This window comes from Pogoniulus pusillus, chromosome 33, assembly GCF_015220805.1.
Source record: "Pogoniulus pusillus isolate bPogPus1 chromosome 33, bPogPus1.pri, whole genome shotgun sequence".
Lineage (NCBI taxonomy): Eukaryota > Metazoa > Chordata > Aves > Piciformes > Lybiidae > Pogoniulus > Pogoniulus pusillus.
The window spans coordinates 15,479,091-15,620,479 of record NC_087296.1 but is presented as its reverse complement, the minus strand read 5'-3'; the positions used below and the strand labels follow the sequence as shown (position 1 = coordinate 15,620,479).

The window sequence follows — 141,389 nt, the reverse complement described above, 5'->3', positions numbered from 1 at the left end:
AGCTTTTGGGGGCATGGAGAAGAAAGAAACCATGAGCTGTAGCACCCTGGCAGGCCTCAGACAGACTCATCCAGCACAATCAGATCTTGTATGAAGGTGACTTCTCCTTTGGGGTGGTTGATGTGACCATGTAGTTCCAGGTGAGCAAGCTACCCTGAGGGAGATGTGGGTGGGAACCTGTTGTGTGCCAGAATGTCATTGGTTCCAGTCCATCTCTGTTTTCCCGTGAGGCGTTCTTTGTCTATCAGCAGCACAAGAAATTTGGTACAAGTCATCTTGGCTCCATTTTCAATACTCCTGTTTCCAATGGTTTCAGTAACCAGAGTTCTTTTTCATAGAATCACAGAATGGTCTGGGCTGGAAGAGCTCCAAAGATCATCCAGTCCAACCTCCCTGCAGTCAGCAGGGACATCCTCAGCTAGATCAGGTTGATCAGAGCCCTGTCCAGCCTCACCTTGACTGTCTCCAAGGATGGGCCCCAGCCACCTCTGTGGGCAACATGTTGCAGTGTTCCACCAGCCTTCTGGTGCAGAACTTGTTCCTCGCATCCAATCTAAGTCTGCTCTGCTCTCATTTCAAACCATTGCCCTCATCCTGTCCTGCGGGTCTTTGGAAATAGGCCTCTGAATTCAGGCCTCTGAATACTCTGTGCACTCCTAGGAAAGGAGGCTTTTCCCAAGAATGAAGATGTTCTGTTAGGTTTCTGAAAGCTGTGTTCCTCCACCTACAAAGATCCATGAGGATGAATCAGACCATGATAGGCATATTTCTGAGCCACACATACTGAATGCTGGAGATGCATTAAGGCCTAACAGTATTTCAGGCTTCTGGAATTTGATTTTCCACACTGGTCAGCTCGAAATGCCACTGCTTCAAATTACATCTTTGTCTGAAAGACAAGAGAGAATAGATAGAACACTGATCTCTGGCACCATCTAATAGTGATTTTTTTTTTCCTTTTACAAGAATTAATTCTAGCTGTTAGATAGTGCAAGTTTATTTTGGTGTGGTTTGGTGTGACTCATGTGGCAAGGCTAGGGAGACTGGACAGTCTGGAGTAGTGTTGGTGTTGCTGTGTTAGAGCAAAGCAAAGATAGTGCTGGCAGCCCAGAGGCAGATGTGTGCTGGCTGCATCCAGAGCAGGGAGAACAGTAGCACAAGGAGGGGATTCTGCCCCTCTGCTCTGCTCAGACCTCACCTGCAGCACTGCCACCAGCTCTGGGGCCCCTGCAGAAGAAGGACCTGGAGCTACTGGAGAGGGTCCAGAGTAAGTCATTAAGGTTATCAGAGGTCTGGAGAACCTCCCCTGTGGGGACAGCCTGAAAGAGTTAGGGCTGTTGAGCCTGGAGAAGAGAAGGTTTCAGGGAGATCTTAGTGCAGCCTTCCAGTACCTGAAGGGGCTACATGAGAGCTGGGAAGAGACTTTCAGCAGTTTGTCATTATTGTCTGTTTTTTCACTCTGCCTGAAGGACTTTGTGCCTGCCCTTTTGGCAGTAGCTTGCAAAGGAAGTCACAGCTAGGAGTTGTTTTGGAGAAGCTTTGTTTCAGTAACAGGAAAGCCCCAGGACTGGATATTTAAAGACATAAAATCCTCATTCAGAGAGGATTTACATTTTCAAGCATTTCTATGAAATGCAGCAGGTACATTTTGCTTTTGGAAAGTTAAGGATCTGTGTCTAGGTCCTGATGCTAAAAGGTGCTTGAACAGTGCCATTATTGCTGAAGGGTTCTGGTCCTAATCTATGTTACAAAATGAAAAGTCTTAGAGTGCCTATATGAGGAACTGCAGAATGGAGCAGGCGCTTATTAACTGCAGCTGCCTGCAGCCTGCAAGGTATTTAGGTGGCTACAGCTGGGATCTCAGATGTGCTGTGCTGTCACATGACATCATTCTGTCCTGATAGACCCTTCAGAGTGGCACTGGGCAGCTGCTCTTTTCACAGGATCACAGGATGCTGGGGGTTGGAAGAGACCCAAAGAGCAGCTCATCGAGTCCAGCCCCCCTGCCAGAGCAGGGCCATACAATTTAGCTCAGGTCACAGAGGAACACATCCAGACGGGCCTGGAAAGTCTCCAGAGAAGGACACTGTGCAGCCTCTCTGAGGACCCTGCTCCAGTGCTCTGGGATCCTTATCAGAAGTGGAACCTCCTGTGCTGCAGCTTACATCCATTGCTCCTTGTCCTATCACAAGGCAAAGAGAAAGCAACTTTTTCTCTGACAAACTCCTTTCTAGAAGTCAAGCTGGTGCCAAGGCTCCTTTTCTGCTTGGGTATGGAGTGCCAGTGTGGTGTAGGAACTAAGTAATGCAGAGATTAGGAAAAATCCATATCAGTCCTTTGAGCTCTTCAAACTCTTGGCTTGCCCAGAGTGGCTCTAGTGAAATGTGTTGATCCTTGATTTCATTTCTGCCAGTAGACTAATTTCTTCAGGATTCCCTCAGTGTTTTGACAAGCCAGATTGCCTTTAGGTTTCTCCCATTCAAAGACAGAGGTATTGAGGGGAAAATAAAAGGTACAATCAAAAACCCACAACGGACTGGAACTTCAGGAGGAACTGTGTACTGCCAGAGATGCAGCTTTGTCCCAGCTGAAGGCAATGGGCTTCCCTCAGTCACAGCATCCTCTTCCCTCCTGCATGTCAGAAGTGAAGCAGACAGCAGAGCCAAAGCACACCATGACAATGCTGAGATGCTGTAGCAGTGAGAAGAAATTCATGGTCTTGGTGGGTGCTTTTATCACTTCTGTGTGAAGGGAAGTACTTGGGGCAGGCATCTGTTTAAGTTGTGGAGATTCCAACCCTCCTCTTGTCAGAGCCTCTAGCAGAACTCCCGTTGGCTTCTCAAAGGCTCTGCTGTGTTTTCAGGGGCATGTGAAGCTAACAAGCAAAGAGTGTTTGGGGAGAAGTAAGGGTTTGTTGTGTTCAGGTGCCCTTGTTGTTAGAGAGCTAGAATGAAGAAGTTCACACCTTCTGTAAAAACAAAACAAACAAAAAAACCCGAACGAATGCAGAAGTTTTCTCCTCTTGGTGCTGTTCAGCTTGCTTTTTCCTGACTTCGAGAGTTTGTGGTGAGGACTGGGAAGTGAACAAGGCTGACGAGTGACCACTTACCCTGGCCTCTGTTCTGCAGTCTGGTAACTTACCCTGTCCATAATTTCTCTGATTAAGACACTCTGGAACAGCATTGCTGGTGGAAGACTTTCTGTGGGGCGAGCCAGTTGTGAATTAGCACTGCTGTCCTTCAGAGCTACTGTGGTTCTCCATTGCAATCTGTGTGGATGCAGAGAACTCTGCTGACAGGTCTGCACGTGCAGAGGCAAAGCTGAAGGTAGCCTGTGGGCTTCTCAGTCCCCTGAACACCCTCCCTTGATGTGTTGTGTTGGGCTGCCCAACTCTGTAGCCAGCAGGTTGGGAAGCTCCGTATCTGGTGTATTGCAGTCTGTACTGTCAGGCTAGTGCAGGGTAGCTCCTCTAAAGACACTGAAAGTTAACTTCGAAATGTTGAAGACAAAAGAAGTCACTGGTTTTGTGGGGAGCAATTAGCCTGTGTGTGTCCTGACTGCAATGCCGTGCTGAGAATGATCACAGGCAGCTGTTTGAATGCAAATATGAAGGGAGAGGCAGCAGCAGCTCTGAAGGAGTTTCAGTTCTGCAGCTTTTGTGCACAGATGCTTTGTTCTTTTGTTGTCTCTTCTCCCCAGCAGCTGCATACCAACGTTTAACTTTTAACATTCCACCTAATATTTAACTGAAGATTATTTTTAGCCAGTGTTGGTGCTGTGGTTACCAGTGTGGCTGGTACAAGTCACAGCTTTGGAAGGAAACAATGGACACAGTTCTGAGGAATCTTTTCAAACTGCCTCCTTTTAGGAGCTCTCTGTAATTCCTGCCTACACTTGTGTTTGCTGCCGAGCCGATAGAGTTTCCATAGCCAATACACCAAGGCATGGAGCCACTTATTTGCTGTTAAGTTTGCATGGGATTGGTCTTACTACAGAAATTCCACGCAGTAGTGCCTGCAGTTTCCAGAAAGAGCAAGGGTCGTTCTCCCAGCCTTGAAGCAGGTAATTTGGTTTAGAGTGACTGGCTGACTCCAGACCTCAGTGAGCAACTCAGAGTGCTCCAAATCTGCCTGTGATACCAACGAGGACAGGAAGCAGCGCTGCAGGGGGCCGGCATGGTGCAGCAGGTACTTAGATGAGTGCGCAGATGCACTTCCTGTAGCTTCATCTGCAGACAGCTCGCCCATTCCTAGGGGATCCTTGGCAGCCTAATGCCTCCAAGCAGGGTCTAGAAGTCTGATGAGTGGCACCTTCAGAGCTGTGCAGGGCTTGTCTTCAAGCTAGCAGTTGTTTGTCTGGCACACGCAGCAGGGATGAGCCTGACCTCTGCAGCTGTAGCCCTGATGAAGTCCTCGTGGGATGTGGCATGGATCTGAGCAGAGTTTGCAGCTCAACTGAAGGTCATTTCCTATCACAGAGAGGTGAAAGCAGGTGGGTGCAAAGGAAGAAGGATGCTCCTGCGGTGTGTGGGTCCTGGCACTGACAAATGGTAAAGAATTTGGCAACAAGGAATTTTTTTAAAAGAGTTCCTGTGGACTTGAGTTTGTAAACTGCAGCACAGCTGCCAGCACATTTCACTAGCAGTTAGCCTTTTCACTTCCTTCCTTTCTATTTGAATATTTGAATCTGCATTCTCTCCCTCAACCTGCTTTTAGCAGTGTCTCTTAAGCAAAAGCTGAGAGGCAGGAAGGAGAGGACTGGGCCCCTCACTGCAGGAAGGACATTTGAGGGGCTGCAGCCTGTCCAGAGCAGGGCAGTGAGGCTGGAGAAGGGCCTGGAGCAGCTGGGGGTGAGGAGGGGCTGAGGGAGCTGGGGGTGTGCAGGTGCAGAAAAGGAGGCTGAGGGCAGAGCTCATTGCTCTCTGCAGTTCCCTGCAGGCAGGTTGAAGCAAGGAGGGAGCAGCCTCTGCTCCTTGGTGGCAAGGGACAGGAGCAGAGGCAATGGTTCCAAGCTGCCCCAGGGAAGGCTCAGGCTGGAGCTCAATAAATATTTCTGCACTGGAAGGGTTGTCAGACATAGGCACAGGCTGTCCAGGGCAGTGCTGCAGTGCCCATCCCTGGGGGTGTTCAAGCAGTGTGGAGCTGGTGCTCAGGGACATGGTTTGGTGTTGGCCCTGCAGTGCTGGGTGAGGGTTGGACTGGATGAGCTTGGAGGGCTCTGCTAACCAAATCTGTTCAGTGTTTTCTGTCTTTCTGTGACATTGCTTGGAGGCATGTGGTTTGGGTTGGGCCCTGGAACTGTGGGAAACTGGTGAGGGGAAGATGTTGAAGCTGTGAAGGTGATGTGCAGGAGATTGGAAAGGAGATGCTAAGTCTAAGCAGAGTCTGGAAGAAGTTGGGGGGCTGTGCTGGATGCAGATCTGCTTGACAGGTCTGTGCTCTGACTGCAGAGCCACTGAGTGGCCAGGGGCGCTTGGTACATGTGTCCTGGTAACTTAGATTTACAGGATCTTTGAGCTTGTGCTGAAACTTGATCTGTAGGGTTAGCAAACAGGCCCAGAGGTAGATAGCACACGATGTTATTTGTGTGTTTTCAGGGCAAGTGTGCTTGTGAGTGTTTGTGTGGTTGGATTTGGACCTTTTTTGGATAAGGTCTGATAGTTCTGGGTGAAAAACACACCCCCAAAACTGTATATGTGTGAGTTCATGTTGAGGGACACAGCAGTTGAAACAGGATGAAGGGGCAGTTCAGAGATGTTTAGCCTTCAGAAGAAGAGGCTGAGGAAAGACCTTATTGCTCTCTACAGCTCCCTGAAAGGAGGCTGCAGCGAGGCGTGGGTTGGACTCTTCTCAGATGCAACAAGTGACAGGACAAGAGGAATAGCCTCAAGCTGTGTCAGGGAAGGTTCAGGTTGGATATTGGGAACAATTTCTTCCCAGCAAGAGTTCTCAGGCACTGGCACAGGCTGCCCAGGGAGGTGCTTGGAGTCCCCATCCCTGGAGGGGTCTCAAAGCTGCCTGGATGTGGTGCTGAGGGAAGTGGTTTAGTGGCAGTAGTTAGCAGCAGTGGTGGGGCTGTGAGCTCTGGGTTGGTGGCTGGACTGAATGAGCCCAGAGGTCTCTTCCAACCTCAACAGTTTTGTAATTCTACAGCTGGCACTGAAGCTGACAAAAGTGAGAGGTGTTTGGGCAGAGCTGGATGCCTCCTCCCTTACTGATCTCCTGTGACCTGCTGGGTTTTTTGCTGTGGTGTGTTTATGGTGGGACGGGTGGCAATAACCCTTGGAATTTTAGGGGGCTGCAATTCATCAGGCGTTTGGGCACTGAGAGGTGGAAGATGCAGCTGTGCTTTGATCTGGCCCAAAGGAAGGTGCAAGCTTTTTCTGTTCTGCAGTGAGAGAAACAGGCTGGGCACAGGGCATCGCTCCTGTGGAGAGACTGCAGATCTTAAGCTGTGTTTATTACCGTGACTCTCACTAGTGAGAGTTGTTGTAGGAGGTTTCAGAAGCATGTCCTGTTCTTATTTCATACCTTTTTAAAGGAAGCATTCCCTGAAATTCCCTCTCTGAGGTGCTGTGTTGGTGAGGAGGTACGTGTCAATGTGTGGAGCTTTCTTTACTCTTTGCCTGTCTGTTCATTAAGGTGATGAAGGCTGTTGTAAAGCAGTGAGCAAGCCCTAACTGTGCTTTCTGGGGAGGGGGGTTTAGGTTTCCTAAGGCTGTGGAGCCCATCTGCCCTGCTGCCACCGTGGATGCCCTTGCCAGTGAAGCTGCTCAGTCATGTCATACAGTGCGAGCCGTGGGGATCCCAGTCAGCTGGCCCAGCGTATCACTGCCAACATCCAGAAGATCACCCAGTGCTGTGAGTCTCATCTCTGCCTGCTTCATACAACACTTGGGGATGGTGCTGCCCCCCCAGCTGAGCTTGGCTTCTCAGTCTCATTCATGGGAAATTACTCCTTGAGTTCATTTGCCAGGTTTCTGGCATCTCACACAGCAGCTCCACTCCTTCATGTGGGTTAAGTAAGAGCTGCCCTGGGAAGGTGATGATCACTGCATTCACCAAACATATAATCATTAGGAAGGTGGCTGTTGCTAATAAACCAGCTTTGTTCTGACCTCTTATGTGACACCTTAAGAGGACAGGTTAAGATGTTTGCTGATCAGGGATTGCATCAAATATTTGCTGGAGCTTGAGTTGTTTTAGCAGGGCCAAAAGTTGTGACCTTGCATCTTGCCCGTGGAAGTACATTAGTTAGGTAGAGAAGGTGATGCAAGTTGGAGGTGCTTGTGCTTGGATTCATGCCACCTCCTAGCTGGGGTGGGCATGCTAGAGCTAAAGTAGTCTGCTGAGGTTTTCAGACTTTTCCCCTTTCCCACTGTTTTTCATTCTGTTTTTCCTAAGTGTGTGTGTCTGTATGTGTGAACAGGAGGGAAAACTTCTTCGCTGTGAGCGTGCTGGAGCCCTGAGCAGGCTGCCCAGAGAGGTTGTGGAGTTTCCTTCTCTGGAGGTGTTCAAAATCCACCTGCATGTGTTCCCGTGTGGCCTGCCTTGGGTGATCCTGCTGTGGCAGGGAGGTTGGGCTGGACAATCTCCAGGGGCCCTTTCAACCCCTAACATTCTGTGATTGTGTGTGATGCAGAAAGGAAATTCAACCTGAGCTCACAAATCACACCAAACATTCTACTTGTCAGAAGGAAGCTAGCCAGGAGCAGTCTGTGGCCAGGCTTCACAAGGTGTTTTTCTGTTCTGCAGGACAGTCTGCCTGAAGAAATGGCTGCTTGGACATAAAAACTTCATCTCGATTGTGATCACTGACCCGTGGCAGATTTCACACAGCTTTGGTGTCTGTCTTTTAAGACAAATTTTAGGAGGTGATATTTGTGCTGCAGATTGGACTTTTGTGGCTCCAGTTGGACTTTTTTACTATTTTTCAGCTTCACTTTGTATTTTCTGTGAGGAAAAAAAATCTCTATATCTGAATAGACAGGAAGAAAAATGTCCTTTTTTTTTATTTGCAAGCTAAGCTTAACAGAGTGGCTCTGTAAAAGCTGCTTTGCTTTTATTTCCTAAAATTTGTCTGAATTCCCTCAGTCTTCTGGCATCTGACTTTGACTTAGTCCTGCAGAGGTACCTGCCAAGATGTGACAGACACTGAGAAACCAAGGAGTGAAAAATAAAAGTCAGTTGTCAGGTGAAAAGACAAAGTGAAAGCAGTGGCTGAAGCCGCTGTGAAGCAGACATGGAACATAGTTAACCTATCTGCTGCTAGCCTCGGCCAGTCCTTAGTCTGATCCTGCCTCTTCCAACTTCTCTTTTGCTTCTGCTGTGCCCTCCTTGTGATAATCAAGGCATGCTAAGGACAAGCTGCTCTGGCTTAGACAGAAGGAGACATGCTGCAGGGGCTACTTGCAACCCTGCTCCCATTCTCTTGTTGAGATTTGGATGGCTGATGTCTGAGCAGTAGCCAGGGCCTTCTGCCCTGCCAAGACTCTCCAGATCTCTTTTAACCTGGATGTTGCATGGCTTCAGAAAGAGCTTTGCCTTCAGAACCTTCTGTGGACCACTCTTCTAGGACTGTGGGTTCCACTCCTTCTGTCAGCCTGCCTGAGCTGTAACACTCAGTGACTCTGCTTCTGGTCTGGATCCTGTGAACATGTTGATTATGTTCCCTGACCAGAGCCCTCTGTTTTCTAACTGCTTTCTTCTATTGGGTATTACCTGCTCAGCTTTCTGTTGGAAGATGTGAGCTGCAAGAACTTCCAAGTTAAATGGGGGAAAACCTGCAAGCTTGGGGAGCTCTAGAGCTGGTGTCTCTTAGACTGTACTTTATGGCCTTGGAAAGGGTGGGAGGGGGAGGTTAACCCTAAATCTGTGTGTTCCTTCTAAGCACTTGACTTGATTTTGTTCTTTTGTCCAGAAATACTTGGAATTGGTGAGGTGTGCCACCAGACCTGAAATTTTCTTGGTTAATCCAGAGCTGTGTAAACATTCTAGATTTTAGAGTGAGAGCCTGGGGCTGTTTAATCTGGAGAAGAGAAGGCTGAGAGGGCTGGGGGTCAAGTAGCTGAGGCCAAGCTATTTTTGGCAGTCAGCAGCAGTAAGACAAGGAACAGTGGATACAAACTGGAACAGAGAAGGCTTCACCTAAATGTGAGGAGAAACTTATGTACAGTGAGGATGACAGAGCCCTTGAGCAGGTTGCCCAGAGAGGTTGTGGAGTCTCCTTCTCTGGAAACTTTCAAAATCTGCCTGGATGTGTTCATGTGCAAACTACTCTAGGTGATCCTACATGGCAGGGAAGTTGGACTGGATGATCTCTGGAGTTCTCTTCCAACCTATAAGGTTCTGTGTGTGATTCTCTGATAGAGGAAGAGAGTTTTGTTTCAGATTAGCAAATATTTCAGGAGGTGGCTCAAAACTAATGTACACTTCTGCTAGCATGCAAGCAGACTGTCAGTGCTGCTGCAGGGATCTAGAGGAGATAAAGTGGTTGAAGGCAGCTGGCTCTTTTGGTAGGAATTAGTTGAAAGGCAGCTGGCTCTGCCAGCTGAGAGTAGGCCAGAAGAACCTCCTGAATTCAGCAGCACTGTGCTGCTGAGATTGCATCAGATTACATCAGAGTGAGATAGAAGCAGCAGTTTGTGGGGCAAGGTTCCTTCAAGGGTCAGCTATGGCACATTCCAAATAATAAACTGAATCAGTTTGTAATATGCCGAACGTGTACAGGATAAAATAGATCCAAGGAATACCTCATGTTTCATCATTCATTGAGGTGCTGGAGTGGATCCAGAGAAGGGCAATGAGGCTGGTGAAGAGCCTTGAGGGTAAGTTCTGTGAAGAATGTCTGAGGAAGCTGGGGCTGTTCACTCTGGAGAAGAGGAGGCTGAGGGGAGACCCCATTGCTCTCTACAACTCCCAGAAGGGAGGTTGCAATGAGGTGAGGGTTGGTCTCTTCTCACAAGTGACAGGGCAAGAGGAAATGGCCTCAAATCATGTCAGGGGAGGTTCAGGTTAGATATCAGGAGTAAGTTCCTCCTGGCAAGAGTTCTCAGGCACTGGCACAGGCTACCTCGAGGGTTTCTTCTGGTCTCAGCAAGTCTGTGGTTGTGTGATGCTGGTGTATTGACACTTGTGATCCTTTCCTAGCCCACTGGTACTGACAGACAAGCAAAGCTCAGCCCTGTGCTGGTGTAGCACACCAGTAACTAAACTGGGTGCAGGGTGGTGTTCTGTTTGGTTTGGGTGTTCTGTGGTCATGAAGTGGACCTCTGTTTGTGGCAGGTAACAAGTGGCACCCCTTGAACTCCAAGGAACAGACTGTCTTGCCTTGTTGATCCAGACATGAAATTGATTGTGATGTTGGAGATGTGTTAAGAGTTGCAAGGTGCTTCTGTGTGCTTGAACCCCTGTCTGCAGTGGGATGCTTGAATTTCTTTGGTGGAGGGAGACTTTGGGGAGTGACTTTTGACAAAGGCTTGTGATGACAGGACAGGGGACAAGGGCTTTGAGCTGAAAGAGGGGAGATTGAGACTGGAGATGAGGAAGAAATTCTTTGGAGTGAGAGTGGGGAGACACTTGCACAGGTTGCCCAGGGAGGTTGTAGATGCCCCTGCCTGGCCAGGCTGGATGAGGCCTTGATCAGCCTGATGTAGTGGGAAGTGTCCCCTGCCCATGGCAGGGGATTGGAACTGGGTAATCTTAGGATCTTGGGATTCTGTGATATGAGAGGGCATTTGTGGGTCCTTTAGGCCTTGAAGATACAACTGACCTAGCAGCATCCCCTGCTGCCTGCAGCTAAGCTCCCTTGGCAGGAGAGTCCTTGGTTATGTTTGGGATGCCAAACCCCAGAGTTCTCTGGGCATAGGCTCGTCTTGCAGCTGTTGTTCCCACACAGATCCCTGCTCTGATTTGCATTTCCAGCATCTCTGCAGAAATCTGTGATTATATCATCACTTAGCAATGTCTGGGGAATGGAGTCTGCTTCCCTCAGCCTGAAGCTCAGGTGTTTTCTGCTGAGATTCAGGGAACTAGCCTATGGAGGATTTCTCTGTGTCCCTTGTTAAAACTGTTCCACTGAGCAGATGGGATTACAAAACGTAGGGCTACTCTAAACATCCCATGTTCAGTGGCAGGCCTCAGGCAGCAGTGGAAGAGTTTGGCTCTCAGCCCCACTCCTGGTGTTGTCAGAGAATCAAAGAATCAGAAAAAGCATCCAAGTCTCAGTGCCTCCCTCCAGCATTTCCTTGAAATGTTTCCTTTTGGTTGCTCATTTACAGTCCCTGGGTAGACAAGGACGTGTGTGCTGCACGGAGGCAAGGGGAGCTGGCAAAAAAAAGTAGTTCTTTGTGACAAAACAAGTCCTGCCTGCTTACAGAGCTGTGTTTCTACCAGACATCTTCATCTTAGGGCTATGCCTGTTAGAATGAGAGCACTGAGCCCATGTTGGGATCTTATTCTTTTCCCTTCCTCTCTTGAAGAGGAAATTGTACAGGAGAAGATCTGATCTTTCACACATGGAAGGGTGAAAGCAGAATAAATATACCAAGCAAAACGCCTAATTTAAAAGCTTTGAAATGTGTTTATAGAATCATCCAGGTTGGAAAAGCCTGGGATCAAGTCCAACCATTAACCCTGTTCTCAAAGTTCACTCCTAAACCATATACCCAATACCACATCTGAATGACCTTAAACTCCCTCTAGAGTCTGTGACTCAGCCACCTCCCTGAGCATTTCAGACTTCCTGCAACTGAGCAGATGAAGGGGAGCAGTTTTCATGAAATCTGAGAGTTTTCTCCATTTTTAAGAGCTGATTCTCTGTGGGTAGCAAAGAGAGGGAAGGGTCTTTGGTTTAAAAAGGTGTTCCCGAGAGGATGCCGAGTGGGAACTGTACTCACCTGAAGGGACAACTCCGCACTTGTAAGAGGAGGAAGGATATAATTAGAGGATCAGGGGCCTGCTCTTCTGGGCTGTAAAGATTTGCCTTGTGTCTCTGTGCAAGAAGGAAGCAGCTAAGTGTTGTCCTCCCCTTCCTCCTTGCCAAGTCTCTCACGTTTCTGTGCCTGTGTTTGCTTAGCTCCTTGGATTGTCAATGTGGCTGCTGAGTGTTGCTCACTGCAGTCCCCACACTCCAGGCTGGATGCAGAACTCTCCTGTCTACACTGGCATCTTAAGCTGGGGGTGCTAGTTTGAAGCTAGCTAGAATGTTTTGGTGAGAAGAACTAGATTACAGGTTGTGAAAAGGAAACAATGGTGATGTCTACTTCACTCATAGGCTTGCTGAGATGTGTAAGAACTAGAGTGTAAATAGGTAAGAGAGACGCTCTCTGTCCAGGCCGTGGGCTGCATTCCTCCCTCTAACCTAACCTGCTGTCTCTCTGACTAATCCACCTGCTTCCTAACCCCCCTGGCCGACCCTCCAATCTTCCTTGGGTACAAGGCAACATCTGGGGTAAGGTATAGAGGGGTGGGAGAAGGTGGAAGGGCAGTTGGGAGCCCCTCCTGAGGGCTCAGGTTTCTGGGAGGGCTGCTATGTTTCTGTGTTACCTTCTACCTTGTATATTTCTGTCTAGAGCTGTATCTGTTGTAAACACCTGTGTGTACCTGTGCTAAGCTGTCAGTATAAAGCTTCAGTCAATTTCCAGAGCTGCTGAGTCGAGTCTGGGTGATTTCCAAAGCGTGTGGGTGCGAGTAACACCCAAACCAACACATTGGGCTTTCAGAAGCCTTGGGTTGAGAGTGCTGCCTTTGCTTGTGTGGTGTTTTAGGTGTTACCCGCCCCCCACACTTTAGAAGGTACCCCAGCTAACTCAGTCAGACTCTAGGAATATAAATGAAGCTATTTATTTACAGCAGCACAATATACAAGCAGCTATGTACAGTATATACAGAAATATACAAAAATATACAAAGTAAAAATAATACAGAAGCACAACTCCCCTCCCAGAAACCTGAGTCCTCAGGAGGGGCTCTCAACCACCCCTGCACCTTCCCCCTGCCCCTCTCAACCTTACCCCAGTCTTAAGGAAAGAAGAGAGGCTCAGCCAAGAGGTTAAGGAGCAAGGTTAGTGGCAGTAAGGTTAAGGAGATGCAGCTCAGTCAAAGCCCAGCCCGAAAGTGAAGTAAAAAATGGCAAAAAGTGTTATCTAATGTTTACATTCTTCTTCAGCAAGACTCTGAGGGAAGGAGACATCACCATTGTTTTCCTTTCACAGCCAATTATCTACTTTTTCTTACCAAAACATTCTAGCCTGCTTCAAACTAGCACAGCTTGGAGCACGGAACCAGCCAGAGTGAGTTGTAGAGAACTTCTGGCTTGCAGTTACAGAACCTACCCTAGCATTCTGATTCCTTCCCCCCCTTTCTCTTCCCAGCTCCTCCAGTTTAGAAAGGTCACATAGAGGTTGTATTTTGTGCAGTGGTAGTTACATAGTAGGTGAAAATGGTATTGCTCAGTACTGCCCAGCTGAGCAGTCTATGCTCTGCATAGCACAAGGTGGTGGCAGTCAGATGGGATAGTCTCAGTCACCTGTGTTCCATTTTTGTAGGATTTTCCAAGGCTGAGGAATTGAACTTTTCTATGGGGAAGAATTTGTATATTTAGGATCTTTCGAAATGCCTGACTTCCTGCAACCAAGGAGCCCACATTTCTTTTAGAAATGATCTATTTCTGAAGACTCCAAGTGTGACTTATTTGAGAGACTTAGTATTTGAGGACATTTTTGGAGTATGAATATTTTGAGGGACCTGAACAGGCTGGAGAAGTGGGCTCCAGAGAAAATCAGAAGCTTCAGCAAGGCACCTGGGTCAGGGCAATCCTCACTATCAATCCAGGCTGGGGATGATGAGCCTGAGGGGAGTCCTGCAAAGAAGGACTTGGTTTACTGGTGGGTGAGAAGCTGGGCAGGAGCCAACAATGGGCACTGGCAGCACAGAAAGCCAATGGCAGCCTGGGCTGCATCCGAAACAGTGTCGGCAGAGATGGAGAGAGGGGATCCTGCCCCTCTGCTCTGCTCTGGGGAGACCTCACCTGCAGGGCTGGGGCCAGATATGAGACTCCCAACACAGGGGTGACATGGACCTGATGGAGAGGGTACAGAGGAGGCCACAAAAGGTGATCACAGGCAGGACAACCTCTTCTGTGGGGACAGGCTGAGAGGCTGTTCACTCCAGGGAGATCTTACAGCTGCATTTCAGTATCTGAACGGAACCTCCAGGCAGGCTGGGGAGGGAATGTTCAGAAGGGCCTGTGGGGACAGACCAAGGGCAATGGTTTGAAACTGAGCAGGGCAGAGTTAGCCAACCTAACATCAGGAGGAAGTTTTGCACAGTGAGGGTGGGGAGAGAGTGGAGCAGGTTGCCCAGGGAAGTGGTTGAGGCCCCATCCTTGGAGACATTCAAGGTCAAGCTGGATGTAGCCCTGAACAACCTGCTCTAGTTGGAGGTGTCCCTGCTGACTGCAGGAGGGGGGGACAAGGTGACCTTTGGAGGTCTCTTACAACTGGGTGCATTTTCTGACTGATTTGTATGCTCTGCTCTCTGGCCAGCAGCAGTTGTTTCAGAGATTGTCTCTCAGACTTGTTTTTGAATTCTTAGAGTTTGGGATAATTTTCTATGTTTTGTTTTGTTGACTGCATTTTGGTTCTGGGGGAAATTACATGAAACTGTGTTCTTATGTGGATGGCATTGCACGAGAGCTGCCGAGATTTCTCTCTGCTGGAGGCAGAACAGAGTGAAAAATAAGTCTTCCCTGCACAGCCCAGAGCAGGATTTGTGGCAGTGTGAGCAGAAAAAGCAGAATTTTCCTTGCCTATTCTGCTCTGGGGGCAGTGGGAACAGAGGAGCTCTGTAAGTGGAGCCATCTGAGCTTGGAAGCTGATTACCTGTAAACCCCTGTGCAGTTTAACAAAAGGGACCCATGGAAACATCCACAACTTGTCTGCAACATCTGCTCTTACCCGGGCAAGCAGGAGTGGCCTCGCTTAGAGACGATAACTTTTACAGGAAGGGATGTGGGCAGACTCCTCATGCTCCTTCCCTTCTCCAGAGAGTGAGGTTTCACAGCCTGTCTGAAATACCTGTTTCAGGTCAGTGCTGTTGAATTTTCCTCCTTGTGGACAGGAGAAGAGGAGGTTGCATGGCAGTTTCATTAGCCAGAGATTCACAGAATCCTGGAATGGGTTGAGTTTGAAGGGACCTTGAAGATCATCCAGTTCCAAACCCCTGCCATGGGCAGGGAGCAGCCCAGGTTGCTCAAGGCCTCATCCAGCCTGGCTTTGAACACCTCCAGACAGGAGCATCCATAGCCTCCCTGGGCAGCCTGTGCCAGTGTCTCCCCACCCTCGCTCTCAAGAATTTCTTCAATGTCCCCTCTCCCAGCTCAAAGCCATTGTCCCTCGTCCTGTTTACTCCCAGCCCTTGTCAAAAGTCCCTCCCCAGCTCTCCTGTAGCCCTTTCAGATATTGGAAGGCTGCTCTGAGTCTGCCTGAAGCCCTCTCTTCTTAAGGCTGAACAGCCCCAACTCTCTCAGCCTATCCTCGTGGGGCAGGTTCTCCAGCTCCCTGATCATCCTTGTGGCCTCCTCTGGACCCTCTCCAACAGCTCCATATCCTTGTGCTGGGTTCCCAGAGCTGGAGGCAGTGTTGCAGGTGAGGTCTCAGCAGAGCAGAGGGACGGAATCCTCTCCCTGTGCTGCTGCTCTCCCTGCTCTGGCTGCAGCCAGCACAGCTGGCTCTGAGCTGCCAGCAACCAGTGCTGGCTCCTGGGCAGTATGGCACCAACTAACGTCCCCTAAGGCCTTCTCTTCAAGATGCCTCCTTCAAATCCCCTGTTTAACTGCTGTGCACTCTAGCTGGGGCTCAGCATAAGCCCAGGTCAGTGTTTGGTTACTGGTGAACCCAGAGTGGCAGTGTGTGTCTACCAAACCCTGATGTGTTTCACATCTTTGCCACGATAGCTCCTGGGCTGGCTTCCTGCATTCATGAGCTGAGCTCTTCAAACCCCAGGCTTTCCTCATGTGAGTGGGGACTTTGGGCTGGTGTCCAGCATTTGATTCCTCTGGTGAAATGTCACTCCTGATGAGAGCAGGGTTAGCAATGTGGACAGCACTGTGGCACTGGGGGTTGCTTAGTTTCAGAGGGTGTGAACTACAGCAGTTGCTTTAACATCACACAGCGCACTGCAGTCCCCTGAGCTGATTCCAGCTTCTTTGGGTTGCTGTGAGGAAGCTTTTCTGGAAGAGTGATGCAGGAATGATGTTCTCTGCAGTGGCTGTCCATGGAGTCAAGTGCCCTCAACTGAAGGACAAAGGAGAACATGTGTGGATGATCTGAGGCAGTCTGTTGTCCCAGGCAGACTGGGGTGATTTTCACAGGTGATTCCCTTGCAGTGACCTGCTCTGCAGTGACTGAAGCTGCTTAGGTTCCACACAACTCCTTGGCAGTGCAGTGCTGCTCACGTACTCCCTTGCTTAGCTGGAGCCCAGCAGCAGATTCTTCACACAACTGGTGGCAGCACAGCTGGGCTCTTGGGTGCAGCATTCCTGGCTGCTGGCTGTGATGGTGCTGCACTCACTGCTTGTTTGCTGTCTGGAGCCCTGGCTGAGCCTCCCGTGGGGCAGACTTTGCATCTGTGACCAGAGGAATGCTTTGCTGATTTTGTTTGTTCTGCTTAGGCTGAGGAGCTGGGAAGGTGACTAAGAACCAGTAGCTTTAAATGGCCATTTTTGATTGAGTCCTGTGAACCTTAGGCTATGACTAACCCCTCTGTGTCCTTTTGAAGTAAAACAGAGAGGTACAGGGGGCACTCAGCACTACAGTTCATACTCAGGAGCAGCTGGAGCTGCTGATTGGAGCAGGGCTCTGCTCCTTCTTCCTGTCAGAGATAAAAAGCCTTGCTGTTCTGCAGGGCAGGCCACATCATACTCACCTTGCCTGCTTGTCTGGTTCCTGCCCTCTGCAGGGCAGCCCTTGATGTTTGCTGCTGCTGTTGTTTCTCTCCATGGTGCATCTTCTCTGGAGGCAGCAGGCTGCAGCTTTATCAAACTGGGCAGTGTAATGGCTCTGCCTGGAAATGGAGCACTGAAGGGAACTGCAGCTGTGTGGCTGTAATGCAAGCTTCTGTGGTCCAAGTGAGGCTCCTGGAAGCAAAGGAGTAATAAACAGCAGTCACTGCATGCTTTGGGTGTGTTTCCCCCAAATTCATGCTTTTATGTTGTGGCCGCCTTAGGGCTTTGTGGGTTATGTGTTGATGCACTGTAAAGCTGCAGCAAGCTTGGTCATGGTTACTGGAGGGTTTACAGTTTGGTTTTCCAATGTTAATTAGAATGGAGATTGAGATGGAAGGGCAGAGGGCCGTAGGTGCAAGTGAAAGCTGGTGTCACGGCTAAGTGCTCAGAGGATCGTCCTCCTCTTCCCTTGTCTCATGCTTGGGATGGATGTGGTGCTTGGGCACTTCTCAGTGCTGCCAGGAAAGGTGGCTGCTCTGCAGTCTGCTCTTCATTTCCCTTCTCTTGGTTCAGACACCAGGTTCTACTCAATGCTTTGGATTTTTTATCTTTCCTTCTGCAACAATGCTGTGCTGTTGCAACATGTCAAGTGATGGCTAAGTCTCAGCTGGAAAGAACACTGGAGCATGTTCTTAGAGGCAAGAACAAGAGGGACATGGACCTGATGGAGTGGGTCCAGAGGAGGCCACAAAAATGATCAGAGGTCTGTAACAGCAAGGACAGGCTGAGGGAGCTGGGGAGAGTTCAGCCTGAAGAAGAGGAGGCTCTGGGGGGACCTAATAGCAGCCTGCCAGTGCCTGAAGGAGGCTACAAGCAGGCTGCAGAGGGACTGTTCCCAAAGGACTGCAGGGATAGGATGAGGGCAGTGGTTTAAAATGAGAGCAGAGCAGATTGAGATTGGATGTGAGGAACAAGTTCTGCACCAGGAGGCTGCTGGAACACTGCAACAGGTTGTCCTGGGAGGGAGTTGAGGCCCCATCCCTGGAGGTATTCAAGGTGAGGCTGGAAAGGGCTCTGGGCAGCCTTATCCAGTGAAGGATGTCCCTGCTGACTGAAGAGGAGGTTGGACTGGATGACCTCTGGAGGTTCTTCCAACCCAAACCATTCTATGATTTTATGTTTTGGTCTTATTGTATCACTTCACCTTTTTTTATTTAAAGATTGAAGCGTGCTGTATGTTCTGGGAGCAGAAGCAGCAGCTGTGCCAGCATGCACTTACCTGTGCTGACAAAACGTCTTTGCAGAGCTGGGTGAAAACCAAGGAAAGATGAGGAAAAGGAGGTGAAGCTCTCTTCTGTCACAGGCAGCCACGAGGCAGCTGTTAAGCAAGGGTAGTGTGCAATCCAGTGTGGGAAATAGGAGTTTATTTATGGAACTAACAGTATGGATTACAGATCTGGCAGGCACATCTCTCAGCTATTCCTACCTGTGAAAAATGGAATTCTTTACAGGGTCAATTTCACTACTGCTGGGCCTTATGGGGAGAAAGGGAGGCCTTTTACACAGATACTGTGACTGGTTTGTGTTATGCTTTATGGGTTCCTTCACTTGAGAGCTTGCACTGCCTAGATGTGGACCACTGTTTGCCTTAGCAGAAGTAAACAGGAGCTGACCCTTCAATGATTTTCTCTGTAGGAATTCAGGTTAGGTCTTGATTGTGTCTCTGGATCATCATTAACCATGGCTCAGCTGTCCCTGGATGTGTGACTGGTGTGAAACTGGCCCAGCAGCTTTCCTCAGCTCCTGGCTTAAGATAGCTGGATCAGGAATGCCACACAGAGGAGTGAAACCTCCTTGCTGATATGGTGCTGAGAGGATTGCCCCTTCCTAGGACAAGACTCTTTTCAGGTGGGAAGAGTCAGCTTCCTTTCTTTGCATGTGGGAGAGCAGTGCTGGAGAACATGTGTTTGGCACTGCCTAGTGCCCTCTGTGGTGGCTCATGGCCAGCCCCCAGCTGCCAAGGTGCTGAGCCTGCAGGGTGCGGTGTGGGCCCTGAAGGAGCTGAGCTTCATGATATGCAAACATCTACCCTGATCTTCAGTGCAGAGGCAGCTGCAGAAGCTCATGCGCCCCTGGTGGAGGCTGTCACCATGACCTGGTGACTGAAGAATGCCCACCTGCACATGGTGCCTGCCCTTTGCAGCTCCTGAGCAAAGTCCTCTGTGTACCCAAGGTACTTGAGCTCAAGTGTCAGACTTGGCACTGAAATGGAAGAAAACATGCCCAGGATCAAGTCAGATTCTCTTATGGGGTTAGTAGAGCCTAGAAGGACAGGAGAGACCTCTGGCAACCACATTGCTGCTGTCTTTTAGAGTTCCTTTGGAAGCTGGAGGAAGCAGGAAGTGAGGAGAAAATTGTGAAGGATGAGGTAACCTAGAAAGCCATCAAACCATGCCCTGATCTTTGGTCCTTGACTGTTCCCAGACTGTTTACAATGCAGAGCTAGGAGCTGGGCCTAAGCCCTCAGCTCTGCAGGACACTTGAGCATTTCTGATGGTTCACAAGGAACCAGAATAGCTGCTGGAGGCTTTTGTGCCACCTGGAGCCCCTGCAGAGGGGTGAGGGAGGTAGTGCCTTATGAATAGCAGCAGCAGCAGTGAAGCTGAGAGCATGGAGAGCTCTTATGAAAAGTAATCCCAGGTTTCCAGCAGTTTTGCTTTTCCCTTTCAGTGCCAAACCCAACTTCCTGGCTTCTTTCCCAAGTCACAGAACCATAGAACCGTTGAGGTTGGAAGACAGCTTTGGAGCTTACCCAGTTCAGCCACTCCTCCAGAGTTCACAGCCCCACCACTGCTGCTGACCACTGCCACTAAACTACCTCTGTCAACACCACGTCCATGCAGCTCTGAAACCCCTCCAGGGGTAGGGACTCCAGCACCTGCCTGGGCAGCCTGTGCCAGAGCCTGAGAACCCTTGCTGGGGGGAGATTGTTCCCAATACCCAACCTGAACCTTGAGAACTTGAGGCCATTTCGTCTCGTCCTGTCACTCATTACATGTGAGAAGAGACCAACTCCCACCTAGCTCCAGACTCCTTTTGAGGTAGCTTCAGAGAGAAATGAGGTTTCCCCTCAGCCTTCTTTTCTAGAGCTCCTATTACAAGAAAGGTCAGAAGGTGCTGGAAGGTGTCCGGGGAAGGGCCACGAGGATGATCGGAAGGCTGGAGCTGCTCTGCTGTGAGGAGAGACTGAGGGTGTTGAGGCTGTTCAGTCTGGAGAGGAGAAGGCTCTGAGGAGACCTTACTGTGGCCTTCCAGTATCTGTGGGAGGCTACAAGAAAGCTGGGGAGGGACTTTGTAGGTTGTCACGTAGTGACAGGGCTAGAGGGAACAGAGCAAAGCTAGAAGTGGGGAGATCCAGATTGCATGTTAGGAAGAAGTTCTTAAGTATAAGGGCGGTGAGAGAGTGGAACAGGTTGCTCAGATTGGTGATGGAAGCCTCATCCCTGGAAGTTTTTAAGGCCAGGCTGGATGAGGCTCTGGCCAGCCTGACCTAGTGTGAGGTGTTCCTGCCCATGGCAGGGCGGTTGGAACTGGATGATCCTTGAGGTCGGTTCAAACCCTGACAGTTCTGTGACTCTATGATCCAGGCAGTGTTTGAAAGCATTTTAATCAATAAAGCCTCCTTGAGTCCAGCTGGGTTTGTGACTCACTGCATTGTCATAGAATGGTCTGGGTTGGAAGAGACTTCTAAAGCTCATCCAGGCCAACCCCCTGCAGGCAGCAGGGTCATCCTTCACTGGATTAGGTTGCCCAGAGCCCTGTCCAGCCTCACCTTGAGTACCTCCAGAGATGGGCCCCAGCCACCTCTGTGGGCAACCTGTTGCAGTGTTGCAGCAGCCTCCTGCTGCAGAACTTGTTCCTCACATCCAATCTCAATCTGCTCTGCTCTCATTTCAAACCACTGCCCTCCTCCTGGCCCTGCAGGCCTTTAGGAACTACCCCTCTGCAGCCTGCTTGTAGCACCTTCAGGCACTGGCAGGCAGCACTGAGACCTCCCTGGAGCCTTCACTACTGTTGTGTCAGATGTCTGAGGGGGTGGAAGCTGCAGTGAGAGTCTCAGTGAGCCCAGGCCAGCCCTGAGAAGTGTCAGAGTCTCCAGATGTGCCTGGTTGTGCCTGTGCTCTTGGCAGTGTTTGTGCTGCTGTGGAGGAGCACAGAGGGTGGATCCCTTCAGCTCAGCCTGCAGCTCTGGGCTGCTGCTCAAGCTGTGATCAGTGTCAGCTTCTGCTCTGCCAACTTGCTTTGGGCTCTTTTATGAAGACAATTTGAGGAGGGCTGCTTAAAGTCTGTTGGCCAATATTGGCTTTCACTGCTCAGTCTTTTTTCAACTTGCTTACTTGACTAATCAGTATTTCACTGTGCAGTGTATCATGCCTCATCTGAAAAAGAAATGGAGAAGAGAAATGCTATTTTTTTTTCTCAATAATATCCTCAGTGTGAAAGATTGAGGTGCAAAAATTATAGGAAGGCCAGAAGAAGTGACAGCAATTTAGTGCAATTTAGTCCTTGGGTGTTTCTTTTTCATTGATAGTTGAAAGCTTGTTAGCTCTTTGCTGTCTCGACTTACAGGCTGCTTACTGAAATATGTTTTAATCTTGTGTTGAATCACAAGGCCTGGGACAGATTTCCCTCCGTCTGGAATTGTGCAGCTGGCCAGTGACAGAATCACAGAATGATGGGGTCGGAAGAGACCTCCAGAGGTCATCCATCCCTGCCGGAGCAGGATCATCCAGGGCAGGTCACACGGTGGGCAGGTCACACAGGAACGACTCCACAGCCTCTCTGGCTTTTCATTTCCTCTCAATTATCTCATTGTGCTCAGGTTTAGACGTAGGAGCTGTTTAGCTCAGGAGGCAGGTGTTTGAAACAGGGAGTTTGCTCCAGGGAGTTTCTGGGCTGAGAGCCTGTGAAGCACAAAGCTTTCTGCGCTGGCAGTTAGACGAAGCAGCTGCAGGTGGCAGCAGCGCACTGGAGCTGGTGCTGCAGAGCAGCTGCTGAGCTGGGGCTGCGCTTGTGTGCTTCTCCCTGCGGGCGGACCTGCGCTCACGGAGCTCCTCCGCTCCTGAATCAGGCAAGGCAGGGCCTGGAAGGAATAGGGTCCAGCTAGGGGCCTCTGTCTGATGGGGTTCCGCAGGGGTCAGTACTGGTACCAGTGCTGTTCAATATACTCATTAGTGACATGGACCCTGCCAGCAGGATGGCACCAAACTGGGAGCAGTGGTGACATCCCTCAGGCTGTGCTGCTATCCAGTGAGACCTGGACAGCCTGAAGAGTTCGGTGGGGAGAAATTAAATGAAACTAAACAAGGACAATGGTGGAGTCTGGCATCTGGGAAAGACCAGGATAGCTTGGGGACTGAGTTATTGGAGAGCCGTGCAGAGGACAGGGACCTGAGAGTTCTGGTGGGCAGAATGATGCCCATGAGCCAGTAATGTGCCCTTGTGGCCAAGGAGGCCAAGGGCATCCTGGGGTGCATTAGAAGGGCTGTGGTGAGTAGGTCAGAGAGCTTCTCCTGCCTCTCTGCTCTGGTGAGGCCACAGCTGGAATATTGTGTCCGATTCTGGGCCCTTCATCTCCAGAAGGACCTCAGGGAACTGCTGCCCAGAGCCCTCAAGCTGCTGCAGGCAGTGGAATCTCTCCTTTGAGGCCAGGCTGAGGGAGCTGAGGCTGGGAGCTGGCAGCCGAGGAGCCTGAGGGCTGCCCTCAGTGCTGTGCTAAAGATGTGCAGGGCAGTGTCAGGAGGATGCAGCCAGGCTCTGCCCAGGGTTGGCCAAGGGCAGCACAAGGGGCACTGGGGCCAAGCTGGAGCAGAGGAGGTGCCAGGGGAACAGGAGGGGAAACTTCGTCAGTGTGAGGGTGCTGGAGCTTGGAGCAGGCTGACAAGAGAGGTTGTGGAGTCTCCTGATTTGGGGAGGGCCACAGGAATACAGGGAAGAGAGGTCTGCTTCCAGCAGAGGCCAGGCAGTTGTGAGTGATTTTGTATATTTTTGGAGGGCTTTGTTGGTTTAGAAAATGTGAGGGGGTTAAGCTGTGATGAAGACCACTGAGGGTACTGCTTTTGCTGCTTTTTGTCATTGATGTGTCTGTTCACTTCTTGCCTTCTCATGTGACAGCAAAAACACCATGAAAGTGAAAATAAGCCTCAGATGCTGTCACTTGTATTCAAAACTAAGAGATGTGATGAGATAGAAGCCACTGGGGGATTTTTAGCTGTATGCCAGTTTGCAAAATGCAAGAATCTCCACATTAACAGCCTTGGACACCCTCACTCATGTGTGGTTTCACTTACTACAAACCCAGGAGTGTTTTGGATGCTGTCTGAAAGTGTTTGGTGTGAGAATGCCATACAGGCTTTCATAGGGCTTTCCCCAAAGTGACAGGAGTCAAAACCTGATCAAACCAGAGTGCTGCTTATTAAAATAATTACACATTACAGTTACTAATATTTGAAAGGCTTGGTTTGTAATTAGAGTGAAACTATGAAACTGAGGACTTTGAATGGGACTGTCCTAGCCAGACTCATGAACACATTGCTGGCCTGTAAAGAAGCCCCTGGGCTTTGTTTTTTGACATGACCAAACCTGTTCACCAGTTCTGGGACTTCTTAAGTGGAGTCTTTGCAGCAGGCTGGAAGAGTTTGGAGTCTTAGTTTCTGTCAACTTCAATGGCTTAGAATTGTCAAGGAAAAAAATGCATCAAATGAAGCAGGAATTGTCTGTGCCCCCATTACCCATTTCTCTTGCTCTTCACAACAGCTGCTGAAATCCAAAGAAATCCTGCATCAGTCGGGAACACCACAGGACACGCCCTGAGCTGAGGCCAAAACAGCTCGTGATACTTGACAGGGAGAGTTGAATTTCACTGCCTTGTAATAGGCTCCTGGGAGGTGCTGAGGTGAGTTTTGCTGGGCAGAGTGTTTGAACTTGCTGAGAGAGACAAATGTAAAGAAATTCTTGAAACTGAGATGTTGAGATGTGCTTTTTAAAATGAATCTTGGACAGGCTGTCAGCTAGAATCAGCTGCCTTCCCCTGCACACTGTCTGCAGGCCTGTAGTGATAGGACATGGGGCAATGGCTTCAAACTAGAGCAGAGCAGATTTAGATTGGATGCGAGGAGCAAGTTCTGCACCAGGAGGCTGCTGGAACACTGCAACACTTTGCCCAGGGAGGTGGCTGAGGCCCATCCCTGAAGATATTCAAGGAGAGGCTGGACCGGGCTCTGGGCAGCTTGATCTAGTGGAAGATGTCCCTGCTGACTGCAGAGAGGGTTGGCCTGGGACCTTTGGAGGCCTCTTCCAACCCAAACCATTCTGCTATTTTGTGTTTCAGTGCAGCTACAAAACCTCTGCTACAGTCAGCGAAGAGGAAGTGTCAGAAGCAGAGGGCAGGGTCAAAACCTGGCCCCCACCCCAGGCAATTTGTCAGGCTTGCCTGGGTGAGATCCACAAGGGAATGAACACATTGGTATTGTTTTGGTAGAGGTGATACTAGGAAGGGGGAGAGGGGAATGTCTTTTTATTGATGGAATCTATGGAAAATACATGTCTGCCAGAACCAGCAGGGAGGCCAGGCTCCAAGGCAGGTGCCATCCCTCTAGCTCATTCACCCTGTAGGTGGGCTGTGCTGAGTCCCAGTACCACCAGAGACAGCTGCTCTTCACCTCTGTGCATCACCCTAAGGACCTGTGTGATTTTTCTTTTTAATCTTTTTCCATTTACCTGCTTTCCACACTGATCTTCAGTGTCAGAAGTGCACATAAGCCCTTATGTTCTAACCTGAGGTGAGGAAAGGTGGCCAGCCTTCAGTGTGGACAATGCCATGCTGAGGCCATTGCACAGCAGGAAGAGCTGTGTGTTGGGCCAAAGGCAGTGACATTCATGGGGGGTCAGCAGGCAGGTTGCTTTGTGATACCCCAAGGTCAGGGCTCATAACGTCAGCCAGCTGCAATGCACGGAGTACCCTACCAGAGGCTGTGGATAGGTGAATGTACACAATAAATAGGATCTGGACATCAATTCACAGTTGATCAGGATAGAAAATGTTGGGAAGGACATATGGCAGTCCCTGTATGGAGGTGATCTATATGGTAAAGCTTTCCTGAGCTTTCACAGAATTGCAGAATCCATCCAGTTGGCAGAGCCCTCCAAGCTCACCCTAAACCCAGCACTGCAGGGTGAACACCAAACCATGCACCTGAGCACCAAGTCCAGGAATGGGCACTGCAGCACTGCCCTGGGCAGCCTGTGCCAATGTCTGACAACCCTTTCAGGGCAGAAATATTTATTGAGCTCCAGCCTGAGTCTCCCCTGGGGCAGCTTGGAACCATTGCCTCTGCTCCTGGCCCTTGCCACCAAGAAGCAGAGGCTGCCCCCTCCTTGCTCCAACCTCCGTGAAGGGAGCTGCAGAAAGCAATGAGCTCTGCCCTCAGCCTCCTCCACCTGCACACCCCCAGCTGCTCCAGGCCCTTCTCCAGCCTCACTGCCCTGCTCTGGACAGGCTGCAGCCCCTCAATGTCCTTCCTGCAGTGAGGGGCCCAGAGCTGAACACAGCACTTGCGGTGTGGCCTGGGCAGTGCTGAGCACAGGGGAATGGGCACCTCCTGTCCCTGCTGTCCACCCTGCTTCTGATTCAAGCCAGGATGCCAATGGCTTTCTTGGCCAGCAGGGCCCTGCTGGTTCATGTTCAGTGCCTGCCAACCAACACCCCCAGGTCCCTCCCCAAGCTGCGGCTTTCCAACCTCACATCCCCAAGTCTCTGTCTCCCCATGGAGTTGTTGTGAACCAGTGCAGGACCTGACACTTGACCTTGTTGAACTTCACACAATGAGCCTTGGCCCTTGGCTCTCACCTCTGCAGATCTCACAGGAAAGCTTTCTACCCTCTGTCAGATGGACACAGCCACCCAGCTTGGTGCCATCTGCAGAGTCACTGAGGGTGCCTCAGTGCCCTCACCCAGATTGTTGCTAGGCTGTCTCTTGCTGCACTCGTCTGTGTATTTAGCCTTTCCTTTCATGTTGGTGTGGATCTGAAGCATTACTGGGTTGTTTTCCAGTATCAGTGTTGATTTTTGGCTAATAGCTTCCCAGATAAAACATTTCTGTATGCACTTGGGAGGAGGAGGATGCAAAAGCAGGTAAAGAATTTGGGAAAGTATGAAGATTGGTAAAGGAGTGTGTGATGATATCAGAAGAGAAGAGACCAAATGAAAAAAAAAGCCAACTAAAACCCCCAAAGAAATCCCCACAGAGTGCTGCTGAGAAGGTTTTGTGTTACTTTTTCTTCTTTTAGACACTGCTGAGCTGCTGATGCATGGTGATGCTCAGCTGACCTAACAGCTGTTAGATCATAGGGAAAATAGGTCTCTCTGGATGTGTTTACCAGGAATTGACCTCTCATGGGCTGTGGCACTGGAGCTCTGTTAAGCCAACACACAGCAGAACACTTGGCTGCAACTTTCCCTCAGTTATTCTGCACTGAGAAGGAATTTGTATATCCAGCCCTGGGCCACCTCAGAATGGCTACGAAAAGCACATGCAGATATCCACAGTAGCTAGAAACTTAAAGCTGCACATAAGCAAACCAGGAAAAGATGAAGAACAGAAAAATCAAGATGAATAATGATGCTGTGCCACTAGCAACAGACCTTCTGTGGCTCTTGTCTGGAATCTGTGCTGTTGAGACTCAGCTGAAAGTGAAAGAGGAAAGCTGCCTGCTCTACACTCAAGCACCACTTTGCACCGCAGGTGTCATAAGAAACAGAAAATCCTCACTTGTTGGTGTCTAGCCACAAGGAGATCTCTGCTCTTGCTTCTCTTGACACCCCTCTGCTCCTGAAAGCACCAAGTGGGTTCCACCAGAGCTAACCCAAAGCAAAGGTCTCTGGTGACTCATCTCGTCCAGAGCTGACACCAGCACCACAGTCAGTCCCTGGAACATCCCAAACCAGTGAGGAACCACAAGGGGAGCTGATCTTTCAAACCTTCAAATCATGCCCTTACCTCCCTCCCTCCACCTTTTGACCCCTTCCTTCCCCTGACTGTTCTGCATGACTTCAGATGACTTTTGATGCACAAACCTAGCCCTCACCTCTGACCCCAGACACATTGGCCAGCTCTATGTGTGTGTGTGAGCAGCTCAGGAAGGCTTTTGGGTTTGATGCTGGTTGCTGAGAGTGGCTCCATTTGGAAGAGACCTCAGAGATCATCTACTCCAACCCCCTGCTATAGGCAGGGACACCTCTCAGCTGGACTTGGTTGCAGTTGAGAGGAGCATTCTGTGCTCCAGAGCCCAGTGAGATTTAAACAGATAAGCCACTGCTCTCTAATGAAGCTTTGCATTTGGTTTTCCAGGCAGCAGAAGCATCAGTACACCAACCAGCTTGCCAAAGAAACTGACAAATACATCAAAGAGTTTGGATCTCTGCCTGCCACCAGTGAACAGGTATGAAACCACAGAGCATGTCTCCTGGGGAGGATTTGCATGGCTTCAGCCCTGCCCAGCTGCTTCTCATCAGGCTCCCGAAGAGCCTTAGCTCAGCAAGGACACTTACAACCTAAGAATACTTTCTTGCAGTCCAGACTTGTTCCAAAGTTGATTTATGTATCAGGTGTAAGGCAGTTTGAAGTGGCAGGACCCAAAGCAATGCTCCCTGCCTCTGGCTTTGGGTATCTGGGATGATACTGTGATACATTGTAATCCTCTGCAGTGATGCTGAGTCTGACTCTGCAGGCTCTGTGACTGATTCCAGCAGCAAGGAATTGTGTTGAAACTGGGATTTTGTTATGATCAGCAAATCTCTTCTGTATCACAGAGGTCAGCAGATGTGCTGTGGTTTGTCCACAGGCTTTTCCCTTTTCAAGAGGAGTGGACAAGAGCTGTTACTAAAGCAGTCTTCAAACTGCTTCTTTTCCAGCTCTGTGTAAAATACCGGCAGGAGGCAAGGCGTGAAGTGGCTGCTGTCATTAGCACACTCCAGTCTGCTCTCCTGTGTTTTGTTGTCCTAGCCTAGGTAAGGATCATCCCAAAAAGCATGAACCCAGATTATTGTCATGCTCAGAACTTGCCTGGTCTGTGGCTGATTGCCAAGGAGTCCCTAGGAAGCAGTGAATTCAGATGGCGCACCAGGCGCCACGCCTCCTCCTTCTGGTGAGGTGCAAATTCCTCCTGGAGGTGCTGCAGCTTGGTCTCAGTGTGCTGCTGCTAGTTCAGGCAAAGTATGTTTGGGGTTTGTTAGGGCTTTGTGTTATTTGAACTGAAGAGTTGGCAGTGAGATGTTTTACTGTTTAATTTTGCTGCTTTTATCATCAAAGCTGCCTGGCTATGAAATGATAAACACAGACTGGAGAGTGTCAGGTGTGGAAGGTGGAAGGAAGGGTTGGTGCTGTGTAGGCACCTGGAAAATATGGTGGAGGATCTCCTCAATGCCCAATACTTCTCTTGACTCCCCTACATCTTAAAAGAAGCCTGGAAGGTTAGAGAACATCTTTGTAACAGCTTGTAAGGGAGGCTGTGAACCCCCTTCTGGCCGTGTGTCCCCACCCTTTCTGTCAGTCCATGTGAGGTTTCCTGCTGCTTCTCTTCTGCGCCTTGCCTCCTGCTCCTGTAGCGCCAGAGGAAGATCCAGAAGGACCGCCTGGTGGGGGAGTTCACCTCTGCGCTGACTAACTTCCAAAGGCTCCAGAGACAAGCTGCTGAGAAAGAAAAAGACTTTGTGGCCAGAGTGAGAGCCAGCTCCAGGGTGTCTGTAAGTACCACAGGTGTGCCATCAGACCCTCTGGGCAGTGCTGTTGGCAGTGCTTGGTGCCATGCTTCTCTCCACAGTACTGCTCACCAAAGCCCACAGCTGGCTGTGAGCCCTGCAGAAGGTGTGTAGCAAGATTTTGTAAGAAAGACTGAATCCAGTTCTCAGCATTTCCTCATGCACCCTCTTACCTTTTCCTTGCCCCTGGCCTCATGCCATAATCTTGCAAAAACAATTTCTGGGAGATTCTGAAATGCTTTTGCTGGAGCTTTAGATACTTATCTCCTACAGGGAGGAGCCACTTGCTAGCTGACTGCAGTCTTAGAGTGAAGAAGTGCTGAGGAGCTTGAGCTGTTGAGCTTGTTCTTGCTGTGTGGCAGTTGTGCCAAGTACACCTTGCCTTATCTGTTGGTTTCAGCAGGCAGCTACTGAGCCCAGTGGTTTTGTTTCTGTTTCATTTTGTGCATGCAGAAAGCAAAACCAGAGTGGGAACATATTATGGGAACTTGTTAAATCCTGTTTCAGTCTGACTTCTGTAAACCTGGTACCACTCAGTCTTTGCAGAAATGCTGCCAGAGCCATAATGTTCTGTCTGTGTCATGTAGGGTGGAGCTCCTGAAGACAGCAGCAAAGAAGGAACATTTGCCTCCTGGGACAGGTAGGCTGAATTTGTTAACAAGGCTTAGCCCACTCAGAGTGAGGATAAATGGTCTGCAAGGAAGCCAGCTGCTGATTTCAGTGACTGTTACTGGTTTCTTTTCCTGGAGGGAGCTAGGCTGGGTTGTGCAGCCAGGCTTTGTGTAGAGGCAAGTGTAGAGCAGAGGCTTTGGTAGGATAAATGGGGATTAAAAGCAGCAGTTCCCATCATCTGCTCCACCTTTTCCCCCTCATTTAGTTATTTCCTTTAAGCTGCCTTAAAACTGTTTGGGCTTTCTGAGCCCCAAACTTAAGTAAAGTCAAGCTGTGAGCAGAGTATAACTGGTGACTTGCAGTGGCATTTACTGGGGTATCTCCTGTTGCATTCCTGCTCTCAGAGAACTGCTGTTCACTCTGAGCTTCTGTTCTGTTGGCTAACTCGCTCAGCCTCGGATGGATGTAAACTTTGCAGTTTGTAATTCAGAAGAGACTTCGCCCTTGCAGTTATGCTTGGAATTTCCAGCCAGCGAGCTCAGTACTGTGTGCAGCATTGCTGGGGCAGCAGGCTCCTCGAGCAAAGGTGGAGCTGTTTGGCTCTTAGACCTTCTCTGGCAGCTACGCAGGCAAGGTTGAAAGTATGCACTGTGTGTACTTAGTTGTCCTTGTATTAATTTCTTATCCTGCCTGTGTTCAGTTCTGGGTGTTTCTCTTTGCTTTGATAGTCAAGCTCAAGCACAAGTGCAAGATGAAGAAATCACAGAAGATGACCTCCGGCTTATTGAGGAGCGAGAGTCTTCCATTCGGCAGCTTGAGGTAAGTCCCAGGGGTTTTAGGGCAGAATGGGCTTCTCTTGTTCCCAAAGACAACCACTGCAGAGTGGTGTGAGCATGGGCAGCAGACCTTCACCTTGGGAGGCCAGTGTTTATTTGCTGCTGCAGGTTTTTCCCTTCCAAATTGTAACTACTGCAAATCGCCTTTAGATGTGAGATGTGCATTAGAATTCCCCTGCAGGGAGGCCATGGCTCAGGGCCGTGTTTGACCTCAGAGGTTCAGTTCTGCAGTCAGGGAGTGCTCACACAGAGAGCGTAGCAGTCACTAACACAACCTCTTCCATAGTGGCTGGACATGAAGCCAAATGATTCCTTTCCTCCTAGGTATTCCCAGTCTGTTGGTCAGCATCCTCCTTTTGGTCACAGCCTTTGGCACACTTCTGAAATCACAGAGATTGTTTCATTCCAACTTTTGTAACCAAGGATTTGTCCAAAAGTTCAGAACGTTTGAAATCAAGATGTAAACCACACTAAAATCTGTTAAGTGTGATACCATACAGGCATGAAGAGACCTCTCTGAAAACACAATGAGTTTTTTTCCAGCCACATCTGTACCATGAAGGAGGATGCTGGCATTGAAGTTTATCAGGAGGTCTTGCTGATGATTGTGGCAAAGTCCATTCTGTGTATAAATTAGAATCTTAGAGTGGTGGTAGTTGGAAGGGACCTCCAGAGATTGACTCCAGCTCTCCTGCCAGAGGTCACACAGGAACACCTACATGTGGGTTTTGACTGTCTCCAGAGAAGGGAACCCCACAGCCTCTCTGGGCAGCCTCCTCCAGGGCTCCAGCACCTTCACACTGACAACATTTCTCCTTATCTTGAGGTGGAACTTCCTGGGTTCCATTTTGTGTCCATTGCTCCTTGTCCTATCCCAGGACACCACTGCACAGAGCCTGTCCTCTGCTTCTTGTCCCCCACCCCTCAGTTACTTGTAACCATTGTTCAGATCCCCTCTCACCCTTCTCCTCTCCAGGCTGAAGCACAGGGCTCTCAGTCTTTGCTCTTCCTAGCCTCCATTGGACTCTCTCTAGTGTATCCCTGTTGCTTTTGAACTGGGGAGTACTCTAGATGTGGCTTACCGGGGCAGGAGAACCTTCCTTGACCTGCTGGCCACACTTTTCTTACTACATCCCAGGAAACCATTTGCCTTCTTGGCCACAAGGGCACATGGATAGCTTCTTGTCCACGAGGACTCCCAGGTCCTTCTCCATAGAGCTGCTTCCCAGCAGGTCGCCCTCACATGTGCTGGTGCAGGAGGCTGTTCCTCCCCGGGGGCAGGACTCTGCTGTTACTCTTGTTGAAACTCATGAAGTTCCCCTGTGCCCGGCTCTGCAGCCTGTCCAGGCCTGGCTGAAGGGCAGCACAGCCTGAGGGGTGTCAACCACTGCTCCCAGTTTGGGGTCATCAGCAAACAGGTTGAGGGTCCACTCCGTCCCCTCATTCAGTTGTTGAGGCAGATGTTGGTTAAGCCTGGATCCAGTACTGACTCCTGAGGAAGAATACTAATTGCAGGTCTCCAGCTGGACTCTGCACCTTTGATCACAACCCACATTTTTCAATAACGTCCACCTTGCCAATCTACATTAACTCAGTGATTGAACTAAAGCTGTCAGCCACTGACTGCATGTGCAGTGCCATATGGCATTGTCACTGTGTCCCAGTCAGGTGGTGACAGCACAGTGTTACACAGAGGCAAGAGCCTGGCCATGCTGCACTCTGGGAGCTGTGGTGCTTACGGCACACCTGTGTTTGTTTAATAGGGGTGCTGGTATCATTGAAGGGTTTGGGTTGGAAGGGGTCAGAGGTCATACAGTCCAACCCCCCTGCAGTCAGCAGGGACATCCTCAGCTAGATCAGAGCCATGCTGAGCCCAATCTTTGAACATCTCCAGAGAGGGGGCCTCAACCACCTCCCTGGTCAACCTGTTGTAGTGTTCCAGCAGCCTCCTGGTGCAGAACTGATGTGGGTTAGGAACTTCCCCTCCACTATTTGAAATTTCCCAGTCCAGCTCAGATGCTTGGCAGTAAGATGAAGCTATACTAACAGCACAGCAAAGTCCACAATCAGATATACACAACATTTACAGGTATGTACAATTAAAATTAGAAATAACACAGAAATGCAAACTTCCTCCCAAAGAAACTGCCCAGAATGGCTCAAAGCTACCTCCCCTTTCTCCCTCTCTATGTCGCTTCCCAGCCAGAAACCAAAACAAGCACGTCAGCAAAGCTCATGTTGTAGTTGTTACCTGAGATTAGAGTGGAGCTGTCAGAGCGGATGGAAGGAGAAATGAGTAGGGCAATGTCCCAGGACAGAGTGAGGGAAGATTATTTACATTTTAGCTTTTTATCCCTCTCAGCAGAGCAATGAATGATACAGACATCATCATTATTCTCTTTTCACAACCAGTCAGCTAATTTATCTCATTAAAATATTCCAGTTAGCCTTAAAGCAGCACAAGAACTTGTTCCTCACATCCAATCTCAATCTGCTCTGCTCTCACTTCAGACCATTGTCCCTCGCCCTGTCCCTGCAGGCCTCTGCTTCTTGTCCCTTCCTTCATGTAGCCCTTTTCAGGTACTGGGAGGCTGCTCTGAGGTCTCCCTGGAGCCTTGCCTTCTCTAGGCTGAACACACCCAGCTCCATCAGCCTGCATGTACTTGTATTAAACTGATGAAGTTCCCACTGCCTAGAAGGGGGAAACCTCACCCCCACCTTCAAAAAGGGAGATAGGGTAAACCTAGGGAACTACAAGCCTGGCAGTCCTTGCCTGACAAGGGAGCAGATCCTCCTGAAGACTCTGCTAGGGCAAGCCCTGGAGACTCTCTGCTAGGAGAACCAGGAAGCAATGGGTGGCAACCAGTGTGGCCTCAAGCAAGGGCAAACCCTGCCTGGTGAACTTAGTGGCCTGTTGTGGTGGAGTTGCAGCACCAGCGGGCAAGGGAAGAGCAGCTGATGGCATCTGCCTGGAGGTCTGTAAAGTGTTTGACACTGTCCCACATGACATCCTGATCGACAAAGTGGAATAGCATGTATTGAGGGGTGGCCAGAGTCTGGATGAGGGACAGTGGGATGGAGGCACCCTCAGCAGGTTTGCAGGTGACACCAAGCTGTGTGGTGCAGCTGACACCTTGGAGAGAAGGGATCCATCCAGAAGGACCTGGACAGGCTGCAGAGGTGGCCCCAAAGCAACCTCATGAAGTTCAACAAGGCCAAGTGAAAGGTCCTGCTTGTCTATCCTCATGAGACCCCAGCTGGAGTGCTGCATCCAGCTCTGGAGCCCCCAACAAAAGGAGGAGATGGAACTGTGGTCCAGAAGAGGCCATGAATATGATCGGAGGGCTGAAGAACCTCTACTACAGGAAAGTTGGGGAGGGATCATTTATCTGTTGACAGAACACAGGGCAATGGTTTGAAACATGGCAGAGCAGATTGAGACTGTGGGTTAGGAAGAAATTCTTTGCAGTGAGGGTGGGGAGACACTGGCACAGGCTGCCCAGGGAGGCTGTAGATGTCCTCTGCCTGGAGGTGTCGAAGGCCAAACCAGATGAGGCCTTGAGCAACCTGTGCTGGTAGGAGGTGTCCCTGCCCATGACAGGGGGTGGGCACTGGGTGGTCCTGAAGATCCCTTCCAAGCCAAACTGTTCTCTGGACTGGGCTAAATGTAAAGCTTTATGCAATTTTTATCCTGGGCTTTTCCCTTCAGTTCTGCCAGCACCAGGGTGCCTGGAGTGCCCTCAGTACTGACAGCCCCAGCTTGCCACGGGAATCCTGCTTGCTTGGTTCGGTGGTGATTAAGTTGGGCTGGTACCAGAAAGCCCCCTGCAGACACAGGGCTGTAAGGAGTGGTGGCTGTGTCCATGGAGCAGGAGCAGCAGCTTTACAGGTGCTGGAATTTGTTGTGTCAGCTCACAGAGTGATTTTTCTCTTGCAGGCAGATATCATGGACATAAATGAAATCTTCAAAGATCTGGGAATGATGATTCATGAGCAGGGTGATGTCATAGGTAAGTCCACTTCAGAGCATCAGAGGGGTTTTTTATTCCTGTTTCTCCACAGAGCAGCAGTCTAGGGCTGCCTTTTCCTGGAAGCATTCCTCTGACGGCAAGAGAATTATGGAACAAATCAAACACAGTCTCAGTGTGAGGACCCTGGCCAAGGCAGTAAGAATACACTAAGGAAATGTGTTTAAAATGTATTTTAAAACCTTCTGTCACCTTCAGGTGTGTCAGATGTCTGTAGGAGTAGTGTAGCTGCTTGAATCCATCTGGGGAGCTTTTGTGTGTGACTGCTGATGTACAGGCACAGCTGCAGCACAGCTTCCTGCACTGCCCTCCAAGTGGAGGTTTATCCTTTGAACAAAATGTGATTGCAAAAGGTATTTCCTGAGTCTGCTGCTAAGCTCTGCTGTCGTCTATGTCCAGGCATTGTCAGGGCTTCTTCTACTACCAAGAATCTGTTCAGTAACTTCAGGGGGAAAAAAAACACCAACCTTCTGTGTTATGTTGATAGAAAATCAAGGAGAGCTGTGCCTCCTGGGGTGCATCTGTTTCTTCTGACCCTGTAGGCCTTAGGACTGTTTTATTCTGAGCAGAGGGTTGGGAGTTGGAAGACAACTCACACTGACACACAACAAAGAAAAAATTAAAACTGTAGAGCTATTGCAAGTTGGCATGCAAGGGTCAGGCCTACATCCAGAAGAATGGAGTTGCCAGTGGCCTGAATTGAGCCACTCATTGCCTGGCCAGCTCTGAAATTAGCTCCCACGGGAGTATAGGAAGGGTCACACCTCCACAGTGCAAGGTGTAGGTGTTTGGGTGTTGGTGAAGACACCAGCAGGTGGCAAGCAGCTCTGATGTGCTCCCAAAGTGTCTTGAGCATCCCAAAGCTTTGGCTGCGTTCTGACTAACCACAATTTGAACTCCTTCCTTTTAAATTGAAGACAGCATAGAAGCCAACGTGGAAAGTGCAGAAGTACATGTGCAGCAAGCAAACCAGCAGCTCTCGAGAGCAGCAAACTACCAGGTAATGGCACTGCCAGCTCCAGTGCTCTGTGACTGCCCCTCCTCAGAGCCTGACTTCCACTTCCTTGTGCCGATCAGGTTTGGTTATCAATTTCTTTCAGGCTTGCAGACTTAATACAGATTGGTATTAGGCTGCAGTGGTATTTCTAGGTCAGTGTGAAACAAAAGTTAGTGACCTCTGGAAGCTTTGGGTTCCCTGTGAAACCAGCAAGCCTGTTTCAGAGCACCTGGAGTTAAACCTTCATTTAAAAAACAACACAAGCCCCAAACCCTTTCTTTTTCAGCTCAGGAAGTAGGAGATTCTTGTATATGGAGATTAAAGATCACTGGAGGAGCAGGGAAGTCTCCTGAAGATGCTGCCACCTAATACCAATTATTGTTGTCTGAAGTCTTCTCAGAGCTACAAATATCCAACTTCTGTTAATTGCTGCCCCAATGCTAGAAGCAGCTTTCAAACTTCTCTGGAGAGCCTTTAAAATATCTTTAACTGCCAGTTCTTCAGAACAGTTCTGAAACTTATTAGAATCTGATTAATCTTATTAGCAAACAATCTTCCCTCTTAAGTCAGAGTTAGTCCTTTTTAAATCCTCATGTGTGTTCGAAACAGGCAGGACAGCAACTCAGTGACAGAATGTCTGAAGGGTTTTCTGCTGGTTTTGGGAGTGGGAGCAAGCAAGGACTGAACAAGCAATCATCATAGCCTGGCTTTGCTTCTGAAGCTGTGGCATGCAACCGCAAGTCTCCATTGGTATTGTCCATGGGCTATCAGCACAGGCCAGGGCTCATTTACTTCCTGGGGTATGCTCTGAGCTTACATTGCAGTGGCAGCTCTAACTGGGGCTGCAGTCAGGTCTTTCTCTTTTTCTTCTTGTATGTGAGGACTTGAAAGTAACTTTGTGAATAGATGCAAAATCCTCTTCCAGATGTCTAAACATACAGTCTGCTGCCCCTTGTGTTGGTACAGGAATAGTCTTTAAATAGCCTTTTCATGCAGGGCCACCAGGGCATTAAGCCCAGGCAGCATGGGCTCATGAAGGGCAGGTACTGATTGACCAACCTGATCTCTTTCTGCAACACTCCCCAGGGAGGTGCTGGATTCCCTACATTTGGTCCAGCTGCCAGGGTGGTGGCCCAGCTCATTTCAATTGTATTCTTACCCTGAGAAGTTGGACTGGATGATCCTTGAGGTCACTCCCAACCTGATATTCTATGAATCTGTGATCAAGGTGCTGCTGAGTGGCACTGTGTCCCGCAGTAGCATCCTGAAAGACCTGGCTTCTCATGGCTCGGCTGGGTGGAGGCTTTCCTGGGATAAGATCTGGCTGGCTGGGCCCAAAGGGTGCTGGGGAATAGAGTTAAATCCAGATGGCAGCTGATCACCAGTGGTGTCCCCCGGAGCTCAGTGCTGGGCCAGTCCTCTTTAATGATCTGGGCGAGGGCATTGAGGCACCCTCAGTAATTCTGCAGTTGACGCCTGGGTGGCAGTGTTGATCTGCTGGAAGGTGGAAGGTTCTGCAGAAAGACCTGGCCAGGCTGGACTCATGGGCTGAGGTCAGTTGCATGATATTCAACAAGGCTGAGTGTTGGGTGCTGCACTTGGGTAGCATTAACGCCATGAAGTTTCCAGGCTTGGGCCAGAGTGGCTGCAAAGTTGCCTGATGGGAAAGGATCTGAGAGTGTTGGTTGATAGCAGCTGAACCTGTTTGTGCCCAGGTGGCCAAGAAAGCCACCAGCATTCTGACCTGGATCAGCAACAGTGTGGCCAGCAGGAGCAGGGCAATGGTTGTCCCCTTGTACTCAGCACTGGCAAGGTCACCTTGAGTCCTGCATTCAGTTTTGAAGGATTCTGAGGGGCTGGAGCAGGTCCAGAGGAGGGTAAAAAAGCTGGGCAAGGGTCTGGAGAAGAGGGCTGGGGAGGAGCAGCAGAGGGGACTGGTGGTGTTTAGTGTGGGGAAGATGAGGCCTAGGGAAAACTTTCTGTCTCTACAACTACTTGAAAGGAGGCACCAATTTGTCCCTGGAGAGGTTTAGGTTAGACATTAGAAGAAACTTCTTCCTTGAAATGGTTATTAAGCACTGGCACAGACTGCCCAAGGAGGTGGCTGAATCCCCATCCCTGGAGGTGTTGCAGAGACAGTTATGGTGGTTTAGCACTAGCCTTGGTACAGCCAGAGAATAGTTGGACTGGATGATCTGAAAAGGCTTCTCCAGCTGATACGATTCCACTTTTTAATGAGCTTTCTAGCAGACCAATTCTACCTCATCTGCTGTACAGATTCCTTGTCCATTGTCCTCTGTGGTCACTTGCTCTGTCCCTTTGTCTTTCTCTCATCCATTCCTGTCTGTACATACCGTGCCACTGAGCTCACCCTGCTGAATGCCACAGCCATGGAAGTAACTGCTGGGTGAGGCAGCTTTTCTGTTCTCTCCAACGACTTGCCCTGTTGTTGGTAAGAACACAGCTCATATAGACTGCAGGAGCAGTGGGACAGTGGCAGCACCTCAGGAGTCTTCTGCTCTGGTGGTGCACTTTCCAATCTCCTTGGTGGTTCCTCTTTCGGCAGCAAAAGTCGCGCAAGAAGATGTGCATCCTGTTGGCCATCCTGGGCGTTGGAGTGCTGCTGCTGGTCCTGATCTTCTCGTTATATGCAAGATAAGTGGCTGCAGGAAGTGGTGGGATTTGCCATTCTGTGATGAAAGGAAACAGTTTGCTGATTGTGGAGCCAAGTAAAATAATGATTCTGTTCTTCGCACTTTGTCAGACGCTTTTGTTGGCACCTGAGAAGTGCTGCTGTCTGTGTCACTGCCTGCCCTGCTGAGTGCTCTTACCACAGTCAGGTCACAGACTGTTCTGTGAAGAGGTTTTTATGTGTAAGTGAAGATTTAGGGGGGTAATCAAAATCCTAATCATTCATTTTGACAGGGTGGTTGTTGCCAAAACGAACTTCTGAACTGCTGCTTAAGGCCATGGATTTGCATCGCAGAATCGATTTTTAAGTTAGAAATGTCCTCATCTCTCCCTGCCAGCCCCCTCCCCTGCCCAGCCAGTACAGGTGACTCAGAAAATAAAATGTTGGTTGCTGAAGTGGCTGTGATCTGTCTTTTGTAAGTGAAGCCTTTGAATCAAGTCTCCATGTTGCCTGAGAATTTTAACCATGCAATCACAATAAAGGTCTTTTAAAGAGTCCATTCTGGCATTTCCTTTTTTCTGAGCCCATCTCCACAAGCACAGCTTTCAGCTCTCCCTTCAGACACCAGGGCAGCTCCTCCAAAAGCTCCAGAGAATTACAGCTCTGCTGGCTCCTCAGCACAGAGGGGCCTCTGTTCCTGTGCTGTGCTTCCTACAGGTGATGAAGATGCTCCTGGGTCTTGCATTCCTGCCTCTGTGAGCCCAGCCTCAGAGGAAAGTCTGCTTTGCTCTGCTCTGTGTGGCTGCTAGCAGGGGGTGACAAGGGGGTGCCACCTTTACAAGCTTTGCTCTGTGTGGCTGCTGGCAGGGGGTGCCACCTTTACAAGCTCTCCTTCAGTGCAGCGTGAAGCATTTGAGGACTTGGGAACCCATGCGGTGGGGAGGAGGTTTGTGCTGCTGTCTTTGGGTTCCAAAAGCAATGGAGAAGTTCATGGTTGCATGGTTCTGGTGTATGGAACATGGGAAACATCTCACACTGAAAGGGGAACATGTGGTGAGATCCCGGCAGCTGTGTTCCTGTAGCTGAGAGTGAGGCTGGGACTCCATTTACCCTTGCTTGTTAAGCATCCATTAGGTCAACTTTGGGCCACCACCAGCTGTGGTGGGGCTGGATCTACTGATGCTCCTCTCCCTCTACTCTGCCCTGGTGAGGCCACATCTGGAATATTGTGTCCAGTTCTGGGCCCCTCAGTTCAAGAAGGACCTCAGGGAACTGCTTGAGAGAGTCCAGCCCAGAGCCACAAAGCTGCTACAGGCAGCGAACATCTGCTCTGTCATTATGAGGGTGACAGAGCCTTGGAGCAGGTTGCCCAGAGACATTGTGGAGTCATCTTCTCTGGAGACTTTCCAAACCTACCTGGATGTGTTTCTGTGTAACCTACCCTGGCAGGGGTCTTGGACTCATCTCCAGAGGTCTCTTCCGAGCCCTCGCATTCTGTGATTCTGTGCTGCCTTTTTCATTTCCAGACTACACCAGCCTGGCCTAGCAGAGCAGTCAGCACTGTGGCTGAGCAGCTCTCACTAGTGACCTGTCTAAACTTGACTTTGGAAGTTTCTTGAGCTTCGTGTTTGCACTCTTTACACTCTTGCAGACAGGTGTAGAGGAGCAGCTTGATCTCACTTGCCCAGGAGAATCTTTGCTCAGTTGCAATATCTAAAACCTGCTTCTGTCATGACTACCTTACTCTGCTGCTCTGCTGGGGAAGGGAAAGCAGCAATTCAGCAGCAGGTCTTTAGCCTGGGAAGGTCTGTCCCTGCTTGACACTTGTCACATCCATTGTCCCAGGTTGGGAACTATAGGGGTAAAAATCCTCTAGGGACTAGAAGATTGTTATTCAATCCCCCAATTCTGCTATCTCTTTATAAACTCAGGGTGGGGCCAGCTTGCTCTCTTTTCCTCCTCCAGCCCTGTGTCAGGCAGCAGCTGCTTTGATCGGGACAGACATGTAAGGAGCAGCCCTGTTTTGGGACCTCCAGGGACTTGTGTTTAGGCCTATGATGGCAGAGGTGTTGAGGGGCGGAGGATTGGAGCACTGGAGATAAAGATTTAGTTTTGGGTTGGGGGAAAATTAAAGGGGGTTGCTATGGAAGTTGTACCTGCTTTGTAATTTCTCTCTCTTCAAATAGAATTCTATTTTCTCTCCTATTCATTTGAGAACTTCATTCTGTTGGCTCTTTAAAAACCCCAATATCTATATTGATTGCAGCTTGCTTGGCTTTTTCCTATGAGGTGCTTACAGGATCACAGGATATTAGGGGTTGGAAGGGACCCAAGGAGATCATCGAGTCCAACCCCCCTGCCAGAGCAGGTCAATCCTATCTAACACAGATCACAGAGGAACACATCCAGACAGGCCTTGAAAGGCTCCAGAGAAGGAGACTCCACAACCTCTCTGGGCAGCCTGTGCCAGTGCTCTGGGACCCTTACAGTAAAGAAGTTCCCTCTTGAGGCAGAACCTCTTTTGCTGCAACTTACACCCATTGCTCTTTGTCCTATCCCAGGGAGCAGAGCCTGTCCCCCCACTCCTGGCAGCCTTTAGATACTTACAAACATTTATCACATCCCTTCTAAGTCTTCTCTTCTCCAAACAGTCTCAGGTCCCTCAGCCTCTCCTCCTCAGCCATGCCCTCTCCTTATCATCTTCCTAACCCTCCCCTGGACCCTCTCCAGCAGATCCCTGTCCCTCTTCTGGGAAGCCCAAAATTGAACACAGTATTCAAAATGAGGTCTCCCCAGGGCAGAGTACAGGAGGAAGAGAACCTCCCTTGATCTGCTGGACACACTCCTCCTAATACACTCCAGGATCCCACTGGCCTTCTTCTTGGCCACAAGGGCACATTGCTGTGCCATGGGGAACTTGTTAGCCATCAGGACCCCCAGGTCCCTCTCCACAGGGCTGCTCTCCAGCAGTCACCTCCCAGCCTGTCCTGGTGCAGTTTATTATTCCACCCCAGGTGCAGGGCTCTGCACTTGTCCTTGTTGAACCTCATCTGGTTCCTCTGTGCCCAGCTCTGTCTGCCCAGGGCTCTCTGGATGGCAGCACAGCCTGCAGCTGTATCAGCCAAGCCTCCCAGCTTGGTGTCAGCAGGAAACTTGCTGAGCAGACTCTGTCTGTCTGTGCCCTCATCAGTGTCATTGATGAAGCTGTTGAACAGGACTGGCCCCAGCACTGATCCCTGGGGGACTCCACTGGTTACATCTGTCCAGCTGGACCTGGCACCATTGATCACCACCCTCCAAACTCTGCCTTGCAACCAGTTCCTAATCCACCTCACTGCCTGCTCTTCCATCCCACTCTTCCTCAGCTTGCTCACTAAAATGTCATGTGAGACGGTGTCAAAGGCCTTGTTAAGTTGAAGCTTACCAAGTTGGAAGAGTAGTGCTCCTCTGGGGATGAAGTTGTGTCTTCACCTTCTGTCCCGAGTCTGTCCAGCAGTAACTCCAGAGCAGAGCTCCTGCATAAAGCTTCATCCCAGGCTGGAGCAGCAATTCCTAATGACCTAAGGAATTCTGTGAGTTGCACAGTGTTGCGTTTCTCAGTCCCCTGCTGAGTGGGTCCTGTTCTTGCATGTCTGATTTGTCTTCCTGCCTTCATTTTCCACAGACAGCTCTTCCTGATTGCCACCAGTTTGGCTGCCCTCTGTTGCAGTGCTTGGGGCACTGCTGGGCAGAAGGGTGCTGCAGAGAGCCATGGTTCATGCCCAAACTCTCTCAGTCTCTCCTTACAGCAGAGCAGCTCCAGCCCTCTGCTTATCCTCGTGGCCATTCTCTGGACACCTTCCAGCACTTCCATAGACTCCATAGCCCTCTTGTGGCAGGCGCTCCAGAACTGGATGCAGTACTCCAGGTGAGGTCTCACCAGTGCAGAGTAGAGGTGGAGAATCACTTGCCTGGCCCTGCTGCCCACACTGCTGCTGCTGCAGTCCAGGCTCTGGTTGCTCTCTGGGCTGCCAGAGTGGCACGGAGGGGATTCTGCTGCCTATGCCGATTGTGGCGGAGGGGAGAAATTAATTGGGGCGAGAGGATATTCCATCAAAATAGATATTTATTAACTTCAACATTCTGAACTCTGCCCACCCCCAACTGCTGTAATTTAATACTAAAAGGATCCTACACGGTTATGAAAGACATTCTAGGATTAATATCCAACCATCACTTATTAATAACTAGCAAACAGTTCAAACTCTACACAGAGAAAGGAGTTTTTCCCTGCGGCAAATACAGCTTGGGGTCTATACGTTGCTTTCCCAGCAGGTGGGCTGAAAGCTCTTTCTGCTCCATGGTAGGAGGCAATAGAAATTACAGAGGCATTAAAGCATTCACTTACAAATGTTATTAATTATCAATCACCCTCCTCTGGAGTGAGTCCAGAGACCACAAAGATGAGCCCAGGGCTGGAGCAGCTCTGCTGTGAGCACAGGCTGAGGGAGCTGGGGGTGTGCAGCCTGCAGAGGATAAGGCTTCAGCAGGACCTTAGAGCTGCCTGCCAGTGCCTGAGGGGATCCTGAAAGAAGGCTGCAGAGGAATTTTCCTGAGGTCTCTGGATCCAGGCCAAGGGCGAATGGTTTGGAGCTGAGGGAGAGCAGGGTTAGACTGGAGCTGAGGAAGGAGTTCTTCAGTGTGAAGGTGGTGAGACTCTAGCACAGGCTGCCCAGGGAGGCTGTGGATGCCTCCTGCCTAGGGGTGCTCAAGGCCAGGCTGGATGAGGTCTTAAGCAACCAAGTCCATCTGAGAGGTGTCCCTGCCTATAGCAGGGGGTTGGAGTAGATGATCTCTGAGGTCTCTTCCAAATGGAGCCATTCTCAGCAACCAGCATCAAACCCAAAAGCCTTCCTGAGCTGCTCACACACACACACGTAGAGCTGGCCAATGTGTCTGAAGTCATGCAAAACAATCAGGGGAAGGAAGGGGTCAAAAGGTGGAGGGAGGGAGGTAAGGGCGTGATTTGAAGGTTTGAAAGATCAGCTCCCCTTGTGGTTCCTCACTGGTTTGGGATGTTCCAGGGACTGACTGTGGTGCTGGTGTCAGCTCTGGACGAGATGAGTCACCAGAAGTGACTACCTTTGCTTTGGGTTAGCTCTGGTGGAACCCACTTGGTGCTTTCAGGAGCAGAGGGGTGTCAAGAGAAGCAAGAGCAGAGATCTCCTTGTGGCTAGACACCAACAAGTGAGGATTTTCTGTTTCTTATGACACCTGCGGTGCAAAGTGGTGCTTGAGTGTAGAGCAGACAGCTTTCCTCTTTCACTTTCAGCTGAGTTCAAATCTCTCACTCAAAAGTGTTGTACAGTGAGCAGTGATTATCCTCTGATGAGCTTCCCACCTGCAGAGCCATCCCAGATGCTACTGCAATATAGAGCTGCAAGAATAAATATCAAAGAGATATATCAAATATCAGAGAGCTTTGTCCTTGCACATCTCTGCTGGTGCTCCTGAAGCTGCAGAGGTTTGTATAGCTTCAGTTCTCAAATAAGAAAGTGCTGCTGTGGTTCTTGGTTTGCCCTGGAGTGTTCAGTGAGCACAGCACCACAGAATTGTTTCTTTTGGAAAAGACCTTCAGGATCCTGATGTCCTACCATCAGCCCAACACCACCATGGCCACTAAACCACAATAAAGGCAGCCAAGTGTTTGTACAATGACAAAGAACTCTGCAAAGCCAGAAACAGCCAGAGAAGGTGCCCATGTGCTCCTTTGGAAGCCACGTGCATGCCCTCTAGCAGAGCAGTGTGAGGCTTCCAGCTGATGTTGGAACTCACTGTTGGTAGGAGGGAGTCTGCTCTTCCCCTTGTCTGGTTTTAATGTCTGGGCCTCAATGCAGCTGCAGGGCTTCTTTTGTTCCTGTTGCAGAGAGCAGAAACACTCCTGGGCTAAAAGAGTGCATCACACTTGGTGATGTTTGCAGCACTGGATGCTTCACAGCCATGCCTCAGCCCAGAACACCAGTGCTCTGCTGCTACTGACAAAACAGATTTCTCTGATTTAGCACAAATTCAACCCAAAGTACCTAGATCTCAGGGCACAAGAGGATTGAGCAGCTGGCAGCTTTGCTTCTACTGATGGCACATTTTAAAAGGACTTGCAAAAATGGAGGAAACAGAAGTAAAAATTCACCAAGTGGAGCTGAAAAAGCTGGAGGCTGCCATCAGTGTTGGTAGCTCCCAGTCCTCAGCTGGGCTCTCCAGGACTGCTCATGGACTGAGTTCTGCATGTGTTTGTCCTTTATTTAAGGTGACCGTGCTTGGCCTTTGGCAGTGTAGATGGGAGGCTGAAAGCATAAGCAGTGTTGGAAGAAACAGGTTCACGGAACCCAGGCAGTGTGAATGGGGACAAACCTTACCTGTCTGACTCAGGACAAGCTGCTGGAGCTGCTGCTGAAGGCCCACTTGCAGTGCAGGACTCAGCTACATTCCAGACCCACAGCAATTCCTCAGCGACAGCTTCAGCTGCTTCCAAGCCCTGACCACAGGATGGACCTTTATACAAAGCAGGTGAGAAGGGTCAAGGGGACATCCTTCCTGCTCTGGAGGAGGACATCTGTCAGCAGCTCATGGTGGGTAGGTAAGGATAATCCCTGCCAACTGTGCTGTGTGGGCCCCTCCTGCCCACCTTCACATCTGCCTGAATGCTCTCCCTACAAAGGAGACTGAAACCCCAAAATTGGGTTTTCCAGAGCCCAACACAGGGGAAGAATCAGACCTTCACCTCTTGTGCTCTTCATGAACTGCTCAGCCTCACTGCCAGGCAGCTCCCTGCCAATTTCTCTTCGACCAGGTAAAGGGTAAATATCTTGGAAGCTGGCTACTGTCTTGGCAGGGAGAATTAGGCTGGAGAAAAATGGAGGGTTAGAAATGTTTATTAAAAAGTAGATTCAAACTGTCTTGGTAAGGGGGCAAAAACAGGTCAAGGCTTTCTTGCTCTGTGCCAGCCTTGATTTTGGTCTCTCCAGCAAATCATTATTAAAAAAAAATATGAAGAGATCTTTGAACAGAGAAGGAAGCCAGAGCATTCCCTCCTGCCTCTGTTCCACGCAGGGAATTGCAAGCCTCGAATCGCTAAGGGAAGAGGAGCTGTCCGCAGCAGAGCTGCTGTCTTTGTTTCTCTACAGCCCCGCAGTGCTGTTCCTGGAGAAGGGCAATCTGGCATCTGAGCAGCCAGAAGCAGGATTGATTTTCATGTCTTGATACAAGCAGGTTTTGATGTGAAGGATGAAATTCTCTTAAATGCCATCAGCTGCAGGAGGAACAGTTAGGAGCCTGAGTCACATGCACTCAGGAGGAGCAGCAGCACGGCTCTGTGAGATGTGCTCTTGGCTGCTGGCTCTGCCCCCCGGAAGAGCAGCCAGCTGGGCATGCAAGCTGCTTCCACAGCACCCCCAGAGCCTGCGGGTGCCCCGCCATGCAGACTCAGACCTTGCTCGCTGCTGCTTACCCAGTGTCCCCAGCCCACTGGGAGGCACCCCCTGGACTGTGTCCCTGCAGAGCCCTGCCAGGAGCAGCCAAGGCTGCTGGTTGTGAGGGGTTTGTGCCTGGCTGATAAGAATGCACGAGGTGCACAGTGCAGAGCAGGCAGCCAGCACTGCTGCCCACCCTCAGCCTGGGCCATGCCACAGACCCTGAGGTCCCCCTCCAGGCCCCACTCACCTCCCTGGGCAGCCTCCCTGGGCTCACCAGACCAGCTCACCCAGATCGGAGGGAGGGTTTTTTGGAGCTATTGGCATAGTTTCCCCTTGTCTTGCCTTTCCAGCAGGCAGCTTTGCCACTGCAGCAGCCTGGCCTGGCAACCTAGAGGGGCAGAACCAACTCTGCCATAAGGCTCTGCCCACCCCACTGTGCCACCCTTCTTTATGCAAATAAGGTCATTAGGGTCGGCTACCTGATTTCAGTGCAAGCCAGGAGTCCAGGGCTGGGAACAAGCCTCGCACTTGCTCAGGATGATGGAGCAATTGGATGTCACCAATTCAGTAATTTCCATGAACTTCTCAGCCAGCTGTAGCCTTGGTCTCAGTGTGGCTCTGCTGAGGGAAGAGGAGAATCCAGTTTGTTTCTTCTGGCAGATACTAGAGTGAGATCTTTCTTTTTAAAGCTTACAGTTCTAAGCCATGATGGAACTGCACCTAAAACCAGGCCAGTGTCCAGTCAGCCAAGCACTGCCTTGCAAGTCATTTCCTCTCCATCCCCTCCCCAGTTTACTTCGGATCAATGCCAAGACAGTGGAAGTTTGAGCTCACATTTCTCTTTTTCTCCAGGCAGAACATATCAGTAAACTCCCCAGCAAAACTGCTGCTCCTCTGCCTTTTCAATAGAAATTAGTTCTCAGGAAAAACAAAACCCATCTCTGAGTGCTAATAGGTTTAGGATTTGTGTTCAAATGTCTTGTTATGAATAAGAGCTCTCCAGAGTATTCCAGAGTGCCACGGGGGCTGGACAGGCCCCAGGGGGTTGGACAGGCCATAACAAATATCTTTTTATCCCATCCCCTGGTGGTTTGAAACTAACCCTCCAGCCTCATTCTGAATGATACACATAGAGTAGGAAAGTGTTAAAGGCATCAAATAGAAAGAATAGTAAAAGGTAACTAAAAGAGGGGGTTGGATCCAAAAGAGCAGCAATGCTAAGTCTTTGTCATTCCCCTGGATTGCAGAGCAGGACAAAGTGTGCTGCACAAACTGCTCTTGTTTCCTTTTCTCTTCTTGACTCTGGCTGATGCCTTCGCATGGCTTTGCTGACCTTGCCTGAGGCTCTGGTTATGGCTGAGCAGATAGCAGCAGTGAGGCCTTTCTGATTTCTCCCTTTCTCCCTTAAATGGGTGTGTGTGGGATGAGAGACTCAATCTTGTCTCTTGTACATGTGAATCAACAGATGAAAATCACCTTTGCTCAGATGGTTTGCCTAAATGCCCAGGTATGTGCATTGAATTGAGGGGCAAAAGCTCACTGCCAGAGCCCTGCAGGGACCTGGGTGCCCAATGGCCAGCTCTGCCCACTGCTGGCACACCTGGCACTCACTTGCATTAATGTGACCAAGGTGGCCATAGGGAACCATGAAACATTGAATAAAAGACACTGAGCCTACACCAGCTTGGGTGAGTGCATGAGCAAGTGGGGGAAGACATCACCATGGACATCCAACCTGGAAACAGCAGCCCAGGAACCCTCTCTCCACCACCACCACCTATGCCATGCCCTAAGCTTTGCCTGCTGTAAGAGAAGAACTACTAGAAAAGAAGAGCTCCACTGAAGACATCACTTGCTGGAAACATCCCAGGGCAACACAAACTGACAAGAACTTGGACTTTGGAAATGCTGTCTCTCCCCGCCCTGCTCTGGCCAGCAATATAATCCCTCTCATGCTCTTCTCATCTCTTCTCGTTCACTGTTTTTCTTCTCTCTCTTTGTTCTGTTTACTTCATCCTTTAATAAATAATCTCACTTCTGGTATCTGGTCTTGCCTGTACCTTAATTCCACAACACAGAAATATGTAAGAACAAATATCCCTCCTCTGAACTGAGACAGGGCAGAGAGCTGTCTCACTTTTCCCCTGTTCAAGGGGGTCCTTATGTGGTTTCTGAATTGTAGACAATTCTAAATGTATTTTGTACATATTCATTGTATTTTATGCTTTTAGATTTTAGCTTCCTTGTAAATAGAGCTTCATTTTGCTTCCAAACCTTCTGAGCTGGTCTGGTGATTTACTTTACATCCATTTCCCTGCAGATCTCCACGCAGTCTGCAGTTCCAGCTTGTTCTTTCCATCTTCCCCCTTCTGCTCTGCTGCACTTAGCTTGCTCTCTCACTGTTCGCTTGACGACTGTTGGGAGTTGCAGTGGCAGGCAAGGGACAGGGAGAGAAGTCCTTTTTGGCTGCACACCCTGACTGCCAGGCTTTGCCCAGGGTGGGACTCGGCTACTGTTATCTAGACACATGCATAGTGAAAGAGACGTCCATGGTTATTACCCTTTGTATTTAGTTTGTATTACCTTTTGTAAATATTATTTTCATTTAACTTCCAAATTCTGAGCAAGTGTTGTTATTCACTTCTTCTGAGGGTAAATCCTAAATTCTGTCTGGTGCAAACCCATCACACTGAGGGTTGTTACTCAGTCATCTGCAACACAGCTCTGCATGGAAAGCCTGCAGAGAGACTTTTTAAACCATGCATCTAAGCCAGAAGGACTCTGCAAACCCCAAAACACTGCATCAAGACCACAAGAGTAAATGAAAATAAGGAAAATACTTGAGGGATGATGAGGTAGAGGAGGCAGAAAAACATCTTTCTGTAACTTGTCAGATGGTCAGGAGCAAACACAACTGCAGGAACTGTACACAGCAACAAATAAGAAACTGGGCAGGAGTGAGAGGGCTGGATGGAGTAACTGTGCAATGAGAGGATTGTGCAGGATTCTGCCCCTTGGCTCTGCTCAGACCTCACCTCCAATCCTGCCTCCAGCTCTGGTGGCCCCAGCATGAGAAGGAGACAGAGATGCTGCACTGAGTCCAGAGGAGGGAAGTGCTCAGATATCTGAACTGTTCTTTACTTCCCAGTTCTGTTCTTGTTTTCTGGAAGGGGTCTGTGCAGAGCAGAGAAAATTTAAAATGTAAGGAGGCCTGGAGCAGAGGCAGGATGTGCTGGGAAGGCTTTTGAGGGGAGGCAGACCAAAGTAACAGCATCATTTGATACATACAGGTGCAGTTCAGCATGGCTATGTGTGAGCTGTTGTAAGACTCACCAGACTGCTTGTGTGGGGACAGAGGAGCAGATCCTCTATGAGGGCAGGCTGGGAGACTTGGGGCTGTTCAGCCTGGAGAAGAGAAGGCTCCAGACAGACCTCAGAGCAGCATTCCAGTACCTGAAAGGGCTCCAAAAGAGCTGGGGAGGGACTTCTGACAAGGGCTTGGAGTGACAGGATGAGGGACAATGGCTTTGAGATGGGAGAGGGGAGAGTGAGAGTGGAGATGAGGAAGAAATTCTTGAGAGTGAGGGTGGTGAGACACTGGTACAGGCTGCCCAGGGAGGCTGTGGATGCTCCTGCACCAACATCACAGCTGCATTCCTGGACTTTTGTTGAACTTGGTGTGCCAAGCTGCGTTCTCCACTTGAGCTCAGCAACTCTGATCCCCAAGGAAACAGGAGGTGAGGCTTCTTGAAGGGTATGTTCAGCATGGCACAGCAGGCACTTGAGCAGCAGTAAAATCACAGAGTCCCAGAGTGGTTTGGCCTGGAAGGGACCTTAAAGATTTTTTTTTTTTTTTTGGTGGAGTCCCAGATTTGAGCAGGTCTTCAGTAGCTCTTCATCAAAAGAGAAAGGAGGAGTTCCCTCAGTCTCTGTTGGCTAAGCTCTTCTATGAGGATGCACAGGCTCTTTTGATAAGGGCTAAACAAATTCAGCCCAGAAGTAGTGAAGGCAGGCACAAAGCACAACGTTGTCCAAAGCTTTATTGGGAAGCTCTCCAGCTGATCAAGGGTTCATGAGCACCAAAGAAGAAGCTGTGGGGTTTGTAAATCAAAGTGAGGAGGAAGAATGCAAATGTAACACACTTTAACTCTGCCTCTAACACTGGCTCTTTTCAGGAGCTGTTTGTTGTCTGGGCCTTTTTCCACCCAGCAGGGCTGTTAACACTTCTGAGGATGTGCTTTACAGAAGACTTCCCACTGCGCTGAGCGCTGCTTAATGACCATTAGGCATTGCCATGCTAATCGTGCTGATTTGCTTCGTGGGGGTGCCGGAGGACTTGAGTGTTTGCTTTGTTACACCTCGCGCTGGGCAAGGGGATGAAACAGAGTTGAGAAGATGGCACAAGTCTGGGGCTAATCTAGACGCTCATGTGGGACAAGAACAGGGAGGTGAAAACTGTACCTCAGACACCTGCTGTGTCAGAGGTAGTGATGGGGAAAGCAGCATTAAAAAACAGCCAAGCCAAGAGGTCCTGTCTGAACACTTGAAATTCAGGAGTGGCCTATCTGTAGAGCCTGAGATGCTGTGGCACTTGCACCTGGACTTCTCTTTGCCTCCAAAAGGGTCAGAGCACCCTGCACAACCTGCACAGCACTCATCCTGTTGAGGAGGTTTTTCCCACCAGCTGTAAGAGCACAGTTTGGTGATACACAGGGTAAGAAAAGTGCAAGGTCTGGAGACCAAGATCTGTAGCTGCTATCTGGAAAACCCTTAAGGGTGTTTTTAGCTCAGGAAGATTAGCTGGAAGAACACAAGTTGGCTGTAGATGTCTCTCTACATTTGCTTTCCAAAGAGATCTCTGACAGGAGGCTGTTGAGCACATAAACTAGCAATTTGCAGGGAAGTTTGGGTTTGGACTGCAACCTCTGATCCTTCCAAGGACAGGAATATGGTGTGAAAATGATAGAGAAGGTCCGGGAAAATGCTGAGGAGGCAGGGTCTGCTCTGTACTTGGCACTGGGAAATTACAGAGCAGCTCTGACAACCCAAAGCTGGTTACTCACAGACCATCTGTTTCATGGCAAACTGAAAGTTTGTCTGCTGCCAGATCAGGTTTGCAGGAATGGAGGTGACTGGAGCTCAACAAAGAAGACTTTATGATTTAGAGTCCAGGCAGTGCCCACCACACACTGACCACCACACACTGGGCAGCCAGGCTGGAGAGCAGTCGACAGCAGCACAGGCATCACATGAGCCTTCAAAGGCTGTGACACCTTCTCCAGCTCCCATGGAGGGGTATGGGGAAAACACTGAGTTCACTGGCTGCTTCGAGGAGCTCTGCACACAGAGCAGGACTGCAGTGGCCCAGGCAGGTTGTCTGCAGGGTGCTGTGCTGTGCCGGCCACTGGCTGTGGGCTGCAGGGTCCTGTATTCTAAAGCAGCTCTGGGAAGCACTGGCAGGGCAAGGAGACATCAGAGAACAAAGGTTGCTGGTGAATTCTGCTGCTCATAGAGCCACAGAATGGTGAGCTTTGGAAGGGCTCTCTGGAGGTCACTGAGTTGGGACTGGCACATCTGTGTGATGAGGAGAGGCTGAGAGCCCTGGGGCTGGTTAGCCTGGAGAGGAGAAGGCTGAGAGGGGATCTGAGCAATGGTTACAAATACCTGAGGGGTGAGTGTCAAGAAGCAGGGGCCAGGCTCTGTGCAGTGGCGTCCTGGGATAGGACAAGGGGAGTGGACACAAACTGGAAGCCAGGAAGTTCCACATCAAGATGAGGAGAAAGTTACTTGGTGTGAGGGTGCTGGAGGCCTGGAGCAGGCTGCCCAGAGAGGCTGTAGTGTCTCCTTCTCTGGATGCTTTCCAAGCCCACCTGGATGTGTTCCTGTGATCCTGCTCTGGCAGGGAGGCTGGAGGATCTCTGGAGGGGCACACCACCACCCTGTGATTCTGTGATGTGTTTGTAAACCATCCCTGCAGAGCCCTCTGTGCACAGGCAGCAGCTGAGCAGGTCACGGTAGTGTTGCAAAAGGACCACAAGACTTCTTCATACAAATATGGGGCAGGGCTCTGTAACAAACCTGGTGAGAGAAAAACACAATTTCATGTCAAGACTCTAAGGAGCCAGGCTAGGAAAAGCTGTGAAAGCCCAACTTTCTGTCTGCCACTTGGAAAGCAGTGGGTATGGGTGCAGCTAAGACATGAAACTAAGCAGCAGAAACTGTGTACGGCGGGAAGGGAGAGATGGGGAGGAAAGTGGCAACTACCAGCTGGGAAAGTGATGGTGAATATTTGGATGGGTATTTGGGAGAACAGGAAAGAACAGGAAAGACAGCAGACAGAATGTGCTTCAGACCACATTCAAGTCTCTTACAATGACAGCTTGTCATAAACACCAGAAAGAATTGAGCTTTCCCATGAAGGACATTAGGAAGAGTTTTTTCACAGAGAGGATTCAGGCATTGGAATAGGCTGCCCAGAAAGGTGGTGGAGCCACTGTCCCTGAGGTGCTTAGGGACATAGCTTACTGGTGGACTTGGTAGAGCAGGGTTCATGTTTGCACTTTATGATCTGGAAGGTCTTTTCCAACTTAAATGACTTTATGATTCTCTATTGAAAAATCTGTGTTCTGCTATTCCATGCCAGGACAGCTGCTGGGACTCTGATGTCCAGAGATTTCTGCACCCACTTCACAGCTCTGAGTTGAGCTGGCACCTACCTGCATATAGCAGCATAGGTCCTGCCTTGAAGCCTGCAGGGCCTGAGTCCTGGGGAGCTGGTCAGGCATCTGGGGCTGCTATGTAGCTTTTCCAGGCAATTGTCTTTGCTTTGGATTTGGCTTTCAGGGCTGCAGATTCTTTTACTGTGATCTGTGAGCTAAGAAATGAGATTTTTAAGGCCTTCACTGAGCCTCTTTCCTGTATCTTTCCAGTTTCCCACCTGCTCTTCAGTGTGTGGACCCTGGCCCCAGGCATAGAGCACAGCAGTGCTTGCCTCCTTCCCTGGTGGCACAGGCAGTTCTCCTCTGGGGGTTGCTGTTCAGTATCTGCTTGGTTCTCCTTCAGCATCACTTCTTTCAGGGTACTTTTCCTATTACTTCCCTGTGGATTTATTTTTTTTCTACTCTTGATGTTTTGGCCTTGCATTTTTGTATTCTCTTTTCAAGTCTGTTTTGTGTGCCCTGAGATTAGTAATCTATTGCTGGCATCACTAATGTCAGTGTTAATTTTAAGGATTTAAAATACATTATTTTTGTCGTATTCCTTTCACTTTTATAGCAGCACGTCTCAGGTGTTTCTAGGTTTGAAACTTGGAGCCCGAGTTGTTCGGCCTGGAGAAGAGAAGGCTCCAAGGAGAACTGAAGGGGGCTACAAGCAGTCTGTAGAGGGACTGTTCCCAAAGGTCTGCAGGGACAGTACAAGGACAATGGTTTGAAATGAGAGCAGAGCAGATTGAGATTGGATGTGAGGAGCAAGTTCTGCACCAGGAGGCTGCTGGAACACTCCAACAGGTTGCCCAGGGAGGTGGTTGGGGCTCCATCTTGAGATATTCAAGGTGAGGCTGGATATTCAAGGGCTCTGGACAGCCTGATCTAGTAGGAAATGTCCCTGCTGACTGCAGGGGGGATGGACTGGATGAACTTTGGAGGCCCCTTCCAACCTAGACCATTCTGTGGTTCTACAAAAGCCATCCTTGGCCTTGACAAGCAACTCAGGCAACGGAGGAGAGCAGTGCAGGTGCTGTCATGGTGATCATGCTGAGCACTGATGCTTGGCAATTTTATAGCAAACTTCCCTGCAACTCAGCAGGCAAGAACCTTACTCCTCAGCCTGTGTGCACTTCTCAGGCATCACCTTGCTTAGAAACTGCCCATTTCAACAAAACTTTCCTCTTTGCTCCAACCTAGGCCACCCTGTGTGTGTGCCTAATAGTTTGGGGGGTGTTACACATACAGGAGCAAAATGGATTGCAGCACTTCTAGGTGACACAGCTCAGCAGGACACTGGGCAGTTTCCTCCATCAAGGGATGTTTTCCTTCTCAAAAGCAAGGCTGCTTCCCCTGCATTGGGAATTTACCACTGGGGTCAGTGGAAACAGAATGGGATTCAAGAGTTTACTGTGTTGAAAGATTCTGGAAGCTTTCCTGTGACAGAGCAGCTGCCAGCTGATCTTCCCAGCTGGGTGAGGACAGATGCTGCTGCTGGTGCCCAGGGGGTGCAGTGTATTGGGCACCCTCTTCCTGCTCCAGTTCTGTTTCAGGTGTGTATTTATAGCTCTAGCTGTTTGCACAGAGGGCAGGGGGATGCTCTCCACTGCTGTACAACAACACATTCCCCAAAGGCACTGAGTCCTACCTTCTGTTTTGTTTTTGCTCTGCTGATTTAGATCTTACAAATCCAAGAGGGAAATTCAACCCAAGGGGAAGTTTTGCTCTCTGAGCCCATCTGTCTAACTGGGAAGAAGGAGAGACTGCTCATTTAGATATGGGCAACTGGATATCCACTGAGCTCTGAGGGCTACACAGAAAGGATGTTCTCCAGCTTCTTAGAAAAGTGACACAGGTTGAAAACTGATATCCAGCGGCTGGCTTCTGAGCTGCGACAGAGGAGGGCAGGGACCATGAAGATACTTCCTCTCCTTTAAGAGCAGCTGTGTTGGCTTCCACACAACCAAATAAATATCACTAGATATGGCTTCACATTGCTGATCCAGGATTAGCCATCCAGCAGAGTTTTCATATGGGAAGAATGGTGATGAATCATCACTGGCCCAGCTAAAGGGAGAGGAGAAAGAAGGGAAGAGAAGGAAGTCTTCACTGGTAGACATTGTCAAGGGCAGGGTAGGCAGATATATCTCAGTTCTTCTTCCTGGGGCTGTCTTCCTCCAGTTTGCTTCTGTTTCAAATAAGTGGATTTATTTGGCCATGTGAGAGGAAGAGTACAGAAAGATTTTTTCAGATGAAGAAATATCAGGAAAGAGGAATTATTTTATCATATTTAATCCAGCCAGGTGTTCTGTGCAATCACCAAATCCTTTGGGATATAAACTTTAAAGGGACTTTGATAAACCAATATAGAGGTTTGCCATAACCTATCCAAACCCAGAGCCTTGGACTCCATTTCTTCTGAACAATTAATGTATGCCACTCTAAAGTTTTGTTTAAGGCTTTGTAGGTTTTGTTTTGTGTTTGAAATTTTTAGCTATAGTTTCTGTTCATTTAAAGTCGCAGAGATCACTCTCGCAAATACCTGGTGTTTTCATAGGTGCTGTGTATGTGTTGGAGATGAGGACAAGGATGGTGCCTCTCTGTTCACAGAATGGTTTGGGTTGGAAGGGGTTTTAAAGACCAGCCAGCACCAATCCCCTGCCATGGGCAGAGACACCTCCCACCAGCCCAGGTTGCTCAAGGCCTCATCCAGCCTGGCCTTGAACACCTCTAGGGAGGGGCATCCACAACCTCCCTGGGCATCCTCTTCTTCATGATAAAGAACTTCCTAACGTCCAGCCTAAATCTACCCTCCTCTAGTTTATTCCCTTTAAAAACAGTTCTCATGCTGCCAGTGTCTAATTATTGATTTCCTCTAATTTCTTAAAATGTTGTAGTGGAAAGTAAGTTTTGATGGTTTTCATGTCTAAAGTACTTGCTCTTCCAGAACCTGTTTCATAGTTGGGTGTGTTTCTCTCATCACGGTGGGTGGTGATACTCTGTCATCCCCAGTGTGCTTATGAAATACTTTCATGCAACAGCCTAACCCAGGGAACATTTCTAGCTACCTCATGTATGAGTTTGATTGGCTTTCTCTGAACTACTGCTTCCTTTTTATTGAGTGCTGGGTGCTTGCTTTCATTTAAATGTGACCAAAACACAACTCAAACGGCACAACATAAGCATGGCCTCAAGCTGTGCCAGAGGAGATTCAGGTTGAGTACCAGGAACAATTTCTTCCCAGCAAGGGTTCCCAGCCACTGGCACAGGCTGCCCAGGGAGGTACTGGAGTCACCATCCCAGAAGGTGTTCAAGAGTAGTGCTGAGTGATATGGTTTAGCCGAAGGACTTGATGATCTTTCAAGGTCTTTGCCAGCCTGGGCAATGCTGTGATTCTGTGTTTTTCAGCTGATCTCGTATTGCTTGGAGTTTTCAAGGGCCAACACAATTGCTAGTGACTTTTCCTCTGCGAGTGCAGTGCTGTTGCAGTGGAGTTGATGGTGTGTGGAGGGGAATTGGATGCAGCTCCTGGTAGTTGGTGGTACCAGTGACTGCATGGCCAAGTGATGGTGGCAGGGGGCGCCAAGGGACGCCTGTAGGGCTTTGAGTTGTGCTTTTTGGAGACGTTTCAGTTCTAATGACTGCGGAGGGTCCTTCTTCTCCACTTGCGGATTAAAAACAGCTTTCCAGATGGGCACTCGCTGCCCAGCCACCCGTCAGTCCGCAGCACTGCTCTCCGGCAGTCTGCGAGAGGCGACTGGGAGCTTGTAAAGGGCTCGGTCGGCTCCGTGCTTTCTCCTGCGGACTTCTTCCACCGGACCCGAAGCTTCTGTCGGGCCGGGCCAGCCCGATCCGTCGCCTCCTCTCCTACTCCCCTAGCAGTCCCTTTCCGCCCCTTAAAAACCGGAGCTCCGGGCACCCCTCCGGGAAGCCCCGGCGGGGGCCCGGCAGCGGTAGCGAGCGCTCAGCAGGTGTTTGGCCCGGCCCGGCCCGGCCCCGACGGGCGGCGGGAGGGCAACCAGCGCCGGGCCAGAGCGGGCAATGAACAAAGTGGCTGCCGGGGGCGCACTGCCCCGACGGGGCCGTCTCGGGGCCGCCCGCAGCGGGGGCGGGGTGACCGGGGCACCGGCCCCCTCCTCTGCGCACACGCGCACGGACGCGCACATCCCGGGCACACGCAGCCACAGCGGGAGGATGCGGCGGCCCTGGGCGCTGGTGCTGGGCGGGCTGCTCTGTGCCTGTGCCCCCGCCGCGGAGCCTCCGCGGAACTACCCTCAGAGCGCCGTGCTGGACGGCGCGGCCGCGTACCGCCTGCGTTGGGCTCTGCGCGGCAGCGCCCTGGCCGTGCGCCTGGAAGTGCGGACCCGCGGATACGTGGGCTTCGGGCTCTCGGCCAGCGGCGGCATGGCCTCTGCAGACATCGTGGTGGGGGGCGTGGAGAGGGGACAGCCCTACCTGCAGGTAAGGCCCGCTCCTTCCCGCGCCCGAAGCGCTCCTGGCTCCCCGCTCCCGGCACCCCGCTCCGCGTCCCGGCTCCTCTTTGTCCGCCCACGTTCCTCCCGCGGTTCCTTTCTCGGCCCCTCTTTCTCTGCCCGGCTTACTTTCGCCACCTTCTCGTCCCCGTCCCTTCGCCTCTTCCTCCTAGCTCTTCGGTCATTCCCGTTGTTCTGCCCTTCTTCCCCAGCGGAGAAGCGGTTCCCTTTCGGGGCGCTCCCTGCCATCTTTCCTCTTGAACTTCTGCAGGGGTTTCCTCAAAGGTGTCAGGTTTCCTTGCTCGTTATCCCGAAAACACCACAGCCCTTTCCTCTCTCTCTGGGCACTCTCCCTGCCGACTCCCTGAGTCCAGACCGCAGCAAAAGAGAGAAGGGATGGCCGAGGCTTCCCTAGCGAGCTGTGGCACCTTCACCTCAAGAAGCTTGGATGTCCTGGTGCCGCCTGAGCTTGTCTCTGTAATCCCACTCGCATGATGGCAGGATCCCACAGCTCCCCAGCCTGCTGGCACCCTGCTGTACTGGGCCACAGCCAGCGCTGCTCCTGTGCTTCCTGTTCCTCCTCGTCTGGAGGTGTTTTGAGCCAGGTATTGAAAAGGACGAGAGTAACCGCTGGGACTCCCGGTACAGTCCTCGGTCTGGCAAAGCACTCTCAGAGGAGCTTGGCTGTGTTGGCATAATTCCCTAAGCATGGTTCTGTAGTTGCCTGGGTATTACCAGGGCCATGGCTGGGAGCAGGTGTGTGGGACAGAGGATCTGCTGGGGCTTCCAGCAAAGCATCCTCTCCAACAGCCTGGTGTGATAGGAGCCTTGAGAGGGGAAGGGCCACTCTCAGTGACCTGAGAGTCAGCCTGGTGGAGCTGCTCTGAGGGTGAGGGAGCAGGCACTGCTTGTCCTGTGAATGAGTGAAAGGGAAACCAGGCCCAGCTTGACACTTCGTCAGCTCCAGTTGCCTCAGGCATGACTTAGAGGCGGTTTTGGAGCAGAGTGGCACTCGGTTGTTAGCGTACGGTGGCTTGGCTGTTCTTCATGATATCTGACCTAGTTGATCTTTGAAGCTGCTGCAGTTGATTTCACTTTAAGAAAACTAAATGCTTAGTATGCTCTCCCAACTATAATAAAAACTGCAGGAAAAGGGAGCTTTCAGCAGAAATATTTTTCCCCTCTTAGTTCACTGCATGATGTTTAGGCAAATATTTGTCTTATCCCAGTGCAGACGACTGAGCATTTTCAGATTATTTTTCTCCGTATTTCATTAAGATTCTCTCTCTAAATAAAATGCTGATAATAATAATAAAAATCTTGTTCTGGTCATAAATTCTTAGCTCACAAATGTGAGGCTTTCTGGAGCTCTACACTTCAGAAACTACTATTAACTATTAACTTTATGCTTGGTTAGTTCAGAGATGACGTCGGAATAAAGTAAGCCTTTTAGAGAGGTACCCCAACCTATTTTGACAAGATCCAGTGCTGAAGCATCCATCACTTCCCTTCAGAGTTTGCAGCAATAGCAGCTCTCTGCTCTTCCTGATTTCCAGCATCGTTTTGTTGCACTCTTAACTGTGTAAAACACAGCAGAAAGCCTTCTAAGCTCACCTGCAACCTGACGTTTTCTCCATCCCTGTTCTTTCTTTAGTTCCAGGCAGGAAAGTTTCTTTTTAAGTCAGACTGAGGTCTTGTACAAAGTTGCTCAGCTCAACTATTTCTGTACTTGCACCAACCAGAAAAGGCCAGAAACAAAGAGGACAAAGAAACAAAATTTGTCTGAAAACTTTCTGTGGCCAGTCATCAGGGATTACCCCAAAAACGAATGGGCTGTTCCAGAGGGCTGTTTCAGTACCAGCTAATGCTTCCCTTTGCTGGACACAAACACAGCCGAAGTTTTCAACCCCCAGCCTGAGCTAAGTGTATCTTTCACCTTATTTACTACTGAAAAAGAATAGATAGTACCCCGGAAAGTGTGTGGGTTTATGCCTAGCTGCACGCTATGAAATATGTGCAGCACAGAATGAAAGAACTCACTTTTCCTTTTGATTTTAGAAATATGTTTTTCTTCCATCATCATCAGCTGGAAAATGTGTCTCGTGGTCTAAACTCTTAGAAGGGGCATTTTTTGGTTTCTTTGAAAGTTTGGAGCTGCTTGTTAGTGGCCTGATTTTTCAGAAGATGTTCTGAATCACCTTTATAGCCTTTCAAGTGGGCATTGAAGTTGCTGGTCTCTTGAGAGCATTCAGCCTCTTTCCTCCCGTTTAAATTCTCTCTTCACCTTTAAAAATAGAAAGTGTTCTGGGAGGGCTGAGTGCTCTTCTGGGAACAAACATCTCGGTGGAGTCAGACTGCAGCCCTCAGCAAAGGCAGAAGCAGACACCTCAGTGTGTGGAAGATCCATGTGCTGCGACAGAGGAGAACTTACAGATAGCTCTTGGAGAGCAGAGAGAACATCTCTGGCACTGCTGCTTCATCCTCTCAGAGCAAGGAAATGCTCTCCCCATGGTTCGCCAGCAGTACTTGCCTAAAGATTGGGTGGCTCAAAGTTCTGGATGTTTGAGCTCAATTTTTAGGTGTATCCTGAGCTTGGGTGCAGTGAGTGACTTGGTTTAGTTTGCTTATTTGTGTTTGAGCTGTATGTAACTTAAAAGTGTCTGGCGTATGGGAGGGCTAAAAGAATTTGAAAATCTGAGGCTTAGTTCTCTATATATCTTCAGGTGTAAAGTGTTTTAAGAAGAACAAACTTTCATGGTGTACCACAGCAGTTTTTCATAGAGCATTTGAATGATGAAACAATTCCACATTCACTGCCCTAATATTCCAGAAGTTCAGCATTTGGGATGGGAACCTGGAGCTGTTTTGGGAGGATGTAGAGGACACAGCATGCATACATAGGTGTGTGCACGCACAGCTTTGTGTTCGTAGACTGGTAGACTGGTTTGGCTTGGAAAGGACCTTAAAAATCATCCAGTTCCACCCCCTCTTCCAACCCCACCTCCCACTAGATCAGTTGCTGCTGTGAGGGAGGCAACTCTGCCAAGCAGAAGGAGGGAAAGAAGGAGATGTTACTGAGAGCCCTGAGGTGCCAGCAGCAGGTTAGGTGGTGTTTGGGTGAGCACATGTGAGAAGAAAATACGAGTGAGGGCTGGTGTTAGAAAGCCAGGAGCTGCCTTTGACTCTTTGGGGAGGGAGTGGACTTGGAAGGAGAGTTCATACTTAGGAAGATGTTACCTTGAAGTATTGCCGTGGTGTCGTGGAGGGGATTTCTCTATTCCTCCCCTGTTAGGGGGAGGTGAGAAATTAATTTGAGGCAGTTTTGATTTTTATAAAATTATTTATTAAAATTAATATTTACAAATTTATACCACCCCCAACCACTATGAAATCAGGTTTGTATGCAAAGTTATGAAAATAGCTTTGGCATATATTTACAGGGATTGATTATTAACTGGAAATATCAAATTATTAACAATTATAGACAAAGATTTCTTAGGTTTAATGCCTCTTAACAACTCTAGTGTTTGCCCAGCAAGGGCTAAAACTGTGTGCACTCTAAAGGTAGAGATAACTTATATTACAAAGGGATTAAAGCTTTCTTAGGCGTGTTGCTCTTGAGTATTAATCATTAATCACCCTCTCGGGATTTTGTCTCAGCGTGTGCCCAGTACTTGGGGTCTTTGCAGCTGGAGTCTGTCCCGGCTTGCAAGGGGAATTGATAAGGTTTCCCAGTCTCTGAGTTAAATAAGTTTTCTCTAACCTTCTCTCCTGGGGTGATCTCTGCCTTGATGCTGCTTTTTCTTCTTCTGGATGCTGTGTCCAGGGATGGTCAGCTGGCAGGATTCCAGGTGCAGGAGAAGGATTTGCCCGTGTAGTTTCTGACACGGTCTCACAGCTAGCAGGCTGCGTTTGCAGGTTTGCAGACCATCTGGCAAGGGGTCTGCTGGCTCTGGGTCTTTCCAGAGTTACAGAATAGCTGGCAAGCAGTATTTATGCAGGGTCTATGCCGTGCTGCATGGAGACAAGCTCCATAGATAAATCAAGATAGCTCTAGGCTTAGGCAGGGGGTTCTTGGCTCCCCATATATATATGAAGTGCAGGCATGAATGTGCTCTGCTTCTCAAAGGGCTTGCAGGTAGCTTGGCTGCGCCTTGAGATCAATGCATGAGGTCTGAGCCTCTGTAATGCTTGCAAGTGAGTAAGGCCTGATCCTGTGTCTAGGCCATGCAAGCAGGTCAGTGCAGCAGGATGCTGCTGTGGATCAGAGCTGAGTCTGCATGCTGTAAGCTTCTGAATGGTTTGAACCTCTGGACCGTCTGACCACGTGGTGCTGCTGTGCACCCCTCTTTATGGACTCTGGGCCGAGATTCGTGGCTCGTTGGACATCTAAAATGACCAATCAGGCTGACTGTAAGCCAAACCTTGTCCCAATAGGCAGCAGAGACATGCCTGGACCCTCCCAATAGGGGATTACCTGCCCAGACCTCAGGGGCACACGGGCTGGGCATGTGTGTGTTACACAACCTGTTTACCGCCTCGTGGGTCTTGGCAGAAGAACATGTCTGGGCATGTAGAGGCACGGTGAAGCCTCAGTTTTGGGGCTGCTGCCCCTCCACCACACGTGGTCACTTGCAGCATGTCTTATTCTCCATAAGAGCTCTTGAGGCAGCCCTAGTTTTAGCAGCTAGTTTCCTTCCTCCTCCCTCCCCCTCCATTTTCTTCCTTTTTTCTCCTCTTTGATTAAATGCATCTCCTTTGTGCTTAGAAAGTGTCACAGCATGCGTTTTCATGCTAGACCCATGCCTTTTCTTGGTCTCCACCCCTGTCTGGAATTGTGCATCCCCACCCACGGCACGTAGCTGCTGAGAGCCTCATTTTGGGGATAGTAATCCTCCCTGATGAATGCCTATTTTGTGCCAATTACACAAGAGGGTTGCATTGTTAGAATCTTCTGTTGAACTTGCACAAAAATAGCCCCTGCTCGGGGTGAATGGGGACTGTGTGTCACTGAAAAGTGCTTTATTATTCATTGTAGCCCTGCTTGTTAACTGTCGCCCAAACGAAAGAATATCTGTTATCAAATGTATCCCATGGAGTTAGCTTAATTGCTCCTAGGTAAGTGCTTAGGAGAGGATTTAAAGGACAGAAAGCAGTGAGCATTCTCTGCACTTCACCATATTCTGCTTTTAAGTGCACTCACGCCAACGGCAACAAAAGAAGTGTTTAGAAAACAACTTGAAAGGCACGAAGAGAGAGATGCAAAGCAGTGCCACACTGACATATCTTAGCTGGTGCTTTGTAGGAGGTATTTCATGCCTTTGGGCATCGGAGCAAAATCTCCAGATGACTAATGAGTCGCTCTTGGCTTGCTTGTGGGGCACAAAGACACACTTCAGTGGACATCCCTGCTGGCTGGGTGCTTTGTGGTTCCCTTTCAGGGGTACAATATCTGGGACAAGGATTCAACAGTTGATGAACAAAAGATGAGAAGAATTCTGTAGTTCTGGGGAGGGTCTGTTCTGCAAAGGGTTTTGTTTGTGTTCTTTGTGTTATTTTTTTTCTTGCCCTTCGGATGTTGGAAATGCTAATAAAATGAAAATTTCTTACAGCTCCCCAAAAGTAAGTATCTTGGGTAAGATGGAAAAGTAGCCACCATGAGTGATGCAAGGACTTAAAACAATGGAGGAATGGTTTAATTCTCCATACAAACAAGTATTCTGGAAGTAGGGGAGGAAAGAGGGGAGATTTTCTAAGGCACATACAGAAATGTTGGCAACAAGTATCACTCATAGTTATGTTTGGAAACCCCTCAAGTGTTTTTAGAACTACCTGATAATTGAAGCAATTAAAGTCATTAAACCAAGAAAATTTATGCTGGTTAAATGTGGCTCCCATGTAAGGAATGTTCCTCATGATGAAGTGCAGTTGTAAGACTGGATCGTACAGTCCTGGATCGTACAGTCCTGGATCGTACAGATTATCTCCTACTCACAGGTTTGCTTTCCCTTAGAACACTTTGCTGCATGTTTTTTTCCAGTCCATTTGTGCTAGGACAGCCTTTCATCGAGCTGCTGATACAACTAGACTGTAACCTCTTCAATCAGCATCTATTCTCCATGCAGAGGCTCAGGTAGGTCCCTGAGACTCTGCTGCAGAGTTCAGTTACCCAGGCTGATAAGCAATGTTCTGTTTCAAGTTGTTACACCTTTGGTGTGGTAACTTAGAGAACTTTGTACATTTCACTGTTCTTCAGGTGTGTGAGGAGACATTTGTATGTGTCCCGGGAATGCCACAGAACCCAGGAGTGTTGCTGCAGGCTACAGGCTGCCGAGGAGCTGCCCTGGATAGCAGTTAACTTGATACAAGTGAGAGACTGAAGTGCATTCAGGTGCCTTAGAGCTTGACTGGGGACAGGTGTGTCTGTAAGTAAGTCGTTGTGTTTCATCTGTGAAAAATCCACACCCTTGGATTTGCTAAGAATATCTTGGTATGTGTGCACAGACATAGAGACATTGCCATAGTCACAGAACATTGGGCACTGGGAGGCACCTCCAGAGATCACACAGTCCAACCCCCCTGCCAAAGGAGGATCACCCAGGGCAGGTCACACAGGAATACATCCACTGAAAGTTTCCAGAGAAGGAGACTCCACAACTTCTCTGGGCAGCCTGCTCCAGGCCTCCAGCACCCTCACACCAAACAAGTTTCTCCTCATGTTCAGGTGAAACCTCCTGGGTTCCAGTTTGTGTCCATTGTCCTATCCCAGGACAGCACTGCACAGAGCCTGCCCCCTGCTTCTTGACCTCCACCCCTCAGATATTTGTAACCATTGCTCAGATCTTCTCGTTTCCAGGCTACCCAGCCCCAGGGCTCTCAGCCTCTCTTCATCACACAGATGTGCCAGGCCCTTCAGCATCGCATCCTCATAGCCTTCCTTGGACTCTCTCTGGCAGTTCCCTGTCCCTCTTCAACTGGGGAGCCCAGAACTGGACACAGTCCTGCAGATGTGGTCTCACCAGGGCACACTGGCCACACTCTTCTGAATCCATCCCAGGAGACCATTGGCCTGCTTGGCCACCAGGGCACATTGCTGTCCCATGGAGAACTCCTTGGCCACCAGCACTCCAAAGGCCTTCTCCCTGGAGCTGCTTTCCAGCAGCTCAGCCTCCAGCCTGTACTGGTGCAACTGCTTCTATAAGTACAGAAGTGGAAAGTATCTCTGCCTGCACTGACAGCAGCCTCACAGCTCTGTGCTACAGATACCAACCCTCGTTCCTGCTCCAGGGTAGGAGTGCACCTGAAGTAGAGCTCACCCTTACTCCAGTGTAGTTCAGCCAGTGGGGCTGGCATGGTGCCAGGAATTATCTATAGCTTATTGACACTGCCTGCATCAGTGAGATCCAGGCTTCCCAGTAAGATCTGCATCACCTCCTGTGCAGGTAAGAAAATCTAGAAATGGTTGCAGTAATTCTAGACAGGCTGTGCACAGGGCAGCAGCTGGAATTAGCAGTCCCGCTTGTGTTCAGTTCTGGGCTCCCCAGTTTGGGAAGGACATTGAGATGCTTGAGCGTGTCCAGAGAAGGGCGACGAGGCTGGTGAGAGGCCTTGAGCACAGCCCTATGAGGAGAGGCTGAGGGAGCTGGGATTGGTTAGCCTGGAGAAGAGGAGGCTCAGGGGAGACCTTATTGCTGTCTACAACTACCTGAGGGGAGGTTGTGGCCAGGAGGAGGTTGCTCTCTTCTCTCAGGTGGCCAGCACCAGAACAAGAGGACACAGCCTCAAGCTATGCCAGGGGAAATTTAGGCTGGAGGTGAGGAGAAAGTTCTTCACTGAGAGAGTCATTGGACACTGGAATGGGCTGCCCGGGGAGGTGGTGGAGTCGCCGTCCCTGGAGCTGTTCAAGGCAGGACTGGACGTGGCACTTGGTGCCATGGTCTGGCCTTGAGCTCTGTGGTAAAGGGTTGGACTTGATGATCTATGAGGTCTCTTCCAACCCTGATGATACTGTGATACTGTGACTTACTTTAGAGACATCTTGCAACTGCTTGAATGCTGTCACTGTGGCCTTTCTGTGGAAATGTTCATTTGGGGCCAATCCCAAGGTGGGATCAGTCATCTGGAATGCTCTCAAGGTGCAGTAGTGAAGCTTCAGACATTTACTCTGTGTTAGTTTTCTTTGGCTGGGGCTCTGCTATTCCCTAATGGAAGAGCTTAGTAATATCTTTCTCTGCTTCTCTGCTCTGCTTTGGTGAGACTCCACCTGAAGCACTACATCCACCTGTAGAGCCCCCATAACAAGAATGATGTGGAACTGTTGGAGAGGGTCCAGAGGAAGCCACGAAGATGATCAGAGGGCTGGAGAACCTCTGCTATAGAGACAGAATGGGAGAGTTGGGGCTGTTCATCTGGAAAAGAGAAGACTGCAGGAAGACCTTAGAGTTGCATTTCTGTACTTGAAGGGGCTCCAGGGGAGCTGGGGAGGGACTTTTGACAAGGGCTGGGAGTGACAGGATGAGAGACAATGGCTTTGAGCTGGCAGAGGGGAGACTGAGTGGAGACGAGGAAGAGATTCTTGAGACAGAGGGACTATGGACAAGGTCCTGTAAAGACAGGATGAGGAGGAATGGGTTTGAACTGGCAGAGGATGGTGAGGCACTGGCACAGGTTGCCCAGGGAGGTTGTGGATATGGCTCATTCCTGAAGGTGTTCAAGGCCAGGCTGGTGAGGCCTTGAGCAACCTGGGCTGGTGGGAAGTGGGAGTCATAGAATCATAAAATGGTTTAGGTTGGAAGAGACCTCAAAGGTCATCCAGTTCCACCTCCCCACCATAGACAGGGATACCTCCCACTAGAATAGGTCGCTGAAGGTGAAGGTCCTGAACACCTCCAGGGAGGGAGTATCCATGCCCTCCCCAGGCAACCTGTGCCAGTGTCTCACCATCCTCTGCCAGTTCAAACCCATTCCTCCTCATCCTGTCTTTACAGGACCTCGTCAGTAGTCCTTCCCCAGCCCTCCTGTAGCCCCCTTCAGATATTGGAAGGCCACTCCAAGGTCTCCAAGCCTTCTCCAGGCTGCAGAGCCCCAACTCTCTCAGCCTGTCCTCAGAGCAGAGCTGCTGCATTCCTCTCAGTATCTTTGTGGCCTCCTCTGGACTGGCTCCAAAGTGAAAGTAGATGATCTTCGAGGTTTCTTCCAACTCAAGCCATTTGAGGATTCTGTGATCTTTGCCTGAAATTCAAGCTGAAATTTATCTGTGATTGTGAAAAAAATCACTTAGTTTGCTAAACTCAGGCTCTGTTTGCTTCTTGCCAAAAACAGTCAAAGCAGCTTTGTTTTGGTGGTAACATCCAGTGTGTGTTGGAACCACAGGCAGCAGGACTCCAACTGAGTGCCACAATGACAGAGAGAAACGTCAACCATGGTTGTTTTTTGGAAACTCAGAGAGGGATAGCGTGATGCTGATTTCAGACAAACTCTGGGGTCACTTCTTCCATGTGCTGTAGCAATTTACCCATCCTGTTTGTGGAGGATAGAGCTCCTGTGCCAGTCTTCGGTGTGGAGACAGCTTCCGAATCCCTTTGCCAACCTTCTTTTCAGCCTTGGTCAGCCTGGGTGGTTTGAGAATGTTCAAAGCTCCATGGGCTGGCTATAGAACACAGTTGAAGACTAGTTGCAGCACAGCTTGGTTTTCCCTCTTTTGCCACTCCTGACTTGTCCTTTGACTTGCTTGTCAGTGTTCAGTTGCTCCCAACTAGAGAAGGGCAGGCTGTGGGAAACCAGAGCTGCTCACCAGATGAGCCTGCAAGGCAACTGCCGGCTGGGGACATGACTTGAGGGTTGTTTTATGCTTCTTGAGGTTGAAAGGTGCTGGCCACTGCAGCTCATAAACAAACCAGGCTTGTACATCGTAAAGATCTGGGGAGGGAGTCCCATAAATACCTGTCCCAGCCTGTGATAACAGCTGGTGCTGCTTCCAGAGTTAGGCTTCCCTCTGCAGCTGTGCTCACAGTTTCCAAGGATAAACCAACCTCTTCACATCCTTAAGAAATCATTTTTCCTGCCTCTAGAGCAGCAATTGGAAACCATATATGCCACAAGGCATATTTTTTTAAGGAAGAGAGAGGTTAATGTGATCTGAAAAACAGCATAACATGGTCAGCTGCACATCTGGAATGGGGCATATAGCAACTGCTACTATCAGGAAGACGTTTCATTTCCCATCTGTTGTTTCAGTGTGCTGGGTAATGTGAAGAAGAAGATGCCTAATTATTTAACTGATTGCGTGACTTAGCCCAGAGTTTAAGATGCCATTTTCACAGAACCACAGAATCCATCCAGTTGGCAGAGCCCTCCAAGCTCATGCAGTCCAACCCTCACCCAGCACTGCAGAGTCACTGCTAAACCATGTCCCTGAGCACCAGCTCCACACTGCTGGAACACCCCCAGGGATGGGCACTGCAGCACTGCCCTGGACAGCCTGTGCCAAGGTTTGAGAACCCTTTCAGTGCAGAAATATTTCCTGAGCTCCAGCCTGAGCCTTCCCTGGGGCAGCTTGGAGCCATTTCCTCTGCTCCTGGCCCTTTCCACCAAGGAGCAGAGACTGCCCCCTCCTCTCTCCAACCTGCCTGCAGGGAACTGCAGAGAGCAATGAGCTCTGCCCTCAGCCTCCTCTTCTGCACATGCACACCCCCAGCTCCCTCAGCCCCTCCTCACCCCCAGCTGCTCCAGGCCCTTCTCCAGCCTCACTGCCCTGCTCTGGACAGGCTGCAGCCCCTCAGTGTCCTTCCTGCAGTGAGGGGCCCAGAGCTGAACACAGCACTGGAGGGGTGGCCTGGGCAGTGCTGAGCACAGGGGGATGGTCCCCTCCTGTCCCTACTGCCCACCCTGCTTCTGACCCAAGCCAGGATGCCAGTGGCTTTCTTGGTCAGCAGGGCCCTGCTGGCTCATGTTCAGTGCCTGCCAACCAACACCCCCCAGGTCCCTCTCCCAGTTACAGCTTTCCAACCTCACATCCCAAAGTCTGTAGCTCACTGTTGGGCTTTGTCTGACACTATCAAAGGGAGTACAGAAGCTTGAAATGCATCACATATAATCAGTTTCTGTATGCAGAATGTGAAGTTAAAGTAGTTGTTAAGATGTGTGGTGACCAGAAGCACTTCTCCAACTTTGTTTTAAACACTGAGTAACCATATAACACATCCTGAGTAGGCAAATGGACTCACCCTTAGCTTTTCTTTCTGTAATGCTTACACTTGAAGTAGAACATAAAACTTGAAAGCAGTGTCTTCATTTAACATGTGGTACATGTTCCTGAGTGTAAGAAACAGGAGAACCCGGATAGAAGTGCCAGGTGGCTACACAAGTCCATGTTGATCAAGTTCATGCTGGCAAAGGTTCAGAAATTCAGTCTGAAGGACTTGATCTTTAATGTAGGTCTCTCCTGATACTCCCTAAGGTTCAGAGGGAGGTGTGTCAGTGTGGTCTAGCAAGGCACAGCTTTTCCAGCTGATCTATGGGGTGGCAAAAAGAAATCAGTGTAAATGGGGTTGCAATATTAAACCTTTTCCTACCTGGTAGGAAGAATCACAGAGTGTTAGGGAATGGAAGAGACCTAAAAGGGACCTTCCAACCCCCTGCTAGAGAACACAGCAACACATCCAGGTGGATTTTGAATCCTTCTACAGAAGGAGACTCTTTGGGCAGCCTGCTCCAGGCTCCAGCACCCTCACACTGACAGTTTCTCCTCCTGTTCCCGTGGCACCTCCTCTGCTCCAGCTTGCCCCCAGTGCCCCTTGTGCTGCCCTTGGCCAACCCTGGGCAGAGCCTGGCTGCATCCTCCTGACACTGCTCTGCACATCTTTAGCACAGCACTGAGGGCAGCCCTCAGGCTCTGCTGCCAGCTCCCAGCCCCAGCTCCCTCAGCCTGGCCTCACAGGAGAGCTTCCCCTGCCGTAATCAAAAATAAAGTACTCAACTCTGCAATGACCTTTAGCCTTCTAAGCCACTTTCCAAAGGCCTTTAGAGGTACCCAGCTTTCTCTTTTGCCTCGGGACAGGAATGTCACAGCTGTCCAAATGTGGTGGCTCTGAGGCCATTCCAACTTAGGAGTAGCACTTCCATTTACTCTTTTTTTTTTTTCCGCTCTGAAAGGAAGCATGGGAGATGCATGAATATACAGCCATGTATCTATAGAAATCTGCCTGCAACTACCTTTTCCTTACTTCTCTAAGATGCTGCTGACACAGATTGGCACCATCACTTGCAGGCTCCCTCAGCTCGTTACGCCAACGTAACACCTCAGTATGTTACACCAACCCCTATTTTAAGGGCTTTTAAGCTCTGTTGAGTAAATAAAGCAAAGCCTACACAGTTTGACCACAAATCTTCTCTTTGAGCAGCAAGAGATAAATATGCTCCTCTGGCATTGTGGCCTTCTCTAGCACTGGTGAACAAACCGTTTTCATGTGAGAGCCTGAGCAACCAAATTCCAAGCTCTTCAGAACTTTTTTTTCCTGTTACAGTATTTGAATTATTTTTGGTGATGAATGTGTGGCTGATTTTCAGCAGGGAAAATAAAAACAGTAATGGAGGCAGTATGCTAACTCCTCAAGAGATCCTGGCAAGCATCCTTCATATGTGGTCCTGCCTGGGCAGCCCCAGTGCAATCAGAGAAGTCTCAGGATTTGGCAGACAAATGGACAAATTTGTCTTCCTGGGCACTTACCAGAATTTGCTTCCCAGCTGTTCTCAGCACCCTGATAATTTAAAGGCTCCTTCAAGGTGGTGGTGTCAAGCAGAAAACGTGTGTGGAGGCAAGGAAGTGACAGAATCATAGACTGGCTTGAGCTGGAAGGGATCTTGAAGATACCTGGTTCCATCCCCTGCCATGGGCAGGGACAGCTGCAGCACACCAGGTTGCTCAAGGCCTCATCCTGCTTGGTCTTAAACACTTTCAGAGATGAGGTATCCACAATGTCTCCAGGCAACCTGTTCCAGTGTCTCAGCACCCTCTTAGTAAAGAACTTCCTCCTGATGTCCAATCTAACTCTGCCCTGCTCCAGTTCCAAACCATTGCCCTCGTTCTATCCCCACAGTCCCTCCCCAGCCTGCCTGCAGGTCCCGTTCACATACTGAAACACAGCTCTAAGGTCTCTGTAGAGCCTTCTCTTCTCCAGGCTGAACAGCGCAAGCTCTCCCAGCCTGTTTTCTTCTGGGGCTTGTTTTGGTTTTGGCTGTGTCCTGCTGTCATGGAAGGTAGCAGAGCCCTTTTGCAAAAGCCTCATTTGTACACAGGGTCATGGTTCACATGGAGGGCTTCCATCGAAAAATCAAAACATTGCTTTCTATCTGCCTGCATGACGACAGCCATTGTCTCAGCAGCTGTACACCCTCTGGGAAGATTTCTCTCTCCCAAAGGGGCAGAATTATAAACATAAGCTATGTTTTGGAATAAGGACCTTGGTTCTCATCACCTGATGAACACCTGTTGGGGGCTTACCCCTGGGTGGTTCTACAGGTTGTTTTGGTAAGAATTATCCAATTGTACGAATTGATTATAACTTTGTACCAATCTGTAAAGTTCACGTAAACCACCTGAATTGGCTGAAACACACCTCTTTTGGACACTATAAAAATGCTACATTTGCCTTAATTAAGCAGCCTTTATACCCCCTTGATGCCCTGCTCACACACGCATTGGCACTCGCTCGGCGTTCGCACCGCAGCATCGAAGTTACAGCCGGCTCGGGACGTCGCGGAACTTGGCAGCGCCCCGATCCTCATCAGCCTCGGAAGCCAGCGTCCAGCTCGGCCCAGACCTGCGGAGGCTCAGACAACACGCCTTAAATTCATAATACTCTAAGACTTCTTTGAACTGCATTTAGACAGTGAGTAACTGATAAAACCTTAATTTGAAAGACTGAATAATCTCTCAAGACTTCAGTGAACTCTCTAAAAATCACAGACTCTGTTTTAGCCATTCTGTAATTTAATTCACAACCGCAAACCAAGAACTTACTTGGGATAGTTAGAAATAAGTTTGGGGAAGGGATTTCTAGTGTTTTAGTAATAAATCATTTAAACTTTTTTTATATAAATCGGCCTCGCATGTCATTCCCCGAAATTCCCCTAAACTCTGTTCCACAACACCTGCTGACATGCTAAGAAGTTCACCATCAAAGCTGTGGATCCTGCACACCTGGTCTTGCTTCACATTTCTGAGCTTTCCTTCCCAGCAGTTCCAGACAAAGACTGAATCTGTTCAGATGTCCAGAAGCTATTCTAGACTTTGTGCTCCTCACTAGTTCACCATGTGGGTGCCAGCTCTGACACAGAGCTGCTTCCCTCCTGGTTGTGTGACACTTCAGCAGAGATCCTGTGCTTGAGCAGTGAGGTTACATTTCTTGTCCAGACAAGCTCTTGCTCTTTGAAGGATGTACCTGAAGATTCCACAGGAATGCTTTCAGAACAGAGCTGGGTCCAGACACACAGCCTCTCTCCAAGCTCTGATGCAGGGTTAGAGTGCTGTGATCTCAGAAAGTACCAGGCCAGAACAGGCCAATAATTAATGGAGCAGGGATCTCATCAATGCTGATCAGTTCTAAAAAGGGAGTCCCAGGAGCATGGGACCAGGCTTTCGTTAGTGGTGCCCAGTGACAGGACAAGGGACAGTGGTCACAAACTTGATTATAACAAGTTCCAGCTAAACATGAGGAGGAACTTCTTTATTTTAAGGACAATGGAACCCAGGAGCAGGCTGCCCAGAGAGGCTGTGGAGTCTCTTTCTCTGGAGAGATTCCAAACTCTCTTGGACATTCTGATCCTGGGTGGGCTGCTGTGGGTGCCCTGCAGAGGTGTTGGGCTGGATGATCTCTGGAGGTATGTTCCAAGCCATTCTGTGATTTCCCTCTAGAAATGCAATTCCCAAATTATTTCTCTAGACAAATGTAATTCATCATTTCCTTGTCTTTGAACATTGAAGTTCAGGTCCCAGACCCTTCTTTTGCTCCTTTTGGTGATGGTTTCTCCATGTGTGTGAATACAGAGGAGTTCTAGGAGCAAAGCAAGCACTCTTTTTGTTATCTTTCAGCGCTTTTGAGATTTAGGTTTGTTCTGGAACTGAAAAAAAAATCCCAACTGCTTCACATGGGTGGCTTTAACCTGCAAGACATATGCTGGGACTTTAACACTGCAGAGAAGAGGCAGTCTAGAAGGTTCCTAGAGTGTGTGGAGACAGCTTCTTATCTCAGCTGTTACGTGAGCCTAGCAGGGGTGTAACCCTCCTTGACCTGCTGTTCACAAATAGAGAGGGGCTGGTAGGGGATGTGGTGGTCGGAGGCTGCCTGGGGTCCAGTGACCATGAAATTATAGAGTGAAACCAGGAGGGGCATCAACAGAACCTCCACACTGAACTTCCAAAGGGCAGACTTGGGCTTATTTAAGAAACTAACTCAGAAAGTTCCTTGGTAAGCAGCCCTTAGAAACAAAGGGGTCCAGGAAGGCAGGACCTGATTCAAGAGAGAACTCCTGCAGGCGCAGGAGCAGCTGTGCTGATGTGCTGGAAGGTGAGCCGACGAGGGAGGCAGCCAGGCTGGATGGGCAGGGAGTTGCTGAAGGAATTAAGGGAAAAAAAGAGGGTGTATCACCTTTAGAAAAAAGGGAGGTATCCCAGGAAGGGTGCAAGGATGTTGCTAGGTCTTGTAGGAAAAAAAATGAGAGAGGCAAAAGCCCATTTAGAGCTTAGGCTGCCACTGCTGGTATGGAGAACAAAAAATGTTTCTATAAGTGTGTTAATGGCAAGAGAAGGGCCAAGGACAACCTCCAGTCCTTGTTAGATGGAGAGGGGAATAGAGTGACAAAAGGTGAGGAAAAGGCAGTGGTGCTTAACACCTTCTTTGCCTCGATCTTCACTAGTGGGACAGGTTGTCTCCAGCACAGCTGGACTCCTGAAGTGGTGGATGGAGGCAGGGACCAGTACAGTCCCCCTCTAATCCATGAGGAATCAGTAAGGGACCTGCTGAGATATTTGGATCCTCACAAGTCCATGGGACCAGGTGGGATCCATCCTAGGGTGCTGAGAGAGCTGGAGCTGAGCTGGCCAAGCCACTGTCATCATTTATCAACAGTCCTGGCTCACTGCAGAGGTCCCCAGAGACTGGAAGCTGCCAATGGGATCCCATCCACATAAAGGGCCGAAGGGAGGAACTGGGAGATTACAGACCTGTCAGCCTGACCTCAGTGCCAGGCAAGGTGATGGAACAGGTCATCTTGGGTGCCATCACACAGCACCTACAGGGAGGCCGAGGGATCAGGCCCAGCCACATGGCTTTAGGAAGGGCAGGTCCTGCCTGACCAACCTGACCTCCTTTTATTATCAGGTTACCTGCCTGGTGACTGTGGGGCAGGCTGTGGATGTAGTCTACCTGGACTGCAGCAAAGCCTTTGGCACTGTTTGCCACAACAAGCTCCTGGCACAGCTGGCAGATTGTGGCTTGGACAGATTCACTCTGATATGGGTCAACAACTGGCTGCAGGGCTGGGCCCAGAGAGTGGTGGTGAATGGTGCCACATCCAGTTGGCAGCTGGCACCAGTGGTGTGCCCCAGGGATCAGTGCTGGGCCCAGTCCTGTTCAACATCTTCACTGATGATCTGGACCAGGGGATTGAGTCCAGCATCAGTAAATTTGCAGATGACACCAAGCTAGGAGCAGGTATTGATCTGTTGGAAGGTAGGAGAGCCCTGCAGAGGGACCTGGCCAGGCTGGATGGATGGGCAGAAGCCAATGGGATGAGATTGAACAAGGCCAAGTGTAGGGTTGTGCACGTAGAATCATAGAATCAGTCAGGGTGGAAGGGACCACAAGGATCAGCCAGCTCCAACCCCCCTGCCACGGGCAGGGACACCCTACCCTAGAGCAGGCTGGCCAGAGCCTCATCCAACCTGGCCTTAAACAGGGATGGGGCCTCAACCACCTCCCTGGCCAACCCATTCCAGGCTCTCACCACTCTCATGGTGAAGAACTTCCTCCTCATGTCCAGCCTGAACCTACTCATCTCCAGCTTTGCTCCATTCCCCCTAGTCCTGTCAGTTCTGATATCCTGAAAAGTCTCTCCCCAGTTTTTTGTAGGCCCCATTCAGATACTGAAGCGACACAATAAGGTCACCTTGGAGCCTCCTCTTCTCCAGACTACACAGCCCCAACTCTTTCAGTCTGTTCTCATAGAAGAGGTGCTCCAGCCCTCTGAGCATCCTCCTGGCCCTGCTCCGGACACACTCCAGCACTTTCACATCCTTCTTGTAATGGGGGCTCCAGAACAGGATGCAGTACTCCAGGTGGGGTTACAACAACCCCAAACAGCTACAGGCTGGGGACAGAGTGGCTGAGAGCAGCCAGGCAGAGAGTGACCTGAGGGTGCTTGTAGAGAGTAGCTGAAGATGAGGCAGCAGTGTGCCCAGGTGGGCAGCAGAGCTGTCATGGAGGGATATTCTGCTGCCTACGCCAATTGTGGAGAAATTAATTGGTGCAAGATGGTGTTCTATAAAAATATATAATTTATTAACTTCGAGATTCTGAACTCTTGCCACCCTCAACCACTGAATTGTATTATTAAGAGGATCTACACGGTTATGAAAGACATTCTAGAATTACTATCAAACCATAACTTATTAATAACCAGCAAACATTCAAACTATTAAACAGAGAGAGGGGTTTCCCCGCAGTAGGAGGCAATAGAAACTATGGCGGCATTAAAGCATTTACTCACAAATTCTTATTAATTATCAATCACCCTCCGGGGCTATGTCACAGCCTGTACCAGTGTCCAATTCCTCAGGGAGTCTTTGCCCATGGACTTTGAGGCTGGAATCCTCCCAGCTTCAGGGGAAAGGAGAATCTTCCTGGCTTCAGGGGAAAGGACGGTCTCTGACCCTGTTCTCCTGGCGAAGGATGCAATCTCTGCCCTTGCCTCCTGGCTTCTTCTGGATGCTTTGTCCAGGGATTCGTGGGCAGGCCTTCAGGTGCAGAAGGAGTAAGATGCTGTGCAGTGTGAGCACAGTCTCACGCTGGCCCCAGAGGCCAATCACGTGCAGACAAGTGGGGTCTGCTCCTGGTAACTCAGCAGCAGTGGCACTTACCAGGCAGTGATAAGGCAGTGGGCATGAAGTAGGGTGCACGGCTGCATGGGAGACTGAGCTCCCTAGATAAAGGCAGACAATACAGGATCTGGTTCTGATAACTCACCACAGTGGCATGCAGGTGTGCACGGCTGGCTGGGAGACTACTGGAGACAACAGCAAAGCAAGCAGGCATGCAGGCAGGTAGGCAAGCATAAGCAAAAAAGTAGTGCTGGTGAGTCTAAGCGAGCAAGCGGGGGAGAACTTTGTTTACCTGTGTGCCTCTATTTATCAAATGTTGGCTGAGATTAATGGCCATTTGGACACTAGAATGACCAGCCAGGTTGGCAGTTAGCCAACCTTACCATAACACGGAAAAGCCACCAGCCTGGACCTCTCAAATATGGGGATCACACGGGCTTTACACTAGGCAGGCATGAGCTGGGTGTGTGGGGGCTTACACAACCACATTACACAATCAGGGGTCCTGGGCAGGCCAGACTTTATGGCACCTGGCCTATTGTGCCTCTTTGTGCTCATTTTATATGTTTACCTCTGGTTATGGGCAGAAAAAACATGTCCAGGCAGGGCAAGGCATATGTAAGCCTATTTTCGGGCCTATGGGCCCTCCACTACAAGAGCCAATGGCATCCTGGCCTGTAGCAGGAGCAGTGTGGCCAGCAGGATAAGGGAGGTTCTTCTGCCCCTGTGCTCAGCACTGCTCAGGCCACACCTGGAGTGCTGTGTCCAGTTCTGGGCTCCTCCATTGCAGAGAGATGTTGAGGTGCTGGAAGGTGTTTGGAGAAGGGCAGCAAGGCTGGGGAGGGGCCTGGAGCACAGCCCTGTGAGGAGAGGCTGAGGGAGCTGGGGGTGTGCAGCCTGCAGCAGAGGAGGCTCAGGGCAGAGCTCATTGCTGTCTACAAATACCTAAAGGGAGGTTGTGGCCAGGTGGAGTTGGGCTCTTCTGCCAGGCAGCTGACACAGAACAAGGGGACACAGTCTCAAGTTGTGCCAGGGAGGTCTAGGCTGGATGTTAGGAGGAAGTTGTTGGCAGAGAGAGTGATTGGCACTGGAATGGGCTGCCCAGGGAGGTGGTGGAGTGGCCGTGGCTGGAGGTGTTGCAGCCAAGCCTGGGTGGGGCACTTAGTGCCATGGTCTGGTTGCTTGGCCAGGGCTGGGTGTTAGGTTGGACTGGGTGAGCTTGGAGCTCTCTTCCAACCTGCTTGATTCTATGGTTCTGTTAGTCTGTGCTGTGATTCCGTGACAGCAGTTTTGGCAAGGCACAGTTAAGTTAGAATATGTTCAAACTGTCCTTAAAAGTGCATCCTGTCGGAGATATTGTCTAAGTGTTTCTGTCACTTATTTGTCCATCTGTAAAAGTAGAGAATCCTGTGAACTTTGCCTATTGTGCCTCTGGCCTCTGGCACACCCAGGATGGGGTTAAGTTTAAGATCGCAGCTTTTAAATGATCCTTTAGTGAATGAGCTCTCTCATTCTTTTCGGCCTGGAGAAGGTTCCAGCGAGACCTTAGAGCAACCTTACAGTGCCTAAAGGGGGCTATGGAGAGCTGGGAAAGGACTTGCGTCAGAGGCTGGGAGTGACAGGATGAGGGGCAATGGCTGTGATCTGCGAGAGGGGAGACTGAGACTGAAGATTAAGAAGGAATTCTTGATAGTAAGGGTGGTGAGGCACTGGAACCCAGGGATGTTGTGGATGCCCCTGCCTGGAGGTGTTCAAGGCCAGGTTGGATGAGGCCTTGAGCAAGCTGTGCTGGTGGGAGGTGTCCCGGCCCATGGCAGGGGTTTGGAACTGGGTGATCTTTAAGATGCCTTCCAATTCAAACCATTCTGTGGGTGACTGTGGTTTTCTCAGTAAGGCACCAGCTGCTTTCACTGGTAGCCAGATACTTGGCCCTAACGTTGTCCAGCTTTTCAGGGCAGTTACTTTCAGCGAAGGGCAGTCTCTGTGGAGGTCAGTGGAGCTCCAGACAGCTGCAGCAGTTAACTACCTGCAGGAGCAGCAGCTGCTGCACTATTTTGTGAAGAGCACCGCATAATGAATGGTGTTGATCTGGAGCCTGTTCAGCACCAGAAGTATAGCTGGTAGTGAAAAACCCCCTCCACACTCCAAACCAGACACAAAGAGGTTGGTGGACAGGGGAGGTGCATCTGAGGCAGTGGTCAGCCCTTTCCAGAAGCCAGGGTGGGAGGAGAGGGAGGACAGGGTCCCAGCTGCACGGGGCTGCAGGAATTCAGGGTGAAGAGGTTAATGACATGGATTGCTGCAGCCGCTCCTGCAATGAGCCACCTCTGCTGTGCCCTAGAGCAGGAGACACCCCCTCCTTAAAGGCAAACTTAACCTCAGCCCAGCACCTTTTGTGCGAGCTGAGCACGTTTTGTGCTGGCCAAGCCACAGAGTGTCTGATTCGGGTCAGCCTTCATTCAAGGGTTTGCTTTCTGCGGGGAAAGGGAAACAAAGGAGAAGCTGTGAAAAGGGAATGGCAACGCTGCTGAGGAGAGCACTGAGGCGGCTCGGCTCTTTTCATTGCTGCCAGAGCTCACCACGTCCCACCTACGAGAAATTAAGCTCCCTCCTTGTTGGGTGCAGCTTTTATTTCTGCAGTTTTGTGCAGGCAGGGCATTGTTAAAGCTGCTCAAGACTTTCTTTCAGCTGCTTACCAAGGTGTCCCGGGTTTGGGCTGATCCCTCCCCCGGGAAGAAATTCACAACACAGACCCCCCTTTTTGAAAGTCAGGGAAAGATGAAATTGTGTTTTCTTATAGTATAAGTATAGCAATGTAAAGAGAGATAATAACTAGAGAAGGAAGGAAAAAAAAAAACAACAATACAATAACCTTAAGGGAGATGGGGGAGGGATCAAGCGGTGGCGAAGCAGCAAAAGCAGCAGTAGCCAAAACAGCAGCCGGGGAAGATAGGCCAAGCTGAAGCATCCGAAGCCAGCGGGAGAAGGGGAGAACAAGCTGTGCTTCTAGACATTAAGCTCTTGATGCTCCAATGAAATTATATTAATTTATCTATTGTTGCCATTTATGTGGCCTATCCCTGGAATGTTCATCTCTCCCCTATGTCTGAGCTAGAGGATCAGCTCAAACGGCCACAATCCACCCCTTTAATATAATTTACCATTGCAGCCTCAAGTCATTCTATGTAACTAGGAATAACATCAATATCGTAGATGGTCGTTTTCCAGGCTTCAAGCATCTTTCGTCAATTTTCGGTCACTCATCTTCCCATTTCCATCTGTCTCAGGCTTTGGCTAGCTGAATGGTTTTCTAGAACAGTCAGATGTTTTCTTCAATGAGTGGAACAGAGCAGGACTCTCGGCACTCTCAGGGCTTTTGGATAGTGGGCTCTTCATGGCTTTTGGGCACCACAATCATCTGCAAAAGAACTCATAACAACATATCTACATTCTCTCTGCCAATGTCAGATTCTTTTGTGGCACACATTGTATTTCACCATTCTTCTGCATAACCCAATATGTATGACCAGGTCCTTCAGCAGAAACCACCCCTCGGACAGGTGTAGCCTCCCCCGAAGGGGAGAATACCCAAACAGACTTGCCCAACAAATTCTTTTCACGAATGACAGGAACCTGTCACCTTCTACCTTTTGTAACACATCTGAATGAGCTGGGCCAGCTCGGTTGGTGGAACCTCTACTATTCACTACCCAAGTGCTTTGGGCTAGATGTTTCTCCCAGTTCTTCAAGGTTCCTCCCCCCATTGCCTTTAAAGTTGTTTTCAGCAAGCCATTGTAACGTTCAGTTTTGCCTGAGGCGGGTGCATAGTAGGGGATGTGATAGATCCACTCAATGCTGTGCTCTTTGGCCCAAGATTTATGAGATTGTTTTTAAAGTGGGTACCATTATCTGATTCAATTCTTTCTGGAGTGCCATGTCGCCACAGGATTTGTCTTTCCAAGCCCAAAATGGTGTTACGTGCAGTGGCACGGGAAACTGGATAGGGTTCCAGCCATCCAGTGCTTGCTTCCACCATGGTCAGCACATGCTGCTTTCCAGTCCGAGATCGAGGTAGAGAGATGTAATCAATCTGCCACGCTTCACCGTATCTGTACTTTGCCCATCGCTCACCATACCACAAGGGCTTCAGACGCTTGGCTTGCTTAATAGCAGCACAGATATCACAGTCATGTGTAACTTGTGTCTGAGCTAGAGGATCAGCTCAAACGGCCACACAAGGAAATTTGCTTTCTTGAAGATTCTTAATTAAAAAAAAAAGTTCATTGCCACCATCTGATACAAACCTCTGCTCTGTAGCATCTCACACTGTGATGCTATTCATGGGGCCTCAGTATGGGCCATGAAGTTCCATTCTTAATTTTGTATCAGATGTGAATGAAGGGTCACCTTTGCTTTTCAACAGGACTATTTTACAGATGAAAACAGAGTGCTCAGGAAGGACCCTCAGCAGGATTACCACTTGGAATATGCCATGGAGAATGGGACACACACCATCCTGGCTTTTAGCAGAGAGCTGCACACCTGTGACACCAATGACAGGAGCATCACGGTAAGAGGCTCTGCCTGTGTGTGGGGAGATGGTGCAATTAACAGAGACCAAACATACACATGGGTAGGAAGCTGGGTACTGAAACCTCACCTTAGGAACATGTGGGATAAGAGAAATTCCCTTACACAGAATCACAGAATCATTCTGTGAAGAAGAACCCTGGGATCATCATGTCCAACCAACAACCCTACTCTGTAAAGTTAGAATCATAGAATGGTTTAGGTTGAAAGGGACCTCATCCAGTTCCACCTCCCCTGCCGTAGGCAGGGACACCTCCCACTAGAACAGGTCACTGAAGACCTCATCCAACCTGGTCCTGGACACCTCCAGGGAGGGAGTATCCACACCCTCCCCAGGCAACCTGTGCCAGTGTCTCACCATCCTCACTGTAAAGAACTTCTTCCTAACATCCAGTTTCAATTTTCCCTCTACCATTTCAAACCCATTTCTCCTTGTCCTGTCTTTACAGGACCTTGTCAATAGTCCTTCCCCAGCCCTCCTGTAGGCCCCTTTAGATACTGGAAGGCTACTACAAGTTCACCCATAAACCCCAAGCACCACATTCAAATGACCTTTAAACACCTCCAGGGATGGTGACTCCACCAGCTCCCTGGGCAGCCTCTGCAAGCATCTATTTCCAAACCATCTGTTTGGCCAACTTAAATTAACCAGGTGAAATACTTGTGCTGGTTGTATTAAGCTCTTCTGTTTTCATTTTTGCTTTGCCCTTCTGCTTTACTGCCCAAATGTCATCTTAAATTGCTTGAATTTGGTGACTTGCACACTGGAGACAGCAGATAGGTGAGGGAGCTTTGCAAGGCTGCTGGGTTTTGGCTTGTCTCCTGCTTGTCTTGGAATCATTGCTGTTGTTCTGCTCTGCTTCCATTATCTGTCTCTGTAATATGCATAAAAATGGCAACATGAGGAGTGGAGAGATGCAGGGTTACCACAGCTGGTAACACAGATTTCCTCCTCTGGAATACTGCACCCAGCTCTGGAGCCCTCAACACAGGAAGGGCATGGACCTGATGGAGTAGGTCTAGAGGAGGCCATGAAAATGATCAGGGGGCTGGAGCAGCTCTGCTATTAGAACAGGCTGAAGGAGCTGGGGATGTCCAGCCTGAAGAAGGTTCCAGAGAGACCTAAAAGCAGCCTGCCAGTACCTGAAGAGGCTACAAGCAGGCTGCAGAGGGTCTTGTCAAAGGCCTGCGGGAGCAGGACGAGGGCAATGGCTTGAAATGAGAGCAGAGCAGATTGAGACTGGATCTGAGGAACAAGTTCTGCACCAGGAGGCTGCTGGAACACTCCAGCAGGTTGCCCTGGGAGGTGGTTTGGGCCCCATCCCTGGAGACATTCAAGGTGAGGCTGGGCAGGGTCTGAGCAGCCTGATCTAGTGGAGGATGTCCCTGCTGACTGCAGGAAGGTTGGACTGGATGCCCTTTGGAGGTCCCTTCCAACCCAGACCATTCTTTGACTCTCTGTTTTCCAGGCAGTCAGTGGGTCTATGGCCTTCACACCTGCTCCAAATTGTCAGTGTAACTGAACATTCTGGGACCTTTCAGGACTTGTTTCAGGGCTTTGTCTCAAGGGTAGTGATGGCAGCCTGACAGTGGCTTACAGAGAATTGATCTCTGCTGTGGCTTTGATTGATGTTGAAGTTGTAAATCTATCCCACAGCTGATTGTCTCCACGGGTATGTGAAGGCAGCAGCTCACAAAAGTTAGCCACATGTTTACAGAGCTGAGCCTGGAAAAGGTTTTGGGAGGAAACCTTCTAATTGCTTGCCAAATGAGAGATTTTTGTAGAAAAAACCAAATTGCATATGTTTAGTTGGTACCCTCTTGACGAGTGTGTTCTGCTGTTTGCAGATGTCATTTAAGTTGGTGACACTGATGAAGGGATCTCTCAGAGTGAGACTCAGCTCCTGCCTGTCTCCAATGAGAGCTATGAGTGTAAAAGATGAAAGGCAAAGCTGTGTCAACTGCTCCTCTGCTGGATGCTGTTGTTGTTCCACTCCTCCAGCAGTCCTCTCACAGGAGTTGTGTGAACCCTAAGGAAGATTCCTGTTGCTTATGGATTTGGGGGGTTGTTGGGTGTTTGGTGTCCTTCCAGGAGAGCACAGTGCGGGTAATATGGGCCTACCACCACAGGGACATGGGAGAAGCAGGTCAGAACTACCATGGGTCCAACCGAGGCACAAAGAGCCTGCGCTTGCTGCACCCCAAGCGAGAAGAGGCCTCCTCTGCCTCTCTGCCATACTTCGACTTGACAAACAAAGACGTGAGTTGGTCCCAGCTCTGGGTCTGTGTGCAGATGGGGGCGAGGTGACAGCTAAGGCCTTATGCAGCAGGCTCGTGTGACTCTTGCCTTCTTGCCTTTTTCTTAAGACAGGTGCCAGTGCCAGACAAGGACACGACCTATTGGTGCCAGATGTTCAGGATCCCTGTGCAGCAGCACAAGCATCACGTGACCAAGGTGGGTGATCCAGGCAGAGCCAGCTCAGAGGCGCTCAGGTGATGGATTGGCTGTGAATCAGTGCTGCTTACCTGGGTGGAAACAAGAGCTCCTGTCTGTCTTCACAAACACGGGTCAAGTGTGTGTGTGCCCTGGACCTGACTCTGGTCTGCCCTGAGAAGTGGCACATGCTGGGACACAGCCTCTACATCCTCTCTTCCTTCAGAAATTATTTCCATCTTTAAACATTATTTACAAAGACTAAATAAAATTGTCTAGAAGCTTGTTCCATCAAGCTTCTGCTTTTCACAGAATCAGTCACAGAACATTAGGTGTTGGAAAGACCTCAAAAGGTCATCCAGTCCAAACCCCCTGCCAGGGCAGGGCACATAGGAACACATCCAGGTGGGTTCTGAATCTCTCCAGAGCAAAAGACTCCACAGCCTCTCTGGGCAGCCTGCTCTAGGCCTCCAGCACCCTCACAGTAATGAAGTTTTCCCTTCTGTTCTCATGGCACCTCCTCTGCTCCAGCTGGCACCCAGCACCCTTTGTGCTGTCAGTGGACATCAGTGTAAGGATGTAAGAGATTTCTTTTAGCAGAGGGGAGTGTTAGTTTGAAAAACCATTAAATGCTGAAGTTTGTTCTGGTGCAAGGTCAGTTTTTTATCTGATTCCAGTGGCAATGACCACAGTGAAGTTATGCCATGTTGCACTTCATGAGCACAGACTCCATTACCTTCAGCTGTTTAAAAGCCAAACAATAAGAAAGAGGAGATGGATGCTGCCATTTATTGAAAAATTAATGGAACCCTGTAAACATCCACACAAGGTTCAGCAGGATCCCAGGGGATTTCAGAACCCACATGCACAAACTTGTTTTGCTCTAATGCTTTTTTTTAACTTCTCTGTCTTTTTAGGCCTGAAAACTTAAAAGTGCTGGGGGCAAGCTGGCTCTCACATTCCTGCCCCAGGGACCTCCTAAATGCTTTATTGCACTGCTGATGAGAGTGCAGTGAGATAGCTCTGGCTCTTTGTTTTATTGTTCTTTGAACCCAGGAATGCTTTTAAGGCTATAATTCTATCCCATTATTATTTTTGATTACTGTCAGTCATGTTTCTCCAAGGCATTCAGTAAAACTGGGGTTTTAAATGGACTCAAAGAACTCAGTGTGTGATCTCTTGTGTAGGCCTGAGAACTATCTATAGTTATTCTGAAATACAGAGGGTTCTGCACTTTATAGAACCATGGAATTACAGAAGGGTAGGGGTTGGAAGTGACCTCTGGAGATCATCCAGTCCAACCCCTCTGCCAGAGCAGGGTCACCCAGAGCAGATCACACAGGAGCACATCCAAATTGAGCTTGAAAGTCTTCAGAGAAGGAGACTGCACAACTTCTTTGGGCAGTTTGCTCCAAGGCTCCCTCACAATAAAGCAGTTTCCTCTTGTGCTGAGGTGGAACTTCCTGGGTTCCAGTTTGTGTCCACTGCTCCTTCTCCTGTCCCAGGACACCATTGCACAGAGCCTGGCCTCTGCTTCTTGACCTCCACTCCTCAGATGTTTGTAACCATTGCTCAGATCTCCTTTCAGCCTTCTCTTGTCCAGACTACCCAGCCCCACGACTCTCAGCCTCTCACACAGATGTGCCAGGCCCTTCAGCACCCTCCTAGCCCTTTTATCTGCATGAAAAACTGCATGGTCCAAATTTCTGCCTTCAGATACTTGATCTTCAATGACATTTGATCATGTGGCAGATTTGTGTGGGAAACAGGATTTGCTTGCAGTTTGTAGGGCAGGATTCCTGGCTTCCTGCTTTCAAGCCAGGGAGCTTCAAAATGTTAGCAGCAGGCTGCCGCTCTCCGTGTGGATGTTGGGTGGAAGATGCTGTTCTGCTAAAGGTTTGCTGCAACTGTTTACTATTTATGTTTTCTGAATTTGTTTTTAATGCTTTGCCTTCCCCCTGACCCAGCTGGTCATTTGTGGTCAGCTGAAGCTCAGAAGTACTCTGCCCAACGTTTCAGTTTTATGTTATTGTGATGGTGCTGTGTGAGTTACAGAATCACCGGGGGGATCATATCTGTAATATGCTCCCCGTAGCATCTTTCCCTCTGAGCTGGAGAGATGTGGATTTGATGCGTGGACTGTTCAGTGGATAAGGAATTGGTTGTGTGATTGCATACAGAGGGCAGTGGTCGATGGTTGATGTCCAGATGTAGAAGAGTGACAAGTGGTGTCTTGCAGGGGCCTGGCACAGGGGAGATTTAGGTTGGACATCAGGAGGAAGTTCTTTAGAATGTCAGTAGTGAAATACTGGAGCAGATTGCCCAGACCTGTGATTAACACCCTGTCCTTGGAGGCATCTGAGGTCAGACTTGATGTGGCCCTGGTCAGGCTGCTCTGGTTGTAGGTGTCCCTGCTGACTGCAGGGGGGTTGGACAAGATGCTCTTTGAGGGTCTCTTCCGACTCGATACAATCTGGGACTCTGAATTTCCTTGCTTTGATAAGGTGCCTTCCTGTAGGTCCCCTTCAGATATGGGAATGCAGCTCTCAGGTCTCGCCAGAGCCTTCTCTTCTTCAGGCTGAACAGCCCCAACTCTCCCAGCCTGTTCCCATGGCAGAGGTGCTCCAGCCCTCCGATCTTCTGGAGCTAAACTTTGGCTCTTTTGGGGCAATGTCTGCCATCGACATCATGGAAGTGTACACTTAAAAATGCAGTCTGCTGGGGATTTGGTGTTTCAAGTTGGTTCTCTGTCATTCATTTGTTCTTGGACATACAAGTAACAGGACAAAAGGAAATGGTCTGAAGCTGGTCAGGAGAGGTTCAGGTTGGATATTAGGAACAATTTCTTCCCAGGAAGGTTTCTCAGGCACTGGCACAGGCTGCCCAGGGAGGTGCTGAAGTCCCCATCCTTGAAGAAGTTTCAAAGCTGTGCGGATGTGGTGCTGATGGAGGTGGTTTAGTGGCAGTGGTGGGTTTCATTCAGGTACTGGAAGGCTGCTCTAAGGTCTCCCTGCAGTCTTCTCCAAGCTGAGCAAACTTCAGCCCATTCTCATAGCAAAGAAGCTCCAGGCCTCTTGTCTTTGTGGACATAGTGGGGTCTCAGCAGAGCAAAGCAGAGCAGAGGGGCAGGATCTCCTCTCTCCATCTCTGTCCATGCTGCTTTGGATGCAGCCCAGGCTGCCATTGGCCTTCTGTGCTGCTAGTGCCCATTGCTGGCTCCTCTTCAGCTTCTCACCCACCAGCACCCCCAAGTCTTTTTCCTCGGGGTCCTTTCTATCTCCTCCTCTCCCAGCCTGGGTTGATAGTGAGGGTTGTTCCAGCCCAGGTGCAGGACCCTGCACTTGTTCTTGCTGAACTTCATGAGCAAGTAAGACCTTCTGTATTTGTTTTGTCTTTCCCTAACTTCCATACTGTTTTCCAAGAGCCTCAGGTAATAAGGAACAGCATGTTTTCCTTGACTTTTCTTGATCAAGCTGCATTCCATGACATGGAAATTATGCAAGACATAAGATTACAATCTTGCATTCATCCCATAGGTGGGATAATGACACAGGGAGAAGAAATTTCTCCTTCTGCTGCATTGACCAATGGAGAAGAGAGTTGCATTGTGATAAGTCCTAGCCAGGGCTAGGATTTCTTTCTTTGATCTTCCTTTGTCTCCTATCTCTTGCAACTTCTTCCCTAGGGAAGAGATGTGTCTTCCTACATGCCCTTGCCTCTGGGAACTCCTGGAGATATAACTCGCAATGATGTTATGATTTCTCTGTAGGTAGGCATGATAGTGGCTTACACAGGTTGCAGCCAGGTCGTGCCTCTGCCAGCTCCAAGCTGTCTTCCTGGCTAAGTGGCTGCTTGAAATGTTGTTAAACTCTTGCAGGTTTTTGCCTCCCCTGTGGTTTTTGATCAGCAGAACCAATTGGTGGGGGAATGAGTCCATTTCCATTTAACAGATGGAAGGGGTTGCTTGCAACTAATATCAAGCAACTGCCTCTCCTCAAACCAGCTATTTGCAGGATGGCTCCACAGTTGTAGTGGAGTGGTGGACTCTGGCTGCTCTTCATGTGGGAGAGCACACATCAAAGCCTGGCTGCAAACTGGTCCTGCAGCTACATGTGCAGTGGCCTGGATTGCTGCTTTGAGCTGCAGGCTGTGCTGTGTGCCTCAGGCTGGCTACCCCAGGGAGCTTCCCTTTTCTCAAGTGCAGAAGCTATCCAGGAGGCTTCTTAGAAGTAGCTAGCTTAAAAAAAACTCATTCCACTAATTACACCAGACAGGATTTAAGGTCATTTCTTGATAGCATTATTGCAGTTCTCGCTTTTACCATCAAGATGTCTACTTTTCAAGATTTTCAATCATAGATTCATAGAATGGGTTGGGTTGGAAGGGACCTTAAAGCTCCTCCAGTTCCAGTCCTCTGCCACGGGCAAGGATTCCTCCCACCAGCGCAGCTTGCTGAAGACCTCATCCACAGTATCACAGTATCACCAAGGTTGGAAGAGACCTCATAGATCATCAAGTCCAACCCTTTACCACAGAGCTCAAGGCCAGACCATGGCACCAAGTGCCACGTCCAGTCCTGCCTTGAACAGCTCCAGGGACGGCGACTCCACCACCTCCCCGGGCAGCCCATTCCAGTGTCCAATGACTCTCTCAGTGAAGAACTTTCTCCTCACCTCCAGCCTAAATTTCCCCTGGCATAGCTTGAGGCTGTGTCCTCTTGTTCTGGTTCTGGCCACCTGAGAGAAGAGAGCAACCTCCTCCTGGCTACAACCACCCTTCAGTTCCAATGTGACCTTCAACACCTCCAGGCAAGGGCATCCACAACCATCCTTGGCAACCTATGCCAGTGTCTCATCACCCTCTCTCTGAAGAATTTCTTCCTCATCTCCACTCTCAGTCTCCCCTCTCCCAGCTCAAAGCCATTGTCTCTCATCCTGTCACTCCCAGCCCTAGTCACAAGTCCCTTCTGAGCTTTCCTGATCATTTTCATGGCCTCCTGTGGATCCTCTCCTACAGTTCTCTGTCCTTACGTGGAGGTGTGTGCGGACACATCTCTGTGCTTTGACAGCTTGTAAGCCTCTCTCTGGATGTTTTATTTTTTTCTGCCTGATTATTTTTTCTTTCTGTGAGCTGGCATCATCCAGATGTTTACTAGGACCATGAGAGTGAAAATTTGTCTCATAATCATGATAAATCCTTCCCAGTCTCACAGAATGACAGAATCACCTGGTTGAAAGAGCACCTAAGATCATTAAGTCCCACCATGACCTAAAATCTTCCTGTGCACAGCTGTTAGACCATGTCCCTAAGCTTCTCATCCAAATATCTTTTAAACAATCCCAGGGATGGGGACTCCTGCACTTCATGTTCAAAGCTTGGTTTTGCTGCTCTGCACTTGCGGTTGTACAGATGTAGCTTATTACTCTTAGTGCCTTTAGCTTAGGCTCCATGCTGGTGCCTTCTGTTAGCTCAGTTCCCCTGTGCCGCTCACCAGTGAGCTGCACTGCTTTGCTTTTCTGCAGTGCAAACCCTGGGCAGATAATCCACCCGAGTGCCTCTGCCTCTGTTGTCAGTTCACTGCCTGTGCTCGCCCACTGCACCTGACAAATCCTTGGGTCTGGTGTGTGTAGAGTTCTGAACTGCTGCAGTACCTAGAAGTGGAGGAAAGGTCTGAGCACCCTGCGTGCCAGCCGTGCCACAGCCAGCCAGCAGGCAGCTCCTCGGCGTCAGCACAGGGCACAGCCGCAGTGGGTCCAACACCAGAAACTGTCCCTACTCTCTCACCATCCCAGCACTGCTGCTAAGTCTCTGCTGACCCTCACTTCACTGCAGCCTCCTTTCGGGGAGCTGTAGAGAGCAATGATGTCTTCCCTCAGCATCTTCTTGTTGCGGAGGCAGGAATTAATATGTGGCCGAGTCGGGAAATTATACAAAAATAGTTAATTTTATTTCCCAAAAACCTGCCCCCAAAACTATATATACAAAGATTAATTTAGTTTAATTAGCAGGTTCAGTCGCATGAGAATTACCTACAGGGATACTATCAATAATCTGACTATTTTGGAAGTCAGAAGTTGGAAAAGGCTTTAGCTATTAATTAGCAGCAGTTTCTTATTAATTAAGCTGAGCCAAATAACTCACGATCGGGCTGGCTTGCTCGAGGTCTGTCCTTCTCCACCTTTCAGCGGCTGCAGGTGAACGATTAAGAGTCGTTAAGGATCGTTAGGCTCACAAAGGTGTCAATAGGGAACAGTCCCTTTGATGATCTCTGCAGCCAAGGCGAGGAGAGTGGGGGAGCTCAGGCAGGCACGTACGTCCAGGCACGGGCAAAATCCAAAGCGGGAACCCCCAAAGGCAGGAAGACCCCCAATAGTTATAACCTTGGCTAGACAAAGGGCAGAGTTACCACACCAATCCCAGCCTGGCCCCAGCGTGGGAGCTCACGGGGCAGTCCTCGTGTGGGCAGGCCCTTTTGCTCACCCCCTTCGTGGCTGCAGGGCAGGCGAGGGGGGGAGGGAAACCAGGCGGCTTTCCCCCTTCCCCCCGAAGTCCGGGCAGGAGAGGAATTTAGGGGTACAGGACTCCAGGACACTTCTTCTTCAGAATAAAGAACCCCAGCTCCCTCAGCTGCTCCTCCCCAGCCCTGTTCTCCAGACCCTTTCCCAGCTTTGTTGTCCTTCTCTGGACCTGCTCCAGCTACTCGATGTCCTTGGAGTGAGAGGATCAACACAGAACTGAGTACTCAAGGTGTGGCCTCCGCAGTGCTGAGCAGAGGGGCACAATCCCACCCCCAGACCTGCTGGCCAGGCTGTTGCTGATCCAGGCCAGGATGTCCTTAGCCTCCTTGCCCTCCTGAGCACACTGCTGACTCATCTTCAGCCAGCCATCAGTCAACACCCCCAGTTTGCTGGGCTTCAGTAATGCCACAGACAAAAACATCTAACGTTGAATTTCACTCTAAGAGTAGGTAAAGCTGTTTATGTAGAGTAGGGAATGGTTTGGGGCAGTAGAGTCATTTGTCTCTGCACATTTTCTCTCTAATAATCTTAATTTTTCTGCAGTTCTAAATTTTCTAGTTTTTTTTTTTTAACTCTATAGTCAGGCTGAGTCAGATTCACAGAATGGTTTGGGCTGGAAGGGACCTCAAAGCTCATCCAGTTCCAACCCCCTGCCGTGCACAGGGACACCTCCCACTAGCCCAGGTTGCTGAAGGCCTCATCCAACTCAGCCTAGAACACTTTTTACTGGCAGGAGGGCAATGATGTGGCTGTGCTCAGGAGCATAAAATGCATAGATTCATATAATGCCCTTCCATGAGCATTGTCTGAATCTGCTGAGGTGAAGGAGTGAGTAGGTATAGTGCTGCTGAAATGGGGCAGCAGCCCCATGCTGAAGATTAGCATATGTGGTTAAAATTCAGTGTCTCTTAAGTACCACCCATGAACACTGAATTAAACTCAGGCAGCGCACTGGAGACTGTGAATTTGCAACCACAAGGATGGGCTCCTGTGCTGGAGCTGGACTTAGCTACGTGTCTGAGCCAGCTGGTAAATGGCCTTTCAGTGTCAACCCCAGACAGTTCTGTCAGCCTGCAGAAGGTACAGCAGCTTCAGCATCTCCTGTATGCTTCAGTCTCTCTACGCTGATAAAGCAGAGAACCCAGACACCCAGCTGCTCCTGGGCATGGGCATGTCCCATCAAATAGTCAGAGTAGGATGACCCTGGGAGATGGTGGAGTCAATATGCCTAGAGGTGTTTGAGAGCTGTGCAGATGTTGTATCCTGGCGTGCATTAGAAGGGCTGTGATAAGTAGGACAGAGACTTACCCTGACTCTACCCTGACCAGGCCACATTTGGAACACTGTGTCCAGTTCTGGGCCTCTCAGTTCCAGAAGGACCTCAGGGAACTGCTTGAGAGAGCCCAGCCCAGAGCCCTCAAGCTGCTGCAGGCAGGGGAAGCTCTACTGTGAGGCCAGGCTGAGGGAACTGGAGCTGGGAGCCGGCAGCAGAGCAGCCTGAGGACTGCCCTCAGTGCTGTGCTGAAGATGTGCAGGGCAGTGTCGGAAGGATGCAGGCAGGCTCTGCCCAGGGGTGGCCAAGGGCAGCACAAGGGGCACTGGGGGCAAGCTGGAGCAGAGGAGGTGCCACGGGAACAGGAGGGGTAACTTAGTGTGAGAGTGCTGGAGCCTGGAGCAGGCTGCCCAGAGAGGTTGTGGAGTCTCCTGCCCTGGAGAGATTCAGAACCCACCTGGATGTGTTGCTGTGTGCCCTGCCCTGGGTGCCCCTTGTCAGTGTTAGGCTGAGGATTTGACTGGATGGTTTCAAAGATCTTTTCCAGTCTGGGCAATTTTGTGACCCTGAGACTGTGACGGGAGCAAAAATTGCAAACTAATACTTTTTCAGTTCTTTATTTCTTTGCCTGCAGAGAAAGCAGAACTCTGTCTAATTTCGAGGCACTGAACTCAGATGTGACCAGTGAAAACAGGCAAACATTATCACCAGAGACAAACCCAAGTCACTGTTATTTGGATTTAGCATTAGCTGGGAAATGTGACGTTGGACACAGTTAATATAAGCACCAATGGTTCTGGTCGTGACTCTCCTGAGAGCCTCTTTTCAGTTCAGGAAGGGCCTGTGTCAGAGCAGAGCAGCAGCTGCCAGCTAATCTTCATGGGCAGTTTTGGGACAGTCTCTGATAAGGAAGCAAAACCTCCAAAACTCCTGTTGCCAAAGACAACTCTGCCTTCTGACAGTGGAATGCTCCAGCAACAGCAAAGGCTCCAGTGTGAGAACACAAAGGGACTCCAGTTAGAGAAATGGTTTGATTGGAAGCCAGAGGGCAGCCTGCAGGCTTTAGCACCATCAGAGAGCGATAGGTTTGAGTGATGCCAGGCAGCGACTGCTGTTTCTGCTCTGCCTGGACTCTTCTCTCCTGCTAAAGGTAGCTCCTACGAGCTGAACCAAGCCAGCTGACGCAAACAAACGTTCTGTGTTTTCCCGCGAAGCCATTCCAGCCTTGGTAAATGAGCCTGGCAGCCAAGCTATCACCTCACACTGCAGAGCCCTTTGATCTGCATGGCTGGCTCCTCAGTGCAAGCATGAATGGGCCCAAGAGGCTTGCAGGGTGAAAGAATCTGAGCTGAACTAGCGGAAGATTCAAAGTCTCCCCAGCAAGGTCTCGGGAAATAACAGAGTAGCTCTTCTCTCATCTGCTGCTAGATCATTTCAAAGGTAAATTTATTTAGTGTATTATTGTATGTTTCATAGATATAGTGTTTGGTCAGATGAGTGGGCAGTGAGGTGTGTTGAGAACTGGCTGGAATACCAGGGGGAGTCCTGCTGGGGTGATCTGACAGCCTTCTGTGATGGGTGAGCAGCTGGGGAGATGAGGAGAGGGCAGTGGATGTGGTCTGCCTTGTCCATGGCAAGACTTTGCAGAGATACGCTTAGGAAGTGTGACTCAGGAGTGCAGAGTGAGATGGGTTGAGAGCTGACTGACAGAGCAGACCCTGGGCAGGCTTGGAATGTTTGGCAGTGGTGAAGATCAGCAAGGGCAGGTAAAGGGTCCTGCAGCTGGGGTGGAACAACCTCCTGCAACAGTACAGGTAAGAGGTGAGCTGCTGGAGAGCAGCTCTGGGGAGGAGGACCGGGCAGGGCTGGTGGTCAAGAAGGTGGCCATGAGCCAGCAATGTGCCCTTCTGGCCAAGAAGGCCAATGGTGAGCTGCAGTGCATCAAGTAGAGTGTGGTGAGCAGGTTCAGGGAGCTTCTCCTTCTCCTCTCTCTGCCCTGGTGAGACCACATCTTGAGTATTGTGTCCAGTTCTGGGTTCCCCAGTTCAGGAGGGACAGGGAATTGCTGGAGAGAGTCCAGGAGAGGCTATGAGGATGCCAAGGAGCCTGCAGCATCTCTCAGGAGGTGAGGCTGAGAGCCCTGGAAGAGCAGCTTGAGAGGGTATCTGCTGAGTGCATGTCAACGGCTAAAGGGTGGGAGGCAAGAAGATGAGAGCTAGACTCTTCTCAGTGGTGGCCAGTGACAGGCCAAGAGGCAATGGGTACAAATGAGAGTCCAGGAGGTTTCCCTTGAACTTAAGGACAAAGCTCTTTGTTGTGAAGGTGCTGGAGCCCTGGAAGAGGCTGCCCAGAGAAGTTGTGGAATCTCGTTTTCTAGAGAGATTCCAAACCTGCCTGGATGTGTTCCTGTGCAACCTGATCTGGGTATCCCTGGGGACTTGGACTGGGTGATCCACAGAGGTCCATGGGCAGGGACACTTCCCACCAGCCCACCTTGCTCAAGGCCTCATACAGCCTGGCCTTGAACACCTCCAGGCAGGGGCATCCACAGCCTCCCTGGGCAACTTGGACCAGTGTCTCACCACCCTCACTGCAAAGACTTTCTTCCTCCTTTCCAGTCTCACTCTCCTCTCTCCCAGCTCAAAGCCATTGTTCTCATCCTGGCACTCCCAGCCCTTGTCCAAGTCCCTCCCCAGCTCTCCTGCAGCCCTTTCAGGTACTGGAAGGCTGCTCTAAGGTCTCCCTGGAGCCTTCTTTTCTCCAGGCTCAACAGCCCCAACTCTCCCAGCCTGTTCCCATACTGGGTGTTCTCCTGCCCTCTGATCATCTTCTTGGCCTCTTCTGGGCCCTCTCCAACAGCTCCGTCTCGTTCTGGGGTGTCCAGAACTGGAGGCAGTGCATTAGGTGAGGCCTCACTAGTGCAGAAGGGCAGAATCCCTCCAGTAGCCTGGTGGCCATGCTTCTTTTGGTGCAGCCCAGGCTATATTTGGCCTTCTGTTTCCATTGCCAGGTCACATCAAGCGCCTCATCAGCCAGCACCCCTTAAGCCCTTCTCTGCAGGGCTCTTCTGAATCCACTCCTCACCTGGCCTGGATTTGTGCCTGGGATTGCACTTGGTCTTGTTGAACTTGAGATTGGCTTGGGACCACCTGCCAGCCTGCCCAGGTCCCTCTGGATGGATCCCTGCCCTCCAGGGTGTCAGCTGCACCACACAGCTTGGTGTCACCTGCAAACCTGCTGAGGGTGCCTCCATCCCACTGTCCATGTCACCCACAAAGATGTCAAAAAGCAGTGGTCTCAGTACCACCCCCTGAGGGGCTCCACTTGCCACTGATCTCCATTTGGACGCTGGACTGCTGACCTTCACTGTGAGTGAAGCCACCCAGCAGTGGGCATCCATCAAATCTGTGTCCTGCCACTTCGTGTGTCCTCTTCCAGCTGCACAGCAGCAGTAACTTTCACCTGACAGAGGCTGTTCTTTCCCAGTAACAGTTCTGCAGGTCAAAGCAGAGGCATGGGAATTGCTTCTTAACACAGCACGCTAGGAACACTGCAGTGAGCTTTCGCTGACCAGCAGTCACTGAGGAAACAAATACTCTCTTCCTAGCTTCAAGAGGAGGAAATAGCTGTGAATAAGGAGCAGGGACTTTTCTCCAGAATAATGCCAGGATTTTTGATCTGAAGTTCTGCACATTCAGATGAATTAAACCCAAATGCCAACAGCAGATCTTAAATAAAGAGATATCAGCACTTTTGTTTCTTCTTGGAGTGATGTTCTCCATCTGAGTCTTTCTCTAGAAAGAAAACCACCTCCACACATATTAGGGACAAACCATGCACCTTTCAGTGCCCTCAGTGGAATCTCCATTTTTGGTCTGGAAAATGTCAATCCTCCAAGGAAACTTCACCTGATCTTGTTAGGAGCTTGGGTGTGGGAACTAGTTCTATTGCTGAGGCCTTTTTCTCATCTCCGTCTCTGTTTTAGTACAATATGAGAATCGTGGAGTCACAGAACTCTTGATGCTGGAAGAGTCCTTTGAGCCCATCCAGTGCAGCCACTCCCCCAGAGCTCACAACTTCACCACTGCTACTAACCACTGCCATTAAAACACTTCCCTCAGCACCACATCCATGCAGCTTTGAAGCCCCTCCAGGGATGGGGACTCCAGCACCTCTCTGGGCAGCCTGTGCCAGTGCCTGAGAACCCTTGCTGGGGAGAAATTGTTCCAACCAATATCCAACTTGAGCCTCCCCTGACACAGCTTGAAGCCATTTCCTCGTCTCACTTGTGTGTGAGAAGAGACCAACCCCAACCTGGCTCCAGCCTCCTTTCAGAAAGCTGTAGAGAGCAATGAGGTCTCCTCTTAGCCTCCTTTCCTTCAGGCTAAACACACCCAGGTCCCTCAGCTGCTCCTTACCACACTTGGTTCAGAGTCCTTCACCAGCTTAGCTGTCCTTATCTGGACACACTGAAGCACCTCAGTGTCCTTCTGGAGCGAGGGAACCAAAACTGAAAACAGTACCCAAAGATGTGGCCTCACCTCTGTGGAATGGATGGAGACATCCCTAGCCCTGCTGGCCAGGCTCTTGCTGATCAGGCCAGAAAGCCATTGGCCACCGGTGCACACTGCTGGGCTGGTTTTCAGGCAGCCATCAGTGAACACCCTCAGGTCATTCCCTGCAGCCACTTTGCCCCAGGCCTATGACATTGCCTGGGGCTGTGGTTAGGAATTAGCTTGGTTGTTTCTTTTTCAAGACATGGTGAGGTGTGGTATGTTCAGTTGGTGAGGAAGGATCTAAGACTCTGGGATGAGGTAATGGAATACCAGAAAACAAGAGAGAAAGGAAAATTGAAGCTGAGCAACCCAGCACTGGCAGATGTAAGCATTTCCTTCACTCTGTGTTGTCAAGCTGCTGACCAGGACAGGGCTTTTGTTTAATGCCAGTGTCTGAAGGGGCTTCAGAGGAGCTGAGGAGGGACTTCTGACAAGGGCTGGGAGTGCCAGGATGAGGGGCAATGGCTGTGAGCTGGGAGAGGGAAGAGTGAGAGTGGAGATGAAGAAGAAATTCTTTGCAGTGAAGGTGGCGAGACGCTGGCACAGGCTGCCCAGGGAGGCTGTGGATGCCCCTGCCTGGAGGTGTTCAAGGCCAGGCTGGATGAGGCCTTGAGCAAGACGGGCTGGTGGGAGGTGTCCCTGCACAGGAGCTTTGAGGTGCCTTCCAACCCAAACCGTTTGATGAAATTAGCAGGTGGAAAACACAGGTAACAAAGTGACCATGAGCTGTTTTCTGTCCTTCCAAAGGCAGTGTTTTCAGAAGTGCTAAGATGAGAAAAGGATCTCTGTAAAGCCTCTCAGCCTGCCTGGTGAGTACAGATCATGCTAACGAAACACCATAGCTCTCACCCATAGTTCTGGTTGCAGAAGGCATCAGTTCCTGTGATGTTTTAAAGAGCTGCTCCTGGCAGAGCCTGGCTGGCTGTGCTGGGGCATGGCAGTACAGATGCTGCCCTTCAGCTCTGCTAGTGGGAGTCAGATGGGCTGATATGTGTCAGTGTGCTTGGCTACAAAGATCTCTTGCCCGGGCTTTCAAGGAAGGTAGAGAGGATGCAGAAAGCAAATCTTCCTGGACTATAACAGAGGAGCTTCTTGGTGCGGGTTCCGTGCAAAGCACAGCAGATTGTGTCTCACTGCAAGCACTGCTGTGTGCAGAGCCAGGCGCTGCCAGCGCCCCGGTGGAGGGTGCACACAGGGCTCCTGCTCTGCCAGCCTCTGGCACTTAGGGAATGTCAAGCAGAAAATGGATTTTGCCTGCAGGCAAGAGGCCCCCGAGGCGCCCAGTGGGGCAGTGTCTCCAGGCTGGCTCACAGCACAGCAAGGAGATGCACCCTGACAGCTGAGTCCTCCTGGCATGGCGGCAGCAGGGAGAGCACCACAGAGGAGGGGAAATGGGGGAAAGAGGTGCACACAGGCACACTGCCTTGCAGTCTTCTGTCAGCCTCCATCTTCACCCCTTCAGCTGGCAGGAGGTGGGTAGGAATGAGTGAGGGAAGAGGCAGGAACTGTGTTGCAGTCTGAGGTTTCCTCAGGGACAAAGAAAGTTGGGTTCCCATTTTCACCACAACTCATTTAAAATACTCAGTGTTTGACAGCTGAAAGGGTGATTTGAGAGGCTCCTGAAACTCCAAGAGCAGAGCATATGAGGCTGTATCTATGTATATCCAAACAAAACTCCAGCCACTGAAATCTGCAGTTATTGACCAGCCTGGACTATGTCTATTTTATATTTTGTTTCTGTATTTCACGACTTAGCCATAATTTACCATAGGGCTCTGGGCAGCATGCTGTAGTTGAGGATGTCCCTGATGACTGCAGAGGGGCTTGGACTGGATGACCTGTGGAGGTCCCTTCCAACCCAGACCATTCTGTGATTCAGTGATTTTCATGAGTGTTCTAATAGCTGAACTGTTTTCTTAGACAAACTACCAAGGCAGTCCTTGGCTCACTGCTATTTGAGTGGAGACCAGCAAGAGTAGACCTTAATTTACTTTAGTTTTCCATTTTGTGCTTTGGGTATGACAGGCTGCCATAGAACCCTATTGTGGCCTTTCAGTGTCTGAAGGGGGCCTACAAAGCAGCTGGGGAAGGACTTTTCAGGATATCAGGGAGTGACAGGACTAGAGGGAATGGAGCAAAGCTGGAGGTGGGTAGGTTCAGGCTGGACATGAGTCCAAAAGGACAGACAGTGCAAAAGGCTCTTGCAGTGTATCAGTGATAACTTCTTGATGCAGGTAGTGGAGGAATCAACAAGGAGACCTTGTTGGTCTTGCTGGACTAATAAAGAGAGACTGACTGAGGACATTAAGGTGGGGAACAGCCTTGGGAACAGTGACCATGACATGGTGGAGTTTAGTATTCTAAAGGGTAGAATCAGAGCAACAAGTAGAATTGCAACCCTGGGCTTCTGCAGAGCTGACTTTGTGCTCTTCAGGGACATGCTCGCAGGACTCCCATGGGCTAAGGCTCTGGAGGAGCCCAAGAAAGTTGGCTAATTTTTAAAGACCACTTCCTCCAAGCCCAAGCCAGGTGTGTGCCCCTGAGTAAAACATCAGGTAGCGGTGCTAGGAGACCTGCATGGCTGAGCAAGGAGCTCCTGGAGGGACTCTCAGGGAAGAAGGAATCTTACAATTCATGGCAGAAGGGATTGGTCAGTTGGGAGAACTATAGAGAAGCAGTCAGGGCTTGTAAGAAAGCAACAAGGAAGGCCAAAGCTCTCTTGGAACTGAAGCTGGCAAAGGAAGTAAAAGAGAACCAGAAAGGCTTCTTCAAACACATCAGTAGGAAAAGGAAGCCCAGGGAAGGTGTGGGCAGTGCTGGGCCAGGAGGCAGCCTGAGAGCTGAGGGTGCAGAGAAGGCAGAGCTCCTGAATGCCTTCTTTGCTTCAGTCTTTACACCTAAGGCTGAGTTCCCCTATGGACTCCAGACCCTGGATGAAGGAGAGGAAGCCTGGTGGAGGGAATGCTCCCCACTGGTCAGTGCAGACTGGGTTAGGAATCAGTTACACACATTGAACATTCACAAGTCCATGGACCCTGATGAGATGCACCCAAGGGTTCTGAGAGAACTGCCTGAGGTTGTTGCTCTGCCACTCTCCATCAGCTTTGCCAAATGGTGGCAGACAGGAGAGGTGCCTGAGGGCTGGAGCAGAGCCAATGGCACTGCAGTCTTCAAAAAGGGCAAGAAAGAGGTTCCAGAAAACTACAAACCAGTCAGCCTCACCTCCAGCCCTGGAAAAATGATAGAGTGACTCCTGCTGGAGAGCATCTCAAGGCACTTGGAAGAGAAGAAGGTTATCAGGAGTAGTCACCATGGATTTACTAAGGGAGTTGTGCTCAACTAACCTGAGAGCATTCTGTGATGCCGTAACTGAATGGGTAGATGCAGGGAGAGCAGTGGATGTAGTCTACCTTGACCTTAGCAAGGCCTTTGACAATATCTCCCATGACATATTAGTGAGCAAGCTCAGGAAGTGTGGGATGGAAGAGCAGGCAGTGAGGTAGATTAGGAACTGGTTGCAAGGCAGAGTTTGGAGGGTGGTGATCAATGGTGCCAGGTCCAGCTGGACAGATGTAACCAGTGGAGTCCCCCAGGGATCAGTGCTGGGTCCAGTCCTGTTCAACAGCTTCATCAATGACACTGATGAGGGCACAGACAGACAGAGTCTGCTCAGCAAGTTTCCTGCTGACACCAAGCTGGGAGGCTTGGCTGATACAGCTGCAGGCTGTGCTGCCATCCAGAGAGCCCTGGGCAGACAGAGCTGGGCACAGAGGAACCAGATGAGGTTCAACAAGGACAAGTGCAGAGCCCTGCACCTGGGGTGGAATAATAAACTGCACCAGGACAGGCTGGGAGGTGACTGCTGGAGAGCAGCCCTGTGGAGAGGGACCTGGGGGTCCTGATGGCTAACAACTTCCCCATGGCACAGCAATGTGCCCTTGTGGCCAAGAAGAAGGCCAGTGGGATCCTGGGGTGTATTAGGAGGAGTGTGTCCAGCAGATCAAGGGAGGTTCTCTTCCTCCTGTACTTTGCCCTGGGGAGACCTCATTTTGAATACTGTGTTCAATTTTGGGCTTCCCAGAAGAGGGACAGGGATCTGCTGGAGAGGGTCCAGGGGAGGGTTAGGAGGATGATAAGGAGAGGGCATGGCTGAGGAGGAGAGGCTGAGGGACCTGGGGCTACATAGTCTGGAAAAGAGAAGACTTAGAAGGGACTTGATAAATGTCTGTAAGTATCTGAAGGCTGCCAGGAGTGGGGGGACAGGCTCTGCTCACTGCTCCCTGGGATAGGACAAGGAGCAAAGGGTGTAAGTTGCAGCAAAAGAGGTTCTGCCTCAACACAAGGGGGAACTTCTTTACTGTAAGGGTCCCAGAGCACTGGCACAGGCTCCCCAGAGAGGTTGTGGGGTCTCTGTCTCTGGAGACTTTCAAGACCTGTCTGAATGTGTTCCTCTGTGATCTGTGTTAGAGAGGATTGTCCTGCTCTGGCAGGGGGGTTGGACTCGATGATGTCCTTGGGTCCCTTCCAACCCCTAATGTCCTGTGATTCTGTGAAGTTCTTCACCATGAGAGTGGTGAGAGGCTGGAATGGGTTGCCCAGGGAGGTGGTTGAGGCCCCGTCCCTGGAGGTGTTTAAGGCCAGGCTGAATGGGGCTCTGGCCAGCCTGCTCTAGGGTAGGGTGTCCCTGCCCATGGCAGGGGGTTGGAACTAGATGATCCTTGTGCCCTGACTGATTCTATGAACCAAAAACTTTGGTTTAGAAATTATTTTAAAGAGGGATCTTTGAATGTGTGCATCATACAGTTCACTTTTTAAAGATGTGTGCCTACAACTAGGGACGAAGACTGACAAAGGCTCGTTAAAATCATTCAAATCAGCCTGGAGAAGAGAAGGCTCCAGGGAGACCTTCCATTGTCTGAAAGGGGCTAAAGGAGAGCTGGGGAGGGACTTCTGACAAGGGCAGGGAGTGCCGGTTTAAGGGACAATGGCTGTGAGCTGGGAGAGGGGAGTCTGAGAGTGGAGATGAAGAAGAAATCCTTTGCAGTGAGGGTGGTGAGACACTGGCACAGGCTGCCCAGGGAGGCTGTGGATGCCCCTGCCTGGAGGTGTTCAAGGCCAGGCTGGATGAGGCCTTGAGCAAGACGGGCTGGTGGGAGGTGTCCCTGCCCATGGCAGGGGCTGGAACTGGATGAGCTTTGAGGTCCCTTCCAACCCAACCAAACCCATTCCATGAATCTATGAAAACAGGAGTAACCTTGTAGGAAATAAGTCCTGCAAATTGCATTATCATTCCCTGAGCTGCAAGCCCTCTGCCAGCCAGGCCACCCTGCTCCAAGGGTCTACTTGTTGATACCTGCTGTAGCAACTCATTTTATGTCTGGGACTACTTCAGTGCACTTCTAGTGAATTAGTGATTTGTTGTATTTGGCCCCACAGTTGAGAAAGCTGGGCAGTGCTCCTCATGGTGAGCTGGCCAGAAAACAGGAATTTTGTTTATCTGGGGAAAAAAAAAAAGAAGAGGTTTTGGAATTTCTTTCCAGCTTGGAGCAAACTAAGCTGTAGAGTTGCTCTTTGTGGAGAGTGAGAGAGGTAGAGGCAGGCAGGTTAAATAGCTAACTGACTCTGGAAGGTAAACCAAACCATGGTTAAGCAAACAGGGCAGCACTCACCTGGGATGTACCGTTGGAATTCTTGTCTCAGCTGATCACTGCAGGAGAGAATGGGATGAGATTTGGGTTTGATTTTCTGAGGAAGTTACTCTCATAAGGAAATAGAATTCATCAGAGCTAGGGAGCCCAGGCTGGCCAGGGGGCTGCTCCTTCTCTCCCTCCAGTCAGAAACGAGCCTTAGGGACTGGCTATTGAAATATTTCCAGGTACTCCTGGCAAATGAACACTTTGTGGTGAATGATGTTGGCCCAAGAGTTTTGGTAGTCAAGTTTTTGACCACTCTTTGCTCCTCTGGTGATATAAAAGGAGCGACCTCAATGTGGCCCCTCATTATCTAGGATCTAATAGGAATGTGTAAAAAGTTTAACCCCACTGCTACTTTTCACCATTTATTTGTGCATCTGAAGCACAGAGGATACATTGGAAAGCTGCCCAAGGGCTGCTCTGGATTTGTTTCATTTCTTCACTAGAGAAAGCTGGACAAAGCCACTCTCTGAAGTGCTGTTATTGTTTAGGTACTGCTGGCAGGATGTGAGTTTCTGATTTGGGTAATGCCTCAGTGTTTTGAGGGAAAGCTGACTCTGAAGTAGTGCTTGTTAGCACAGCAGGTACTGGGATCTTGTAGCAGCAGGCAGAACTCTGACATGTTGGGATAAAAATATTCTCTTCCTCTTGGCACATAGAGGGATAATGTTCCCATAACCATAAGTCTCCCTCTCTGGAGCCTTTCCAGAGCCACCTGGATGTGTTCCTGTGCGACCTGCTCTGTGTGATCCTGCTCTGGCAGGGGGTTTGGACCCTATGATCTCTGGAGCTCCCTTCCAACCCTACATTCTGTGATTCCCATGACTAACCTATACATTATGAGTAGCTTCAGAACTCTGCTGCTTGCTTTGGAAGATGCCATAGTGTGTGTGTCTTGGTGCTGCAGTATTTGGGTACACATGGAACAGGGGAAAGAAGCAGTGTCAAGCCTAAATGAATTTCTGAATCTCAGTGAGCCTGAAATATTTGGGAATAAATTCTTATCTGATGGGAAAATTAAAATCATAGAATCATAGGCTGGGAGGGATTGAAAGGGAGTTCCAGAGATCACTGAGTCCAGCCCCCTGCCAAAGGAGGATCACATAAGGCAGATGACAGAGGAACACACCACACAGCCAGGTAGGTCTTGAAAGTCCCCAGAGAAGGAGACTCCACAGCCTCTCTGGGCAGCCTGTTCCAGGCCTCCAGCACCCTTGCACCAAACAAGTTTCTCCTTCTCATGAGGTGGAACTTCCTGAGTTCCAGTTTGTGTTTGTTGCCTCTCACCCTATGACAGGACACCATTGAGAAGAGCCTGGCCCCTGCTTCTTGACACCCTTAGTAAGATCCTCTCTCAGTCTTAGTTTGTTTTCCAGACTAAACAGCCCCAGGACTCTCCCCCTTAAATTCAGTCTTACCACCTTCAGAGATAGTTTACTTCCACAGGAGATTGATCTCTGCTGGTGTAATGCTGACCAAGGCAGGGACTGCTGAGGGCAGCACAGGAAATCTCTTGTGAAGCATCCCAGTCTAGCCATCAGAACAGAACCTCCAAGCAACCTGACATCCTTCTACTAACTTCTGAGCATGGCCAAGTGGGTGGCTTTGTGCTATGCACTTCTTGAACAGACATGCACGTGCCTAGCAGCAGCTGCACTCTCCAGGAGCCAACTTCAGTGGCATTTTGCAGATTCCTTTCAGCAAGGGTGGTCTTGATATTGTTGCGGAGAGCAGGAATTAATACGTGGCCGAGTCGAGAATTTATCAAAAATAGTTATTTTTTACTTTTCCAAAACCCCGCCCCCACAACTATATATACAAAGATTGATTTCGTTTGATAAGCAGATTCAGTTGCATGAGAATTAAATCTACCAGGATACCATCAATAATCTGACTATATTTGGAAGTCAGAAGTTGGAAAAGGACTCAGCTATTAATTAATAGTGGTTTCTTACTAAATTAAGCTAAGCCAAATAACTCACTCAGGCTGGCTCGTGCGGTCTCTCCTTCTCTTCCTTTCCAGCGGCTGCAGGAGTCGTTAAGGGTCGTTAAGGGTCGTTAGGCAGACAAAGGTGTGCCTAACAGGAAAGCGAATCCTTGGTCTCTCTGCAGTCCAGGCGAGGGGAGTGTGTGAGCTCAGGCAGAGACATACGTCCAGGCACGGGCAAAATCCAAAGCGGGAACCCCAAAGGCAGGAAGACCCCCAATAGTTATAACCTTGGCTAGACAAAGGGCAGAGTTACCACACCTTAGGCGCGAAAGCGCACGGCCAGTCCCAGCCTGGCTCCAGCGCGGGAACTCACGGGGCAGTCGCCCCCTTCACGGGGCAGTCCTCCCCCCCTTCACGGCTGCAGGGCAGGCGAGGGGGGGGGAAACCAGGCGGCTTTTCCCCTTTCCCTCCGAAGTCTGGGCAGGAGAGGAATTTAGGGGTACAGGACTCCAGGACAGATATGCACAGACTCTGGTTTCTTCTTCTTCCTGCCCTTCCTGTTTTTTGCAATAGGTTTAGTGATTTGAACAAAGTGCAGAGAGAGAATTTAGGGTGTGCTGACAGTATCTTGATAATGTGACATGGTCCTCTGGTAACTGGCATTCATGTCCTTACAAAGCAAAAGAATGCAAGGTTAGGGCACATATATTCAGGATATTCAAGGAGATGTACAAGGTGAGGTTTGACAAAGCTCTAGGCAGCCTGATCTACATGAGGATATCCCTGATTACTATGGGCAGGGCTGGACTGGATGACCTCTGGAGGTCCTTTCCAACCCAACCCATTCTATGAGACTATATTTTGAAACACCTTCTCTTTCCTAATATGTGAAAACATGAATGTTTATCTCGTTCCACTTGAAGGTAGGTATGAGAGAATGGGAGACAATCTCTGAAAGCAGAAGCAAGGGGAAAACTCCCTTAATTTTATGACTGTTTCTGTATGCAGATATTCTGTGGAATGTGATCTTGCTGAAAAGCAAAGTATTTTTTCAGAAGGGTTCATGTTGGCCCCAGGGATGTCATCTCTGACAGAGATAATCTAACATCATCCAAGTCAGTAGAGAGTAAATGCTATTCTGTGGAATGAAGACATCTCTGCCTACATTGAAGTTTGCTGGCTAAATTATTCTGGGGGCATCCGGGCACCTCCGAGAGCCCTGCAGCTCAGCTCCAGCCCCGGACCTCTCAGCAATGGCTTCATGCAAATAAATTCTTGATAACCAAGCAGCTTGTGAAAGAATTCTATTTTTTTGTCAACAAAATCTGAAAGCCTGTCTTGAGCTGCTGAGGGCTGTGGGCTGTACCTCCAGGCTCACCCTAGACCTACAGAAGCCATAGGCAGCCCTGGTTTGAGGCAGAAGCAGGGATGGAAGGTTTGAGTAGTTCAGATGTGAAGCCGGTTTAGCTAAGCAGACTTTCAGCTGAGTTCTGTCCTCTTCATTCTGGAACATACTGAACAAGACTGGGCAGGGAGGAAAAGAAGTGGCAGTGCAAGACTGGAATGGGAGAAGAAAGAACAAGACAAATGGCAAGTTTCTTCAAGACAGAGAATTTTCTTGCTGTTCCCTGTTGATGCCTGGACAATGAGAGGTTTGCAAGCTTCTTCAGTGCTGGGAGCTGCAGAGCTTCAAAGTAACATTTGCAGTAAAGTAGCCTTGAGAGTGAGGGTGATGAGATGCTGGCAGAGGTTGCCCAGGGAGGCTGTGGATGCTCCTCCCTGGAGGTGTTCAAGGCATAGTCTGGAAGACGTCTTGAGCAACCTGGGCTGGTGGGAAGTGTCCCTGCTCATGGCAGGAGGCATGGAGCTGGATGAGCTTTGAAAGTGTCTTCCAACCCATTCTGTGATTATTGGGCCAGGCCTCATCCGTGACCTGTAAAATGATAGCTTCCAGGGTGGCCAAGGGACAGGAGAAAACAAAGTTGCCTTGTAATGAATCTCTGAGCATCTCAAGCCATCTACAATCTAAATCAGGTCTCCTCTTTGACAACAAATGCACCACAGGATCTTTATTTCTGCCTAGAAGCCTGCATGGAGGTGGTCACACCTGAGATGCGCTTTCTTTCATTTTCCTTTTCACACTGGCAGGTTGAGCCCCTGATCCAGAAGGGCCACGAGAACCTGGTGCACCACATCCTGCTCTACCAGTGCAGCAGCAGCCTGAATGCCAGCGTGCTGGGCTATGGGCATGAGTGCTACCACCCCAACATGCCAGATGCTTTTCTCACCTGCGAGACGGTCATGTTTGCCTGGGCCATCGGAGGGGAGGTAGGAGGCTGCTGGCATGGCTTAGCAAGGGGCACTCGGGGGCTGTGTTGTAAGGAAGCTTCTTCCTACTGATTAGTGATGACTTCACCTGTCTGCCTTTAAGGATACACAATCACAATTCCTAAATGCCTCACAGGGACACTCTCAACTTCTTGCTGGCTTTTGAAGCAAGAAATACAATGATGGTCCTGAGTGACAAGCTGAAAGTAATGGAAATATTACAGAGTCGATGCCCTAGGGGAAGAAAGGTGGCTATGGAGTGTGGAAGTCTGTGCAGCATCAGCTTGTCCCCCCTGATAAGGGGGTTCATTGCCTCCAGCAGTTATCAGTGTCTGCTGTGTCTGTAGGTGATGGCACACGGGATGTGAAGGAAAGACTTTCCAAATTCAGTTTGACTTAGACTGAAACCATTTTGTGCCTCACCAAGACCTGGTTACAGAGTTGCCTCATTCACAACAATCAGTCTGAAGTTTCCTACCCAGCCCAAGGACATAATTTCTGTGCGGGAGAGATCCTGTGCCAGTGCAGAGCCAGCACAAGAACTGTTCAACTGATGGCAATGGGACATGTCTACAGAAAGCAGTCTGATGACATTTATGACTCCAGGCTGTGTTTTCAGCTCAGTGCTAATTTAGGCTGCAAATTAATCCTTACATAAGGCAGCATTACTGACTGGAGTATTCTAGCCCTTCTTTATCCCCTCGGTTCCCTGTGTGCCAACACAAACTGTGGTGTGGGCACAGAGAGGGACAGGTGTGGTAATAGTTTCTGGAGCTCTCTTTGCCAGTCTGCTGCAGGCCAGAAGCATTTTCAAGTGCTGCAGGAGAGAGTGTAGAAGGAGCCAGAACTGCCGCATGGACACATCAGAAGAAGTTTCGTTCACTGTGAGCATCAGCCCCGATAAATGCTTGGTGCATTTTTGCCATCAGCTGTGCTCTGACCTAGTATTTGTACTTCAAACTGCCTTAATCTAAGCAAAATGAAAACCTCATATAAATAAGTGAACACTTGGCCAGCACTGTGGAGGCTTTTGCAGGGTGAGCCCATCGTGACAGATCTGTAGAGAGGAATCTGACACATCTGGGTTGCCTTCAGATTTGCTGGAGCACTCACTTCAGTTTGCCCTTCCATAGAATGGGGGGAGTGTATTTATTACTATAAGCTATGATTGAATCCTAAGCGTCCATCAAACATCAGATGGCACATTTCAGAAGGCAGTGTCTCAAGTGGCATATTCACACAGGATCACAGGATCACAGGACATTAGGGGTTGGAAGGAACCCAAGGAGATCAAGTCCAACCCCCATGCCAGAGCAGGACAATACTATCTAACACAGATCACAAAGGAACACACTTGCTATGTACTGCAGAAAGGTCAGATTCACTCCTCTGAAGGCGACTTTGGTAGCTGCATGACCTTAGAAGACACTGAGCATCTGACCTGGGTTAGGAAACTAGCCCCCTCCTTCCCCTGCTTTGAAATTTCCCAGCCCAGCTCAGATGCTTGTTGGTATATGTTGGTAAGCATAGCTGAAGCTATGCGCAGCAAAATTCACAAGCAGATATACACAACATTTACAGTTACAAATTAGAAATAACACAGAAATCCAAACTCCCTCCCAGACAAAGAAACTGCCCCGAAGGGCTCAAAGCTACCTTCCCTTTGTCCCTCTCTATCTCCCCTCCCAGTCAGAAATCAAAACAAGCAAGTCAGCAAAGCTCACTGACCAGAGCTTGTTCAAGGGGACATTGTTTTGGGACAACAGGTACTGCTCTGCACAGTTACTGATTATTTCTCTCTTCTGCACTGCGGGGCTTGCTGATGGAAGTGTAGCCATGAAGATCACCCTTAGTGTTCTAATGAGTTTACCTAGAATGCAGAGGTCTGGGCAGGAAAAACAATCTTAGAATCATAGAATCATCTCATTCCATGCAGCTTCAGCACGCCCTGGCAGTGACTCTTGTTGAGAAACTGGGAACATTTACAATGCTGTTTCACGTTTCCATAGGGGTTTTGTTGTCAGACTGCCTGCTCCAGGATGCAATATTTATACATTTACAAGAGAATTTGCCTTTTCAGCTCAAGCTATAAATAAAAGATAGTCATGGAGTCATAGGATAATGCAGGTTCAAGTGACCTCAGGAAGTCTCTAGTCAAACCTCCCACTCCAAGCAGGGACAGTTGTTTGGTCAGGGCTTTAGCCTCTAGCAAGCGTACCAGCTACTATTTGATACTGACAGGGTTGTGTAGGGCACTGAGTTTATAATAAATACGTTATGACAAAGTGCCACCTTCAGACAGTTTTGAAAGAAGCTCCCTCTGTAAATGTCAGCATTGATGTGACTGCATCCTTGGGAAAACAATGAATAAAAGAAATGGATGTCTTTATGAAAAGAAATTGGCTCTTAACTGTGGCAAAAATATCTTCACTCTGCATGTGTGTGTTGATCTCCAGGGCTTCACCTACCCTCCTCATGTTGGCTTATCCATTGGCACAGCAGCTGACCCTCAGTTCGTTCTGATGGAGGTACACTATGACAACCCATCATACACAGAAGGTTTGTACTGTCATAGTCCTTAAATCATGCAGGGCTGGAAAATACCCCAGACAAAGGTGACCAAAGAGTTTCTGATAGCATTGCACAGCCAACCCAAAGCTGAGCTGTGATTTTCCCCGCTCAGGTTTTCCCATTTCCTAGTGTTTTTATTGCTGCTCTCAAAAGATTAACCTGAAGTCAGCAGGAGATTCAGATCTGACTAGAGCAGGGCAGGTTTAGGCTGGACTGTAGGAAAATATTTTTCTCAGCAAGAGTGGTCAGCCACTGTCAGAGGCTGCTCAGGGAGGTGGTGGAGTCACCATCCCTGGAGGGGTTTAAAGCTGGTTTGGATGTGGTGCTTGGGGAAGTCGTTTAGTAGTGAACTTTGTAGAGCAGGTCAGTGGTTGGACTTGGTGATCCTGAGGGTCCTTTCCAACCTGAATGGTTCTGTGAGTTTTTCCTTTTTTTCTTTTCTTTTATTTTTTTTCACCTTTTTTCCCCCTTTTTTTTCCTTCTTCTTCCTTTTTTTGCATTGTCTGCCCTCTGTGATAGGTGAATAGGTTAGCAGAAAGAACAGGAGTGATGCAGACAGCACACATTTTTCATTTGCATCTGAACAGAAGAGGTGTCAAGATCCCATGTTTAACAACCCTGCTGGAGGCTGCTTCTGTTCATCACTTCCTGCATGTGGTTTGACTGATTTCCAGGTTATTTCACATAGAAAACACAGGTCAAGCCTTGGAAAATGTGAAACTATTTCATTTATTTAGTTATTTCTTTTTCTGATTTACAGCTATGGATAACTGTGTTCTTTTATTGCAGGCCTGGTAGATAACTCTGGTCTGAGGCTCACTTACACTCCGGTTTTAAGGCAGTATGATGCTGGGGTTATTGAAGCTGGTCTGTGGGTCAGCCTCTTCCACAACATCCCCCCGGGCATGCCTGAGTTCGTGTCAGAGGGTCACTGCACACGGGAGTGTCTCACAGAGGTATGGCTGCTGCCTGAGCCCAGGGGCTCCCATGCTGAGAGTGAGCTTCTGGGGAAGAGTGATGGCTACTGCTGAAAAGCTTGAATGAAGGCTCCTGCTACTTCCTGTCCTCCAGGGTGCTCAACCTTTTTCATCTGGGCATTTCAGAGAATAGAGAATCACAGAACAGTCTGGGTTGGAAGGGACCTCCAAAGCTCATCCAGTCCAGCCCTCTGCACTCAATAGGGACATCCTCCACTAGAGCAGGTTGCGAGACCCTGTCCAGCCTCACCTTGAATATCTCCAGGGATAAAACCTCAACCACCTCCCTGGCAACCTGCTGCAGTATTTCAGCAGCCTCCTGGTGCAGAACTTGTTCCTCACATCCAATCTCAATCTGCTCTGCTCTCATTTCAAACCATTGCCCTTGTCCTGTCCCTACAGCCTTCTTCAGCCTCCTTCAGGTATTGGCAGGCTGTTCTAAGATCTCCCCAGAGCCTTCTCCAGGCTGAACACCTCCAGCTCCCTCAGCCTGTCCCCACAGAGTGCTCAGCATTCAGGCTGCTTTGCTGATTTGAGTGCTCCTGAGTGTCACGGTGCTTGTTTCAATTTTGTGTTCACTCTAGAAGGTTAGGTTTGAATTTTGTGCTCACACAGCATTCTATGGCAAAGCTATCAATAGCCTGGAATTGCCCAGAGAAATTATGCAAAGAGACTTGTTAAGATCTGTGCATGTGCAGAAGACTCCTACTGGTGAAGTGAAAGCCTGGAAGGCATTCCCAGACCAACCACAGGAATTAAAGATTTGGGCATATGTCGTATGGCCCAAAGTACAAAAGCTAAACATTCATTGAACACTTGGTTTGATTAAGATAATTTCAATGTCTCTCCAAAAGATGGAAGCATTGTCTGAAATCTCTCAGAGGAGACTCTGATCTGCTTTGTCGTTTATAGAGAGAGGTTGAATCAATGCTTGTGATCACAGAATCACCTGGGCGGAAGGGACCTTAAGATCATTAAGTCCAACCACGACCTAACATCTCCCTGTACACAGCTCTTAGACCATGTCCCCAAGCTTCTCATCTAAACATCTTTTAAACACCTTCAGGGATGAGGACTCCACCAGCTTGTGCCAGGGCCCAGTGACCCTTTTGGTGAAGACATTTTTCCTGCTCTCCAACTGAAATCTCCCCTGGGGCACACTGAGGCCATTCCCTCTCGTCCTATCACTTCAACCTGGGAGAAGAATCTGGTCCCTCCCTCACCCTAGTCTCCTTTCAGGGAGTTGTAGAGAGCAATGAGGTCTCCTCTCAACCTCCTCTTCTCCAGGCTGAACACCCACAGGTTCCTCAGCTGTTCCTCACAGGACTTGTGTTCAAGAGCCTCCTTGCCCTTCTCTGGACGCGAGCTCAGTTGGACAGGTCCTGATGTGGTTTGCAGTAAAGAGTGAAGTAGATCCAGGATTTGGATTTGTTCTTGCTGTTGAATGCTGCCCTTTGCAGAGCAGTTTTCAGCCCACAAACACTGGAGCAGTTACTGTGAGGTTACCTTCAGACTGCACAGCAAAGATAGCTGAGATGCAGGGCTCCAGAGCAGAGGACCACGGTGGGGAAGCCTTTCTAGAGCAGTAAAATTGCAGCAAAAGAGCAAAGGCAAAAGGGCAGGGAATGAGATGGTGTCCCCAGCTCCCACCCCAGGGGCAACCCTGAGTGATGGTGGCAACAGCCTTTGGTCCCAGAGCGGCCCCAGGGAGCATGGTGAGCAGGCCATGGGGCAGCAGCTGGGGCGCCATGGGGCAGCAGCTGGGGCAGGCAGGGCACCAGTTCCACTACTGTCATTCCTGGCCCAGAGGAGAACCAGCTACGGTTTGCATTTGCTCCAGAGCCATCACCAGGAGGAATGTGGGTGCCCAGGTGGAGCTGGCACACAAGCATGCAGCCTGCAGCTGAGCGAGATGGGAGATGTGGTGCCAGAGGACACCAAGAAGGTGGAGCACCTGAATGTCTTCCTTGCTTCAGGCTTTACTGCTATGGCCAGCTCTCAGACCCAGGGGACAGGAGAGAAGGTCCAGAGGAAGGAACTGGAGGACAGGGTTAGAGATCATCTAGGCAAGCCGGGCACCCACAGAACCATGGCTCCTGAAGGGATGCACACACAAGTGCTGAGGGAGCTGGCTGAGGTTGTGGCTAAGGCACTCTTGTCATTTTTGAAACAGCCTGGAGAACAGGGGACAATGGCATTCCAATCTTCAAAAAAGCCAGTAAGAAGGACCCAGGACCCAGTCAGCTTCACCTCCATTCTTGGGAAGGTGATGGAGCAGCTCATTCTGGAGGAGATTAGCAGGACAAGTCAACCTATCCAACCTATCCCCCAGCCCTATCGAGTCAACCAGACCATGGCACCAAGTGCCTCATCCAGGCTTTTCTTCAACACCTCCAGGGACAGTGCCTCCACCACCTCCCTGGGCAGCCCATTCCAATGCCAATCACTCTCTCTGTGCAGAACTTCCTCCTAACATCCAGCCTAGACTTTCCCTGGCACAACTTGAGACTGTGTCCCCTTGTTCTGTTGCTGGTTGCCTGGGAGAAGAGGCCACCCCCCACCTGGCTACAGCCTCCCTTCAGGTAGTTGTAGACAGCAATGAGCTCTGCCCTGAGCCTCCTCTTCTGCAGGCTAAACAACCCCAGCTCCCTCAGCCTCTCTTCATAGGGTTTGTGCCCCAGGCCCCTCACCAGCTTTGTTGCCCTTCTCTGGACACCTTCCAGCACCTCAACATCTCTCTTGAATTGAGGAGTCCAGAACTGGACACAGTACTCAAGGTGTGGCCTGACCAGTGCTGAGTACAGGGCCAGAAGAACCTCCCTTGTCCTACTGGCCACACTGCTCCTGCTACAAGCAAGGATGCCATTGGCTGTCTTGGCCACCTGGGCACACTGCTGGCTCATCTTTAGCTACTATCTATCAGTACCCCCAGCTCCCTTTCTTCCTGGCTGCTCTCAGCCACTCAGTCCCCAGCCTGTAGTGCTTCTTGGGGTTGTTGTGGCCAAAGTGCAGAACCCTGCACTTGGCCTTGTTAAATGTCATCCCATTGGCCTCTGCCCACCTATCCAGCCTGTCTAGGTCCCTTTGCAGGGCTCTCCTACCTCCTACTAGCAAGGGCAGGTGAAGGGTCCTGCAGCTGGGGTGGAACAACCTCCAGCAGTACAGGTGAGCGGTCCCTCACTTGGCAGTGCTGGTGGGCAGGAGGTTGGCCATGAGCCAGCAATGTGCCCTCCCAGCCAAGAAGGCCAATGGTAAGCTGGAGTGCATCAAGAAGAATGTGGTGAGCAGATTCAGGGAGCTTCTCCTCTGCCCTAGTGAGACTACATCTGGAATATTGTGTCCAGTTCTGAGTTCCCCAGTTCAGGAGGGACAGGGAACTGCTAGAGAGAGTCCAGGAAAGGCTATGAGGATGCCAAGGAGCCTGCAGCATCTCTCAGGAGGAGAGGCTGAGAGCCCTGGGGCTGTTTAGCCTGGAAAAGAGCAGCTTGAGAGGGTATCTGCTGAGTGCATGTCAACGGCTAAAGGGTGGGAGGCAAGAAGATGAGAGCTAGGCTCTTCTCAGTGGTGGCCAGTGACAGGCCAAGAGGCAATGGGTACAAATGAGAGTCCAGGAGGTTTCCCTTGAACTTAAGGACAAAGCTCTTTGTTGTGAAGGTGCTGGAGCCCTGGAAGAGGCTGCCCAGAGAAGTTGTGGAATCTCGTTTTCTAGAGAGATTCCAAACCTGCCTGGATGTGTTCCTGTGCAACCTGATCTGGGTATCCCTGTTCTACAGGGGAGCTGGACTGGGTGATCCACAGAGGTCCCTTCCAATGCCCTCCATTCTGTGGTTTTGTTTTTCTTCTCTGATCTGGGCTCTGGGCAAGACTCTGAAGTTAGCATGCTGCAGGTTGAGCTCCATGGAGCACTGTAGCACAGTCTGATCTCTGTTGTTCTGGAAAAGTTATTTTCAAAATTAACTTGGAAAAAAATCTTAGATGTAAACAGGAATTTATTCCCAGCTGAGAAGCTGGGAAGTGGAGAACATTGTAATTATAGCCTCTTAATTCCAAGTACTGACTTTGGATGGGTGCTGCTGTCCCTCACAGCACTTGTTTTCCTTGGGAGCCATCTAGGGTCAGCAGTTCTGACCATAAGCACTGGAACACTGTGCAGGTTGCAGGATGATGCCTTTGAACATCTTCATTTATTGAGAATTCCTGATGGTCCAGTTGGGTTCCATAACTACTGTGTGCATTAGGAGCAAATGAAACCCAACCCAAGCCGTCCAGACTGCCACAGAAAACTGCCAGCCTGTTCTGTACCTAAAGCCTTCCTTTGGCTCTGAACTGAGGGACTGCCAAATGCCTTCCTGAATCTGTCTGCTCTTTGTACACTGTATGACATTGCAGCTGGGCACACTGATGGTGTTGCTTTTCCCCGGGCAGGCTCTAGGTGCTGAGAGGCCTGCTGGGATCCATGTGTTTGCAGTGCTGCTCCATGCTCATCTTGCAGGCAGAGCCATCAGGATGCGCCACTTCCGCCAGGGCGAGGAGCAGATGCTGCTGGCCTACGATGATGAATTCGACTTCAATTTCCAGGAGTTCCAGTACCTGAAAGAAGAAAGAACAATCTTGCCGGTAGGACATCCTCACAGCCCTCCCCCCAAGGCTGCAGGAGATGGAGTGCCTGATGGTTACTCACATGTAGGGGTAGTTTTGCTAAGAGCCATGGAACTCTTTGAATCGTAGAACCATTTAAGTTGGAAAAGATCTTTAAGGTCATCAAGTCCAACCTTCTACCCAACACTTCCGTGACCATTACTAAACGATGTCCCAAAGTGCCACAGCTACTCCTGAGTGTTCTGTAAGTTTTTCCAGTTTTGATAGAATCACAGAGCCACAGAATCCATCCAGTTAGCAGAGCCCTGCAAGCTCATGCAGTCCAACTCTCACCCAGCACTGCAGGGACAACACTAAACCGTGTCCCTGAGCACCAGCTCCACACTGCTGGAACACCCCCAGGGATGGGCACTGCAGCACTGCCCTGGACAGCCTGTGCCACGGTTTGAGAACCCTTCCAGTGCAGAAATATTTCCTGAGCTCCAGCATGAGCCTCCCCTGGGGCAGCTTGGAACCATTGCCTCTGCTCCTGGCCCTTGCCACCAGGCAGCAGAGGCTGCCCCCTCCTTGCTCCAACCTCCTTGCAGGCAGCTGCAGAGAGCAATGAGCTCTGCCCTCAGCCTCCTCCTCTCCACCTGCACACCCCCAGCTCCCTCAGCCCCTCCTCACCCCCAACTGCTCCAGTCCCTTCTCCAGCCTCACTGCCCTGCTCTGGACAGGCTGCAGCCCCTCAGTGTCCTTCCTGCAGTGAGGGGCCCAGAGCTGAGCACAGCACTGGAGGGGTGGCCTGGGCAGTGCTGAGCACAGGGGGATGGTCCCCTCCTGTCCCTACTGCTCACCCTGCTTCTGATCCAAGCCAGGATGCCAGTGGCTTTCTTGGTCAGCAGGGCCCTGCTGGCTCATGTTCAGTGCCCGCCAACCAACACTTCCAGGTCCCTCTCCCAGCTGTAGTTTTCCAACCACACATGCCCATATCTGTATCTCCCTATGGAGTTGTTGTGACCCAGGTGCAGGACCTAGCACTTGACCTTGTTGAACTTAGCACAATGAACCTTGGCCCTTGGCTCTCACCTCTGCAGACCCTGCTGTAAAGCTTTCTACCCTCTGTCAGATGGACACAGCCACCCAGCTTGGTGCCATCTGCAGTCACTGAGGATGCCTCAGTGCCCTCACCCAGATCATTGCTAAAGATGTAAAAGAGGCCAGGGCCCAGTGCTGAGCCCTGGGAGCACCACTGGTGACTGGGAAACCTGGGGAATACCACTGGTGCCTGGCATCAGCCAGGTTCAGCTCCATTTCCACCATACCTTGGGCCTGGCCATCAATCAGTTTTTCACCCAATGCAGAGGGCACTGAGCCAAGCCTTGTGCCAGGAGTGTCTGAAGGAGGATGCTGTGGGACAGAGAGTCAAAGACTTTTCTAAAGTCCATCCCCTGGGCAGGTCACCTTGTAGGAGAAGATCAGATCGGTCAGGCAGGACCTGCCTTTTATAACCTGCTGACTGGGCCTCATGTCCTGCTTGTCTTTTAAGTGCCATGCGATGGCACTCAGGATGCCCTGCTCCATGACCTTTCTTGGCACCCAGCTCAGACTGACAGGTCTGTAGTTCCCTGGATCAGCCTACCAGCCCTTCATGTAGATGGTGGCCTCCAGTCAGCTTGGACCTCCCTGGCTAGCCAGAACTGGTGACAGATACTGGTGAGTGGCTTAGTGAGCACAGCTGCCAGCTCCTGAAGTACCCTTGGGAGAGCAGTGAAGATGCAGTGCCTCAGGAGTGTGCACCCAGTTTACTTCAGAATTGTCTTGGCCCATCAATTCCAGCTGCTGCTTGGGCATGTTTTATGTCCACAATTGCTTGATTTGAACTTTACTGTCAGCAGTGTTGGAAGACTGCAGATGTGTGCTGGTTGTGCCATCTTTGTGCATCCAGCCAGGTGAAGGAGGGAACTGGCATTGCACTGGAAGGAAGCAGCACATCCTGGGTACATGTGTGCAGTAGTATCCAGCCTTGCAAGCACATCGACACAGCAGCCAGGTCTTCACTGGTGGAAAAAACCTGGAAGAAGCAATCTTGCACTTCCATCCTCTGCTCTTGTGAGAACAATGTCCTACAGCTCTTAGACAAAGCCCAGCTATGACGACAGGACAAAGCAGAAGCTGCTCCACGCTGGGCTCTTGTGGCAGGTCACTCATTTGTCACTCCTTCATCTGCTGGGAGTTCCACACTGCAGCCATCTCTGGAGCTTTGGCCTGAGGACAGAAAATGTAGTGCTGCAAAGACTGGATGCAGAGCTGGTGATGTGCCTGTCCTGGTGCATGTAAGCTGATGTAAACAGGCAGATGTGGAATGTCAAACAGCTGGATTTTGTTTACAAGTGGAGGCACTGCAATGATTGGACTCCAAGGGCATGATATAGACTTCTAGGATTCTCTTCAAGTCCCTTTGCCTTTTCTGCCTCTTCTCCCACACTGGGAGAATTCACTGTTCATCCTGTAGAGCCAAGAAGCTAAAGTGCTTTGTCATTTTACTTCTCCAGCAAACCTGGTGCAGCATTTACTCTTCGAAGTCCAACTGTCTGTACTCCACAGGGACTTCAAAGACAAACTGGTGTTACCTCCTTGAGGAAAGAAGTGGTGAAGGGTTTAAGAAAAGGGCTGCCAGAAGATGACAGCCTGTGGTATTTATAGGAAAATCCATGCAGATTATAGAGAAAGGCTCTTTAACATTCCAGAGCAAAAGGGAGCAGACAGCAGGAAGACTAAAAGAGAGCTCTGACAGCATCAGCAGCTGGCAGAAGGCAGCTCAGGGCGGCTGGGATGCTTTTTCTGACGTGGGCACTTTTCACACCTTTCTCATTTTATGCAAACCTGCCAGCACAACTTCACAGATGTCACCAATGGGACCTGTGTGGAGCTTCTGACTCTGTCCCACCTGACATCCTGGTGGTCACCACACTGGAAAAATGTGGACTAGAGGGAGGGGCCACTGGCTGAACAAGGGGCAACAGGTTGGAGCTGGGAGAGGGAAGATAGAGACTGAAGATGAGGAAGAAGTTCTTGAGAGTGAGGGTGGTGAGACACTGGCACAGGTTGCCCAGGGAGGCTGTGGATGCCCCTACCTGGAGGTGTTCAAGATCAGGTTGGATGAGGCCTTGGGCAACCAGGGCTGGTGGGAGGTGTTACCATGTCAGGGAGTTTGAACTGGATGGTTTTTAAGGTCCTTCCCAACCCAACCCATGATCTGCTGCATTTTAGACACAGTCTAAGCAAATAACTAATAACATAAAAAAATCTCCATTCGAGTTCTTGTTATTTTCTCCTTCCCAAAGGTCATCCAAGGGGTGATGGTTTGGGTGTTCCCCACCCCAGGGGAAATCACTTTGGAAATCACCCAGACTAGACTCAGCAGCTCTGGAAATTGAATGAAGCTTTATATTGACAGCTTAGCACAATGTACATGCACATTTTTACTGTATGTACAATTATATACAGAAATATACAAGGTAAAAGGTAGTACAGAAACACAGCAGCCCTCCCAGAAACCTGAGTCCCCAGGAGGGGCTCCCAACTGCCCTTTCACCTTCTCCCACACCTCTGCCTTACCCCAGACATTGCCTTGTTCCCAAGGAAGAATGGAGAGGTCGGCCAGGGCGGGTAGGAAGCAGGTGGATTAATCAGAGAGACAGAAGGTGAGGTTAGAGAGATGCAGCCCAGAGCCCAGACAGAGAGCAACTACCTTACCTATGTTTGGATTCTTGCTTTTATACCTCTCAGCAAGCCTATGAGTGAAGTAGACATCACCATTGCCTCTCTTTCACAGCCTGTAATCTAGTTCTTCTCACCAAAACATTCTAGCTAGCTTCAAACAAGCACAATCCACCCCTGTGGATTTGGTTCTCTCCACTATCCCTTTCCTCCTCCTGGCTGGAGGCAGGGCACCCCTAATGCTGAACATGGCATGGGGGTGTACACAGTGATTGGTGGTGTTGTGAAACTGCAGTTGTTGGAATAATTGCAGTTGCTCTGGGGAGCTGAAGAAGTGACAGCTACTTTCCTGGCATTGCTGCCTCTGTTTCTGCCACTCTGCAGTTCTGACTCTCTTTGAAAGAGCTGAAGTAGGTTTACCATCCCACTTGTTCATGTTCTCACCATATTGGTCACGCAGAGTTACCCACACTGACACACGTGATTGCTGATGTCTGGGTGGAATTTGTCTCCTCCTGTGCTGGAATTGCTTTGCAGGAGGTGGGCATCTGTTCCTGAGGCAGAGACATGCACCCATTCAGATGATGCAGGGATGGGATCCTTTACCAGATTGGAAATGGAAGTTTTGATTTCCTCCTTCAGTTCTCTCATGCTATTCTTAATGCCATTCTCAATGCCATCTCTCATCTCTGTAGTCATACTTTTTACAGCAGAGACTATGGCAGAATGTGCCAAGCTGTCCTCTACCTGCCTGAGCTGGTCAGTGAATTCACCAACAGTGATAGACCTTCCATTGTCACTCCTTGATAGAAACTTGCTGGCCAAGATGTTAGCATAGGATGAAGGTGCAAGCTTAGTAAGCTTCTTCATGAGACCTCTTCCAAGAGGAATGTCATCAGGCTCATGAGTGCCATGATCTCCATAAAGCACTTCCTTCACAGCAAACTCCTTCAGAAGCTTAATTCCCTGCTCAATGGTGTTCCACTTCTTGGCTGCCCATGGCAGATCATCTCGGGAAGGATATCTCATAGCCACAGCCAACAGGAGGTGTGTCCACAAGCTAACCCTACCAAGAGGACTTGCCAGGTATTTGTCCACTCCACTCTCCTTGGTGAGTGGCCCTAGCTGCTTGGCAGACTTGTCTCCTACCTGTGGGGCACTGGCACCAATAGTGTGGCATCTCACACAGCCTGTAATCTAGTTCTTCTCACCAAGACATTCTAGCTAGCTTTACACTAGCACACAAGGGTACTTCTTTCAGCTTCTTAAGTCCAGGTTATTTGTCTTCCTCGTGCACCAGCACTCTGCTCTGCATTTGGAAGCAGAAGATCTGATCTGACAGAGGAACATTTTCAGTGTTAGCCACCCAGGCCACAAGAACCAGAGACCTGGAGTGAGAGCCAACCTCTCCCTGCTGGGAGCAGTGATGCTGTGCCAGTTACATGCTTCATGAACCTCCTTTTGTTCTTGGCTGCCACCAGGCTGACTCACCTGGCTCCAGTCCTGTCTGTGGTAGTGCTGGCACTGAGCTGGCAATGAGACAGCTACAGGAAAGGAGAAATTCTCAACTTCAGAAGGGCCAGTGGATTTTTTTCAGGGAAGATGATGATACAAAAAACTGAACCAAAGCAAATAAACCACTGCCAGCCTTATGATAGGAAGTTCCCTCCACCAGACCTGGGCATGTTGGAGAGTTGAGTGGGGAGAAATCCAGCAAAGGCAAGGGTATAGCCTGGCATCTGACAAAGGGCAGCCCCATGGACCAGGATAGGCTGGGGACTGGGCTGTTGGAGAGCAGCACAGGGAAAAGGGACCTGGGGGTCCTGGTGGACAACAGGACACCATGAGCCAGCAATGTGCCCTTATGGCCAAGAAGGCCAAGGGTATCCTGGAGTGCATTAGAAGGGCTGTGGTGAGTAGGTCAGAGAGCTTCTCCTGCCCCCCTGCTCTGCCCTGCTGAGGCCACATCTGGAATATTGTGTCCAGTTCTGGGCCCCTCAGTTCCAGAAGGACCTCAGGGAACTGCTTGAGAGAGCCCAGCCCAGAGCTCTCAAGCTGCTGCAGGCAGGGAAAGCTCTCCTGTGAGGCCAGGCTGAGGGAGCTGGGGCTGGGAGCTGGCAGCAGAGCAGCCTGAGGGCTGCCCTCAGTGCTGTGCTGAAGATGTGCAGGGCAGTGTCAGGAGGATGCAGGGGTGGCCAAGGGCAGCACAAGGGGCACTGGGGGCAAGCTGGAAGAGAGGAGGTGCCAGGGGAACAGGAGGGGAACCTTTGTCAGTGTGAGGGTGCTGGAGCCTGGAGCAGGCTGCCCAGAGAGGCTGTGGAGTCTCCTGCCCTGGAGAGATTTCCAAACCCACCTGGATGTGTTGCTGTGTGCCCTGCCCTGGGTGCCCCTGCTCTGCCAGGGACTTGGACTAGATGACCTCTGGAGGTCTCTTCCAGGCCCTAACATTCTGTGGTTCTGTGACATTTGATATCTGGCAATGCTCCTCAGCCTTCTACTTTCCACTTGACTCTCAGGGTGATTTTGAGGTTTGAGGTGTGTATTTGATTAGGCAGAAGCAATAAAGGTGCTCCCAAGCTGCCGATCAGCTTGTCGAGCCCACGGAGGTAATTCCCTGCACCTGAGGAGGCAGCAGGCAGCCTTTCCCATGCCAGTCTGTCAGCGTAGCTGAGTCTTTGCCTGTCACTCCTCCACTCACAAGCTTGGCAGATGAGCAGTTGCTATTTTGAAGTGGAAAACTTTCTACTCTTTTGGCAAGTAGTTCTGTTGAAGCTGGCAGGATAGGCTGGGGAAAGCTCTCTAAAGCAGCCCTGAAGGAGGTTTGGAGCGAGAATCAGGTGTGCACATTGTCTGCAGCTGTCATTTCCCTCAGAGCAGGATTACAGCTGGGCACCTTCATTGCTTTTCAGAAGACTAGATGAGACTCCTAGGAAAACTCCTTTTAAATCCATGCAGGAGCCCTGGGCATCTGGGTTCTACTGCACTCCAATCCTGCTCTTGTCTTCAACATGGAATTCCTTGTAAAAAGGGAGTCTCCATCGTCCTGGCATCTGGGATCACAGGAATGCTGTGGCCTTAGCCTATGCCAGTTACCTAATCCTTTACTCCTGTAAAAAGCTGTATCCAGTGCTCTCATCTTTCTTAGGAGTTTGCTGTCCTCTGTGGCTTTATGAAGGTGGTGTTAATAAAATTGGACCTGAACTTCCTAAATCTTCTCTTTCAGGGGGATCATTTAATCACAGAATGCCACTACAGTACTGTGGACCGAAGTCGCATGACCTGGGTAAGAAAAGTGTCAATGGATCAAAATGCGCACCCAGATAAGAGTGGGGACTGCAAGACTGTTAGACAATGCTGTCAGATGGTGACATTGCTCCTGCCTCTCTACACAGTTGGCTGCCATCCTTGCTTTCACAGGTTCCTTGCTTCTAAAGCCATCAGGAGTGTTCCAGTCACAGCCTGAGCTCTTGCACAAAGATTCACCTGACTGGTTTAGAAATAGGAGCAGCTGATAAACCCAGAGCCCAGCAGGAGTGCTCTCTGCAGAGCATGTGCTGACATGCACACCCTGTGTGCTCAGAGGGATTGTTTTGATCACCTCCTTAGACATCTCGCCCCTTACACAGAGTTTTCCTTATGCTGTGAATGAGATCCTAGAATCTTGGAATGCTTGAGGATGAGAGGGACCTTCAAAGCTCAGTCAGTCAAACCTTTCTGCACTCATCAGAGGCATCTGCAACTAGATCAGGTTGCTCGGAACCCCAGACCACCTGCCCTGGAATGGTTCCAGGGATGAGGCATCTCCCACCTCTCTGGGTAACCTGAGTCAGTCATACTGCTCCCTTCTTCCCGGTCTGAATCTCCCTCAGTGTCCTGTCACAACAGGCTCTGCTGAAAGTCTGTCCTCAACGTTTTTGTCAGCTCCTTTCAGTACTGAAAAGCCACATTTAGCTTTTCAGAGAGCTTTCTCTTCTCCAAATCCTTCTGTTCACACAAGCATTGAAAACCCAAAACATTACCAACAGTGCTGACCACCTGAACTTGACTTACTTACCATGGGGCTTACTGAGTTGGGACCACCTGCTTGTGTGCTGAGCTGGGATCCAGGCAGAATGCAGCTGCTTCAGGCTGGCAGGGGAGTCTGGGTACAGTGAGCCTCCCTGTGGTACCTTTCTCACCTGCTGGCTTTTCCAGGGGCAGAGGCCCTCCTGGACAGCTGCTGCTACTGGGGCAGCTCCAGAGGAACCCATGGCATCCCTGTGCACTCCTGCAGCTGGGGCATGAGGAGTGGTTGTGCATATCCATGGCAGTGGACAAGGCAGGGCCATGGCCAGGACTGAACATCCCCTTTGGGCTGGAGGGTGTCCAGTAAGGTCTGGCACATGGCAGCAGCTGTATGCCTGATGCAGCTTTGCAGATTAACAGGTACCAGGCATCAGCTCTTGCAAGGTGGCCACTTGATTTTGGAAGTGAAGCAAATCCAGGTCTGAGGACACGAGCTGGGCTGCAGCAGCTGGCTGTGAAACCAGACAGCAATGCCAGAACCAGTCTGTGTAGGGTGGGGAAGTAGCTGCCAGCACCCAGCCTGTGCCAGGAGCTGATCCCTCTTCCTCTGGAGGGCCTGGATCCAGACCTCCGTGAGGTGAGACCTGAGGGGTTTCTGTTCAACAAGACCTGTTTCTGGCAACAAAAGAGATCAGGGAAACCTCTCCCTGAATCATAACTTGCATGTAGGTGCATGTGGCAGGCACATCAAGAAGAGCAAAGCAGTGAGAATGAAGGGTTTTGAGTTCCTGTCCTGTCCACTGTGGTGACCACACCAACTCTCAGCCCTTGAACTCTGCTTTGTCTTCTCCATTCCTGTTCATTGGATGAGGTCTGTGGAGCTGTTCTCATACAGGATTTAGGAACAGACTGCAATCTGGTTTTAGAGTCTTTTTCTTCCACTGCCTGAAAAAGCTTACTTTAATTCATTGTTTTGTAGTTAGTGCTCCTTTCTCCTGGTCAATGTTCCCTGTAACTCTTCTCTTTCTTCCTCTGTCTCTCTATGTGCCTACAAGTGGTGTCCATACAGGTGCACATTCCATTTCACCAGGAAAAGCTCGTTTCATTTCTTATTAAACAAACTAATGATCCTACCAAATTCTTCTCCTACATTTGCTCCACTTTAAAACATTTTTCTAAAGCTGAAAATAAACCTGAACTTCTCTGCCAGTGCTCTGCAACATAGCAGGAATCTTTGTTTCACTGTTAGCTGCTCTTTCTGACATCTTTTAAGCTCAGAATGTGTCTCTTAAGCTTGCAGGTTTTTTTGTAATGAATGATGGAATCTCTTCTTGCTATTTGCTGCCTGGTGTGCAAGATAAAGGGTTGAATTTGGTCTCCTGACACAGGCTTCATTAGCATATAAATGCTAATCAGTGTTTCTGTCTGTGGGGTTCCAATGCTATCTCGATTTAAAGACATATCCAATTTACAGGGTGGTCTAAGCACCAGGAATGAGATGTGCCTGTCCTACTTGCTCTACTACCCCAGGATCAACCTCACACGCTGTGCAAGCATCCCAGACATCATGGAGCAGCTCCATTTCATTGGTGTCAAGGAGATCTACAGACCAGTGAGGCAAGTCCAGTGCTTGCAGCACCTCTGCTTCTGTCTGTGGGACTGAAGGGTCATTTTTATATGACAGAATCACAGAATAGCTCTGGTTGGCAGAGCCCTGCAAGTTTATCCAGTCCAACCCTCGCCCAGCACTGCAGGGTCAGCACTAAACCATGTCCCTATGACCCAGCTCCACACTGCTTACATACAGAGCTTAGCATCCTAGAATGGGTTGAAGGGGGCCTTCAAGATCATCCAGCTGCAGTCCCCATGCCATGGGCAGGTGTCACAGAGGGGTATTCTGCTACCTACGCCAGTTTTGGCAGAGGGGAGAAATTAATTGGGGTGAGATAATATTCTATAAAAATATTATTTATTAAACTCAATATTCTGAACTCTGCCACCCCCAACCACTGTATATTAATATTCATTTACACAGTTATGAAAACATTGTAGGATAAAATATGTACAGGGACTTATTAATAACCAGCAAACATTCAAACTATAAACAGAGAGAGGAGTTTTCCCCCGTGGCAAATACCGTTTGGGGTCTCTATGCTGTTTGCCCAGCAGAGCAGGCTGGAACTGATTCCGCTCTATGGCAGAGGCAACAGATATTACAGAGGTATTAAAGCTTTTACTCACAACTCTTATTAATCATTAATTACCCTCCGGGGCTACGTCACAGCCTATGCCTAGTGTCCAGACTTCAGGGGAGCTTTGCCCGTGGACTTTGAGGCTGGAATCCTCCCGGCTTGAGGGGAAAGGATGAATCTTCCCAGTCTCTGGGGAAATGGTGGTCTCTGACTTTGTTCTCCTGGCGAAGATGTAATCTCTGCCTTGGTGCTGCTGGCTTCTTCTGGATGTGTTGTCCAGGGACTCTAGCAGGCAGGGTCTCTGGTGCAGGAGGAGAATATCATGCTGTCTCTGGCACAGTTCTCACCTAGCTAGCAGGCCGTGTGTGTGTGTGCAGACAATCCAGAGTCTGCTTCCTGGTTATCTCAGCAGCAGTGGCACTTACCAGGCAGTGATAGGCAGCAGGCATGCAAAGTGTGCATGGCTGCTGGGAGTCTGAGCTCTGTAGGTAAAGGCAATGCAGGATCTGGTCCTGATAACACAGTGGCGTGCAAGTGTGCTGGAGACTATAGGCTACTCATATATATATATATATATAAGTGTGCAGGCTTAAATGAGCTCTGCAGGAAAGGTACGCAGACAGGTGAGCTGCGAGTGGGTCATAGCATGAGGGTCTGAGCATTGGAGCTATGCAATGGAGTCCAAGCATGGGGGTCTCAGTGGCTGAGTGGCTGAGCGCAGGTCTGAGTGGCTGAGCAGGTTGTTTACCTGTGCACCCCTATTTATTGAATGTGGGCCGAGATTAATGGCCTCTTTGGCCACTAGATGATCAGTCAGGTTGGCAGTCAGACAATCCTTACCATAATAGGCATAAGGCACTTGCCTGTCCTTTCCCAAATATGGGGATCACATGGGCTTACACCAGGGAGACACAAGCTGGGTGTGTGGGGCTTTCACAACCTGTTTACAACCAAGGGTCCTGGCAGAAAAACATGTCCAGGCAAGGCAAGGCATAAATAAGACTCTTTTCAGGCCTACAGGCCCTCCACGGCAGCAGGGACACCCCCCACCAGCCCAGCTTGCTCAAGGCCTCGTCCAACCTGGCCTTGAACACCTCCAGGCAGGAGGCATCCACAACCTTCCTGGGCAGCCTGTGCCAGTATCTCACCACCCTCACAGTAAAGAACTTCTTCCTCATGTTCAATCTAAACCTGCCCTGCTCTAGTTTCAGAACGCGGCCCCTTCCCTGTTACCACATGCTCTCCTGTAGCCCCCCTCAGGTCCTGGAAGGCAGCAGCAATAAAGCCCATGAATGTCCATTCAATTTAGCTGGCATCTGCTGCCATAGAATCATAGACTGGTCTGGGTTGGAAGGGACCTTCAACTCCCTCTGCAGTCAGCAGGGACATCCTCAACTAGATCAGGTTGCCCAGAGCCCTGTAGAGCCTGACCTCCCTCTGCAACCTGTTGCAGTGCTGCACCACCCTCATGGCAAAGCATAAACCACAGGCTGATGAATTTTAAACAAGCTATTACAACTTCTCCAGTAAGTTAGCAGAAGTCTTGCTGTCCTTCACCATGGGAATCCTTGGCAAGAGCAAAAATGCTTCCCAGTTTGTTGTGGAACCTGACTTTTCTGCCCTTCAGTGGCAGTGGCATGATTTGAAGGACAGCATCACTCACTAAGAGCAAGACTGATTTCCAGAATCTAACATCAGTCTTAAATGATGGGAGGAAGCCCAGGATGAATATGTGACTACATAAAGATCAATACATAACCTATTTCAGGTTAAGTGTTCCTTAGAGTGCTTAAAGCACCTCAGTGGCAGATCAGCAGTGGAAGTGATTGCAAAGAGAGTGGGTATAGTCTAAAGAGGAAAGTTTCTGCATGGATTAACAGCAGAAACATCATCAGAGATGCACTGTTAGTGGTGCAAGGTGGATGACAGCTGTGGTGTTAGATGTTAGGTACTAGTACAAGTTTAAAATCAAATGGCTGGACTGGGAGTGCATCCTCACACTTAAGCTTGAAAGTTGTCTTTCCTTATAGAGTTCCTCTGAACCATGTAACTGCAAAATTATTTGATATTACTGCCATGTCATGGAGGGTTGCAGAGCCCTCTTGCCCTCTTGCAAAAACCTTCATTTGTACATAGGGTTGTGGCTCACATAAAGGCCAGCCATCGAAAAAGTCAAAACATTGCTTTCTATCTGCCTGCATGACGGCAGCTGCTGTCTCAGCAGCCCTATAGTCTCTGGGAAGATCTCTCCCCTAGAGGGGCAAAATTATAAACATAGGCTATTGTTTTGCAACACGGGACCTTGGTTCTCATGCATTCTGACCACCCAATGAACACCTGTTGGGGGCTGACCCCTGGGTGGTACCATAGGTTGTTTTTGGTAAAAATTATCCAATGTATGAATTGATTATAACTTTGTACCAATCTGTAAAGTTCACGTAAGTCCGCCTGAGTTGGCTGAACACACCTCTTTTGGACACTATAAAAATACTGCATTTGCCTTAATCGGGCATCTTCCCTGTGCGCCTTGCACCTCTCTTTTGCTTGTTACCCTGCTTGATTGCACACACACGCATCGGCACTCGCTCGGCGTTCGCACTGCAGCATCGAAGTTACAGCCGGCTCGGGACGTCACGGAACTTGGCAGCGCCCCGATCCTCATCAGCCTCGGAAGCCAGCGTCCAGCTCGGCCCGGACCCGCGCAGGCTCAGACAACGCGCCTTAAATTCATAATACTCTAAGACTTCTCAGAACTGCATTTGGACAGTGAGTAACTGACAAAACTTAATTTAAAGACTGAATAATCTCTCAAGACTCCAATGAACTCTCTTAAATCATAGACTCTCTTCATTTTTGCCATTCTGCATTTTAGTTCGCAACCGCGAACCAAGAACTTTCGTGGGATAGTTATAAATAAGTTTGAGGGAAGGAGATTTCTAGTGTTTTAGTAATAAATCATTTAAACTTTCATAAAAATCAGCCTCGCATGTCATTCCCCAAAACTCCCCAAAACTCCTCTCCACAACAAAATGGCTGCAGACGGAGCAGGGTCGACAATGGACGGCTTATTTTACGGAATGGCATCTATTATTGAGCTTGAACATTTAAGAAAGGCTATGGCCATGCTCACTTTTACTAGCCCAGAACAAATTACAGACAAATTGGCAGATATTGTGGCCACGTTGTATACAGTTTTGCAGGAAGTGGATGGAATAGATAGAGAGCAGCTTATTATGTTAGCAGCGTGCATAGTTCGAGCGCAGGGCGAATTTGATAATATGAAATATGATATTGAGAGTCTTAAATTGAAAGAAACGGGAGAGAGTTTAAACAAAAAAAATTGATTGCTTGAAGAAAGAGTCAGAGAGCTGGGAATGGCAGAGCGAAAGGCTGGAACGGCAAATCAAAAAGCTACAAGCTGAAAATAAACATCTATGTTCTAAGATGCAATGGCAAAACAAGACACTAGAAACGGCACAAAAAGAGTTACAGGCGCTGGAGATGGAGAGAGAAACCGCCACTGCCAGAGTAACCGAATCCACGGTACCCGAGGACCTCCAAATACGCTCTTTAGAAGAGTGGCTTAAAATGCCATTTTTCCAAGTATTGCTGGAGCAGCAAACACGCACTGAATCATTGGCTGCAGCAGTCCCGCTTGAAGGCTCCAAAGTGTGTTCTTTAGAAAGGACAGAATCGCCAATTTTCCGAGATTTTCCGGTCCCTTCACCGATAGAGATTCAAACACCACAACTGCAGTTATCGACACGATCTTCTCAACCGACACAACAGCAGGAGCCGTGACTGCAACCTTCACCGGTCCCTTTGCCGTGCACCTGAGTGTCTCTACATCAGCAACAGACACCGCCACCACCGCCATTATCGCCGCGAGTGACCATTCTCCATTCCGCAACGACTCAGACCGTCTGGACGGACCACCGCCATCTTCTCAACCACCGCCATTACGTGGCGACTATGACTACGCGCCTGCACAGCGTCGCCGGAAAGAGAAGCACTGCTTCAAGCCATCACCTGGAAACACGCCAAGTAGCAGCAACACGGAAATGGAGGAAATATACAGAAGAATGAAGTCACTCTCCGTGAAACCCATATTCAAATCGGAAACCGTCCAAGGGAAAAAAGGGAAAGGAGCGACCACCACACGAATCCGACCATACACCGGGCTGCAATTGCATGAGTTAAGGGAAATTTATTCCCACATGCCTCATGAAGCCATAACTGACTATGTATGCAGGGTGGTGGATAATGGTGCTGATTCGATAATCTTGTCCCGCGATGAGGTAAAGGGAAGTTCTTGGGGACCTGAAGTATTCCTTGGTAATGGTCCTGAGGGGATCTCGCATTAAGTTCTAGAATCTTTCATTGGGCAGGTTATTTCAATCCTGCAGACAGGGAAGAACCGACAAAGGTTCATGTTACAAACTGTGCCGAATTGAATGAAGCAGTCACAAAGCTCACGTGTGTACAAGCCATGTATCAAAGGGGAATTTATCCGAGTCCTATGGATGCCCCGACAGACCCACAAAGGCTAAGACCCTTAGTAAAAGGTCTGCCAGGAGCTTTAAAGGGTATATGTGACGCAAGAAGAGAGCAAATTGAGGATATTCAAACAAGGTATGATTTATCCCACCACATTACATGGGGAGAGCTGCTGGAGGAATTATCCATCAAAGGGCGAAATTTAGGTTTTTCTGATCCTGTGCCTTTAATGGCATCCTTTTATGAGAAGAAGCAGCCTGGAAACAAAGGCAGCCACGCAGCCACCTCGCATGGAAAGAAGCAGGAAGTGCAGCATGCCAAGGCATCTCAGAGTGCCTTCTCTAGTAGTCCTGGAAGTCCCAAAGGGAACCCTAGAGGGAGCCTTAGAGCTAGCCCACGGAATAGCCCACGGGGGAGCCTGGACCTGAACCATCGCTACTCGGGGAAGTCCTGGGGGCAAAATCCCAATAATGGGCAAAATCCCTATTATGGGCAAAGTGTATACCCAAGGCAAGAAATCAATTATGGGGTAAAACCCCGTGATTTGTTGAAAAGGAACCGGGTAGAGTACCACCCCATGAAGGCTGAATTCAATAACTTGAGTAAAACAGTTAGTGAACTACGGGATGACATGCATCGAATAATGCAAAGACTAATGGACTACACGTTTAAAACCTGTGGTGGAGATGAAGCAGGAGGGGATCATAACAGGAGTTCCAGAGCCGCCTCTCCTAACAAGCCCGATCAGCCTTTTACTTCTGATCAGCAGGGGGCCAAAAGCAAGCAAAAAAACTAGAAGTAGCGGTGAATGCTTCAGGCCACATTTATCGCTTTGTGTATGCCTGCCAATGGTCTGATAAACCTGAACCTTTCATTATGATTCCAACAGGACCGGACAGAACTGCTGTGAAGTATCTAATAGATACAGGTGCGTAAACTACAGTGCTCAATGTGCAACTGGCAAAACGCCTAAGAATCCTGCCATCCAGGAGGAAGGTAAAAATAATGGGTGTCACAGGATGGCCCGACATATGCCACTTAGCTAAGATGAGGCTGTGGTTACCTGGAGATAAAAGGAGCACCATGGTAGAAATTGCCTTGGGTTCCTATCCAGAAAACATTCTTGGATTTGATGTTTTAGCAGGCAGGAGATGGCATCTTCCAGATGGCACACTATGGAGCTTTGGTTCTTATGGAGTGGGGACAAAAGGGGCAAAGTCAGCTCATGTTCACATGTTGCAAACTGCTCCCCCACTGCCAAAGTCGCAAATTACTTGTGTTGCACAGTACCCACTACCAGCAGCAGCCAGGCAAGGCATTACCGAAATGATAGCTGACCTGGAGAAAAGAAAAATCATCACTAGAACTCATTCTCCTTACAATTTACCTGTCTGGCCAGTTTGAAAACCAGATGGCAGGTGGAGACTAACCATTGACTTTAGGAAACTCAATAATAACACTCTTCCTCTCACTGCAGCAGTTCCAAGTTTGTCATCCACAGTGACAGCAATCCAATCAGCTTCTCACGCCTGGATGGCAACGATGGATGTGAAGGACATGTTCGTCATGGTGCCGCTGAGGGAGGAGGACAAACCACAATTTGCATTCACCTGGCAAGGTATTCAATACACGTTCAACAGTCTTCCACAAGGGTACAAACACAGTGCAACTATAGCACATAACACACTAGCAGCTTTGCTTGACACTGTTCAACTTCCCAAAGATGTCAAGGTTTATCATTACATCGATGACATCTTGGTGGGAGGAAATGACAAGGAGCAAGCTGCTGCAGTAGCCAGGGACATTTGGAAGTTATTAACTGACCAAGGACTGACTATCCCAAAGGAAAAGTGCTAAGGCCCAAGCCAGGAGGTTAAGTTCCTAGGATCCTGGTGGGTGGCAGGTGCAGTGTCAGTGCCAGAGGATACCTTACAAGATATTGAAAAGGGCCAGATACCCCACAACAAAAAGGAGCTGCAACAATTGTTGGGCACCTTGGGCTACTGGAGAAAACACATTCCAGGTTTCTCTGTGATTGCTTGTCCTTTGTGTGATTTGCTTAAGAAGCACAAAGTCTGGGACTGGACTCCATGACATTCTGAGAGCCTGAGAGTTCTTAAAGACAAACTAAAGGCATATCAGAAGTTGGGGCCCTTGCACCCACAAGATGCCCTAAGGGCTGAATGGGGTTTTCTGAGCATGCCTCATACTGTGGAATATTCCAGAGGGGACCCAATGGTCCTAGTAGAGCTCTTTTATTTTCATCAACAGCATTTAAAGAGACCGAGACACGGTACTCGGAATGGGAAAAGAGACTCCTTTCCCTAACTCAGGCCGTTAAAGCGGCAGAGAAACATCACACTACACAAGACATTGTAGTGCAAGGCCCGTTTCCGCTGTTGAAATCGATTCTTAAAGGATCTCCTCCACCAGAAGGGATTGCCCAAAAGGCTACCGTAAGAAAGTGGTATGCCTACCTAGAGGGAATCTCACAGCTTTTGCCACTGAGAGAAGGACCTACAAAGGTATCCAAATTGCAACAGCCCATAAACCCTGATAAAGCACTACTTGGTCAGCCATATAAGCCTTCTCCTATTCAGGTGGCCCCAGAAATGACCGCAGACTCAGATAAGTCAGGAGTGTGGTTTACAGATGCATCCTCTTGGAGGGTGGGGTCCAAGTAGCGTTACAAAGCCACTGCCTTGGAGATTGGTACAGGCCAAACCATCACTGAGGAGGGTGATGGTAGTGCACAGGTAGGAGAATTATGTGCTCTCATGCTAGCAGCAGAGCATGGGGCAGACACTATTTACACTGATTCATACTCCACATTCAAAGGCTCTACTGAGTGGATTTGCCAGTGGGAAGTGAATCAGTGGAAGGTTTCAAATGTGGAAGTTTGGAGGGCTGATGACTGGAAGAGGCTATTGGAGATAAGCCGATCCAGACCCCTTAAAGTAGGCTGGGTAAAAGGGCACTCCAAACACCAAACTCCGTCTGCAACCTGGAATGATCAGGTAGACTACCTGGCAAAAATAAACATGGTCAATGATAAGAAGGATGATTGGTGGAGATTAGATGAATGGCTACACATTAAAAGAGGCCATTCAGGAAAAGCAGACCTCTACTACGAATGTAGATCCAGAGGATGGCCAATTTCTATGACCACCTGTGAGGCAATCATTTCAGCCTGTCCACAGTGCAAAATTAGGCTTAAAGCCAATCACCCCAACTTAGCACCAGCTCAGCACATTAGAGGAGACAAGAAGCTATGGAGCACATGGCAAATTGACTATGTGGGTCCATTTAAACCCTCATGTGGGAAGAGATACATACTGGTGGGAGTGGAAGTGGTCTCAGGATTAGTCACGGCTACATCTACCAGTGCTGCCACAGGCGCTCAAACCATCGAGGCCTTGAGGCAGTGGTTCAGTTTTCTGCCAATGCCAGAGTACATCCAGAGTGATAACGGATCTCACTTTACAGCGTCATCTGTACAAGACTGGGCTAAAGGTGAGGGAGTTACATGGGTATTCCATACTCCCTACTATCCTCAAGCTAATGGTATGATAGAAATGTCAAATACTCTAATCAAGAAGCATGCCATTATATCAAAAGGTAATTGGGATAAACATTTACCACATGTGATCTTCATTGTGAATAACCGATGGGGCAATTATGGTAGTCCAAAAATCAAAACGTTTTGTCCTGACAAACCAGTGGGAAATATTAACCATCCGCCAGATAAATCCCAACACCCTCAACACTCATTACACAAGTTACAGGTGGGACAACCAGTGATGGTAAACTTGCCCTCGATTGGAGTTGTGCCCATGACCTCATTGAAACCAAATGGGTTGTATGCATGGGAAGCAACCGATGTATGTGGGAAAACTCATCTCATAAGCATGCGATGGATTATCCCAGACTTCTGAAATTGCTTTCACATATAACAGGTTCTCTTGCTTTGCAGATGTTTAATAAAGTTATTTTATTATTCAGGGGGTAGGTATGTAGGGGTTGATTTGTCTTAAACTGGTTTAGATTATAGTTTTGTTTATGTATTAGGTACACTGTTTGTATGCTTTAAGGTTCAAAGTGTTATATGTATAATATGTACATTCCATTTCATTTTTTGATTTTTGGCCCATGTGAGCCAGGGGGTGGAATATGTCATGGAGGGTTGCAGAGCCCTCTTGCCCTCTTGCAAAAACCTTCATTTGTACATAGGGTTGTGGCTCACATAAAGGCCAGCCATCGAAAAAGTCAAAACATTGCTTTCTATCTGCCTGCATGACGGCAGCTGCTGTCTCAGCAGCCCTATAGTCTCTGGGAAGATCTCTCCCCTAGAGGGGCAAAATTATAAACATAGGCTATTGTTTTGCAACACGGGACCTTGGTTCTCATGCATTCTGACCACCCAATGAACACCTGTTGGGGGCTGACCCCTGGGTGGTACCATAGGTTGTTTTTGGTAAAAATTATCCAATGTATGAATTGATTATAACTTTGTACCAATCTGTAAAGTTCACGTAAGTCCGCCTGAGTTGGCTGAACACACCTCTTTTGGACACTATAAAAATACTGCATTTGCCTTAATCGGGCATCTTCCCTGTGCGCCTTGCACCTCTCTTTTGCTTGTTACCCTGCTTGATTGCACACACACGCATCGGCACTCGCTCGGCGTTCGCACTGCAGCATCGAAGTTACAGCCGGCTCGGGACGTCACGGAACTTGGCAGCGCCCCGATCCTCATCAGCCTCGGAAGCCAGCGTCCAGCTCGGCCCGGACCCGCGCAGGCTCAGACAACGCGCCTTAAATTCATAATACTCTAAGACTTCTCAGAACTGCATTTGGACAGTGAGTAACTGACAAAACTTAATTTAAAGACTGAATAATCTCTCAAGACTCCAATGAACTCTCTTAAATCATAGACTCTCTTCATTTTTGCCATTCTGCATTTTAGTTCGCAACCGCGAACCAAGAACTTTCGTGGGATAGTTATAAATAAGTTTGAGGGAAGGAGATTTCTAGTGTTTTAGTAATAAATCATTTAAACTTTCATAAAAATCAGCCTCGCATGTCATTCCCCAAAACTCCCCAAAACTCCTCTCCACAGCATGCCACCACATTTGATCACTGGAATTCACTGCTCTTAGTGCTGGAATTCGATCCAAACCAAACAGGTTAAAGAAAATCACACTGCAGTTAAAAAATCATCCCACCTCAGTCAGTCACAGATCATCCCACTGCAGTCACAAAGTGGCACTGCAGTCCAGCTCTGTTTCATTTTCACACTACTTCTGTGTCCAATCTCTCCGTAAATGAAGCAGTTTCTAAGCTCAGGGGCTTTGTGAGCCAAGAGAGCAAATACTCGGACAAGTGCCTGCTTTCTGGAGTGCTTATTTGCGGTAACTGTAGTTAAGGGGAAAATGCACATTTGGCCTGGGGAAATGAAGCCGTTTTGAATAGAGTGAGTATGCAGAGTGTCTGCCACAAGTGGAACAGCAATTAGAAAGAAGGATTATTAATTCCTCTCGTATTTATGACCTAATCCACAATCCTTGCTTCGTTAAGCCCGAGGGCATATGACCTGATAATCGTCTCTCTTGTGTCAATCTTGCACTGGGATTGCTTCACTGACTCCTGACTTATCCGTGAAGCAGATCAGGCACGGCGTCCCCCTTCAGAACTCTTTTCTCCTTGCTCTGGTGGCACAGGCAGTGGTGCAAGTCATGAGGAGCTGAGAGGCCATGGCAGGAGCACGGCAGTGCTGAGCAGAACAGAGCTTTGACGTGGGCAGCACCGCACCCAAAGCAGGTGGGACACAGTCCAGTGCCACAGAGCACAGAGCAGCCTGAGCTGCTTAGGAAACATCCCTGGTGCTCTGCCGAAGCATAAACTTCCCTGCTCAGGCAAAGCTCAGCTGCTTCCATTCTGCCATGAGCTCTGTTGGGTGCCTGGGTTATGAACGTGATCCAGCCACCACCTTTCTGCTCCTGCCAGCGGAGTCTATGAGCAGAAAGCAAGGAAAATGGAAATGGTTTCCTTTAGCTGTTGTTGTTTTGCAGGGTTTGGTTGGTTGGTTGTTGTGGGTTGGGGTCTTTTGGGGGGTGGGTTTGTTTTTTTTGGAGAGGTGGTCGTTTGGTGTTTGGTGGGGGCATTTTGTCTGCTTGGGTTTTCTTAGGTTGTGTTGTTGGGGCCCTTTTAACCTTGGTTTGTTGTAGTAGTAGTGGCAGTAGCAGCAGCACTAGCAGTAATATTAGTACTAGTAGCAGTAGCAATAGTAGCAATACCAGGAGTAATAGCAGTAGTAGTGTATTTTATTACTTTATTATTATTTGATTATTATTGTTGTTAAGGGTTTCTTACTAAATGACAGACAAGAAATCTCATTTCTCCCCTTTCCACATCTTTGCTTGGAAACGGGATTGGCCTCACTTCTTCCTCAGGGAGAGCTCCCTGGGGAGGTGGGCAAATAGTCAGCTCTGCTGCAGCAGCTCAGTAGGTCTCATCCAACACCTGACCAGAGCTCTGCTGGCAGGCAGCAGGCAGGGACATGCCAAAAGGCAGTGTCCCCACCACCAGTTATTTGCTTAGTACTGCTTCCAGTCAGTACCTGTTGGATCAGCTCCTCTGCTGAGCTGAACTGGGCCCTATCATCTGAGCTATCACTGCAGCTTGGCAGAGCCAGCTGGAAGCAACTTTGCAGAGGCAAACTCTCTGCAATGCTGCCAAGTGCAGGAGAGGTTGTGGCTTGTTGGCACTTGGGGTTGTTTTGAGATGTTCCAGCAGAAGCTCTGTGTTGTGTTGCCTGTGAGCTCAGGCTGCAGATCAGACACAGCAAAGGAACTCTCATCCTTAAAGGCCTGCATTTCTCAAAGCAACTGGCAACAAGTCCTAAGCTGCTGGCAAACCTCCCTAAAGCTCTTAAAAGGAGCGAAAGCGCAGCAGTGTGCAGAGGCAGAGAGCTCAGCTGGGCACTCGAGCCCAGCACACAGATTAATCCCACATCTGTTTTCCTCAAGCAGCTGCTCCAAAAGCTTCTCTCCATCAACTCCAGCTCGATGCTGTTTATCTGTTTTCTATCTCCGTTTTGTTTTTCTGCAGGACTTGGCCTTTCCTCATCAAGAGTCCTAAGCAATACAAAAACCTCTCTTTTACGGATGCAATGAACAAATTCAAATGGTCCACCTCGGAGGGGCTCTCCTATAATGAACTTGTGCTCAAGCTGCCAGTGAACGTGAGGTGCTCCAAAACCGACAGCGCTGAGTGGTCGGTAAGTCTGACACTGGCAGGCAAGCAGGCAGCAAGGCCATGGCACAGATGTGATCTGCTCCGCTGCTTTACTTTGTCTGTCCACCTGTATTTGCATGCCACAGGAAGTGATGAGAGGGTTTTGACAGTCCTATCAGTTAATTCAAGTTGATAGAGTCATGGAATCATTAAGCTTGGAAAACTCCCTGAAGATCATCGAGTCCAACCATAACCCGCTCAGAAAGTGGTGATCAATGGTGCCAGGTCCAGCTGGACAGATGTAACCAGTGGTGTCCCCCAGGGATCAGTGCTGGGGCCAGTCCTGTTCAACAGCTTCATCAATGACACTGATGAGGGCACAGACAGACAGAGTCTGCTCAGCAAGTTTCCTGCTGACACCAAGCTGGGAGGCTTGGCTGATACAGCTGCAGGCTGTGCTGCCATCCAGAGAGACCTGGGCAGACAGAGCTGGGCACAGAGGAACCAGATGAGATTCAACAAGGACAAGTGCAGAGCCCTGCACCTGGGGTGGAATAATAAACTGCACCAGGACAGGCTGGGAGGTGACTGCTGGAGAGCAGCCCTGTGGAGAGGGACCTGGGGGTCCTGATGGCTAACAAGTTCCCCATGGCACAGCAATGTGCCCTTGTGGCGAAGAAGAAGGCCAGTGGGATCCTGGGGTGTATTAGGAGGAGTGTGTCCAGCAGATCAAGGGAGGTTCTCTTCCTCCTGTACTCTGCCCTGGGGAGAACTCATCTTGAATACTGTGTTCAATTTTGGGCTCCCCAGTTGAAGAGGGACAGGGATCTGCTGGAGAGGGTCCAGGGGAGGGTTAGGAGGATGATAAGGAGAGGGCATGGCTGAGGAGGAGAGGCTGAGGGACCTGGGGCTACATAGTCTGGAAAAGAGAAGACTTAGAAGGGACTTGATAAATGTCTGTAAGTATCTGAAGGCTGCCAGGAGTGGGGGGACAGGCTCTGCTCACTGCTCCCTGGGATAGGACAAGGAGCAAAGGGTGTAAGTTGCAGCAAAAGAGGTTCTGCCTCAACACAAGGGGGAACTTCTTTACTGTAAGGGTCCCAGAGCACTGGCACAGGCTCCCCAGAGAGGTTGTGGGGTCTCTGTCTCTGGAGACTTCCAAGGCCTGTCTGGACGTGTTCCTCTGTGATCTGTGTTAGAGAGGATTGTCCTGCTCTGGCAGGGGGGTTGGACTCGATGATGTCCTTGGGTCCCTTCCAACCCCTGACATCCTGTGATCCTGTGATAACCCAAATCCCATGACCACTAAACAATACCCTGAAACATCACATTACAGTTTCTGGAACACCTCCAGGGATGGGGACTCCACCACCTCCCTGGGCAGCCTCTGACAATCCCTGACCACACTTGCAGCAAACCTCTCTTGATCTAAACCTCTCCTGGCACAGCTGAAGCTCATTTCCTCTTGTCCTGTCTCCAGTTACTTAGGAAAATAGACCAACACCAACCTTACTATGACATCCTTTCAGGGAGCTGTAAGAGCAGTGTGGTTTCCCCTCAGCCTCCTCTTCTTCAGGCTAAACACCCCCAGTTCTCTCAGCCTCTCCTCACTAGTCCTGCTCTCCAAACTCCTCATCAGCTTTTTTTCCCTGAGAATACTGTGCTGGAAGCAGTGAAGCAGGTTCTGGTCTTTCTAATATTTGTCCCACTGCAGATCTTCTCTGCCAAGCAGCTTCTGACAGTCCATGGGACTGTTCACCACTTTGGGAGAAACTTCTCAACCTTTGCAACTGCTGGCCAGCAGAGCTGCATGGTTCTTCTGTTACTGATTATTTGTCAGAGGACAAGCTGAGATACTGAAAAACACCAGAAATGTCATCACTGGGGACTGAGGTTTCAAAAAACAATGCCTGTGCTGTCTGGAAAATGATGAAGGAGCAGTGCTTACAACTCAGCAAATGCAGTCAGAGTGAGCTCACTGCAACTGGGACTCCCTAGTTCCTCCTTTTAATCAGAGTTCCCTCTCTGGAGTTTCTAGGGCAGAGATAAAATTAGGACTTTTCCCTTTCCCTTCCCTCATTAGTGATAGTCCATTAACTTGGCCATCTTCATCAAATTCAGGAAAATAATTCACTGGAATTCTGTTGTGGAGGCAGGGAATTAATGTGGCCAAGTCAGGAATATATATAAAAATAGAATTATTTGATTTTCCTGAAGCCCCACCCCCAAAGCTATATACAGAAGTTAACTGAGTTTAATTAGCGGACTCAGTTTGATCGAGAAGATCTTACAAGGATACCGTAGGTAAATTTGACTATTTTGGAAGCCAGGAGTTGGAAAAGGCTAAGCTACTAAACATAGCATTCCCCACTATTCATCAGCCTGAGCCAAAAGCTGAGCCAGGCTGGCCGAGAGAAAGGGCACTTCGGAGACTTGTCTCATCGCTCTTTCAGAAGACCTCCGAGGCTCGTTAAGGCAAATCAAGCTGCATAAAGGCAGTGCTTATGGTGGGAAGCTGTCCAAAGCAGGGACGGTCCTGTCCCTCAGCAGCTTGTCCTTCGCAGCGCCAGGGGACTCCTTCTGCAGGAACTATCCAGGCAGGGGAGAACCCCAAGACGGGAAGCACCCCAATATTTATACTCTTCCTAGACAAAGAGCAGAGTTAGCTCTGCCTAGGCAAGAAGAGCACAGCCAATGCCCAGCCCAGTTCCAGCACGGGCACCGCACGGGCACTCCTCGTGCCAGACGGGCCCTTTGCTCCCCCCCCTTTACACCTGCAGGGCAGGGGGGGAAGCAGGTTTTTCGTGCCTTTCCTCTCCCATTCAAACCACGGAGGGAGAGGAATTTTGGGGTATCCGGGGCTCCAGGACAAATTCACACTGATTTCTTCCACAAAGGAAAAAAATGGGGAAGAGAGGAGCAGAGTTGAAAATACCTTTGCCCTTCTGTAGAGATGGTCACTGGGCCAGCCTCAGCTTTGTGCTGGGTTTGCTATGATTCACTCAGTATTTAGGTGTTGTGAAGGGGTTTGTCTGGGTTTTAGGGGAATGAAATATGAGGCCAAATTTTAAATGGTTTAAATAATTTAATATTATATACACAAGGAATCTGCCTCCCCAAGCTTATTTACAGCTACCCCACACACGTTCTTTGTGTGCGGTTCCAAGATTATATTACAGAATGTTTATGTACAGCAAATTGGGAATCTAGAAGAGGTTTGAAAGGATTTACGGAGAGAATCTGTGGCATGAAAGTGCCACTGGTAAATTACTGAGAGTCTATGCTGGTTTAGATCGAGTTTGCTCAGTTACTCACTGGCAGGAGTCAGTTCCGATGGTCCCAAGATATGTGCGGCCAAGCCGCGTTGATAACCCTCATGGCTCAGGGATTATTGGGGTGCTGTCTGGAGCTCCCACGGGCACAGTCAAGCTGGGAACGGCGAGCTGGAGCGGCAGCTGGCCGGGAGCGCCTTGGTCTGTGTCCTGGGCTGACGCGAGGTGCCGTGGGCTGGAATCATGCAGCGGCGGTGGTCCCCAAAGCGGCAAAGCGGCTAGGAGCAGTAGGTGGAGGAGGGTGGCAGGATGTAGCAGAAACACTAAATTGTCCCTTTTATGAAGTCTGATTGCGAGATTGATGGTTCTTAGCCACGATTCTGTCCAATAAGGGTTTGGTAGCAGGCCCAAAACATACCGAACAAGGTGAAGTGCAGGGGTCCGGTACCCCCAAATATGGAGAGAAGTCAGGCGGATCCCCACCCTAGGCACGTCAGCTTACACAACGTGTTTGCTTCAACCTTCAAGCAGGCAACCCAGACTCGAAGGCACCAGTGCTATTGTCCTTCTTTGTCCCCCTTAACTTGCTTTCCCCAAGCTTAGGCAGGGCAACACCTTTCGGGGGGACAACATGTCTGGGAATAAATAGATTTGTAAGCATGGTCATTTGGGGCCTGTGCAACCCTCCACCACATTAGATTATTTCTTTTCCTGCAGTGCTGCGTAACTGCAACATGGCCAAAAAAACAGAGAAAGCTTGTGCAGTGCAGGTGGGCACCCAGGCTCTCAAACATCTCTGTGACCAGCAGCTTCTTGAAGAGCTTTTTCCTTAACGTACAGAGAGACCATTTAGGAAAAGTACAACCAAGGAGTGTGCCCAAATCTCCCTGTGCAAGCCTCTTCCCGTCCATGCCTGATTTCTTACACATGGGCAAGGAGAGCTCTTGCACTCTGTGGAATGTGTCCTTAAGGATCTGCCAGCTCTGCTCTGCTCCCCTGACCCACGGAGTCCATGTTACAAACAAAGGTCTTCAGGCTGGGAATGAATAGAAGTATAAATGATGTATTAGCTGGAAACCCCTCCACCTGCACCACTTCATACACAACAGCGAGTACCGTGCTGCGTACAGGTTGGTGCTGTGTTGCACAGCATCCCCAGGGCACAGGAACCGTGCAAGCCGTTTAAAGGTCAGGATTTGGAAGGCGACTGAATGCACAGAGCAGGCTGCCCCTGCTGACCAGAGGAGGCTTTCCCCGGAGACGTAGACAGTTCCTAATCCTCTCACAAGGCTGGTTCCAGCTGTGAGAAGTCCTGTTGGTGCCTCTTGGAGCTGTGATGTGTGCTCCACACATGCCCCTCTCCAGCAGACCCATCTGACAGCAGCATATGGCCCCGTGTGCTGTGCCACAGCTACCACCAATCATGCTGCAACTGAAACTGACCAACATCAGGTTCTGCATGTCCAGGCTCACAATGGCACAGAGGTTTGTCCCTGGAAAGTGGCCTGGGGGAAGGGGCCTAGGTGTCAGCTGGCACGGCCCTGAAAGGGAGGAGCTGCCTTCCGTCTCACCCCTTTTCCCACATTTCTGCTCTCCACCCCCATCCCGACCTCACAGGGTGGGGGAAAGGCTTTGGATGTTTTGCCGCAGTCTTCCTGACTAACTCCTTGAAGAGCTGGAAGTTTGCTTTCCCAAAATTCAGGTCCCTGGCCTCACTCTTCACCTGATGTATTTATTCCTCAGGACTGTGAACATCTCCAGTGCATGATGACTGCAGCCCAGGCTGCCCCCAGGCTTAACATCACCCATTAGCTCCCCTGTGCTACTGACCATCAAGTTCAGCACAGCATTCCCTCGGATGAGGCTGTCACCTTGGAAATACTTCTATTGAGCATGAGGTCTCCACGGTGCAGTCAGAACTCAGCACACTGGCAGCACAGAAGGCCAAGGGCAGCCTGGGCTGCATCCAAAGCAGTGTGCCCAAAGAGGGAGAGAAGGGATCTCGCCCCTCTGCTCTGGGGCAGACCTCACCTTCAGGGCTGTGTCCAGCATTTCAGTATCTGCAGGGGGCCTACAGGCAGGCTGAGGAAGGAGTGTTCAGAATGGCCTGTGGGGACAGGACAAGGGCAAAGGTTTGGAACTGGAGCAGGGCAGAGTTAGGCTGGACATCAGGAGGATGTTCTGCACAGTGAGAGTAGGGAGACACTGGCCCAGGTTGCTCGGGGATGTGGTTGAGGCCACATTGCTGCAGACATTCAAGGCCAAACTTGATGTGTGTCTGAGCAGCCTGCTCTAGCTGGAGGTGTCCCTGCTGCCTGCAGGGGGGCTGGACAAGTTGAGCTTTGAGGGCCCCTTCCATCCGTATGCATTCTGCATGATTGTGAAGCCAGCTGACAATTCTAGAGCAAACCACAGATTAGTCATGTGACAAAGCTGTTCATTTGTCATTCTTTTCCTTGCAGATCCAAGGCATGACAGCTTTGCCCCCCACCATAGAGAGACCTTACCAGGCAGAACCAGTCACGTGCAGCTCAGCTGCTGGTTCGGGCTGCAGTTTGCTCCTCGCCCTGCTGTTTGTTGCACACCTCCCAGCCAGCACCATGGCAGACCTTGGGCTCCTTGTATCATAATCATTGTTCCTTCACGTCTGTTCTCCCTGTGAGTTCTGGTGTGTTTGCACTGCTGCCGTTGTAGATTTATTTTTTACACATCAATAAACTCCATTTGCCAGTTCCAAACAAGCTGTGTGCTTCCTATTGGACACTGTGGGCTTTTCTGTTGAGCAGTGTCAAGTTTGTACAAAACACAGGTGGTCCCCTGGCACCCTGCGTACTGAAATCCTGCCCCATGCATCTTTGTTACGCTACGCCCTGGCACCTTCCCGTGGTGATCTCACAATCCTCTCTGTGTATGGGTACATTTAATAAACTGAAAACAGTCTGGTTAACCACACCCAACCTGCTGTCTGCTGAGTTCTTTTATCTGGGTTCTTGACATCTGCAGGTTGTGAAGTTGTTGCTATATGGACAGGTCTTGTCTTGAGAAGGTGTATTTGATCTTGTCTGGCTGACATATGCTATAGCAAATCCTCTCATCTGGGGTGTTGTGTCCAGTCCTGGGCTCCCCAGTTGAGGAGGGACAGGGAACTACTGGATAGAGTTCAGTAAAGACTACGAGGATGCTGAAAGGCCTGCAGCATCTGCGCAATGAGGAAGGGCTACTAGCTTTAGGGGTGGTTAGCCTGGAGAAGAGAAGGCTGAGAGGGGATCTGAACAGTGGTTACAAATAACTGAGGGGTGAGGGTCAAGAAGCAGGGATCAGGCTCTGTGCAGTGGTGTCCTGGGATAGGAACAACAGCTACAGGCTGGAACCCAGGAGGCTCTGCCTTAAGGTGAGGAGAAAGTTGTTTGGTGTAAGGGTGCTGGAGGTCTGGAGCAGGCTGCCCAGAGAGGTTTGGAGTCTCCATCTCTGGAGACTTTCAAGGCCCACCTGTGTGCCCTGCCCTGGGTGCCCCTAATCTGGGCATCTGGATAATCTCAGATGTTTTTTCCAATATCCACGATTCTGTGATTCTCTGATTCATTCAACAGGACATTTTTGGGAGCAACACATTGCAAAACATCAGAGCTCCAGAGAGATGTGGGTGCCATGGGTGCGAAAGGGTTGAAAACTCCACCAGCACCTCAAATCTCCTGCAAAATATTCCTGTGCCAGCCCTCTATCCTGGCAGGGCTGTCTTTTCCCCAGTGAGGAGAAATGGGATAAAATCCAGCAAAGGCAAGGGTATAGCCTGGCATCTGACAAAGGGCAGCCCCATGGACCAGGATAGGCTGGGGACTGGGCTGTTGGAGAGCAGCACAGGGAAAAGGGACCTGAGGGTCCTGGTGGACAACAGGACACCATGAGCCAGCAATGTGCCCTTATGGCCAAGAAGGCCAAGGGTATCCTGGAGTGCATTAGAAGGGCTGTGGTGAGTAGGTCAGAGAGCTTCTCCTGCCCCCCTGCTCTGCCCTGCTGAGGCCACATCTGGAATATTGTGTCCAGTTCTGGGCCCCTCAGTTCCAGAAGGACCTCAGGGAACTGCTTGAGAGAGCCCAGCCCAGAGCCCTCAAGCTGCTGCAGGCAGGGGAAGCTCTCCTGTGAGGCCAGGCTGAGGGAGCTGGGGCTGGGAGCTGGCAGCAGAGCAGCCTGAGGGCTGCCCTCAGTGCTGTGCTGAAAATGTGCAGGGCAGTGTCAGGAGGATGCAGGGGTGGCCAAGGGCAGCACAAGGGGCACTGGGGGCAAGCTGGAAGAGAGGAGGTGCCAGGGGAACAGGAGGGGAACCTTTGTCAGTGTGAGGGTGCTGGAGCCTGGAGCAGGCTGCCCAGAGAGGCTGTGGAGTCTCCTGCCCTGGAGAGATTCCAAACCCACCTGGATATGTTG

At 49.8% G+C, this 141,389-nt stretch overlaps 2 protein-coding genes across 2 annotated transcripts; both read left to right on the top strand.

Moving 5' to 3' along the window:
• Positions 1-23,846: 23,846 nt before the first annotated feature.
• STX7 (syntaxin 7) lies at positions 23,847-38,424 on the top strand (the record flags this gene model as incomplete). The annotated part of the gene is made up of 8 exons (XM_064170128.1): positions 23,847-23,899; positions 27,354-27,444; positions 28,610-28,747; positions 29,350-29,402; positions 30,103-30,193; positions 34,148-34,220; positions 35,156-35,238; positions 37,802-38,424. Coding segments are annotated over 8 exons (675 nt in total), but the record flags the coding sequence as incomplete, so codon positions are not given.
• Positions 38,425-56,163: 17,739 nt separating this feature from the next.
• On the top strand, positions 56,164-139,924 carry MOXD1 (monooxygenase DBH like 1). The gene is made up of 12 exons (XM_064170040.1): positions 56,164-56,483; positions 79,015-79,161; positions 81,274-81,441; positions 81,553-81,636; positions 103,734-103,913; positions 106,370-106,472; positions 107,274-107,440; positions 111,887-112,078; positions 118,989-119,048; positions 121,245-121,387; positions 133,570-133,738; positions 139,430-139,924. The coding sequence occupies exons 1-12, from the start codon at positions 56,217-56,219 to the stop codon at positions 139,595-139,597; spliced, it is 1,848 nt and encodes a 615-aa protein (XP_064026110.1). The 5' UTR covers positions 56,164-56,216; the 3' UTR covers positions 139,598-139,924.
• Positions 139,925-141,389: the final 1,465 nt, after the last annotated feature.

What these genes read in the sequence shown, in the direction of transcription:
- MOXD1 (XM_064170040.1), top strand. Translation starts at nt 56,217, where the DNA reads ATGCGGCGGCCCTGGGCGCTGGTGCTGGGCGGGCTGCTCTGTGCCTGT. An exon ending in TCGACTTGACAAACAAAGAC is followed by an intron (nt 81,442 to 81,552) that starts GTGAGTTGGTCC and finishes TTCTTAAGACAG; the next exon opens with GTGCCAGTGCCAGACAAGGA. An exon ending in CCGACAGCGCTGAGTGGTCG is followed by an intron (nt 133,739 to 139,429) that starts GTAAGTCTGACA and finishes TTTTCCTTGCAG; the next exon opens with ATCCAAGGCATGACAGCTTT.